This window comes from Vulpes lagopus, chromosome 10, assembly GCF_018345385.1.
Source record: "Vulpes lagopus strain Blue_001 chromosome 10, ASM1834538v1, whole genome shotgun sequence".
NCBI lineage: Eukaryota > Metazoa > Chordata > Mammalia > Carnivora > Canidae > Vulpes > Vulpes lagopus.
The window spans coordinates 48,948,925-49,093,103 of record NC_054833.1 but is presented as its reverse complement, the minus strand read 5'-3'; the positions used below and the strand labels follow the sequence as shown (position 1 = coordinate 49,093,103).

Sequence of the window (144,179 nt, the reverse complement as noted above, 5' to 3'; positions counted from 1 at the left end):
ATGAAAAGGGGTATTTCATCAGAATAAAGAAGTCAATTCCTCAAGAAGACACAACAATGTTAGACACATGTATACTTAATCAAATAAAACCCTGCAAGCTGACAGAGTGAGGATCAACAGAAGGTAAAGGAGCAGTAAATGATTCCGTCCTGTCTAAAGCTAAAATGACTCTCTAGATACAATGTTGGTGGGATCCCTGGGTGGCGCAGCGTTTTGGTGCCTGCCTTTGGCCCAGGGCGCGATCCTGGAGACCCGGGATCGAATCCCATGTTGGGCTCCCGGTGCATGGAGCCTGCTTCTCCCTCTGCCTGTGTCTCTGCCTCTCTCTATCTCTCTGTGACTATCATAAATAAAAGAAAATTAAAAAAAAAAAAAGATACAATGTTGGTGAGGATGTAAAGCAAGGGGAACCATCACACACCCTCCTGGGTGAGAACCTAAGAAGGTACAACTACTTTGAAAAGGTGGTGGTTTCTTAAGAATTTCTCTGGGTTCATGCTGCCTCGCTGGCCAAGCCTGTGCAGAAGCAGTCAGCCCCCCAGTTGGCACCTGGCAAGGACGCTGTCACCAAGGCACTGCTTGACTGCTCGACCTGGGAAAGTCTAGAGAAAACAAATCCAATATATAGAGCTCAGTGGTTGCTGGGGACTGGGGTGGGGAGAACTGGCAGGGAAGAAGCCAGAGGGAAGCTTTCAAGGCGGTGACTACACTGGTCTAAGTTCATCCTATTCTAAACTCAAAGTGAATGGATCACATTGTATGCAAAGTGTGCTTAATAAAATTTATTTTTAAAAAACACTTTGGCCTCATAATGCGTCTGGTATCTGTTGTGCATACAGGTCAAGGTCTCCTGATATTAGTTCGTTATCCTAAATAGATCAAACAACTTTTGTATGTCCCCAATTATTTAGAAAGGTGAAGTAAAAGCTGTATGCTTAAATTAAACTAAAAAGTAAAGATTTAACATACCTACGTTGCGCTCTTTGAAAAAGAGTTTCATTTAAAAATGTCTAGTTGTTGCATATAATTTTCAAACGTGACTTTGCTTTCAAATAAAGGTGTTTTTCTGCTGTAAGTTACTTGCAAATACTCCCTTGTGAAATCTTAAAGGAAAAACAGGGGGCACCTGAGTGGCTCAGTCAGTTAAGCATCTGCTTCCCACTCTGGTCATGATCCCAGAGTCCTGGGATCAAGTCCAGCCTTGGGCTTCTTGCTCAGTGGGGAGTCTGTTACACCCCTGCTTGTGTTCTGTCACTTGTTTTCTCTCTCAAATAAATAAATAAAATCTTTAAAAAGAAAAAGAAAATGAAACTTGGACGAACAACTCAAAATTTATGCAACGTTCTAATCTGAACAATAATTAAAAAACAACAATCCTAGTAGAAAATACCAGTACCATTAAAATGACATTTTATTCCTAACAAATAAAGAAATGCTATCATAAATATGGGAATCTTCCCCCAAACACTCAAGTTTTATGATGAAGGGGGGTGAAGAAGGACTGATTTTCCCCATTTACAGGGAGAAAGGGCAAATTCCCAAAGATCAAATGAAACACCCAGTGAGTACTTCTAACATAGAACATGTGTCCAGGCTACAGGGAATAATGGGTTGGATGGGCAACGTGCACACTACTGTATTCTCTCACACTTTGCTGTGCACAGCTCTGTGAGCAGGTTTTGCCTTCAACTGCATTACTTGGTTGCAGCTAAAATGCTGAGAAAAAATTAAATTTAATTTAATTTAAATTTAAATTTAATTTAATTTAATGCTGGGGAAAATCTTCATTATCAAAAAACATGACTTTCACTTTGTATGGGCACCATCCAATTTACCAATCCTGCATGAGCCAATCTGACTTACAGAAACATGTGTCAGAGTAGCAGAATATCATGTACTTTTTTGTTTAATCTTTGAATTCAAAAGTCCATTTCTTAGGAAAATGTTCCCTGCCCTCTTGCCTCAGGCCAGGGCAGACCCAGCCACGCTCACATTCCCAGAGCTCTCTGTGCTTCTCACTTATGTTTCTGTCCTTGTGAAATTACCTTCCCCATTGGATTATAAGGTGTATTTTTACTCACTACTGTATCCTCAGCACCTGCTGTAGTGCCTAGGCTCAAGAGCCAACCCAATATTGGTGAACTAAAAGCATGATTTAATTACTTAAATGTTAAGATGCCATTAAAGTAAAACCTTACTTGCTCTCAGCTATGGTGTTTATAAAATTAAATTTCACAGTATTATTATTTTACCTTATGCCCTTGTTTTCTTTGTGTTTAAAATAAGAGACAGAAATCCTGGATTATGGATCTACCGTGTTAGTGACAGTGACAAAAAAACAGTGGGAAGACATGAGAAGAAAGACAATGAGCTTGAAAGAGGAATAAAAAAATAATTGTCACTGTGGCTGCCAGATGTCTATTGTAAAAGATTGTCAAGTGAGCCTGCTTAGATCAATGTAAGCCCCACCTGACTTCACCTGTCAAAGCCATCTCTGGAGCTGAATTAAGAAAGTCATTAAAAATAATATTATCACAACAATTTGTTTCTACAAAATTCGCTTGGTGATTTACCATCTCCTTTATTTCTCATAGTAAATGACATAATGGGAATTTGTCTCACATGAGCTAGAGCTCATATCAGCTTCATAACGAGTGAAGAAAAGGAATCAATATAATAAATATTGCTTTATTTTTCCCTTTCATAATCCTATGCCATTGTCCTTTCCTCAAAATTCTACAGGGTATTGAGGTTCCTGGCTGACTCAGTTGGAAGAGCATGTGTGACTCTTGATCTCGGGGTTGTGAGTTCGAGCCCTATGTTGGGCGTGAAGGTTACTTAAAAAAAAAAAGATTGTTCCTAAATTCCACAGATTACTGAGGTTGAAATTAACGTAGAAGACACTGATGATCTAAGGCCCAGAGAAACTACATATGATCCTGTCCAAGGTCATCTAATGAATTTATGGAAGAGTTGGGGTAAGAATTCAGATGGTCTAACTCCCTGTTCAGTAGGACTGAGTATTAGTTGATTATCCTGAGTCTTCTCTTTTTGTAGGGGTTTCTGCATGTCTTCCTTCTTTCTCTTCTCTTTAGAATTGGGTTTTAATTTCTGAAAATCTGCCATGAATCATGACTGCCTGGTATGAAAATCTAATGCTTTTGTTAATGATTTTTAATTTAAATTCCATTAGCCAACATATAGTACATCCTTAATTTTAGATGTAGAGTTCAATAATTCATCAGTTGCGTGTAATACCCAGTGCTCATCACATCACATGCCCTCTTCAATGCCCATCACCCAATTATCCCATCCCCCCACCCACCTCTCTTCCAGCAACCCTCCATTTGTTTCCTAAAGAGTTTCTCATGGTTTTTCTCCCTCTCTGATGACTTCCTATTCAGTTTTCCCTCCCTTCCCCTATTATCCTATGCACTGTTTCTTATATTCCACATATGAGTGAAACCATATAATTGTCTTTCTCTAATTGACTTATTTCACTTCACTCAGCATAATACCCCCCAGTTCCAACCATGTCAATGTAAATGGTAAATATTCATCTTTTCTGATGGCTGAGTCATAATATTCCATTGTATATACATATACCACTTCTTCTTTATCCATTCATTTGTTAATGGATATCTCAGCTCCTTCCATAGTTTGGCTATTGTGGATGTTGCTGCTATACACATTGGGGTGCAGGTGCCCCTTTGATCACTACATTCGTATCTTTGGAGTAAATAACTACTAGTGCAATTGCTGGGCCATAGAATAGGTCTATTTTTAACTTCTTGAGAAAGCTCCATACTGTTTTTTTCAGAGTGGCTATACCACTTGTGTTCCCATCAACAGTGCAAGAGGGTTCCCCTTTCTCCACAACCTCACCAACATCTGTCATTTCCTGACTTGTTAATTTTAACTATTCCAACCCTGTAAGGTGGTATCTCACTGTGGTTTTGATTTGTATTTCCCTGATACCAAGTGATGTGGAGAATGTTTTGATGCATCCATTGGCCATTTGTTTGTCTTCTTTGGTGAAATGTCTGTTCATTTCTTCTGCCCATTTCTTGACTGTATTATTTGTTCTTTGGGTATTGAGTTTGAGAAGTTCTTTACAGATCTCGGATACTAGCCCTTTATCTGATATGCCATTTGTAAATATCCTCTCCCATTCTGTAGCTTGTCTTTTAGTCTTGTTGACTGTTTCCTTTGCTGTGCAGAAGCTTTTTACCTTGAAGTCCCAAGAGTTCATTTTTGCCCTTGTTTCCCTTGCTCTTGGAGACGTGTCTTGCAAGAAGTTGCTGTGGCTGAGGTCAAAGAGGTTGCTGCCTGTGTTGTCCTCTCGGATTTTGATGGATTCCTGTCTCACATTTAGGTCTTTCATCCATTTTGACTTTATCTCTGTATATGGTATAAGAAAGGTCCAGTTTCATTTTTCTACGTGTGGCTGTCCAATTTTCCCAACACCATCTGTTGAAGAGACTATCTTTTTCCATTGGATATTCTTTCCTGCTTTGTTTTTCTGCTATATTACAATTTGCCAGATTATTTCTTCCATGTATGGAAGGTGAGACACAGGAAGATCATACACAAAACGCACACACCAAAAAAATAAGGGTTATAGGTGGGGGAAAATAAGTTGTTTCGAACATATAATTTAAAGTAATAATTAACCTAAGGCAAAGTCATGTTCCTAAATGCCAAATTCCATCACTCTTAGAGAAATATCAACCTAGTCAACTAGGGGTCAATTTTATTGCCTTCAGATGTGGCTTAAGGCTAGAGAACTTGTCCTAACTGTTTTGCCAGATAATTGGCAAATTGGATCCAAGAAGGGCTACGGTGTCAGGTTCCAAATGAAAGGTCCTCAAGTAGCATAAACTCAGAGCCACACAATTTAAGGGCTCCTCTCAAAAGCAAGATAGATGAATCCTCCTCACTCCAGAATAAATTTGGACTTTCAGAGATTTATGCTCCAGAGTCTTCACAATTGGGCAATAGGAGAAAGAATTTTATTATTTTTTTTATTTGGAATTTTTTCATCTGTATTAAGTTTTTTATAGTTTTTTACATTTAAATTCAATTAATTAACATATAATGTATTATTGGTTTCAGAGGTAGAGGTCAGTGACTCACCAGTCTTACATAACACCCAGTGCTCATTACATCATGTGCCCCCCTTAATGTCCATCACCCAGTTACCCCATCCCCCCACTCCCTCCCCTCTAGCGACCCTCAGTTTGTTTCCTATGATTAAAAGTTCTTATGGTTTGTCTCCCTCCCTGATTTTATTTTTTCCTCTCATCCTCTATGATCTGTTTTCTTTCTTAAATTCCACATACGAGTGAGATCATATGATAATTGTCTTCCTCTGATTGACTTATTTTGCTTAGCATAATATCCTCTAGTTCCACCCATGTCGTTGCAAATGGCAAGATTTTTTTTTTTGATGGCTGAATAGTAGCCCATTGTATGTATAGACCACCTCTTCTTTATGCATCATTTTAAAGATGAGATCTTACTCAGAAGCAGGATGTCTGGTTGTTCTGAGCACGAGTTCTATACACACACATTCCACCTCTGTTCCAAGAACAACCCTGCTCCTCATTAGAGCCTCTGTCCTTGGGCAAGCCATTTAACCTCACTGTACCTCAGTTGCCATGGCTCTAAAATGAGGGTATTGACAGCACCAACATCATAGAGTAGTTTAAGGGTTAAGCGAATTGATATTTAATGCATTTAAAGTAATATTTGAGACCTCTAATTGTTGTATCAGTGTTTCTTGATAAATAAAATGATATCCCTGACAGCATTCAGGGAACTTCTTTTAAGGAAGTTCTTTCTCTATAGTTCATAAAAGTATAGCCTGTGGTCCTGTTTACTCACATGGGTGTGACAATTTGGAAAGAATGCTCCCTGTTCCACCTCAACATACAAATAAACGAAAGCCTGACATATAAAACCAAAAGCCTGCCTCACTTTAGTTAGCCACCAAAGCTAATTTTTCATGAAAAAATAAGGAAAAAATCTTCCAAATAAAACAAACTCGGAAGCAATGAAGTCTGCCCATCAGACATGAGCTAAGTCCTCGATCTCAGCATATCACTGATTAGTAATCAGGACCTACCCCTAGGACTCTCAGATGTACTTTCAATGGGATAGGCTCATAGCTGACATTCAGTGAATAAACACGTAATAGCAAATATATGTTACACTTATATCATTTACATACAACATATATTTGTCAAGTATTTTTCTAAATGCTTTACAATAATTCCATAAGGTTATTATTGATTTTATCTCCACTTTAAAGATGAGGAGTATGAGGCACAGAGAGGTTTAAAAATTTTTCTAAGATCACACATGAGCAAGGATTGTTGGAACTTACACTGACCCCACAGCCCGTGCATTGAGCAATTACGCTATGAATGGATTCAGGACACAATTAGGAGGGACAGTGTGACAGCCAAAGGAATACATTGCTCAGATCTCCATTCATTTGCAAGGAGTTCAATAACTGCAGGCTATAGTATTTCGGGGTCTGCAGATTGTGAACGGATGCCACTCTCTTCCTGGGCAGACCTCTACCAATGACCACAAGATGAGGATACTAGGGCCTGGCTGCTTCTCTCCAAAGCAGGATTCCTCTAATCGGCAAGCTTTACAGTTATAACAGGAGCTTCTCATTGGGTTGGCAGAAACTGTCAGATCTGTGCGGTGGCCTGAGGCTGTCCCTGCTCAATCCTGCTTCCCTTTCCTTCCCGCTCCGACAGATGGTAGCCCCCAAGAAACTTCTTGCATTTCTAACTGCCTCAACGTGCACTTCTCAGAGGAAGTAGCTGGTATTCCCAGGCTAGCATCTGACTGTGATCTCACCAGTAAGGAAAGACTATGAAACTATAGTAACAAAACCCTGAACTTGACGGAGATGAGTGCAGACCAAATGCATACTAGATGGGGGTCAAGTACGAGCGGGACGTAGGATGGCCACGCTATCTCACTCTAACACCACAGCACTGGTTTCCCAGTACTGCGATGACAATGCATTCACTCTCCCTCAAGAACTGATTTCAACCTTATGCTTGGATACCTGCTTTCCTTTTGTCATTTCCACACCAGCAAAAGAATAAAATCTGACTTAATTGCAGAATATTGACATTTTGGCAGATGCAAATGTGCCTTACTCCCCCGGTTTTACTTGGAAGGGAACACAACTTCTTGCACCCCACGCAATTCCACAACTGAGCTGACTTTTTCCCATTTCAAAGGCAGACATTTTGCCTTTTTAAAAGGCCACTAATCTTTTATGTTCAGTCAAAATTAGACACTTTATTAATTGACTTCTTGGTAAAAATCACAGAATCACATCGTAGGAAGGAGGGGAAGATGGGAACACATTCGGATTTCTCTACCATGGGTTCAGCCTCCTGGAAATATAGATAGCAAATCACAATAAAACTAAAAGGCAGAAGGTAACATAACTTTTTAAAATTGTATGAATAAGTAGTAAAGAAACTTTTAGGGAGAGATTACAGAGTATTCATACAGTAGATAGGAATACCACCATGGACAATGGTGAGGCTTCTTTGATAGCAAGTGATAGATAGCATCTGTAGCTAACATAAGCCAGAGAGATATACTGGAAGGATGTGAGGTTCAGAGAAAGAATGGAAGGCTAAAAAGAGGAGCCACAACAATAGAACTATATACCAAGAACAGTATGATCAAGGAGCCTCACTGGGGGGGGGTGGAAGTCCAACTACCTTCGGCATTACTGTCCTATTCAAGATTCAAATTCCAGGCAGAGAACAGCAGATTGGCTCGGCTTGCATCATTACCCTGTTCTTGGGGAGGAATAAACAGAACTCCTGATTACAATCCCAACAGATAGTATCTACAGGGGAAGTGAAAATTCCTAAAAAGGAAACTAGGTTGTGAATGAAAGAAAGAAAGAAAGAAAGAAAGAAAGAAAGAAAGAAAGAAAGAAAGAAAGAAAGAAGAAAGAAGAAGAAAGAAAAGAAAAGAAAGAAAAAGAAAGGAAGAAAAAGAAAGGAAGGAAGGAAGGAAGGAAGGAAGGAAAGAAAGAAGGAAGAAAATGAATGCCAAACAGTCAAAAAACTTTAACAATTTAATAGGTTATATCATTTCCCACTAGTTCTATCTAGTATTAGTGAACAAGTTCGGTGAGATGGCCCCTGCAGAGGCCAGTTGGCCTTCAGCTGAAGGCATACAATGCGAATCAGGAGAAGCATCTTAGTGCTATTGGATCAGTTTTCTGAGAAAGGTGTAGATACATTAGAGTATCTTTTGGGGGGCAGGGGGGTACTATGATGGTGAGAGAACCATCCCGATAAAACCATATGATAAAAGTCATATCCTACAAAGAAGAGTTGAAGGAATAGGAATATTTTGTCAGGAGAAAAAAGGTTTCAGGAGAGAGAGGGTAGCTGCCATCACATGATGGTCACGTGTCTGGTGGCTTTAGAATCACTATCTTCCCGAGGAGTAGATATGAAACCAATGATGTTTAGTACCAAGGGATAGATTCAGAATCAATGAGAGGAGGTTGGGTCTGCCTTCACTGGGAGCCAGATGCTGAAAGAATTCCTATCGTAAAAAAATTAATTAATTAATAAAAATTAAAAAAATAAAAATAAAACCCAAAAAATTAGAGCTGAGGTTGGAAAATTATAGAAGCAGATGAGAGAGAGAGAGAGAAAGAGAGAGAGAGAGCGCGCGCGCTGTTTCCCCAGAGTTTGGGTTTCTATATTTTATCTGCAGTTGTTAAATAGGGGCAGGATATTCATCACTGTGGGTGGGGGCAGGATTTTTGCTTTTTCCTCCTAATTTGATCAGGGGGTTCCTATCGTGGCCTCCACCATCTTGTGCCTGTGTGGTTGGAAGTGGCTGCTTGTGGAATGCTGCCAGGAGAGGCCTCTGACCTTCCTTGTAGCTGACCATGAGTTCTTTGTTGCTGTCATTCAGATATCCTATTAGAAGCCAACTAACTGTCTCCTCTAGCATAGTCTCCCTCATTTTATAGTCAAGGAAACTCAATTCCTATCAAATGAAATGCCTTGACCAAGATCACACAGCCTTAGGGACAGAGTTGGGCCTTTTTATTCCCAATCATGTACTGTTATTGCAATGACAAGGTGTGCAATCATGGAAAGAGAGAAGCTTTAAAATGGCACATTCAGGCATAGCCCATGTCCTGGCCCTGTGACCTTGGGCAAGTTGCTTATCCTTTCTGATCGTCAATTTCTTCATCTGCAAGTGGGAATAATACCCACTTCAAAAAAAAAAAAAATACCCACTTCAGTGGATTCCTCTAAGAACTTGAAGAGGGAATATTCACAAAGTAGTTACCTGAGTGCCCAGCAAACAGAGGTTGCCTACAAAAAATACTTGTGTTCTCCAATTTCCAGCCCTTCTTGCTTGGTCGCTTCCCAAGCCTTCCTGCTGATACCACCTCAATGATTTTAAGAAGAATCCTGGACTTTCCTCTCTTCTTTCCAAATCACACTATTGAGAGACAGACCTGTGGAGAGAAGAAAGAGAAATGGAGCCAATGCAGTGAAATATTAGCAGTTAGGGAATCTGGGTAAGGGAAACTCACACTTGTTTGTGGTTGACTTCCAAGTGTTCTTTTAAAAAAAAAAAAACTTATTTATTTATTTGAGAGAGAGAGAGAGTACAAGCAGAGGAGGAGCAGAGAGAGAGAGAATCTCAAGCAGATACCATGCTAAGCGCTGACCACGACGCAGGGCTCAATCTCACAACCCCAAGACCTGAGCTGAGACCGGGAGTTGGGTGCTTAACTGACCAAGCTACCCAGGTGCCCCCCATCCCAAGTGTTCTTTTTAAGTTGGAAATCTTTTCAAAATAAATTATTTTTTAATGGAAAGTTAAACCACTTGCTACCACATGTTGTTTTTCTTCCATTCCAAATCCCGGTTGCACAGCAACTGGACTAAGGTTTTTTTAACCACACATGCATCTGACACTATGTAGTAAGTGCCCCCTTCCAATCCCCCTGCTCTAGAGGAAGTTAGGTCTGTGATTCCTCTTTCAGTTGTCCAACACATGAAACAAAGGGGAACGGTACCAGGCCTAGGGCACAGGCTGGAGCTCAAAAGTGCCTCGGTTTGAATGATAAATATGTGGTTACCCTATGTTACCCACCGATTCAGAAGAGGTCACATGCTAAATTGGAAAAGTCCCGGTGTCGGGGAAAGTAATTGAGAGCTTTTGTGTCCAAAATAGCCTAGATTCCCACTGAGAAGAAACCCAAATCGGTTTTCCTTTTGCAGTGATTTAACATGGCCCTTTAAAAAATGTTTTGGAAGACGTGTCCACCAGCTGCTAGATCAGATACACGTTTTTTTTCATCAGCTGAAGCACCAACATCCTGGTCAAGCATGGATCAGGTAAGCAGAAATGGTCCCTACATGCATTATTTTTAAGCTTATGAAGACCCTCCATGTTTTGACAAATAATCTGCAGACAATTTCTACAAGGGAAAAGGAGAACAATATTGATAGTATCCTAATAAGCAATATTTTCAGAGCAACTAAATGATCTTGTTGTACCTTGACACATAAGGTAGGTTCAGAGAACCCCAACTTCTAGGGAATCCCCTAGATGAGGCCTCTGCTCTCACTAAATTTCAACCTAGTGGGGAAGATAAGCAATCATGATGAATCTGGTACAGTCTTGGCAGGGCTGTGGGGAAGCACACAAGAGGGGCACTCCACCCAGCCTCGTTGGGGCTTCCCAGGGAAAGTTAAATCTAAGCTGAGACCTGAAGGCCACATAGAAAGAAATCAGGCCAGTTGAGCCAAATGTTTTCCAGACAGAAGAAACAACATGTATAATTACCTAGAGGTTAGAAATTCCAAGGAAGGTTGGGATGAGGAGGAAAAATGAGACTAGGAGGCAGGTTGAAAAGCCGGATGCCATGCACATGTGAACACACACTTGTCATCCTCCCAGAGCTTGCCTGGAGGAGAGGACACCTCTGCAATGTGGCCATATGGCTGTGTCCCTTGGCTTTGATCTGATACACAATCTTTCCTGTAGAGATAAGATTGCCTGGATAAAGTTGACTTTGAGAAGACCTATTTCATGGGTATAACTTTTCTTTGGTGCCTCTCCCCCACCCTCTTCAATTCTATGTCTTTGAAGCTGATATTACAGCAGAAATAATTACCATTCATGAAATACTTCATATGTGCCTCGCACTGTCTCAAGTGCCCAACAGGGATTATTTAACCAATTCTCAAAACTAACCCTAACTAACCCTAAGAAGTATAATTGTTATCCCTATTTTACAAATAAGGAGATTTGTGATTCCATACAGTAGCTGGCTAACTTTCCCAAGGTCGTAGCACTAAGTGGCAGAGTTGATAGTAGGACCCAGTTATATCTAAATCCAATGTTCACCTTCCTAACCATCCTGGTACCCAACCCCAAGGTTCTTAGTTTGTATGCCATTCCCTACAGAGCCTTGTTCTCAAGTATCTAACAACTAATAAATTAAGAGGTTAAGAGAGAGAGAAAAAGATCATTATTGGCCTAGCACCTAGGAGATATTCAACGTGCTAGTGACAAACTAATGTATTAACTGATAGAATTAGATACATTAACTATTCTTTTTAAACAGAGAATTCTAAAGGCTGCAAATGATTTCAAGGCCCAAAGCAATGAGACTATTCTTATAGAAAGATGATTGGCACTGGTGTATGGAATGGTAACCATGGTACCCCCTTAAATCACACCATGGAAACATCTCACTACCTTCCTGCTTGTTGCTATGCTACTTCCTCCTGGATGATGCTTCTGAGGTCTTAGCAGGAACCCACGCCACCACCACCACTTTCTTCCCGTGTCTCATGAATCAGGGTGTTATATAGGGGGGGAAAAATTAGGCCCTCTCCCAAACCATAATTATAATAGAGGATGGAGAAGTAGGAATTTCCAACCCCAGTCAGAAGAAAAATTTAGAACACCTTTTGCCTAAATGTTTTGCCTATTCTGTAACCATAGAGCAGGTCTATTTTGTTTTGTTTTGTTTTTAATAAACAACACAACTAGCTGTATCTAGAAGAAAATACTTCACCTTTTGGAAATTAATTTTTTTTTCTATTAATAAACTCAACAAAAATGATCCCTAAAGATCCTTCCAGGTCAAAAACTCTAAGAAACCAGCTGTGTCTAAGATATGTCTGAAAGATCTGAGTATTTGCTTGTAGATACAGTCTAAGGTTGAAAGGAACCTGAGGAATCCTTGACTCTAGAGGATCCTGCTAGACTGCCTTACTATATTACTCTTACTCTTTCTATATTCCTAGCCTAAAAAATACTCAAATGTTTGACTCTCTTGAGACACCCCTAATCTGATCCATGAATCCTTTCTAATGTTGTCTCTGATATGTGGTCATTGGCCGATGCACAGATGATATACCGCAGAGGCCAAGAAGCTCCCCACTACTGGAGACAACCCACTTCTTCCTCAGGCACTTGTAGTTGCTATTGGCTTGTCTTCATACTGAGCCCAAATCCACCCCCTGTAATTGTACTTCCCAGAAGAAAAACACTTTCAGGCACATGAAAACTGGGCTGACAAGACAGGGCTACACAGGACTTCACAAGCTACAGAGCGACAAGGGCTCCTACTCGTCTTCTTTGACTTTCTTTTTCATCAGATATGTAAAAACAATCTATGTAAGGAGCAAAGACAAAAATACTGACCTTAGGAACACAAAGGAATGGGGTGAAACTAAACCAGGCCTCCCTATGAACAGGGAGAGTGTTCATGCTTTTTTATGAATAAAGGAAGAGAGGGGCCAAGGTCCGAACTATAAATGACCCAGGGCTTCTTCCAGTATTGAAAGAGAGAGTGTGAAAAACCCAAATGAATCACTGTCCCAATTCAGGCTACAAGGCGGGCATGGCAGTGAAAAATGTGTCCCAGGAGGAAAGGTCGTGCCTATTAAGACAAGTGTGGAGTCGTTTCAAACACAGCTTCCCTGTGCTCTGATGAAAAGCCTCACTGGTCATTCTTTATGTGGAGCGTCCCATTCACTGCCAACTGCCCTGGGAGAAGGAGCAGAGGCCGCATCTGAAAAGGATAACTTGTAAGGAAAGTGCAATATAGAGTGGCCACCTGCCAAAGGGTCAAGGGGTGGCTTTAGGGGCATTATCTTATTGGTCCTGTTTTGTCCTGGGAAGGTATGAAATATTTCTGGTTGTGCATCAGGAATGCAGTTCTTTGGATGGAAGGGAGGGCTGCTTCCACTATGACTGGCTGCAAACTTGAGAAAATCTCTTCCTTCTGTGTGGTTTTAGTGGGTTTATTGCTGACCAGAAGGTGGGAGAATGAAACACCAGCCTTCTGTTGGGAACTTGCATTTACTCTACTCGAATTACTTTGGACACTCTGGTCCCAAAACACTGAGAAGGCAATATATAACATTTCCTCCCCAAATAGTTTCTGCCTATCAAAGGGCCATGGGAATGGACAATGCTGTTGACAGACACCTGGGAACCCCCATCTGCTATAATCCTAAGGCTCTTTCACTGTTCAGAGCCATAACTGGTCCCAAGCTACTGAGTGGGCAGGCTTGTTCCAGCAAGACCTATTCTTATCTCCCTCCCCAGGGAGTTTGGGAGCTTCCTGAACAAGTCCAAAGCCATGGTCAATTTTCTCCATATTTTAGGGTAACCTTACCCATAGTCTAAACTGGACCTGACATGACCACCTACAAAGAGTTCCCAAGGGCCTTGAAACTAGAGATTAGATTAGTGTACCAAGGAATCTAGAAGTGACCACAGAACAAATCATTTAGCTCATTGGTGTCAGATGATGGGTGGATACTTCGTAGCTAACCATGCTCAATCTCCAGTGTAATTTTTTTTTTGCACTCCTTAAATAAATGTTTCTTTATTTCTGAAATATATTTGGACCTCTTGATTTTTTTAAAGTACTATCAATTTAAAAGTTTGTAGTTATATATTGATCCTTGTCTTTTGTTGTTTTGTTCTGTTTTGTTTGACTTTATTGTAGTAAGAAAACATGAGATCTACATTTTTAACAAAATTTTAAGTGTATAGTAAAGTATTGTTGACTATAGGCACAATGTTGTATGTCAGATCCTAGGACTTAGTCATCCTGCAGAACTTTATGCCCACTTCCCTCTCCCCTCTGCCTCTGCCAACCACCATTTTACTTTCTGATTCTAATCATTTACTGTTTTAAGTACCTCACTTAAGTGGAATCGTGCAGTACTTGTCTTTCGGTGACCGGCTTATTTCACTTAGCATAATGTTCTCAAGGTTTCTCCATTTTGCTACATATTGCAGAATTTTCTCCTTCTTTACAGCTAAATAGTATTCCACTGCATCTATATACCACGTTTTCTTTATTCCTTCCTCTGCCAATGAGCATTGAGACTGCATCTGCATTGCATCTTGGAGATTGTAAACAGTGCTACAATGAACAAAAAAGTGCCAATATCTCTTCTAGATCCTAATTTCAATTCTTTTGGATAAATATCCAAAAGTGGGATTGCTGGAATATATAGTAGTTCTATTTCTCTTATTTTGGGGGGAATTTATATACTGTTTCCTATAGCGTCTGCACCATTTTGTATTCCTAACAATAGTGTGCAGTTCTAATTTCTCCACACCTTCACCAACATTTGCTGACTTTTGTGTTTTGTTTCGTTTTGTTTTTGATCATCACCATCTGGACAGATGTGAGGTCATATCTCACAGTGATTTTGATTTGTTTCCCCAGTGATATGTGACCTTGAGTACTTTTTCAGATACCTGTTGAACATATACCATACATCTTCTTTGGAGAAACCTCTATTCAAGTCCTTAAAAATGGGCCATTTTTTAATTGAGTTTTTTCAGATCTCATATTTTTTGTGGTATCTTTCTTAATATCACTTGTGCCAGTGAGAACCAAAAGTAATACTTGAATGAAACAAAAGAACGAATTGACTTGTGGGCAATAATCCCATCATCTCCCTAACTCTATTTCATGTCAATCATCCAGAAAACATCAAATGGACTCTCTATTTCTACCAGCCCAGGTGGGCCATGGGTGGACCATGGGTCGATGGCCCATTGGACCCTGTTGCCTTCTGGATTGCTGACTTTAAGCAAAATGGATACATGGGTATTCATTCATCTATCTCTAAAAATGGACTGAGCTCTTAGTAATAGTCGTTAAGCATTTTAGCTTTTTTTTAAGATTTTTTACTTATTTATTCATGAGAGACACAGAGACATAGGCAGAGGAAGAAATAGGCTCCCCAGGTGGGGAGCCTAATGCGGGACTTGATCCTGTGACCTCGGATCATACCCTGAGCTGAAGGCAGACGTTCAACTGCTGAGCCACCCAGGCATCCCGCATTTTAGCTTTTATAAATCCATTTTGACCATTGTCAGACCTTCCCAATTATTTTAGGTCTTAGAATTTGCACTTAGAGCCAGAGGGCAGTGCAGAAAGCCTCAGAGAGAAGCCACCCCTTTCCTTTCTGCATTTTGTTTCCTTTCTGCGCCCATAACTGGTTATCATTATCAACAGAAATATCAGCGAAAACTCACTGATTGACCTAAGCACACACATGATAGAAAGTCTGGGTTAATTACAGTAAGTGAAAACAGCTCCTTCTCTCGTGACTTTCATGAATTATACAAATTACATATTACCTAATTTTTCTGGATTTCCAAAAAAACCCAAACACGTGCCATACCACGAAAGTTCATTGATAATGTATTACATCTAATTCCATTAAAGGCCTCTGCGCTCATCCTGGTTGGCCAAGTAATCCAAAGGCCCCAAAGTATTTCCCAGCGTGTCCTAAAAAGAGTTGATGCCATTTTCCAAGTCAGCCTATCGTTTGCCGGGAACCCGCGCTTCACCTGTTCCTCCTGACTGTGTCCGCGTTCCTCTGCTTCTCTGATCCCTGTTCCACATTGTGCTTTTCTGTCCTTTTCCCGCTCTTTCCATCTCTGGGCTGCTGGTGGTTGCGGCTGCTCTGCGTTCAGCAGCGGCCTTGTGTTCTTCCTCCCCGACACCTGCCACCACAGGCTCCCCTTTGTGTCTCGGGCCCGCGCACAGCTTCCCTTCCGTCGCCCTCCTCCCTGGCTGTCCTCCCTCCTGCCAGCTTCTTTGTCTTCTGTGCGGCCACCAGACCCAGCTTGGGCCTTGAGAAGCCAGCTTTCTGGCCGCAGCCCGCGACAGCCCCGTGAGCCTCCAGAGTCAAGCAAGACAGAGGAGCCCAGAGGTGACACCCTGCCACCACCTCCCGAGCTGTGTCGGTGCTCCAGCCACGGGACAGTGACCGTTCGGAGTTCAAACTGGCTTGTCTTCTTCACCAAACAGATCTCATGGTCCAGCTCCCGGAGTGGGCGCTGAAGGCTTCTCCCCTTTCTCCCTGTTGCGTTGTGTGTGTGCGTCTGTGTGTGTTTACAAAAAAAGTAATTTCACCTCTTTGTACTTTATTCTGAGCACCTGCCAGGTGGGGAAATTTCTGGGGCTCACCGCAGCCCTGATGGTGGAGGCGACAGGCCCGGCTCACCTCCCCGCCTGGTGGCAGCGCCCGGAGGCAGTGAGCCAGGAGTGTGGGGGTCACCCACACTCTGAGGCATTTCCCAAGCGGCCTTAGCCCCTCAATCAACATGGACTTGGGAGCACTGAATGGTTTTCTGCCAGATTTTAAGGACGATGCAGGGATTTATGAGACCTATTTGCTGCTTTCCAGGGGGCTGCAATTTAGGGGAAGCAACAGGACTCATGCAAACCAAAAAGATAAAAGTATGCAAGCGAGGCCGCATGCAAGGAAGTGAAGAAGACAGTTTGTAGGAGCAGCTGGGATTGAGATAAAGGCAAAATCAGGCTTGACAGGGATGAGAGAGGGGAGCCCTTTGCTTTGAATGGGACCAGGAAGGGGGTAGCTCTAGGTGAGGAGCCCAGTGGGTCAGGAGGCTGTGAGGCTGTGGTGGGAATGCTTAGCACCTCATATGTTGGGTGCCCTGGGGATCTGTCCTTGGACCTTTTTACCTCACCATCTGGACTCTTCCCCACAGCTTTAATACTTCCCAATCTAAGGGGTTAATGATTCTCCAGATCTACTCTCCCCAAAAGTCTTATCCATGGAATTAAATGGCACCACCAGTCACCAGCTTCTTAGGCTGAGAATCTGAAGTCATTCTTTTTTCTTTTAGTTCCAGTATAGTTAACATACAGTGTTCTACTAATTTCAGGTGTACAGTACAGTGATTGAACACTTCTATACGTGACTCAGTGCTCATCCTGATAGGTGTGCTCTCAATCCCCTTCACCTGCTTCACCCATCCGCCACACCTCCTCCCTGGTAACCACCAAACTATCCTCTCTAGTTAAGAGTTTGTTTCTTGGTTGTCTCTTTTTTTCCCTTGTTCATCTGTTTTGTTTCTTATATTTCACATAGGAGTGAAATCATATGGTGTTTGTCTTTCTCTGACTGTGGAGTCCTTCTGATTCTCCTCCTTCCCTTACCCTCATAGGGAGTTAAAGTGTCCTGACGGTCCACTCTGAAGCAGATCACACATCCTCCCAGTCCCCACCATGTCTGTTGCTGTCACCCTCATCTGAGCTGCCATCATCTCTCCGGGATGATGTGATAACCCCTCCCTCGTCAGCCCAGCTCCACCTTCCTCCTTCTCTCCTCCTTACCCACACAGCAGTCATAGGGATCTTCCAAAGGTGAAAATCAGAGCATCCATTGCCTGGCTGAAAGTCCCCCTGTGGCTTTCCATTCCAATGTAATAAAATCCTGCTCCTTACCCTGGCCTGGAATGATCTGACTCCAGCCTCTCTTTTTGACTTTCTCTCTCACCACTCAGCTCCATTCACACTGGCCTCCTTTCAGGCCTTCAGATCTCCCAGCGGACCGTAGCTTCGGCCCTTGTGTCAGCTACCGCCTCCCTCTGGAAAGCTCTTTCCTGTGATCTTCTTCGGACTCTGTTCTCATTCAGTCTTTTCAGTTGAAATCTCTCTCCTAGATCAAAAAAAAAAAAAAAAAATTCTGCGATCACTCTAGCTGAAGAAAATCCTTCCTGCCCTCCTTCACTCTCTATCCAATGGCTTCATTTAATTTTTTTCACAGGACTCATCTGGAATCATACTATATATCTATTTGCGTTTGAGTTTACTATGTGTCATCTCCTCTGGGTCTACCTACTCACTTCCTCAAGTAGTTAAAATGACGCCCAGAAGTCCCCGATAGATGACTGTCCATGAAAGAAGTGGATGTGGAATGAGGCCCTTTCTGTGTGCAGGAGAAATTCCATTTGAAGCTTGGTGTGGGGGCAGAGCTCGGCGGTGAGGATGCCTCCAGCACATAGACACTGATAGGTACCTTCTCATCCAAGCAGTTGGAGATTTAGACTTTGGGGAAAGCCCCATGGAGAAGTAATCAAATAAAACTATGTAGCAGCAGCATTTATGTATATTCTGAGGGCACAAGGCAGACTACCACACTGGTGGCTCATTCTTCCCACCTGTTTGAGGGGAAAATGGTTAGAGTTTAAAGCAGAAGGAGACCATTCATCCACTACCTAACTATGCATCACATCTTTCCCTAGGTGCTCCCTACTCATTATCTTATTTTGTTCTCACAATTACACTGTGAAGTAGGTATCAATGGTCCCATTTTGCAGATGAGAAACATCGAGGCTCAGAGAGCTTATATAGGCTTCAGGTCAAATTGCTGGTAAGTGGCAGAAAAAGAATTCAGACACAAGACTGCTTGATGCTAACGCCAGTGCCTCTCTCTCTGGCACACTTCCACAGGAAGACACAGTGATGAATCAAGAGCTGGTGTTCAGGGCCAGTGTCAGTGGATGACATGCTGGTCACAGTGCCCTTGGCAAGGGCAAGTGGGTACGTTGGCAGGAGCAGGGGGGTCTCCTTTAGGGCTCTGTCACCGTGATGGGAGGCAGCAAGGGAGGAGGCTATGAGACACTTGCCCGAAGCCTGTGATACAGGCTTCCCACTCTCCCGTGAACCCACCTCGACCTGGCCAGGGGATATGGCAGGAGTGAAATTGGAGAGGTCCAGCTGGCAGGAGTGACTTGATGAGGTGTACGGATTTCACGATTGCCTGTGCAGCCCAGACCCTGTGGTCCTGACTTCGCATGTGAGATCTGGCTCTGTTAGACACTCTCCTGACATCACGGGTCTTTCCTTGGTAGCATGTAGCACAGATACAAATTTTAATTTGACGTGGAATTTCACATAGTTAAGGACATTATTTTATACCCATCACAGTATGATCGTGTATTGCATCACATCAAAAGGTGCGTAATGTCTGGTAGTTCTAAGTACACTAGTGCTAAATTTGAACTCTGGGTTCAGGTACTGGCAGCCAGATCTTTCCATTGTAAGGTACATTTCTCCTTGTGCCATTAGCCTGAGTGAATCAATCAATCAGTCAAATTTGTGGCCTGATATTTTGACAACAGTGGTTTGTAATCTGGGCTGTTCATTAGAAATCACCTCGGAACTTCTATTTTGAGGCCCAGAACCCATTCTAGGCCAATGTTATCAGAACCGCTGGTGGTTGGATACAGGTGTCAGAGTTCTCAAAGCCCCTCAGTGATTGCACAGAGCAGCTGACTTTGAGAATGGCTAATCTAATGGTTTTAGTAACTACCGATGACCTATACTTGATCTTTGCCTTAATCTTTTTTTTATTAGGGATCAAAAATTGGTGATTTCCTAATTCTGTAATTCCCTCTCCCTGTTTTTTTTTTAAGCCTTTCCTAATCAATTGCTGTACTAAAATACAACTGTACTGAAAAGGCAAGATAAACACTTAAATCTTTCCTCATATACCTTGTTACTTTGGGAAACTCACATGGCGACGTTACTCAGATGCCAAAGAAGATAACATGGGGGCTGTCAGAATTCTGTGACTCTCAAACCCTCATTCGAGGAGCCATCTCATTTGTAATGTTTGCTGTCCCTGCCGTGTGACTGATTTCCATCTTGGTGTCTGCGGTAGGTCCCTGTGGCCACTGTGACAAATTAACACCAACTGGGTGGCTTACAAAATCTGAAATTTATTTTCACACAGTTCTGGAGGCCAGAAGTCCAAAATCAGCTTCCAGCTTGGGTGGAAATCAAGGTATCAGTGGGGACATGCTTCCTCTAGGCTCTAGGGGAGAATCCAGTCCTGGCCTCTTCCAGCTTCTGGTGGCTGCTGGCATCTGTGGCTCATGGCCACATCATTGCAATCTCTGCTTCCGTGTGTGCATCAAATCTCCCTCTGCCTCCCTCTTATACAGATACACTTGTTTTCATTTAGGGTGAATCCAGGATAATCTCTCTCTCTCTCTCTCTCTCTCTCTCTCTCTCTCTGTCTTTGTCTCTGTCTCTGTCTCTCTCTCTCTCTCTCTCTCTTCCTCCTGCTCTTACTCTCTCACTCTTGCTCTCTCTCTGTATGTATGTGAAGTACACATGTGGAGTCAGCAACTAGGTGCTCTTACCAGGCTGTTCTGAGCCACTGATGAATACTTATTGGGGAAGTGGAAGAGAATGCAGCCATTCTGTGCTACTGAAAATCTCTATTTGATTTCCGATGCTGTTTTTCCAAAGTAGCCTCAGATGTGGCCACAGTTTTCAGGAGAAAATAGGCCATATGGGCAGTCAGTCAAGATGTGGTTATTCTATTCTTCTTGCTTTCTCTCTCTCCTTCTAAATCTTCTTAGTACTCTCTCTTCTCTTTTATCCCACCAGAGATTGATCTTTCTCTCACCCCTTTGATAGATGATAGATAGATAGATAGATAGATAGATAGATAGAGATGTATATGGACTCAAAGATATGTGCTGGTCCTCTGTTCTGTTCTGTCCACCTAGCCAGCACCTATCAGAATAATGTACAGAATGTCTGTCTCCTTACATGGATTAGCAATTCAGCTTCTCTCCTTCTGTTTCTCTGCTGCTTTACTTCTCCAAAAATGACCTGACTTTCTATTGAATCTTATGTCCACAGACTTCTTTCCCTGTCTTCTATTTCTCATCTTTACCATAGCTAACTAAGCCTTTTTCTTTTCCTTTCTGCCTGGGAAATATTTGCTCCAAAGTTAATCTCAGAATGCATCTTCTTCACAGCTCCCAGCACTCCTTGATGAAGATAGGCAATGCCAGGTTTAACAGAAACAAGAATGTGATTCCCAGATAATACCTTCCCCTTCAATTCTACACCTGCGTTATCCTCTGCAGGACAGGTTAACCTTGCCTTTGTGGAAGTTGGCTGGGCTCATCAGCTCTCACAGGTTCCACCCTTTTTCTCCCTACTTGAGTTCTCAAATAGCTCTATTTAACATCAATATTTCTTTCTGTGTTCGTGGCAGGTGGTAATTCATCTGTAAATGTTCATTTGGCCTTGAATGTCTTTCACAGTATTGGGCTGCTATCAGAGAAAAGCAAAGTGCAGCACAGAGGCACCTGCCAGCATGCCAAAAAATAATTATATCCTTATGCTAGGCATCTTTTCCAAGAAACTTCATACCGGGTTTTTGAAAAAAATCTCCGGCTTTCCAGTTTCCCAGGGAGGTGGATGAGTGTCCTCGCATTTTATAGGGGAAAAAGATAAGACTTGATATTTAACTGTAGCAATCAGAGTACTGAATTACAGGAACTTTATTTTTTTGTTGTTGTTCTATTCATTTGTAATAGTTCAAACTCTTCCTGTCGGGTCAAATGAAGCCTATTTTTTATTAACTCCTTTGTATCAAGCCAATGTCACTCCCATGTGATTCCCTGCTACTGGACTTCGATTATTTAGAAAACTTGAAAAAATGGAATATAGAGATAATTTAATTTTCTGGTGACTCAAAAGAAAACTATTTTTATTTCTAATGTTTATTATTATATATCTCTCCAAAATATAAGTCCACATTCCAGTCTCAGTAAGCAGGAATCATGATTTATTCCATATCTACATGATTATGGACTTATACAATATTATGGGATGAATATTCTGAAGAGTAAAATACAACTAGAGCAAAAGTTGGGGCTTTCTAATTGAGCTGCACAATTTATGAACTGTCTTAAATTATATACAACATGTTGCACATTTTTCTGTAGGGTAGTTGGCTAAAACTTTCATCAAATTTTCAGAGGTGGCTGTAATGAAAATAGACTACATATCTAGAATATGCAATGTATGTAGAGCATGATGCTCTTTATATAAAGTTTTTAAAGCTGCAAAAAAAAAACCTACTACATAATTCTTGTTCATGGATCCATATAAATCTAATAAAAGTATAAATCCTGCTTGGTTGGGGTTGATAAATACCAAATTCAGAATGGTAGTTACTTCTATGTCTTACTCTGCTTAGGCTGCTACAACAAAATACCATAACGGGGTGGATTGAACAACAGATTTTTTATCATGGTTCTGGAAGGTGGGAAGTCCAAAATTAAGGTTCTAGATGCTGAGGACGTCCTTCCTGGCTTACAGATGGCCACCTCCTCACTGTCCTCAGATGGCAAAGGGAGAGCTCTGGTATCTTTTCCTCTTCCATTATGACACCAGCCCCGTTGGATTAGGGCTCCACTCTAATGACCCCATTTGACCTTAGTATCTCTTTCTAGGCCCTATCTCCAAATGCAATTGCATTGGGAGGTAAGGCTTCAACATTGGACTTTTGATAGGACACAATTCTGTCCATTGCACTCTGGGAAAGGGGGATGACAAGGAAATGAGCTGGAGGCTACATAGAGGGTTTTGACTCGATATGCAATGTTTTTTCTTTAAGAAAACAAAACTGAAACAACTGTGACAAAGTGTTGAGATCTGACTCATAGGTAGGGGATATGTGAGTCTCTGTGCTGAAAATTAAAAATAAAAAAGAGAGAAAGAAAAAGAAACAAGCAAACAAAAACTTACTTAGATTTCTCCAGAATGTTAGCTCCATATCAGCAGGGATTTTGTTTTATCCCCTGCTATATATATCATCATTATTAGAACAGTATCCAGTCCAGAATTGGTATTCAATAAATATCTGAATATCTTGAATTGAGTGAAAAGAATTGAATAGAAAATTAACTTGTATCTTTACTCAGCCTAAAAAACTTTTATGTTGTGTTCACTTTCTAGAAGTTCTTTACATAAGTGAATATTATAAATTACATTAACATACTGGAAATAAAGTCCTAAGTGTGAAAATGATAATAATAATGAACCTGGGTATGAGACACACTGTCTTACCTATTACAGAACTGGTAAGTGTTAAAAGAGGTGTTAGTTAAATCTTTTTTTTTTTTTTTATTGGTGATTCTTGCCAATTGCATTACTTCTAAGGACTTCCCTACAGCCCTGCAAGGAATAGCAGCCATGTTTTCTAACATAGAACCTTGTGGCTCACTGACTATGACTTGTTGTATCAGGATCGGTAGCTAATCTTAGGGTACCTCTCCTATTGACTGGCCAACAGTCAATGGGTGAAAACTGTTCCAAAAAGATGAACTGTGCCAGTCAGGTTCTTTTCAGGTATAAGAAATTAAATGGAAATGGACATACTGAGCAATTGATAGCAGAGATAGAAACTAAATATTAAGAACTGTCAGAACATAGAGATAGCGCAATCAGAGTCCACCAGGTAAAGATCAACGTTCTAAAACAATAGAAACTCAGAGGATGAAGAACAAGGCAAATGGTAGAGAAGAGAGAATAGAACATGCCTCCAGAAAAAAAAAAAAAATGTTAAGAGGAGGGAAGGACAGACAAAGTCTGAGGGCATTTCTAAATGCCAAAAGCAGCCCAACTAAAAATCATCTAGTCAACCTCCTTACTTTATAAGTGAGAAAACTGATGAGTTTGGTAATGTGCCCAAGGCCAACAGTGACAGGCAAGGGACCCTTCAGTGTTCTTACCTTTCTCCAGTGCTTTTCTAACTCTTAAACCATGGTAACCCATGCTTTTAAGTGGCAGAGGGGAATAAACTCCCAGAGTACAAAGGCACAATGTGAAGCAGGTTACCTTAAGTGCAAAATTCAAGCTTTTTAAAAAATGAGAACCAGTGTTGCAGTCTATTCCATGGTGTCTCTGTTTTAACATGCACTGATGTTTAAGTGCATGATACATGAGAGTGTGTCATATTTGATCCCATGGTTTTGTGCTCTGCCCAGCCCACTGTCTCTCCTCCCAATTTGAGGAGATTTCTCCATTTCATTCCAGACTCTCTGCATTCCCAGAGCACATCTGGCAGTTTCAGATGAAATTCTTTGGGTGGCAAACTCTGTCTGAGAATGTAATAGATATTCCTCTGGATCGGATCAAAGTGATGGACTTTGGGAGGACTCTTGCATCCTTGTGTATCACCTGCAGTTAGGAGTCACAAAAGCCCCCCAGACTTTGTAGATCATCCTGCCCTTTAAAGGCTTGTTTCAGCATCTTAGTCTATTATTCCATATGCTGTGAGAAGGTCAATGTCTTCTCCAAGGTTTCCCAGAGGTGTGTATGTTCTCACTGACACCTTTCATCTCAGTGGGATATTCCTGCTGAATTCTCAGTCTTCCTGGGTCAAACACAAAGTGCACCCCAACAACATAGCCACATTGCTGCAATGTCCAAGGAACAGCTTCTGCCCGAGTGTGAGATGCCCATTCTTCAGTGTTCCTGAATCATCTCTGGGTCTAGTTTGTACCATCTCCGGGATGTTCTCACTTTCCCCCACAGTCCCTGCCCCTTTTCTGGGAGCTGCCTGTGCAAATTTTAATTTCCTCTCACCGTCTCTGACAGGAGCCACTCAGATCCCTTGGCTTTGTGCTTCTTTTCAGCCCATATCCTGTGGCATTTGCTTCCAAACATCAACTGAAGCACAGGGAAATTTGCAGTGTTTTCAACAGGTGAGTCAGGGTAGGTCTCGTTGAAACTGTGAGATTTCAGCAAAGACTTGAAGAAAGTGGGGCAGCTGGCCACAGGTTTTCTGGAGGAAGAAGCTTTCCAGAAGGAAGAATAAAAGTGTTCCACAGGAGAGGACCTGGTATGTACATGAAGGGGGAAAAAGTAGTGGAGACGATGGGCATGGAAACAGAGGATGGATCAGCATCGCGCTGAAGCTTGTACCATATGCTGTGGACTCTGGCTTTTACTCTGAGTGAAATGGAGCTCTTTGGGGGTTTTGAGCCAGAAAAGTGATACGATCTGATTTTGGTTTTCAAAATCCTCTGCCTGAACCAGCTAGGAGGGTGTCTGGAGTGGGGGGCAGCTGGTACAGGATGTCAGAGACCAAACAGAGGAAGCAGGGTATCCCAGGCAAGAAGCCTGGCTAGAGGACTCAGAGTCAGGAGCATGAGAGAAGGGTGTCTGGGGGAAAGGAGATTATCTACAGCAAAGAAGCAGAATTTTTTTGGAAAAAATACCTGAATCCGAAGTCCAGACAGGGAAAGTATAAGGTGAGCCTGAAGCACCTTGTACCAAAAAACAAGAAAATCTTTTTTTAAAAATGATGGTCACATGGCAAAAGGATATAGAAGCCAACTGGAAACAGTACCCACCAACCAAATTAGGGACAATTTGAGCATTAAAATAACTGGTGATGGCAATATGTAAAATAGGGATAAAATGATAAAATAAAAAACTGTGAAATTTTTTAAAGTTAAAAATTAAATATACTTGGAAACTGTGAATCCATACTGATACAAAAAAAAATAGACAAATTTTAAGTGTAATGAGGAATGGACTATTTACATAGTTTCCAAGTACCTGCATGCAAAATTCTCATTAATTATAAAAGACACATAGTAACTTTATAGTGGAAAAGTCTGGCAGGTGCTAAGTGATTAAACTGAACTTCATCAGTAATAAAACAAATTTGAAGAAGTTATGCACCACCCAGCAGGGTGCAGTGAGAAAAACACAGCTCACTTATGTAATATGCCTGCAAAGCTGCATAATTTGAATTTATTTATGAGGAAACATGAAACAGACCGATATTGGGAAACAACTTACAATATAGCTGGTCTGTGATCTTCAAAAATATCAACGTCTTGAAAGTCAAGGAAATACTGGGGAAATGTTCCAAACTAATGCTTTCTAAAGAGACATGACAACTAAGTGCAACTCAGGGCATAAAGCTGGGTCCTTTTGCTATAAAAGATAGTTTTGGGGACCAACAGGGTCCCAAAACTTAAACATGGTCTGCAGATTAAGTAATAGAGACATATCATTGTTAATTTCCTGATTTTCGTGGTTGCATTGTTGTTATTTAGGAGAATATCCTTGGTGGTAGGAAATATACAAGGTATTGGGGGCAGGGAGGTAGTGAGGCATCAGGTCAGTAATTTATGCTCAAATGGTTCAGGAAAAATAAGTTCTTTGTACAGAACTTGCATCTTTTCTGTAACTTTGTGATCATTTCAAACTAAAATAATAATAATAAAAGTGAAAGAAGACTCAGTGCTGAGACCAGTAGTCTAGGTGAGACATGGTGGTAGTTTACAGCAGATGATAGCTCTGGTGGAGTGAGTAGGGACAGATGGTAGAGCTGCATATAGAGGTATACAACATTGAATATTCTGCATGATTTCTAGATGGGTTAAATAAGGATGTGAGTGAAAGACAAGTATTCAAGAATTCAAGTGTTTGGGGTCTGAGCAACTGGAAAGATAGAGTTAACATCAGCTGGACAGAGACAGACAAGGCTATCAGTAGAGCATATTTGAGGCTAGGGGAGGAAGAAAAGATCAGGAATTCAGTTTTGAACATGTTGACTTGATATGACTACTGGACATCCAAGTGTGATAGCAAGTAAGCCTTTGAAAAGCTGAGTCTGGAACCCAGGAGAGAGAGAGGGTTGGGATGAGGTTAAAAATTTGCGAACAGTCAACTTGCAAGTGGTATTTAAGCTGGGAAACTAGAGGAGGTCATCAAAGATATGGTTATGACTAAGGAGAGAAAAGAACCATATCCAGAGGTTTATACACATAATCCACACTTATTACTTTACAAAGAGAATATAGCAGCTTTATTCATAATTGCCAAGATTTGAAGGCAACCAAGATGTTTTTAAGTCTGTGAATGGATAAACAAAATGTAGTACATGCAGACCAAAAAATATTATTCAGAGCTAAAAGGAAATGAGCTACGAATTCATGAAAAGACATGATGGAATCGTAAATGCATATTATTAAGTGAAAGAAGCTAATCTGAAAAGGCAACCTAATGTATAATTCCAACTATATGACATTCTCCCAAACACAAAACTGTTGGAACAGTAAAAAGATCAGTGCTTGACAGGAGTTGGGAGGAGAGAGGAAAGGGATGAGACAACAGAGAACAGAGGATTTACGGGCCAGTGAAAAGACTTTGTATGATACTGTAAGAGTGGATAATATGTCACATATTTGTCCAAACTCATAGAATGCTCAACCCCAAGAGTGAGTCCTAATATAAACTATGGACTTTGGGTGATAATGAGGTGTCAATATAGGTTCATCAATTATAACAAATGTACCATTCTGGTGGGGGATATTGATAATGTGTGGGTTCAGAGGGTTTATGGGAAATTTCTGTACTCTCCACTCAATTTTTCTATGTACCCAAAACTGCTCTTTTTAAAAAGTCAGAAAAGACAGTGAATATTATAATGACATAAATATCCCTCTCTTTTATTTGCCACATCAAAAATTTAGTTCTGATAAACCAAACAATATGCTACAAAGAATACTTGTCTCCTAAAGATATCCAGAAGAAAAAGAGGGGGAGACCAGTAATGCTTGAATATCATTCTTGCTTTGAAATTAAATTCTCCATCTTTTTAAAATGTCACTTGTTTATAAGATAGCTAGTGTCTCCTATTGGCCTGAACTGTCCTGGATTTTACATCCTTGTCCCAGGTGGCTCTTTGTCTTGGATTCTAACCCAGATCATGTCTTATGAGCCCTGCCAAAAGCTACCTAATTCTAGGACACAAATGTCAATCTCATCTTATAATTGGAAATCTAGAATCAGAAATAGAGAAAAAGGAAGAGCATATTTTTACAGAGTTTCATATAGTAGACAACAGTAGACATGTAGTCAACATTTGTTAAGAGAACATAGACATATAATTGATATTAATTCAATGATTCAATGAATGTGTTTATTAATTTGTAAAGTGAGTGAACTGCCCAGCTTATACTCAGTGTTTGTTTTCTTACTAAATTTGGCCTTGGAGTTTGTACCTCTCTAGGCTGATTTAATTTCCTGCCAAAGAGACATGTTGTCATGAGTATTTATCCAACAATGAAATATTTTAAATATCCTTAAACCTAGTCCTCCTTGTTTCCCATTATTGTCAATTATGTCATCATTCTGTTCTTATGTAATAGTATGTGCAAAGCTCCAGGTGCCCTGACAGTGTGGCAAAGAACTTAACTCAAGAAACTGTTGAGGAATAAAAAGCAAAGTTGTGGCCTTGGCCAACAGAACACTTGCTCTCAAACTATGGCCTAATTCACCAAGAAGTCTCAAGCCAAAGTCAAAATGCAGAATTTCAGAATCTTTGAGGAAGGGAGTAGGTGTTTGCTTTCAAAAAAAAAAAAACTTAATTCAAAAAAGTAATTTGAAATGAATCACATACATACCTATAAAGGCCAAACTATAAAACTTCTTTTAAAAAACATAGGTAAATATTTTTGTGACCTTAGAAGTAAGCTAATATTTTTAAAGGGCCAAAAAATGCATAAACGAAATATTAGTAAATTGGATTTCATCAAAACTTAAAATTTCTACTCCCTAAAAGGTATCATTAAAAAATAAATAGGTAAATCACAGATGAGGAAAAAAATATATTCATGGTATCAGTATAACAGAGTATATTTGTATCCAAAATTTAAAAATATCCCTTAAAAATCAACAATAAAAAGATAACCAATGAAAAAATGGGCAGAAGATTTAAATAGTCACTTAAAGAAAGAAGATACATGAATGGCCAATAAGCCCATGAAAAAGTAATCAATGTCATCAAGGAAACTCTAATTCAAACCACAATGAGACAACATTTCATCTACACTAGAATGGCTTAATCAAAGACTGGCTACACCAAACACTGGTGAGGATGAAAAACAACCAGAACACTCATATGTTGCTGGTAGGTATGCAAAATGGTCTAACTATTTGAAGAACTCTTGAGCAGTTTCTTATAAAGGTAAATACATATTTACTTATGAACCAGTAATTTCACTCCTAGGTGTTTTCCAAAGAGAAGCAAAATGTATGTTTACACACACACACACACACACACACACACGCATACACATGTGTGTGCTTTATAAGAATGTTTATGGAAACCTTATTTGTAGCAGCCAGGTACTGGAAACAATCCCAAATATCCATCAACAGAAAATTAGAAAAACAAATTGTGATGTATTTATACAATGGAATATTACTCAGATATAAAAAGGAGCAGCTACCTACACAAGCAACAATGTGCAAGAATCTCACAGACATGATATTGAGTGAAAGAAACCAGACACAACAGAATACAGTGTGTTTCCATTTAAATGATATCTTAGGCAGGTAAAATTGATTGATTGGGATCAAAGTCAGAAAGCAGATCTTTCTGGGAAAGAGTGGAATTAACTAGAAAGGGTGATGAGGGAATCTTCTGAGGTCATGGCAACATTCTGTATCTTATTTGGGTGGTGGTTAAATAGGTCCATGAAATTGTCAAAACTCAATGAACTAAACTCTTAATATTTGTGCATATTTGGGTGTGTACATGATATAGCAATTTTTAAAATGTGACTTTTAAAAAAACTAGAAAGCTACAAGAAACTGGAAGAAAACTTCCTTTATTTGATAGAGTATGTTTCTCCAATACCTAGCAAACATCATACTTAACTGAGAAACATTAGAAGCATTCCCATTAAATTTAGACATAAAATAAGCATTTTTAATACTACTTCTACTCAACATTATCCTGGAAATGCTTGTCAAATAATATTACAAAAAAAGGGGCACCTGAGCGGCTCAGTCAATTAAACATCTGGCTTCAACTCAGGTCATGACCCCAGGGTCCTGGGATCGAGTCCCAAAAGGGGACTCACGCTTAATAGGGAGAGTCTGCTTCTCCCTTTCCCTCTGCAGCTCTCCTTGCTCAAGTGCTCTCTCTCAAATAAATAAATAAAAACCTTATAATAATAATGATAACAGTAACAATATTCAAAAAAAGAAATAAGTATAAATACTGAAAAATAAAAGACAAATTTCCCATTTGCCAATGATTATCTAACTAAAAAATTAAAGAGAGTCAGCTGAAATCCTATTAGAACTAACAAATTTGGAATCCCTGGGTGGCGCAGTGGTTTGGCGCTTGCCTTTGGCCCAGGGCGCGATCCTGGAGACTCGGGATTGAATCCCACATCAGGCTCCCGGTGCACGGAGCCTGCTTCTCCCTCTGCCTATGTCTCTGCCTCTCTCTCTCTCTCTCTCTCTCTCTGTTACTATCATAAATAAATAAAAAAAAAAATTAAAAAAAAATAAAAAAAAAATAATAAAAAAAAAAGAACTAACAAATTTTAGCAGGAAGGTCAGAAATAAGATCGATATACAAAAAAAAAAATTCATCTCTAATTCCTTAATAATTTCAAAGCATAATGCAAAACCATCCCATTCACAGTAGAATCAAAACTACAAAATAGCTATGAGAAAACTTGTCAAGAAAAGAAAACAAAATGAAGAATTAATAAGAAAGAAGGATTTTTTTTAAAAAAGACCAAACTAAATATAAACACTAAGTTTCTAGTTGGAAAAACTCAAAAATTGAAAAAATATCCATTTTCCCAATGAATCCGTCAATTCAGGATAAAGAATTTTATCCTTATTCTTCACCAAGAATTTTGTGACTCTTAAGCTTAATGCTAAATTTCATGTGATAAAGAAAATACACAATGGCCAAGATTAAAAGAAAATTGTGGATAGGCCTCGCCCAGATAGTCTCTGAAATACTTTGAAGCTATAGTAAGTAATTACATTAATGTGATATGGATATAGAAATATAGAGATAAATAAAACAGAATAAAAAATCCAGAAACAGACTCACATATAAATAGAACTTCAGTATATTCCATAAACGTGGCATCAGAATCAGAAGATATGCTCATTGGACAAAGGACATTAGAATAAATATCTATATTTGGAAAAAATAAAATCAAACTAAACCCTTATTTCAAATTATACACTAAAAATCACAGCAAATGTAGTAGAGAGCTAAAGGCGAAAAACACATTTAAAAATTAGAATAAAGGCAAAAAAAATCAGATTTGTAATCTTAAAATTGAAAAGGCCTTCTTAGGTTATAAAATACCAGAATTCAAAATGGGAAAGAATGATTAATTAAATAAATAAAGCTTAAATTTTTCTTAATGATGAAAATGACCATAAATAAAGTAAAAAGACAATAGTGGTAGAAAATAATAGATTTAATACGCAATCTATATATAGATCAAAGATTGTGAAAAGGTAATTGGTAGAAAAACTATAAATGGCCAATCAAAACCCATCAAAAGGGGATCCCTGGGTGGCTCAGCGGTTTAGCGCCTGCCTTTGGCCCAGGGTGTGATCCTGGAGACCCGGAATTGAGTCCCGCGTCGGGCTCCTGGCATGGAGCCTGCTTCTCCCCCTGCCTGTGTCTCTGCCTCTCTCTCTCTTTCTATGTCTATCATGAATAAATAAATAAAAATCTTTTTTTAAAAAATCAAAAGTTGGGCAGCCGTAGTGGCCTAGTGGTTTAGCGCCGCCTTCCGCCCAGGGCGTGATTCTGGAGACCCGGAATCAAGTCTCACATCGGGCTCCCTGCGTGGAGCCTGGTTCTCCTTCTACCTGTGTCTCTGCCTCTCTCTCTCTCTGTATTTCTCATGAATAAATAAATAAAATATTTAAAAAATCAAAAGTTGTCTAACCTCACTAGTAATCAAGGAAATACATATTAATGTAATGTTATATTTCTTCTATCAGATTAATAAGAAATTTAAAAGATTTATAATACCTACTACAAGCAAGGATTCAGGAAAATAAGCACTGTTAGTAGATAAATTGGTAAATTCTTTAGAAGGGAACTGGGCAGTTCTTAATGAAATTTTAAATGCATGTACCTCTGGTTCAGCTATTATATTTCTAGGAATTTATTTTACAGAAATTTTATCTGTGTACAGATAAATATGTATTAGAATCTTAATTCAGGACTATCCAAAACATTTTAAAATAGAAATACATATTAATAAGAGAATGGTTAAATCAACCATGTAACAATCATATGGAATACCCATGCAACTATTACCAGAATGAGGCAGATCAAATCTTCTGACATGCAAAAGTCTCACATGCAAAGTACAATTTGTAAAGCAATGCATATAGAATGAGCAATGCATATAGAATGCCATTTACGCATTTTATTTATTTATTTATTTATTTATTTATTTATTTATCATGTAAATGTTTAGAAGAAGACTGGAGGATATGCTTCAAAATCTTATTTATTTTTTTAAGTGAAAGCAGATTATTGAAGATATATATAGGGAGAAAGATATGGACAGAACGTCTGAGAGACTCAGAAAGGAAAAGAACACAAGTCTTGTCTTTGGTTTTTATTAGTGATTACGGTCTAGTGCACGTGTCCTCTTAGGCATCCAGAAACTGGTCAGAACAAGGACAGAGCCCAGGTGTCCTACATAAATCATGCATTCCCTGAAGTCAGGGGTCTCGGTGTCAAGGTGTTTGCCGTCAGTGGTCTTGGAGAATGTTTATGATTACCTCACTCCTTGGATGTTATCTATTGTGCTGGAAGGCTCCACAGATATCACTATCTCTTTGTCCCTTACAAGGAGGACATATGCTATTTGCATGACAAGGCAGGTGCAGAGTGACATAGGAGTGCAGGCCCTAGCAAGAATAGAAGTCAGAGCAAAGGGGGGAAATGCTTTTTTTTAAGGGATCCCTACAGTTTTCCTGTCTCGTTCCTTCCATGGGAATCTCCCCACTCCTTTTTATTCTTTTTTTTTTTTTTTAAGATTTTATTTATTTATACATGAAAGACACAGAGAGGCAGAGACATAGGCAGAGGGAGAAGCAGACTCCCTATGGGGAGCCCAAAGCGGGACTCAATTTCAGGACCCCCAGGATCACGCCTGAGCCAAAGGCAGATGCTCAACTGCTGAGCCACCCAGCCTTCCCTATTGTCTTTATTCTTAAAGAATGTTTAGAAATTACTTCTGGGAAGGGTAATGGGAGCAAGTAAGGATGGAGAGCTTTTAACATTTTGTTCTGTATATTTTCTACTGCTTGAATCTTTAATTAGGTTACACCTCTTTTATTAGGTTGGACTATTTGAAATGGTTGCTGTTCTACCATTTTGACCTACAAAAGCAAATGCTTCCTAAGATTCAGTGTAATAGAATTGTTTGCATGTTGCCTCTGTCATTTAAAGAAGGGGATAAGAAAAGAAGTAAAAACCAGAGTATGTATAGACTTCCTCGGGACTGAGTTAGGTGAGCAGCATTAGGCAGAACTCTCTAAGGATTTGGGAGAAACTGTCCAAGAAGAGGGCAGTGCAGTCATGGTTCGTTTAAAATGACTGCTCAGTCTCCCTGCTGTCCTTTCTGCTGTCTGTCCAGCAGTTTTTGTTTTATAACCTCAGCATTGGAGAGACAGGCTCTGTTGCCTTCTCCTCTGGCACTGTAATCCTGCCTACTGAATGGGACGGTGGTCTCAGCAATGTATTCCTATGTGGACACATCTTGACATTTTTGCACACTATAAATAAAAATTCCACATCTTACAAGAAGTTCTGAGAAATGTGATAGTCATTATTTCTACACCTCCATTAGTAATTTTCTAAAATCATCCTGAGTTCTGTGGCAAATTACTGTAAAAACAATGACCTAGGCATCTTTTTTTTTTTTTTGCCATTACCGAAAACCCCATTAGCAATCTTATTTGAATAGACCGAACCTTTTCCTGTAACCATTGCAAGCAATTTTAAATCAATCTACTTTTCCCTTAATAGAATATATACTTGTCAAAAGCTTCATTTATTTTTCTTTAAAAAAAAAACATGCTTTTTTATGATCCTTGCACTGATTCCTCAGAATATATAATCTTAGTTAAAAAAAAAAGATTCTCTGCTAGTCTATTCAAAGATGACAGGTATAATAATTTACTTTTTAAAATTGTACCAAGGTAAATTTGAATAAGGTCTATAGGTTAGATAATAGTATTAGATTGGGGTTGATTTCCCTAATTTTGATAATTGTCCTGTGGTTATATAGCAGCAATGTTCTTGTTTTTAGGAAATACACAGCAAAGTGTGTAGAGATAAAGGATCATTATATCTTCAACTTACTCTAAAACATGTCAGGAAAAAAATTATACAGATGTACACAGAGAACTATGAAATAAATAGTAAAGCCAGGCAGTACCATGTCAACATAAAATTATATCAGAATGATTTTTTTAAAATTTTTATTTATTTATGATAGTCACACAGAGAGAGAGAGAGAGAGAGAGAGAGAGAGAGAGAGAGAGGCAGAGACACAGGCAGAGGGAGAAGCGGACTCCATGCACCGGGAGCCCGACGTGGGATTCAATCCCGGGTCTCCAGGATCGCGCCCTGGGCCAAAGGCAGGCGCCAAACCGCAGCGCCACCCAGGGATCCCCAGAATGATTTTTTTTTTAAATCTATAGTTTCTCCCAGAGTGATTTATGGATTTAGTGATAACAATTACTATCCCAAGCTCCATATGCCTGGTGCCGGTTTAGGCCTTTGCAAGGACTGTTTCTACTTTCAGAAACAGTGAGGAGATCCATATCCCCGTGTGCCAGAGCCTGAGGGGGCTTCCACCAGCCGCTCAGTGATGTTCTCCTCTGCCTGTGCTCAGCCCCTGGTCCATGGCTTTAAGGGCTGTTCTCATCCTTCACCACTATCTTCAAGCCCCTTAACACCCTCCACCCACCATATTAATTCATTCCTTTGTTCAACATGTAATTGTTTCCCTCTCTTCTATATATTTGGAATCGTTTCCTCTTGTTTAGGAAAAAAAAGAAAAGAACAGCCATTGAAAAAAAAAAAAAAACAAACAAACAGCCAACTGCATGTTCTAGATGGCATCACTTAGAGGCCCTAAGTCAGGACACCAAGACTTAATAGCTGACCTCACTGCATTTGCAACACCACCAATTCCCTCCCACCCCTAATATAACTTCTAACCAGTCAGCATAGAATTTCCTGGTCAGTACTAGGAAATTTACTGATAGACCTTTCCATTCCCCTTAGGAGGGCGACCTTGCCTAAACAATGCATTCCTTGCTAATAAATTTTTCTTCTTTTTTTAATACCTTCCTCTGCCTTAAAAAAAAACTGTTCTCTTGTGTAGTTCAGCGGACCTCCCATCTACTTGCAAGATTCAGGAATCATTTAACAAAGCCAATTAGATCTTCAGATTTACTCGACTGAGTTTTATTTGGAGACACTCTCTACTGACTCCCCTCAGGCCACATGCACCGGTGAGGTTACTGTGTCCTATTTTAGAAGTCCACCCTTAACTCAATGTCCTTCTCTGGCTTTCGCCTCAATCTCTGGCTTCCTTTCACACTCAGACTTTGGAAAAGAATAACCTGTGTCTCCTCATCTCACTTCCATTCACACCAGGAAGGAGAGAATCTGCATCCTATCATGTGATTGATGTTTGCCAATCTTTTCAGATAGGTCTCTAGTAAACAAAGGAAAGCTGAATTTAGAAAAAGATAAGGATGGTGCCTGCAGGAAGGAAAAGACAGACTCCCTCCCTGGTCTGCAAAAACACACACTGAGTAAAATAAATGGCCACTGGACATCTAGTACGAAGCCCTCTTGTTAGGTGTGAGCTACTGGATGTTTAAGATTCTTGTTTATAATCTACTTCTGGCTGGAAATATAAATCTCACTACCAGAAAAAAAATGCTAAAGACAAAGATTCTTAAAGTAGCAGAACAATATCAATCTTCTAGTTTTTTAGGTCGGATAGGATCCTGGCAATAAGGATGAGAAACTGCAACCAGGTGAATTCGAGCTCTCATTCCCTTCTCATCAAAGGAGAGTCAGGTGACATCCTCACTTAAAGAAGTCTTAAGAGCCAGGACAGTTTGGGGCTTTGCTTGTTCCTTTGGGTTCACGCAGGGCTGCCGGTGGACCCCAGTCTTGAGCTGTATGAGCCCCTCCAGTTGTCTTTTCCTTTCAAGAGGGGGTTGTAAGTAGTCTCATCACCATTCCCTAAGGCCATGTCTCCATTTCCTGATTCTGGATCCTGATCACTGAGCAGAAATAACTCGTAGCTGCAAGAACAGGGGCAACATTCAGCATTGTTGAATGAAAGGATGAATGAATGAATTGTATCTGTAATGGCCCTTACATAGATGAAATTTTATGAATATTTCTTGGATGAATTAATAAACTTAATCCAACAAATAAAAAGCCAGGACAAAATTGCTGGCCTTTCGATGATAATCCCAACTTTTCCCCACTGCCCTCCCCAACCTACAACCCGTTACACCTCATCATTTGGAAGTATTTGAGGGATCAGCTGAGGCTGAAGACTATAATTAATCATGTTTTCATCTAGAATCGCTTCTAAGCCAAATGCAGGTAAAAGCAGAGAATATGCACAGCCACCACCGAGGTGCTGTGGCATGGCTGAGTGGCCCTAGGCTGCGAGGTGGTACTGTGCAGTTCTTATTGTTTGGTTTCCAACTCAATTCATTTGCCCATTCATCCAGCAAATAATTATTGAAAATATTCAAAAAATAATTATTGAAAAGCTCTTGTGCTAGTCACTGGAGGCAGAGCAATGGTTTGCTCTTGTTGCAAGCCAACAAGGTCCCTGCTCCTATGGATTTATTTCTTCATTCATTCAAATGACAAATAGTCAGAAGCCACTAGGTGCCAGGCTTTTTACTGAACAGTGGATATACATACATTCCTGCCTCCATGAAACACATACTGGGGGAAGAAAACCAGACTATAGCAAAGTAAATAGCCTACACAGTATATTAGAAGGTGATAAACCCTGAGTGGGGGGATAGGGTGTATGGATAAGGCACGCAATTTTAGATAAGGCAGTCAAGGTAGATTTCATTAAGAAAGTGATACTGGTGGGGACACCTGGGTGGCTCAGTGGTTGAGCATCTGCCTTTGGCTCAGATTGTGATCCCGGGGTCCCGGGATTGAGTCCCACATAGGGCTCCCTGCATGGAGCCTGCTTCTCTCTCTGCCTGTTTCTCTGCCTCTCTCTGTGTGTCTCTCATGAATAAATAAATAAAATATTTAAAAAAGAAAAAGAAAGTGATATTGGAGCAAAGTCCTGCAGAAAAGGAGGGAGCAGTATGTCTGGGGAAGAACATTTCAGGCCAAAGGAAACAAATGTAAAAACCCAGAGCTGGGAACACTCTTGGCATGTTCAAGGAATAGCAAAGAGCTCAAAACAACTGAAGCAGAGCAGATAAACAGAAAAGGGCTGAGGTGTGTTGAGAGAAAAAAAACTGTGTTGGGCCTTGGTCATTTTATAAGTTTTGCCCTTTCCTCTGACCAAGATAGAAATCTGTCAGGTGATTTCTCACAAAGGTGACTGGAGTTTTAACAGGATCCCTGTAGCTCCTGAGCCTAAGAACAGGCTATGGGACAGCAGGGAAAAGACACTGGAGCTGCGGGCTTGCCTGGTAGATGGGAACGTTCTAGCGAGAAGACAACAAGGAATGCTCCAAGGAAGATAGGGCTCACTTCTAGGAAAGGTCCTTGAGTGGGCAAGAGAGGCATGGCTCTGGTGCCTAAGTGAAGGGGCTGAGAGAACCTTGGGGTCACTGGGGGTCATGCAGGAAGGCTGAGCTTATGGGCACAGCCCAACCCAATGGAGTCAACACGGTGGCAGGAGCTTGTGTTCTCTTCCATTTGCTTCAGTTTTCCAATGAGATCAGAAGCAAGACCACCAACCTAGAGTGAAAGTGAAGCAGAAGGAATTGGAAATTTGGGGAAAAAAAAGGATCATCCTGACACAAATGCATCTTTAAATAATCCCTTGAAAAACTCACACAACAATACACATAATACTAAAATTTTGGCTATAGATGTGGTTCCAGAAAAAAAAAAAAGAAAGAAAAAGACCAGAAAATATTTTTACACATACAGCATATGTAAAGCCATCTGAGTACAACAACATGTACAGACGAAGTGACATGATTTGGCACATTTCCATGAAGCAATGAAAACTGTAAGTCAATTCTCTAAATTCTATCGAGATTTGAATCAGGCAAGCATCTCTTTATTACTGGAAGTCATTTAAATTTAGGTCACTGCATTAGGAGTTAAATGCTGTTGGGTAAAACACGTGCCCAGAGTTCAGCAAGTGAGAAACACCGGCCAAGAAGCATAATTGTAGGCTCTGTTTCCCGCCCCGCACTGAATTCCAACTGCCTTTCTCACCGAGATCTGTGTTACACCTCCCCCAGAGATTGGGAACCTGGAATTCCCAGGATTTTTTCAACACTGTCTTCTCTGGTAATAGCTCAGCCCACAGTTCCACTACGGAAGAACACGCTTAGAATACATTCAGTGCCACTACTAGATTTCAGCAAGCGAGTAAGACAACTTCAGAGTGCAACACACAAACAGTTAAGGCGAATTAAAAACCCAAACACAACTGTCTATTGGATCTTTCATTTTATTTTTTTAAGATTATTTATTTATTTATTCATGAGAGAGACAGAGGCAGAGACAAGCAGGCTCCATGCAGGGAGCCCGATGTGGGACTCGATCCCAGGACCCCAGGATCATGCCCTGGGCCGAAGGCAGGCACTAAACCGCTAAACCATCCCCTGGATCTTTCATTTAAAAAAAAAATGGTTTATTTAAATTTCAGGATGGGTTGGCATTGGTCAAACAAGAGTAAGTTGATTTTCTGATGACGACAGGGAGCCACAGTGATGCTTCTTGGAAATAATCCGGAAGCCATTTTTGCCATCAGCTCTTTCAAATTCAGTCTCTTACCCATTTCCCAGGTCAACCAGTATAGTCCAAGATATCTCTGGATCTGCTTCTGGCAGATCCAGGCAAGCTCTAGCTACATCCCAAGATGTTTGCTGGCCACTTAAACATACCTCATACATGACAACTCTGAGAGGGGTAGCTCTTACCATCTGGGACTCTTTTTCATTTTGTAAGGGAAGCAAAGGATGTTGCCAAATATTGCTAATTAACTATTTTGAATCTTCTCTTTTTTTTCCTTTTTTTTTTGTATATTTTTTTACTGGATTTTGATTTGCCAACATATAGCATAACACCCAGTGCTCATCCCAACAAGTGCCCCCCTCAGTGCCCGTCACGCAGTCACCCCAAGCTCCTGCCCACCTCCCTTTCCACTACCCCTTGTTCATTTCCCAGAGTTAGGTGTCTTTCATGTTTTGTCACTCTCACTGATATTTTCACTCATTTTCTCTCCTTTCCCCTTTAATCCCTTTCACTATTTTTTATATTCCCCAAATGGATGAGACCATATCATGTTTGTCCTTCTCCGATTGACTTACTTCACTCAGCATAAAACCCTCCAGTTCCATCCACATCGAAGCAAATGGTGGGTATTTGTTGTTTCTAATGGCTGAGGAATATTCCATTGCATACATAGACCACAGCTTCTTTATCCATTCATCTTTCCATGGACACCAAGACTCCTTCCTTAATTTGGCTATTGTGGACATTGCTGCTATAAACATTGGGGTGCAGGTGTCCTGCCATTTCACTGCATCTGTATCTTTGGGGTAGATCCCCAGTAGTGCAATTGTTGGGTCTGGATCTTTCATTTTAAAGCATGATGCACTCTCTTGGTATCTCGGGAGCCTGTCTCCCAGCTCAAACGTTGACAACATTGCTCAGCACCCCAGGCTAGTAGTTGGTGCCCCAGGCTGGGCTGCATGTGGCTGCTAGCTGGGGCCGGTGACCACAGGTGTCCCACAGTGCAGAGAGCATCTAACCAGGGGGACACGTGCATGTGGGAGGATCAGCAGGGCTGGGGGCAGGCGGGAGGCTCCATGTCCTTGTGTTTGGCCTTCAGCAGCCTGGGACTTACCTGCAAAGTAAATGGTCTTACCCTGGAAACTCTGGAGGTGTGGGGGTGTGGAGATGTAAGCCCCGGCCTTGATATTTCTTGTCCATTTTTACTTTCATTTTTAAATCCATGGATTTTAACTTTTTAAATTTTTATAATCTCTTGGCTTAACTGCATCCTTCTAACATGTTATTATTTTTATCTTTTAAATATCTTCTTGCCTATCATGGCTTTCTTTTACCTTAATCAAACTTAGTCTATTTTGTCTTCCTTACTATTTAATTTTTACATTTGGATATTTTGAACAGTATTCAAAGGCCTATGTTTTATCTAGTTTTCTAGTCACTTTCAATTTTCTTACCACTTTTTATGATAGCTATATTTATTTATTCTGTCTCTCTTCTTTTTTCTTTAATTGCAGCATTGCTTCTAATTTCTCAACATTGCCCAGCTGCTCCCCTATTTCTTCCAGTTTTAACAGCCACTCTCCATCTCCCCCCACAAACTCCCAGCTAACGCCTTTAACCCAGACATCAGGAGATTCGACAGCCACACTTCCTTCCCTGGACCACAAATTTCCTATTCTAGCTGCACCTACTTGCACACTTGGAATGGGATATGTTTCTCACACCATGCTGTCATGTCCATCTGTGATGTCCTTCTAGAATCTGTGCTCTCTAACTGTACAGATCAATGGATGAGAGCAGGACCTGTAGAGAATCCATACATAGTAGAAGAGGAAGGGAGGCACTAGCTTTCTTCCAGAAAGGAACCAGGACCTGCTGTCCCAGTGCTTATTTTAACAAGAGAGTCTCAAACCTTGTGATAGCTGTCCTAAGAAGGAACCACATAAAGACCAACAAAATCCTCAAGCTAAAAAAAAAAAACCCTGAACTTTCTGTAACTAATATAATTAATGTTTTCAAATTCCGATGTAAAAAAATTCTACTCATGAGTAGATCTCCCACCTCCCATATTTAGGCTTCTAGAAGTAATGAGCTCTAGCAGGAATTATCCCAAACAGGGTTTGGATTTTGTTTCTGGTTTGGCATATAAATCTTTGTGTGTATGTATATATATTAGACTCAGCTGCTCTTTTGTTTTGAATCTGAATTACTCAGAGTCCATAATCTTAGTAAGGAGCCTGGAGTTGCCGTAAACCCTAGGGCCCCATAAGAATGTATGATCTGCTTCTTTCCTTGACTAAAAATGAATCATTGTTCGACAAAGCAGGGACTAAGGCAAGATGCTTGCACGCCTGCGCTCAGTTCCCTCAAAGAAAGCAGGATGCCATGTTGATTAGACTCAACTTTCTAAAAACAAACTGATTAATTATCAGGGCCTAGATCATGTCCATGATTCCCCTAAACTTGTTCTCCTGCCAGGATGCACATTGATTGCTCAGGTGCCTGGCCTCTAACAGACGTGATAATTATCTCTGAAGGCTGTAATGTCAAAATTGGCTCCGGAAGATGGCTTGGACCAAAAGAATTATTTCCATGTGACATGGGCTGCTTCTCTACAGTCATTTTAACCTCAATAAAAAAAAATCTGCTGCCAAGTGTATATATTTCACCAAATATGCAGAAGGATATTCTCTGATAATGAGTTTAGTATAAATTTCATGCATTTCTCAGTTCTCTTGCATTTGGGGAGGTAGGAGGGAAAAGTACCAAAATATATGGCAGGTGAAATCTGAAGTATTATAGTCTTTTTTGGAAAGCAATCTGGTGATATCTTTAAAAATTAAAATTCTGGATACTCTTCAACTCATCAATTCCATTCCTAGGAATCTACCCTTTGGAAATAAAAGTACCAATATAAAAGGATGCCAAGAACTGTAAATGAAGTGGAAGTCCACCAGTGAGGGTGGAGTGCTGAGTTGTGGCAGGCTCAGGCAATACCACACAGCCCTTGAAAAGCATGGAGTAGAGCAACACAAGATGATCTGGAAGGAGCCCATAAACAACCTTTGAAGAAGAAAAGCCAGAAAGACAAAAAAATCTAAAAACAGGAAAAAATGTGTAGAATATAATTTGTTCCCATTTTTTAATTTTTTTAAAGATTTTATTTATTTATTCATGAGAGACACAGAGAGAGGCAGAGACACAGGCAGAGAGAGAAGCAGGCTCCCTGCAGGGAACCCAATGTGGGACCTGATCTTGGGTCTCCAGGATCACGCCCTGAACCAAAGGCAGACACTCAACCACTGAGCCACCCAGGTGTCCCTTGTTCCCATTTTTTTAAAAAAATTGTCCAAAAAGTCTGCATGTTACAGATACATAGGTAGATATAATACACTGTATAGAATTACATGAATACTGATAAATATATAAGCAGACATTCGCTAAGGATTAACAGGGTCCACTTAGAATGGTCAGTGATCAGAAATGGGATACTGAAATCTAGACAGAGTGGTATGATAAGTGTCCATGATAAAAGCAATATGAAATATGATATTGTTCATGTAAAATCATACATATATTTTTAATTTTTATCTTATTAGATAAAATAAATCCTAAAATAAAACATAAAAGCAGTGATCACCAAAGTTTAATAATGGTTATCGCAGAGTATAGAATTTTAGGTGAACTTGACTTCCTTTTTTTAGATTGATTTATTTGAGAATGTGTGTGTGTGTGTGTGTGTGTGCATGTGTGTCCGTGCAAATGCACACAAGCAGAAGGGAAAGGTAGAGGGAAAAGGAAAGAAGCAGACTCTTCACTGGTAGTGGAGCCAGGCAGCCTCAATCCCACACCCCTCTTTTTTTTAAAAGACTGTATCTGTAAGTAATCTCTACACTCAACGTGGGGCTCGAGCTTACAACCCTGAGATCAAGTGTTGCATGGTCCACCAACTGAGCCAGCGAGATGCACTCCTCTGTTTGTTTGTATATGTTGCTTGAATTTTTTAGGGAGAGCATGTGCTAGCTACTTATATTCTATACAAATTTATTTATATATCTGTGGAATTAAAGATCAACCAAAATAGAAAAGAAAAGCTTGCTTATTCCTAGCTTGCTACAGAAAGGATGACAGCCCCCATCACGAGCATTTTGGCAGTGTCAATGGCAGGCAGCGGGGTGGGAAAGCCTTATAGCGGAGAAAAGGGAAGGCTCCAGGTATGATCCTGATCGGAGGCTGTTGGTGGGGGGGAAACAGTAGGCAGGCTAAACAGGGGGGTGTCCTATGGTCAGGACGTGTTCAGAAGAGTGAACATTTAGCTTTCTCTGGTTGGTCCTAAGTTGGAAGTGGGGACAAAAACCAGGAAAGCTGTTAGTTATTAATCAGTTTTGCCCATTTTGGAGTGATTGTTACAGAAGTTATTGTTTAGCTTCCTGGATCATTTCTAGAGATAGCAATCTGGCCTTCTGAGAATCTGACCTACACCAGGCTGGCTTCCTGGGCTGATTTTGTAGATAAGTGGGTTGTTTCTCTGGGCAGGTTGCTGCAGGTTATGGGTCAGAGTTCTATTTTTATAGATTGTCTGGCCATTGTCTGTTCATATATTGAGTCTGTCATATTTTTTTTAATTAATTTTTATTGGTGTTCAATTTACCAACATACAGAAAAACACCCAGTGCTCATCCCGTCAAGTGTCCACCTCAGTGCCCGTCACCCATTCCCCTCCAACACCTGCCCTCCTCCCCTTCCACCACCCCTAGTTCGTTTCCCCGAGTTAGGAGTCTTTATGTTCTGTCTCCCTTCCTGATATTTCCCAACATTTCTTTTCCCTTCCTTTATATTCCCTTTCACTATGAGTCTGTCATATTTTATTTGTAACTTAATATATTTTTACATATTGACAAATATGTTTTATATTACATGATTTGTATTTTCTATAAAATGGCCAATTTACATTTTATATAAAAATAAAGTTACTTAACAGTGAAAAACAGAACAAAGAAAAAAATTCTAATTAAGTTGGTTAATGGATTGTATAAAAGAAAACAAGTCCTGTCTTCTTAGCCCTTGCCATAATTTGGACTTGTTCCCAAACCTGTTTGTGCACATTATTACACCATTTAAAAATGGAAATTTAGGGGTGCCTGAGTGGCTCAGTCGGTTAAGCATCTGGCTCTTAATTGTGGCTCAGGTCATGATCTTAGATTGTGAGGTTGAACCCTGCATCGGGCTCCATGCTGAGCATGGAGCCTGCTTGAAATCCTCAAATAATAATAATAATAATTATTATTATTATTATTTTAAAATAGGAGTTTAGGGATGCCTGGGTGGCTCAGGCACTTAAGCGTCTGCCTTTGGCTCAGGTCATGATCCTGAGGTCCTGGGATAGAGCCCCATATCAGGCTCCTTACTCAGTGGGAAGCCTGCCTCTCCCACCCCCCTTGCTCATGCTCTCTCTCACTATCACTCTCTTTCTCTCTCTCAAATAAGTAAATAAAAATCTTTAAGAAAATAGGAACTTATTAAATTGAAATGGAAGAATGTTCCTACTTTTATAGGAATCTTCTTTTTTTTTTTTAATAAACCTTCTAAAACCCTGTTCCATTTGCTCTGTTTACCTCTTATTGCTGGATTGTTAACTGCATCACCTTCTCTATGGGATTTAGGAGGACTGTTACATAGCAAGAACCAGCCTGGCTTAGTTAGCAAGGTAAAAGTGAACATGGCATGATGTGCTGAGCTGGCCTGGAAGCACCATGATCAACCCCCAGTCCCTTGTTCCAAGTCCTCTCACGATGGGGGAGGCTAGGGCCAGGGAGTTGGACAAGTGAGCCAAGTGCTACTGCAGAGCTGCCACTGGGTCCTCAGATAAACTTAGGGCCCCCTGGAATGTATCTTTTCTTTGCAACCTGAAAGAGTCAAACTATCACAAGTGGGCACTAAGGAATATATTTAATTAAAAATATACATATTTCATAAAACAGATGTAATAAATCAACATAGGAGACTCTATGTTTGGTTTGTATAACTAATTATAATGGCGTATTTATGGACTGTCTTCCGCTGTACAGCTTTCAACAAAAGGAATTAGAAGCACAAAATTAAAGTCTGGAAGACCTATTTCTTCCAGCCTTATAAATCTGATGTGACTTTGCATGTTTCAAGTTCCTAAGGTTTCATGTACCCTAAGCTCCTCTTGTACCGAAACTGGTCTTAAAATTCATCTGAACACACCTCCTACATTGACGTTTAGGGTGACTGCTCCTTGTCTCAGACCCATTTCATTCCTATTGCACCACTGAGGATGTTCCACTCTCCTCTCATTTAAAAAAAAAATCAGAAAAGAAAAATTTAAGCTTGTGGACTGATTGCCCACTTGAGAATATGTTTGTATTGCTTCCTTCCTGATTCTCCCCAAAGACTCCTATAAGAAGGAGGAGGATAGAGATTTAGTGCAGCCACCCTCGGACCGGGGCAGGGCTACAGGGCTTGGGCTAGGCCACCTTGCAAGGAAGATGCAAGGATTTAGGGTAACTGTACTTCCAGGGGGGGACATGGGTGGTTAGGGTGGCCACCTTTAGAAGGGAGGATAGAACACTGTTACCTGAAAAAGAAGGTGAGAGGAGGCAGATGAGCTGACTGGAACTAGGAGAAGGTGAGGAGGAAACAGTTGTGTCTGGGGATCGGATGCCTGGACCTCATTCCCAAGGAGATCCTAATTCAATCTGAGCCCTAAAGAACTACTGTGTGGGGCACCATGCATGAGCTCTAAGGCTGTGGCAGACTGTTCCCTGCAAAAAGGGAACATTAGACCTCCCCCTGCCATCGCCAGGACATGGCAGGAGAGGGTCCCCCACTTGTGCTTGGAGTCCACGCACACCAAGACATTGGTCACATTGAGGCAACCCCCCACCTCACTCCAGGACACATAGAAACCACTGGGTACCTGGTGAAGGAAAGGAGAGGTTGTCACAACTGCATTTTGGATCCCAAAAATGGTTCACTAGAACAATTCTATCCAACAGGGAGTACTACCGTTTACAACATTTAATGCCTTGTCACTGCCCTTCTCTTGAGTCAGGAAGTGGCTCTGGGCTGCACTGCAGGAACTCCGGTTACGTATGTTCACATAAAATGAGGGAAGGCTCCAGGGGTCTCCTGACAAGTCAGATGATATTTTCTAGCAGTCTGCATTCTGGCCCTACATTCATAATTTGAAAATACTTTAGATGATCAAGAGGGTGTCCTCTCTCATATGTAACAAGAAGACAAGTATCTTCCTTTGTGTAATTGATAATGTTTTATTATGAACCAGGGGATGGATTCACAAACAACTGGTCCTTGAGTCTATTGTTAGAAAGAGAGGTTCAGTATTAATTATGCAAAAGCTAAAAATACTGTCTTTGATAGTCTCCAAAATTAAATTCCAAAGTTTAACATAAAATAATGACTTACCATAAACTAATGTGATTTGTGATCTAGAGATACATTTTGCTGTTAATTTATCCTAGAAAATACCCCAGGAAAACAACTTAAAAGCTCTACAATCCATCTTCCTCTTCATCAACGTGCCACTCTCTTGTTCTAAAATGTTTCTTGACTGGACAACTATAACTGAGTTCCACCGAGTCTCCATGCTTCTGGTGTGTCTCATCCTGGCTACTTTCAACGAACCCATTCTGCCCACAGAAATGTGTGAAAATATGTAGCTGTGCTACAGAAATGTGTGAAAATATAAAAGTCCCACCACATAACAGTCCCACTGCAGTACTGGCTTCCATTCTTGGAATTATGCAGGCTACCTCCTGTTCCGTGTATTCTAATCTGGTACTCCTTACTCTTGTCTCTTCTGGGCCCCTGGCTGCAGCCTGGATGGCTCCCATTGGACATTCCACTCCAGCTCAACCCCAGCATCTCTTCCAGACATGATCCTGGTATTTGTCCTCCAGCATTTGCTACCTAGCACTTGGGTAAGAGATGCTTCTAACCACCACCCCCACCACCACCACCACACACACACATACACCAGTCTTTCAGCATCTATGCCAAGGGAAACTGGAAAGTTTCCAGTCTTATCTCCTTCTGATCTATCCTCACTGAAGCCAGATTCATCTCTCTAAAATGAAATTTTTATAGTGTTTCTCCCCTGCTTAAAATTCTTCAATGGTTCGCCTGTGGCCTTCAAGATGAAGTTCAAACTCCTCATGGGAAACATGGCAAACAAAAATCCTTTTTGACTTTGCTCCAACCACCATTTCTAGCCTCTTACTCTCACCTCCTCTATACTCACTTTTCATCTTAACCATCATAATACACTTGCATTTTCCCCAATGTACTATGATTTCCTGACTCTATATCCCACCTTTCTAGAATGTTCTTTCCAGCACTCTTTACCAAGTGACCTCTAATTCAGTCTTCACATATAAAGACTTCCTTTTCCAGAAAGCTTTTTTAAACTTTTTTTATAAATTTATTTTTTATTGGTGTTCAATTTGCCAACATACAGAATAACACCCAGTGCTCATCCCGTCAAGTGCCCACCTCAGTGCCCGTTAGCCAGTCACCCCCACCCCCCGCCCAGCTTTTTTTAACTTATTGCAGCAGAGCTTACCATGTCATTCTTGGAGGTCCTACAGTGCTTTTAACTTACCTCATTATGTATTACTGTAATCATTTGCTTTTAATGTTTGTCTTCCCACTAAGCAGTCTTTGAAGCCCTAGTTCCTTGCATAATATCTGACCTATATTAATTGTTGAGTGAAGGAACAAACAAACAAATGAATTAAGGAATGTTAGAATGCATCCAAAGCACATTCCTGGGAAAATTTTAACATTGCTTTTGGATGTCAAACTCTCCCAGAGTTGTGCAATATCACTGATTTTTTTATTATTATTTTTTTTAATGGTGGAATAAAAGAAGGACAAGCCTGTATTCTATAGTTTGAGCCAAGTGTTGTGAGAGTGTTTCTCCATGATGCTAGTGGTTCCTGACCCTTCTCTAGGAATTCTGAAAGGGAAGAGGTTACAAAGAGAAAAGAAGGAAGGAGAAGAAAGAAATTTAAAAACATAGCAGCTGATGGTTTTGGCAGGTTAAAGAAAGGAGGAAGGCACTTTCACTTTGATGACATTTTCAAATATATAAGCTACCAGGTAAGAAGCCATAACCAACCAATTTTGTACATGTAGGGGGAAAAGGAAAATTTGCATCCAGTGATTCATGAGTCTCTAAGTGATACGATGAAGAAATGTACTGGTGGGCAGGCAGGGCATCAGCTAGGAAAGACTAATGCCATAGGACAGTTACTAGTGGTTTAAAGTTGTGTTAGCTTTTTTTCTATCTTCATGAGTGGAAAACATGGTTTTGAGATTAGAGAATTAATAAAATAATTAGAGAATAAATAGAACCCCGAGATCTGTCTTACAACTGACATAGCTGATTAAATATGCTTCTGATGGTTCTATTAAATTTTTAATTTTTTTAAAAAAAATTCTGAACAGCTGGGTGAGAAGGAAGAACAAATTCTCCCCTATCCCATGTCTCATAGCTGCTATACTCATGAGTCTCTGATTCATTTCCATGTAGAGGTAGAAATGATCATCCAAGAGTGTACTGAACAAGCTTATATATTAATAATAGGATGACAATCTGGACTCTGCTGTTTTTACTTTTAAAGCATTTATCCATCTCAGCCAGCCGCAGAGACCACTGATGAATCAAGTGCTGAACGGAGAAGGCAACCTCAGCTTTGTCTACCTCCTATCCAGCTCCTGTCAAGAACCTCTGGGAAAGTGGAATTATTTAGAAATTATCTCTTATGTTACACAGTCCCCCTGCTCTTCAAGTTCTGTGTTCAATTGTTGAATCAAATCAAACTATCAAATGAGATGTTTATCAAGAAAGCGTGCAAGAAGCAGTCATATTAAAATCCCTATTTGATTTCCTATTTAAAAAAAAATCACCGGGATGATTAATTACCATTCTTAACATAAAGTTTCATGTATGATATTTCTTCAAAATAAAGGGAAAAGAGGGGAACCTGGTTGGCTCAGTCAATAGAGCATGTGACTCTTGATCTCAGAGTAGTGAATTCAAGCCCCATGTTTGCTGAGAGATTACTTAGAAAAAATTAAACCTTTCGGTGTATCTGGATGGCTCAGTCAGTTACATGTCCAACTCTTTCAGCTCAGATCATGATCACAGGGTTGTGAGATCGAGCCCCACATTGGATTCCACACTCGCCATGGAGCCTGTTTAAAACTCTCTCTCTCCCTTCCCTTCCCCACCCACCCCTCTAAAAAAAAGTTTAGAAAAATTAAATCCTTAAAAATAAATAAAATAAAGGGAAAAGAAACAAAACAGAACTCAGGCAGTTTTAGCTACTCTGAGAAAAGTTGTGCAGACTTCCTCCTTAAAATCAAAATTGCAGCCAGAGGCTGACTTCTTTGGGTCCTCTGAGCCCAGTTCATGGCAAAAGCTCTACTGAGCCATTCCCAAGCAATATGGTCATTCTAGTCCTTACCTGCTGTCCCTTGAGCTTGCAAGCCACCTTCTCCATCTCTTCTGCTTTTCTTCTATTTTCTTTAAACGTAAGCCTCCTCCAGTGTTAAATTCTCAGTCCTATTCTTTTATTTGTTCATTCAACAATATGTATTGAGATGTATTGATAGCCCATTTATGTGCCAGAGATCATGTATGTATTGGAGATTGTGAGTGAGACAGAGCCAGTCATGGAGCTTACAAGCCAAGCTAGGAATCAACTCAGGTTAAGGTATCTTGAGCTCTTTGACAGCTCCACGATTTCTCTGGCAAAAATCGCAAGCTCTTTGCAACAATCTCGGCTCCTAGAGGTGGTCTCTCTGGGCTCGAGGACTCTGCAGACATTATCAGACACATGCACATCAAGAAGCAGCAGGTGATGAAACGTTCCATTTGCAACCCCGGGGCCCCAAGTTCATAAGGGCCTTTGAGGGAAATGCTGTTTAACAAAAGTGTGGACTCTGACAGAGGCTACAGACTTTGAGAATATTCTAATTCCTGTGACATGATCCCAGTCTACCTCTTCCGTGCCCTCCATTTCTTGCACACTGTGCTTAATTGATAGTAAACTACTCCAGTTCCCTGAACACACTATGTCTTAGAATTTTCTGCACTCTACAAATGCTTCCACTTACCCATCCTTTGCCAACATGTTCATGTATCATATTCCTATCTGTCATTCAAATCATCCCTTAAGGAACACCACCTCCCTGAATACCTGCTGGCTTCGCTCCTTCTTCCCCTTCCTCTCCTTTCCCCAAACAATCCCTCCCTCTTCTGTGCTGGAGAGGTATAATGCAATGGTTTCTAGCTGAGTCTCTGAATTCTAATTATTCTGAGTTCAGTTCCTGGCCCAACCACTTAGCAACTATGATCTTGGACTGTTTATTTAACCCTTCTGGGTCTCCGTTTCCTGATCTGCAAAAAGTGGCAATAATAGTGTCTACCTCATAGGGTTGTTAAGCAACACAAAGAAATATGAGAACTTGGAACAGGTTCTGATGCATAGTTATCACGTCTACTATTGATCAGATCACATTGGGGTGCAGTTCTGTATTTCAGTTTCACTTTACCCCATTCAACTGGCAGCTTCTTAAGAGCAGGAATCATGTCTAACTCATCACTAGGTCCAGCATACAATAAGTGCACAACAAGGAGGTTTTAGCTGAACCTAATAGTGGTATTAGGTATGAATGTCATCCTTCCTTACAGTTCAATGCAATTCGAATGCAAGGGATTTTGAATGACTCATACTGTACTAACTGCAATTAGTGATCCTCTTCCTCCCATGCCCTTTTTAAAATTGCCTTTCCCTTTGTGGCTTAACTTCAATCATTCAACAATTGTCTATCAGATGCCTATTCTGTGCCAAGCACTGTGCTGGGCAGTGGAGATTTCTCAGTGAACATGAGGCAGTCCCAAGCCTCTAGAAGAGACAGACAAGTGAACGATCTTATGCACCAGAGTCCTGTGAGAATCCCAATGAGGTAGTGCACAAATGTCAAGCGACAACCTAAGGAAATGCAACTGTCTAATTTTTGAAGTCAGAGAAGTGAAATCTGGCTGAAGTGAGGAGAGCAGAGTCTTTGGGAAGTGTAACTCTGTACCCACTAAGTTAATAAGACCAACCAGCTGCCCTTAGTTTTAATGACAGACTCTAGGGAACTCTGGGGAGCAGTACCTTGGGGTCTTGAGCACCCCTGCTTTCTTGCAGCATTATTACTTCCTAGAGAAGATTCTGCCCTTAGAAGTGGCTATGGCAGAATGCAAATATGTCTGGCAAGCATGAGATGCCTGAGGCCATATTATCTGGAGCCTCCGAGGCCTCCTAGAATTCACTGCAGTAAATCTTCATGCTTTGTTCAACCACGTCCCTTCTTGAAAGGATCCAGGCTTTTTTCAAAACACCTGTTAGAATTATATCGCATAAATTTTTTGTATTATGGTCAGAAAGGCCCTAATTCTCTTTGCGTGTAACTTGTGTTCTACATCTAAAACATTCCGAGTCAGTCTCTGAGTTCTTTCATTAGTAAAACATTTATTGGACATCTACTGGGGCACCATGATTATTATAATTACCCCCAGGGGCTGGCATACCTTGACTTTGTAAATTCTTCATTTCCTTTCTTGATTATCTCACACTCCGTTTTCCCACACCTGTGGGTTTATTTATGTAGTGAAGTAATTTGGGAGAAGTGTAAATACACTGAAAAATATGAAAGTCAACAGAATCCCACATCAGAGTTTGAAGTGTCTTCTGGCCTCAGCTTGTAGCTATAGGGGCTCCATTCTGGAACTTCCAGTCTGGTGAGCATGGTTGCCTTTCCCTCCCTGAGTGGCACAGTAGGGCAGCTCTCCTTCATTCACACTTTTCTTCCTCATGTGAAGTCCAGCCCTCTCCTCCTCCTATTAACAACAGAATGCAATTCTAGATGTCGAATTTGAATTCATCATTGAAGGTTAAAAATTTCAGATGTCAGGCAGAACAGGGTTTGAATTCTAACTCCAAACCATTGAAGTAGCTGTGTGACTTTGGGGAAGTGGCTTAACTCCTCTGGACCCAGTTGTCTCATCTGAATAGTATTGTTGTAAAGATGCAATGAGGTAACATACACAAATAGCTTAACTAAGTAAGGGTTGTTCTAGGTGCTTTATATGTATCCACTCTTTTGCCTCTTACAAGGGGCCCATCCCATAGGGAACTTTGGGGTAAATTTCATGTCACCATTTTCTAGCAAGGTCTACCAGCCCACACCTTCCTTACATGCCACATTCTGTACTTGCCAGGCACAAAATAAAGGCAGCTTTCTTGCTGTGGCTGGCCTTGAGGTGCTACCAGCCTGGGGCATCCAGCCCTCCAGCCCTCCTGAAGGGCGCCTCCGACAGGCTCGAGTGACAGGCTCAGCACGGCTGCTTGGCTCAGATAGGCAGCCTGCAGCACTTTGCACTAGCTGCAAATACATCTTGCATTTTAATCCAACAGAGCTAGCTTTGCTGACATTAAGGACGTGGTACAAAGCACAGCTCTTTAGTTTCCAAATGAATGAAAATGACACATTGAAAACGAGGCTGGCCACAGCATCGAGCTGGAAAACAATAATGACTCACAGGAAACACAGGGACTGAGTAAGCACCAACGAAAGGCCACTCAGCCCTTCGTTAACATCACTCGGGAAAACGTGGTCTCACTGTGGAACAACCAAAAACATATGGACAAAATCTCCCAGCTTTTGAGGACAGTCTAATTCCCATCTGGCTTATAAACTGCCTACCTTCCAAATTAGGTACACTAGGAGTTGACAGAGGATGTGCAGGGGCCATCGGTATAGAAATGTTAACATGTGGCATGCATCTGCGTCAGGACTGGCATTGCTAATCAATTGTGAAATGACTATGAGATAGCTTTAATAAGCAAGCTTATTATTTACAGTCTAGATGTGAGACCACAAAAAAAATACTCTACTGGTGACAGAGATTGAAGCTTCCTTCTGCATGTATGTACCATCAGAGGTCTGAGCACAGATTTTTAAAAATCTAATCATAAATCAAATATTTTATGTGCTGCTCTCGTTTATTATCTTTATCATCACTAGGTAATGCATTATCTTACGTACAAAAAATCTTATAATGCATAAGCTTTTCCTTCAACCTATTCATTATTTTTATGGGTGATCATTTATTCAACATATTAACGATTATCTTTGTGCAACAAAAAAAATATTGATTTGTAATGCTAGTAGATGTTCACAATTTTGAACTAAAAAAAAGACTATATGATATCCCACAAGGAAAAAAATTACATAGGTAAAAGGAATGAATCCGTCTTGCTTTCACTTTTGGGGGGGGGTTTCTCAGGAGTTGCCAACAAGAACTGGGAACTTAAAGGAGATGTCGAGGAGATTGGGAGTTGTATGCTAAAATATTTTGTATTAACTCAATCATGGGTTTGGTTACCAAAATCAAGCATTCTTAGAAGACACACCTCATATACATTTTTAATGTTTGTGGCTCCCCAGCATCTAAAGCTCTTTGCTATGCTTGAGAAACCTTAAGAGGCAGAGCCCATCTCTCACTGCAGAAAGTGAACATTCCTGGCACTAGCTTGCCCATCCTCCTTTGCAGCTGGAGCTCCAGCACAGGGTCTAAACTCTGATTGGATGCACTCAAGTCAGATTTCGAACAAGGAACTAGTGACCAAAGAAAGAGAACCCTCATAGAGTTCATTCTGCCAAGAGTAATAGTAGAACCAGAGCTACATTCCGTTTTCCAGAAGTACAGCCATTTCAGTGGCCACTTCTAGAGCCAGCCTTGGGGTGGTGATAGGACAAGCTGTGGTGTTGATACCTTCCTAGAATACTTCTGTGGTGTGATGCTGGACACAGTGCCTGGCTCTGTAGCCTCCAAGCTTGGCTTTCAAGCCTAACTAGAAATTATATCAGATCCTAAATATTCTTTTTTTTTTTCAGATCCTAAATATTCTTTCATAAATTCTATCGTATAAGACCAAAACCCTGGCTGTTTCACTATACTTACTTTTTAAAATATTGAACACATTACTCCAGCTATATATTATAGTTTGAGGAGAAGAAGAAATATTCTTCTAGATTAAGAGAGAAGAAAACAAACATAAGCACCACAAAGCAGCTGGAAGCCTTGTGAACACATTTGCTGTCAGTTTCGGACATTCTCACTTTGAATTCCAGAATGTACCTTTCAGGTGACAATGACTATGTATTGTCATGTGATGTGAAGCACGTAATTGTTCCCTCTTACCCATCCTAGAGTCCTCACACATATGATGGATTCCAGCCTGTTCTTCCTCCACCATCTGTGGTCCACTCAGAGTGCTTAACTGGGATTAATTCTCACCCACTGAGAAGAGCTTCAAAATCTTAGATCAACTTTCTAGTTCCATTGGACTTGCCTTCATTTTACTCATTCTTTTTCTACTTTATTCTCAGAGTTTGTTAGTCTGTTTCTTTGAAGAGCTTTGACTAGCTCTTCTACCCCATTTCATCCTACCTCTGAGGAGATAAATGGCAATAAACTGTACATGTGTAGACTGTCCTTTCTGGAGTTAGCCACACCATCTCTTTTTCTCTTTCTCTCTCTCTCTCTCAATAGATATAAATATACATATATAAATACATATATCATTTAATATATATTAAAGGAATTTATATATTATATATAAAGAAATTCCTTTATATATATAATAAAAATATAAAATATATTTTTATTATATATTATATATTTATAATATATAAAATATAAATATATAAATAGTTATATATTAATAATATATTATTATATAATATAGTATATATAAATGAATTATATAATATAATATAATATATAATAATATATAATATATAAAATAAATATTTATAATATACATAAATAAATATATATATAAAGGAATTTCTTTATATATAAAGGAATTTCTTCTTCCTGTACTTTGGAAAGAAGAGAAATTCTTCTGTGGGAATTATATCTTTGTCCTACCCCCCAGAGCATAGTGCCACTTTAAGTAGTATCTTAACAAAGTTTTCAGCAATTAACTTAACAATTCAATTAAAACAACATCTCCTACAGGGGCACCTGGATGGCTCAGTGGGTTAAATATCTGATCTCAGCTCAGGTCATGATCTGGGGTCCTGGGATCTAGCCCCCAGTTGGGCTCCATGCTCAGCAAAGAGTCTGCTGCCCCTTCCCCTCCTCCTGCATTCTGTCTCTCTGTCTCTCAAATAAATAAAATCTTTAAAAATAAACAAATAAACCTATGTCTTCTACTAAGCAACAAGGTTACTTGAGACCTGGGTGATTCAAGACGGTTACAGTTCACACAGAGCTTTCCAAAGCAAACATCTATGAGATTATAAGCATATCCACTTAATGAAAGAGAAAGTTAGTGTTAAAAAAATTTACTTCCCTGATGGCAAGTGATGTGGAGCATTTTCTCATGTGTTTGTTGGCCGTATCTATGTCCTCCTCTGTGAAATTTCTTTTCATGTCTTTTGCCCATTTCATGATTGGATTGTTTGTTTCTTTGCTGTCGAGTTTAATAAGTTCTTTATAGATCTTGGATACTAGCCCTTTATCTGATACGTCATTTGCAAATATCTTCTCCCATTCTGTAGGTTCTTTTAGTTTTGTTGACTGTTTCTTTTGCTGTGCAGAAGCTTTGTATCTTGATTAAGTCCCAATAATTCATTTTTGCTTTTGTATCCCTTGCCTTCATAGATGTATCTTGCAAAAAGTTGCTGTGGCCAAGTGAGAATGGTGAAAATTAAGAAGACAGGAAACCACAAATGTTGGAGAGGATGTGGAGAAAGGGGAAACCCTCTTGCACTGTTGGTGGAAGTGTGAGCTGGTGCAGCCACTCTGGAAAACTGTGTAGAAGTTCCTCAAAGGGTTAAAAATATATCTGCCCTATGACCCAGCAATTGCACTGCTGGGGATGTACCCCAAAGATACAGATGCAGTGAAACTCCGGGACACCTGCACCCCAGTGTTTATAGCAGCAATGTCCACAATAGCCAAACTGTAGAAGGAGCTTCGGTGTCCATCGAAAGACAAATGGATAAACAAGATGTGGTCTATGTATACAATGGAATATTATTCAGCCATTAGAAATGACAAATACCCACCATTTGTTTCAATGTGGATGGAACTGGAGGGTATTATGCTGAGTGCAGTAAGTCAATCGGAGAAGGACAAACATGATATGGTCTCATTCATTTGGGGAATATAAAAAATAGTGAAAGAGAATAAAGGGGAAAGGAGAAAAAAATGAGTGGGAAATATCAGTGAGGGAGACAGAACATGAGACACTCCTAACTCTGGGAAACAAACAAGGGGTGGTGGAAAGGGAGGTGGACAGGGGTTGGGGTGACTGGGTGACAGGCACTGAGGGGGGTACTTGTCGGGATGAGCACTAGGTTATATGCTATATGTTGGCAAATTGAACTCCAATAAAAAAAAAATTAAAAAAAAAAAGAAATTTACTAACCTGCCCAAAGCACAGAACTGGTTTAAAGTAGGACTGAATTTCTGAGACTCAAAACCCAGGTTTCAAACCTTGTACTATTCCTTGATGTAAATGTATCTCTCCACTTAAAAAAAAAAAAATTATTTATTTATTTATTTATTTGACACAGAGAAAGAGAGATGGAGCATGAGCAGGGGGAGGGGCAGAAGGAGAGGGAGAAGTAGGCTCCCTGCTGATCAGGGAGCCTGACGTGGGACTCAATCCCAGGGCCCTGAGATCATGACCTGAGCCGTAGGCTGATGCTTAAGCAACTGAGCCACCCCTCCCCCGTACCCCTCTCCACTGTTTAAGTGTCATTTGTGGTGCCCACCATATGCAGAGCCTAGAGCCACTTCCAAGGGAAATTGTTCCCTCTTGAACCCCTGCTGACAGGGCAACCCTTGGCCAGCCATGAGTGGCTGTTCCCACCCCTCTCTGGCTTCTACTGATTGAACAGAGTGGGCAGCTGAACTTGAAGGAAGCCAATCCACAGATTAGTCAGCAGCTCATTGAGGTGGCCTGACACAAGAAGTTTTGACTCAACAGAGATGACCTCTGTCAACCAGATTCTGGCTGATTCTTATTCCTTCTAACCAAGGGACCCTAATTGACTTAACCTTTCTGTAGATGGTTGTAAATGCTATTCTGATGAACAGATTGTGTGAAACAAACTTGTTCAACTTTCTATTTTACCACTTTTACGTAAACATATACTAATAGAACAGGATATCACATGTTTGGAAGTTCCCAGTCTTCTTAATCTCTGATAACTACTTTTCTTTTAGAAATTTTCTTCTATGGAGTGCTTGGTCCCATACAATCTTGGTCCTCTCTCTCCTTTTTCGTCTCTCCTGCCTCTACAGGAAGAGGCTATGCAGCATTTTGAGTGCTTTACATACATTATCCTATTTAAGGCTCACAGCAACCCTATAAGGTAAACATTCATATCTCTATTTTACAGATAAAGAGCAAAAAGCACAGAGTGATGGTGGTGGTTTGGATTAAGGTAATATATTTTCAAAGTAAAACCAACAAGACGTGGCTGCTGAATTAGATGTGGAAGTGAGGGAGGTGATGCTTAAGTAACAGACTGAATTATGCAGCCATTTGCCCAGCCTATTGGTCATCTCTAATTAGATGTTCCAGAAGCCCTTCTAGAAATTCAGCTTAAAACTGAATTTTATCATTTTTTTCCCCAAGACCTACTCCTCCTTTCAATATTTTCTTTTTCAAAGAGCATCACCATCACAATGATTAAGTGGCAGGTACTTTATAAAAAGGAATGTAAATGAGAGAAGCAGTTAAAACTATGGTAATATCGTACTCCAATAAAAAAATATGTACAAAAATAAATAATAAATAAATAAATAAAATGGAAAAAAACCACAAAATTGAGATGGGCTGTATGTATAAACTCATATACCAATATTTAGAAAACTTTAGCCCCAAAAAGGAATGAAAATTCTCTCAATCAACTTTTTATATTGATTATGAGGTGAAATCATACTATTTTGGATATATTAGGTTAAGTAAAATATATTTTTAAATTTAAAAAAAACACTATGGTCAAGATCCTTCTAGGTATTCAAAGTGTTTTCTCCGATTTATTCATATATTTACTGACTTAGCTCCATCATTTGACCATAAGTCTCTCTGGGGCAGAGATTATGTCTATAATTAGAGCTAATATTTACTGAGTCTTTGCCAAAGGTCAGGGCTTATGTGACACACTTTGAATGCATCATCCCATGTAGTTCTCCCAACAGCCTTATGAGGCAGTCCACCATGGGCAAGAGCTTCGGTTCAAATCCTGGCTCTGGCACATGATTTGGGGGAAATTACTCAACTTTTCTGTATCTTGGTTATCTCACAGGACTCTGGGAGGATAGAGAAGAGACATCTAACCCAGAAAGACAAGATCAAAGGAGGCTTTCTAGAATGGAATGAATCGCTGTGCTAAATCTTTGTTCACAAGGTATTAGGGGAAGGGCGTCACCAGCAGAGAGAGCACTCTACATGGGGGCCTGGGAATAAACCATGGCACGAAACCTTCTGATGATTGCCAATGCAGTTTATGAAGAGCAAGGAAGGGTGACAAGCTCAAGAAACTACAAGAGCCAGGCAGGTAAGTGTTGTAAGAAAGGCTGGCCAGGGATGCCATAATGGGAAGGCATGTGGTCTGTGGCAAACTGGACAGCAAGGGGCTAGCTGCTGGGGCCAGTCTCTACTCCCACTACAGGCTCTTCAGTCTCTTCCTTGACCCGTATAGCTGACACTGCCTTGGGGCTCCTGCACTTGCAATGGCCTCTACCTGGAATGTGGTTCGCATGGGCTAGCTCTTTTGCATCATTTCAGCTAAAATTCGATTGAAAAAAAGGCTTCCCTGATCACTGCCTGCAGCCCCTGCAGACCTGCTAGTGCTCTACTCTGACTTCTTCAGAGCACTGACTAGTAAGTGAAATTATTTTGTCCATTTGTGGCTTCCATCTGTTTGTGTAATGGTATATTTATAATATAAGCTCTGTTGGAGCAGGAAACTTTTCCAGCACCTACAATGACTGACATAGTAGGAGCCCTCCAAAAGGCCATTTATTCATTTTGAATAAACAAAGGTGCTTTGTTGTGCATCTCCTCAATGCCATGTACTATGCACTACAGAGATGGATTTGACAATCATCAGAATATAGGTACTACTGAATGCCGCAGAAATGGATGAGAAAACCCAGGACATGTGTATGGAGCCAAAATATAATGAATCAGAGAAGAATTCTTCATAGGAATAGAGAGAGGAAGTAAGAGGGAAGCAGGAGAGAAGTGGTATCACAGAAACCAAGGGAAAACGGAGCCCATGATATAAATTACAGCTTGATTAGATAATCTGCTTCTGGCTGATTATGACATGCGGTAGATACTTGGGGTAGCTAACCTTTCTTTCATTACTTTGTTTCCTTCCTGAGCCCATTTGGGGACTTCTGAAGAAAATCTCACCTACATACCTACTTTCTTTCTGGGTTTCCTATGATATATCTCAATAATGATGTCATGTCTGTTTTCCTTTTACCTTATTCAAGTCAACTTGCCAGAATTCTCATCTTCAGATAAACAGATTTCCATTTATGTATGTGTGCATCCTATCTGGAAATAGTATCTATATATCCAGATATCTGTAGTGTCTATCTATCTATGTCTATATCTGCATCTAGATCTATCGCAGGTGATTATAAGTGCTAAAAAAAAAAAAAAAGGCAGGGCTAGGGGATGGATGGATGGATGGATGCATAGAGACCAGAATGTATATGAAGGGAGGTTTTATGTGGATGTTCCAGATAGAGCATTGAGAGATGGCTTCTCTATTGAGGTGACATTTGAGCAGAAGTTCAAAGGACTCTAAGAAGCAAGCCTTGTGGATGTTTATGGAAGAGTGTTCCAGAGAAAGGGAATGGCCAGAATGGCAAGATGGCTGGTGTGGCAGGTAGAGGATGAGCAGGGGAGAGTGGGAGGAGACAAGGGGTTGGCAGGTGCAGGAGGGGCTGAAGGAAGCAGCAGCAACTCATGGGAGGACCTCCCAACCATGCCCAGAACATAGCAGGTGTCCAACAAGCACTTGTTAAATGAATGAATCCCTAAAGTGGACAAGAATTCTTTTGATATCTGCATCCTAGGGATCACAGCTGACAGAAGGAGTCCCTAACTCGGGGAAGTTTAGTACTTTTGTTTTTTTAAGATTTTATTTATTCATGAGAGAGAGAGAGAGAGAGAGAGAGAGAGAGAGAGAGGCAGAGACACAAGGCAGTGGGAGAAGCAGGCTCCATGCAGGGAGCCTGATGTGTGCCTCGATCCCGGGGTCTCCAGGATCACACCCTGGGCTGAAGGCAGCGCTAAACCGCTGAGCCACTTGGGCTGCATGGAAGTTTAGTACTTGATTATAGTTAATTCAGTGTTTTCTCTGGATTTTTTTCAAATATGTCTTATCTTTAATGTATGTATTCCTTTAAAATTTTGATTTATTTAGGATATAGGCCACTTCTTTTATTTTATGATTCAAAGTCCAGTGCTAGAACCCAACAAACACTTGTTTAATTAAATCAAGAAAGATAGTGGAATATATATAGAATTAAAAAAAATTTAATTGCAAGGGTTATCTCTGGGTGATAGGATAAGAGACAATTTGTAGTTTTGAAATCTTATATTTTCATGTGTCTTAAAAACCTTCTACCAGGAACATGTGTTCCTGTGATAGTTTTTTTTTTTTTCCTGTGATAGTTTAAAATAATACTCTAGGGGCACCTGGGTGGCTCATTCAGTTAAGTGTCTGCCTTCTACTTGGGTCATGATCTCCGGGTCATGTGGGGAGTCTGCCTCTCCCTCTGCCCCTCCCCAGCACTCATGCTCGCTTGCTCTCTCTCAAATAAATAAAATCTTTAAAAAATAATAATAATAATACATCAGACTACTACAAGTTACTAGGTATTAAACCCAGTGAAAACCACTTCCATTAACCGTTGTTCCAGATCCATGAAGCCAAAGGACTTGACCCTCAATTTCACCTTCGGCCAGCTACCTACGTAAAAGATCCTTGGAAAATACCAGCTCTTGTTTTTGTGCATAAAGAAATGGAAATTGTGCAAGACAATACAAGTTATTGTATAGAACCAGTCCTACCAAACTCGAACATTTCTTACAAACACATATTTTAGCAAAGTAAACACAGAAAGTGGTGACAATGTATTTCATCAGGACAGGGTCTTCTGGTAAACAAGTTGTCCTTGCCAAAGCTTACTGAGCATTTAACTGCCTCTTGTCGCTATCCAAAATAAAATAGGTTCCTGAATTTCTCTAGCAGGGTCTCCATTAAAAAGCAGGGACTGCCAAAGATAGGTAATGCTCACTTTTTAAAACAGGTGCTTGTAAAGAGACCTAGCCCTTTTTAGTAAACCAGGATTCTGTGTATAAGACTCAAAAACTGGAGGGGATCACACAGTAACTAAAGAGCTAGAGAAACATTTCAGCGGAATACTGACATCATTGGCTCAGATAAGATAAATGTTTTGACCAAAACGAGGGGCCATGAGACATGGGAGTCCATGCATGGCTGACCTCTGTCCAAGCTCTATCCTGCCTCCACCTCTGCCTATGAAGGTTACACCTGCATGCTCTGGATTGACCACAGGATGGATAAAACAGAAGACAAATACTTTCTTGACAATCTGAGCTCACCTCCACCAAAGTCCTCATTGTGATCTAGGACCTACCCAAATCATTCAAAGCCACCAGATAGTTGCATTATATTTCTCTCTTTAGCCTCAGTCCTAGGCACTGACTGGGGGGACCCGTGGAGATGTGCTTTATGTTTTCCGCCTGGCTGGACACTTCATTTCTGACTCCTGGATACTCTGACTAAAGATCCCCTGGAATGTCTACGTGCAGACGAAAACAGCTGGCAGTGGAAATTTCCCTTCGACTTCCACTCAAGATTAGAAGTGAATACCTGGAGCCAGGTAGGTGGGCTGTTTTCCCTGTATCTCTCTGATGTCAGCCACCGGCTCCATTACCTGTCCCCTAGCCGAGACTCTGAAACCAGCCTAGACCCTAAATCAAGGTGACTTTCCCTATCCAATCGCCCAACTCCAGCGGTACAGTGACTCAGCAGCAAATCTGCTCTGCTCATAATCCTGCCCTTCCTGGAAACTGCAGCCCTGATTTGGGGGCTGTGTCTTCTACTTTATTGTCGTGTTTTATTAGTTGTTTGGGGAAACTGTCTTGTTTTAATTTGTTTGTAATTGGTTGTTTTTCTTTTTCTTTCTTTTCTTTCCTTTTTTTCTTCTTATTTTTAAAACCAAGCCCTTGCCTTTTTCTGCTATTCAGTAGTTGGCTCCTTGCTTTGTTCCTCTTAAGTACTCTTCTAACTCCCCAGCTCTTCTGAGATTTGAATTCTGCTTTGTCCATGCTTTCAGAGACTGGAGGCCTGAATCCTGGTTCCCCTGGCCATGTCAGTACTGCCTGTTAGCAGGTAGATGCCTAAACAGGCAGCCACAGGCTGGAGAGGCATGGGGTGCTCTAGTCCCTGGGACGGAGCCAACCTGAGTGCTTTCTACACACTAGGCACAGAACTGGGGACACTGCAGGAACACGACAGAGCTCTTGCCTTCGTAGGGTTTACATTCTGATGTGGGGAGACACAATAACACAAATAAGCAAATATAATTGTAGGTGATGAGTATGGTGGAGAAAAAAATGAAACCTATTCATCAGTCCACTCCAGGGGCTCACACTAGCTTCTGTATCTCCTCACGAGAACTTCAAGAACTTCGCTGAGTGCTCCCTTTAGTTAAAGCAGTCCCATCAAAAATCCTCATAAAATCTGAGTTGGGAGCTTTTAGCAATTAGTAAGAACACTGACAAATCCCATTAACTCTGGCTGGGAATCCTTTAGTGTTACAGGACCTCCCTTTCCACATGACCATAGGTATCTTTCCCTTGCCTGGGAACCCCCGGAACTCATGCATGCAACTCACAGGACTCCCTCAACTTCCTCATCCTTGTGGCTGGAGTACTATTTCCAAAAATAGGATCTGCTTATTTATAAAATAAAAGTAGAAAGGGGTGTTAAGGGCAGCCTAGGTGGCTCAGCGGTTTAGCGCCGCCTTCAGCCCAGGGCCTGATCCTGGAGACCCGGTATCGAGTCCCATGTCGGGCTCCCTGCGTGGAGCCTGCTTCTCCCTCTGCCTGTGTCTCTGCCTCTCTTTTGCTCTATGTCTCTCATGAATAAATAAATAAAATCTTTAAAAAAAGGGGGGATGGACAGGAGCACACATCACTGATAAATGTAGACTTAAAAAAACACTTTTTTTGAAAGCTAATTCAAGCACCCAATTTAAAACTCAAAATCTGGGGTGCCTGGTTGGCTCAGTCAGAGCATACAACTCTTGATCTTGGGGTTGTGGCTTTGAGCCCTATGTCTGGTGTAGAGATTACTTAAAAATAAAATCTAATAAATAAATACGTAAAATTCAAAAGTTATAAATGGTTATTGAATAAAAAGTGGATCTCTTTTACATTCTTCCTTCCTGATAATCATCCAGTCCACCGGGCTAGGATAATCACCATTACCATTTTCTTGTGTGTCCTTCCAGAGGTCTTCTTCGTTTTTTACACAAATGGTAGCACACTAGATACACAGGTATTTACCTGATTTTTTCAAAACCAGTTGCATACATAAAGCCGTTTCTCTCTTTAATAGATGAATGACATTCTGAAGATAGCATAATTTGTGTAAATAGTTTCCTATTAATAAATAGATTTATTCCTTTTTTTTTTGCCTTTGCAAATAATGCTGCAATTAATATTCTCCTGATGGAGTCTGTTCACATAGGATGCATTCTAAACTGAAAATTCCATAATTCTGTCTCTAGCTAGCTCACTTGTGTACATTTGTAATTCTGTATACCAATTTCCTTGGAAAACAACAGATGCTTGCAAAGGTGATGAGGATGTTTTTGGGTGCACTTGACATTCCACGTTAAAACAAAAAAATTTTAAGCTTCTGAGCAAGGTGAGCTGCAATGATACATGTGGCCCTTGTCAAAACGGCCAAGTGCCACCTTAGGAGCATTTGTAAATTCAACATTAAGTGTTTATTGCTCTCAAAATTCCATGTTGACCAAATGTAGTAAATTAGGGCAGCCACACTGTCTGGTTCAGGTAGAAAACCAAGCCCATGACTGTATGACACAGCATATTGAAAACCTTGCTGTTCTGCTCTCTGGTGGCCTCCCACAAATGCTGGGGGAAAAAAAAAGAGAGAGAGAAAGAGTCATGCTGCTAATGTGGAATCTTGTGGTAACTCATCAAAAGAAAGAAGTCCTGGGATTGGTCAATAGCACATATCTCGTGTCCTCCGGTTTCCTTTCCCTAAGAACTCAGCATTAAAAAGCAAGTCTAAGCAGTCACTGAAGGACATGGGCAGGACTGTGTTTTATCCCTCTGTGTCTGTCCTACACAGATCATGTGCTTTGAAAATGGCTGTTTAGGGTAATGATATTAAGAAAACTCGACATTTCATAGGTGGTTGGAATGAACCAGGACTTCTCTGGAAGATATAAAAGAAACTGAAAAATCATAGTAGTCATCTGGCTACAGGTGCGAAGCTCTTCAACTGAAGGAAATCAAGTTTTGGCCAAAGCCTGGAGATGAAGCACATGGAAGGGACTCTTGACTTCATCTCAACTCAGGTAAGTGTTTTGGTAGAAATGGTAGAGGCAGGATAAATCGTCTTGCATCCTCAAGTGTATCCACTGGATACACACAATTTCAATGAGGAAACATCTAAGGACACCATTAGGAGAGCTCTGGATGGACCAGAAGCAGTTGCCAGGGGGTTGTGCCATTTTGAATCTGAGAGTAACTATGGGTTATCACATTTGAAGTCTCTGGAGGTCTTAGAGAAGGTGGCTGGACATCGGAAGCTCCAGACTGAGGCAGTCAGGTGGGATGTGATGGCTGTCTGAAACTCTTGTCTTTTGAGGTTCAAATGTGAATATAGGTGTGTAGCAGTCTACCTGGGAGCTATGTATCAGAAAGAAGTATGCTCTTGCAACCATTCTCTCTCTCTCTTTCTCTCTCTCTACACACACACACACACACACACACACACACACCTCCCACGCCTAATCTGTTCTTTCCAGAGCATTTGCTTTTAACTAGTGAGGCTGTCCCAAGGCTTCGCCTACTATGGAGCTACAACCACTCAAATTCTTTAATTGTGCGCAATTCAGAGTCACAATTTGAGGTCCAGCCTTGATTTTGTAACTAAAATACAGATTGGTTGTCTATCCAGAATTGGTAATGGCAAACGTGCCATATTTTGCCCAATGCTTATTTTGGAGTTTTATTGTCAAGACATTCAAAATTTGATGCTCAGTTTCACCATCTGTAAAATGAAAAGTGGGCTCACATGAAATGATCTCTAAGTTTTCTCTCATCCCTTTTACATTCTTTGAACTTCTTGGAATTACTTTCCTACTTTTCCTTTTAAGTCAATATAACTTAGAGTCAAGAAAAGAGGATTTCCCTAATGCACGTTTGTCTCAGAGCCATAGGAGCATTTTATTTTTGTCAGAGATTTTCTTCCAATTCCAGTTTACTTCAGATGAACAACTGTGCTTGGTTATTATCATAACAATGAGCATTTAATTTTTCATACCCTCTCAATAACATAAAAGTCTCATTTACCCAACTATTTGTCTTCTCTAGACAATATGATAAAATATTTCCACAGGCATATCCCACCGTAACCACAAATACATGCTTAAAATCAAACTATTCTAAGCATTTGTTAAAAAAAAAAAAATAGTTCCTCTACCCCTGAACTTCCTCTTTTTTTCCAGTCAGCATTACTATAGGTTTCATATCCACACTCGAGAGGTTATTTTGGACTTCTCCCCTTTCTTAAGTCCATCTTCGTCAAGGGTGTGCAGTCACTCTGTGGGACTTTTCAGGTCCCAGTGTCTCACTAGATTGTCCCCTCCTCTCCTTCCCCGCTATTTACTTCAATACTTCATGTCTGTTCTGCCATATTGGCCACCAGCCACATCTCCCTGCTCCAGTCCTTCCCCTTGCAAACCATCCAGTAATAAGCACTGTATTTATTTTCCTAAAATAGGATGTCCTCCATGTCATCCTGTGTCCAAACCCCTTCACAATTCCCCACTGTGTACAGGTTCTGTTGAGCTCAATCCCTCTCTGTCTCTGTCTCTGTCTCTCCCCATTTGCAGTATCTGTGTAATTTGGTTCCAAATATCCACTACAGCTTTTTTTCAATCCCTATTTTCCACATTCCCTGGCACTCCATCTTTATTTATGCTGCTCCACTCATGACCTGCCCCATCCTCTTGGTTTATCAAAATACTATTCCTCATCATTATCCAGCTTCTTCTTCTTTTTTTTTTTTTTTTTTTTTTGTCTTTTGGAAGCCCAGGATCATCTTCTGTGTGAGTCTTCCCAACCACGTCAACATAAGGCAGTTCTTCTGTCCTCAGAAACTTCGTTGCATTTATTACCCCTGACACATATTTAGCACTTCTAAATTCTCTTGTCCTCTTAGTTTTCTTTGAACTTTTGTATGTTTTTTATCTCCTCAACTACATAGTAAGAGAACGAAGGGCAGTTAGAGTATCATATTCACATCATGGGTCCAGATTCCAGAACGAGACTGCCGATGTTCTCGTCCCTGCATGCTGACTGACTGACTGTAATCTTGGTCTGAATTTTCTCATCTGTGAAATGGAAATAGTGACAGTTATTCTCTCACAGGGGTTTCGTGGGTATTATATGAGCAAACACATGGAAAGTGTTTAGAATGGTAAGCATTCACAAAATGCTGGCAATTGCGATAATTATTCATGCCTCTTAGCTCCAAAGCACCTGATAGAGTGCCTTGGTCTATAACAACACATAGTCAATGCTGAATGGAATTCAGTTGAGTCAATGAGGGAGCTAAGATAGACTGTGAGGATGATATATCGTGGAGTAGGGGAACTCCTAGCATCATCAAAACCATGTCACAGATGCCGTCACTTATAGTCAGCCAGCCAGCCTCATTTTAGGTCCCTGCCACTCCCTAACACTGCTAGAGGGACTTCTGAGGGTTTGGCTGGGTGAACAGGGGATGATTTCTCAGAGCATCCCTCCCTTCCTGCCAGGCGAAACTGACCTGGCTGCAGATAACAGGTTGCCAGACATCCTACGGGTCTTAAAGGTGATATCAGAAATGTAGACCAGAGAGCGCTCATGGCCCCAGAGAAGCCTACCAGTTTGCTCTATCACTTAGCGGCCCTCAAGACTGGCCTGCCCAAGCGGAAAGCAGGCTCAGCAAGATGCACCCCTTTCATCTTGCAGCATGATGATGCCCGTGGGCTCTAGCCAGCAGGATGCTCTCGGCTGGGACCCCATCATCAATTGTTAATGGGCTACAAATATGGGCCAAAGAAATGGGGACATCCGTGCTGCTCAACTGAGCCATAAAGTCAGATTTTTAAAAATTTGTTAAAGAGAACTAGAAATTGTAAAGTTTTAGCCCCAGTTATAGATATCTCTCTCTATATAACATTATAGATATCACTACCATTAAGTAGCCCAAGCAAATTCAACAGATCCAGGCCTAAACCGTATATGCTCTATTGAAAACAATTCAGAGTGCCAAGAAGTCATTTTATTAAAGGTGAAAAGTGTCATCAAAGGCATGAACTCCGGTCCAGTGAAACACGTATGTGCTTTGGATGCAGACAGACCCGTGTCCTTCATGTCCAAACCGTGAAATTTCAGCAAATTTTTCTAACCTCGATTTGCTGAGGGATCAAGGGGATTGATTATAACACCGAGCTCACATGGCTGTGGTGACACATGAATGAGATAACGCATTTAAAGCAGTCCACCTAGCCTGTGGCCCAGGCTGGGGACACAAGCCACATACATTCCCTTCCCTTTCACTCCAAGACCAGATGCATCCCGTCCAAGGCCAGGAGTGAGGCACCTGGTGATAACTCCACAGGCAGGCGAATAGATTATTTGAATATCATTGAAATGTTGACCTAAATTGTGCCGGGCGTTGGACAACCGACACAGAGGAAAGGCTCTCCGCTCCGGTGCCTTCCCCACTCGCAGCTCAGTGCGGAGGGCTGTCTCCTCCCAAGCTCGAGAAAAGAGATCTGGGTTCATCCTGGGCTTAACCTCGATTTTGACATATTGCAATTTCCAATAAGGCCAGTTTCCTGGCCCAAAGAAGCCCTTCCCCTGGGTGAAATCCAAACAGCCTCATTTGTGTAAGTTCCCTTATTGGTCTTGCTAATGCGGGTGTGGTTTTTCCTCATTACAGAATATCGATAACAGGCGGGCAGCCGCGGGAAAGCCGCCGGGGCTGGGCGGCCTCTCGGCTCCCCCGGCCGCCCGGGAGCGGCAGCGGCGGCGGCGGCGGCGGCGGCGGCGGCGGGGGGCCCAGGCGTGGCCGAGCGCAGCAGGGGCGCCCTCCCGGCCGGCGCTGGGGGTGGGGCGCCGGGGCCGCCGGGGCCGCCGGGACCCCCGGGCCGGGCCGGGCCGGGAGGGGCAGGGGCGCGCGGAGGAGGCGCGGGAGCCGGGCGGCGGGGCCCGGCAGGTCCCGGCGGCTCCCCTCACCCGTCTCCACGCCTCCCGGGTTTTCCCCTTGGCTCGGGGTTTCCTGTTTCAGTTCTCGGTGATCTCCAGCAGCAGGTGCTGGTTTGCCAGCCTCCGCTCCGGCGGAGAAGGAAAGAGGGAAAGGGAGGAGGAAGCGGCGCGGCGGCTGCGGCTGCGGCTGCGGGCGGGCGGGCGGGCGGGCGGCCGAGGAGCGCGGCGGCGGCGGCGGCGGCGGCGGCGGCGGGCGAGCCGGGGGCGCTGTCTCCGCGGGCGGCGGGCGGCGGCGGCGGGCGAGCCGAGGCCGGTGCGGCCGGGCGGGCGGGCGGGCGGCATGGGGGAGCCTCCCGCTCGCCCCGCGCCCTAGCGGCGGCCGCGGCGGCCCAGGGCGGAGGCGAGAGGAGAGGCGGCCGCCCGCCGCAGGGCCGCGGGGGCCGCCGGCTTCCCGGGCCAGGGGTGATGGCCGCCCCCAGGAGACCGCAAGTAGGTTGAGCCGCAACCCCGCGTGCGCGCGCGGCCGGGGCGCGACTGGCGCCGCCGGGGGAGGGGGAGGGGGAGGGGCGGGGGGTGGCGGGGCGCGGGGGGGGCGGGGGGGGGCGCGGGCGCGGCTCCGCGCGGGGAGGGCCGGGCTGGCCGCTGCCGCTGCGGGCCCCGCCGCCGGCTCGCCGCCTGCTCGCGGGGTCGGCCATGCCGGGGAGCGGCCCCCAGGTTTGTGCCGCGGGCGGCGGGGGAGGGGGCGCTGAGGGAGCCGCGCGGGGGCCGGGGGCCGGGGGCCGGGGGGCCGCGCCCGAGCGCGGGAGCGGAGAGGCCGGGGCGGGAGCGGCGGCGCCGGGCGAGCTCCAGGCCCGGCCCGGGCGGGGCGGGGGGCGGGGGTCTCCGGGCCCGGGTGGGGCCGCGCGGGGAGCCCGGCTGCCGTGCCCGCGGGCAGAGCCGCCCTCCCCGGGCTCCCGGGCTCCCGGGCCGGGTGAGGCCAGCGACCCGGGCCCCGCGGCCTAGGGCAGCGGTCCGCTCGCGCCCGCCCCGGGGGCACGGCCGCGGAAGATGGAGGCGAGCCCGGGCGCCCGCACGGAAACGGACCCCCCGGCGCTGCCCCTGCGGCTCCGGCCCCGGGCTCGGCCCCCGGCCCCGCGCTCGGCCGCCCGGCCCCCGGGCTCACTCCCGCGTCCGCCCCGCGCCCCGCGCCCCGCGCATGGGCCGCTGCTGCCGGGTTTCGCACCCCGAACCGGGTCCCCGCTTCAGCCCCTGGAACCCCGCAGAAGCAGCCCCAGCGTCCCCGTCCTGGGTGCTCCGGCCGGGAGGCTGGCCGCGGGGGTAACCGTTGACAACCCTGGTCTGTGCTCTGTGTTTGGTGATAGAGAGATGAAATGCGAATCCAGATTTAGGGAAAGTTTTCCCATTGGTTGCGAGACTGTGTTGGAGTATCCTCAGGCCGGTGAGGCGCTTATCGATTCAGATTTCTCTCTCTCTCTTTTTAAACCATCTTAGAATAGTTACAGAGACACTTAGGGCTAGTATATTTAGAAACTTGGTAAAGTTCATCAATTCTTTACTCATTTCCTCGCTCAGTGTTCCTAGTGCGGATAGGAAAGCGGTGGATAGGTCTCAAACGCTCCTTGGGCTTTCCGGGAGAACCACAAGAAGTCAGCAATACGGAGGACTGTATATTTTTTTTTTAAGTCTTAATATATTTAGGTTGTAGTAGGTATGACTTCCGTTTATTGAATCACTCACATGTATATTAATTTTAATGGCACTTTAAAAAATTTTGGTGTCATCCACTGTTGTAGACATTTGGCTCCACCAAGTATTTGTAAGATGATCTGACAGCTTACCTCTCTGTTCACCTGTTTGCTTTTTCCCAATTTGGCATTCTTTAAGTTACCTAAACCTGTCTATTTGAAGGTACCCTTAGATACCAGAATGATCTAGGAACTGTGTATCTATAATTCAAAACGTTTGAATATTTTTACTTCAAGAACGGGTTCTACTTTCAAAGGACTTTTAAATTCTACCTCAAGCATCCTTCCGGTCCTCTGTCGGTCATCAGGAAGGTACTCAAACATTACAAACAAAGTAAAATGAACTCTTTAACAAAACAACAAGAAGGCCAGTATTCTTTAAAGTGCATTTGATAACCAACGCCTAATGAGACTAGTTTATTATAATGGAAAATGTTGAAGAAGAGGAAACAGAAACTTGGAATGTTTGTATGCTGATGGGAGTTTTTATTAGTCACTTCCTTTTACTACATATTTGTTTTAATTACAAGACTAATAAAAATATCCCATTTTATATTACTGGCTTCTCTGGAGCTGTGTTTTTCATGGATTACATTTGCCAAATTGTACCCCAGGTGCTTTATGGAAAATCTATTTTTAAAAATATTTTCCTCATTCTACAGCTGGGTTACCTTGTCCTCATTCTAGCAGACCACAATGATATTTTACATTAATTTTAATTACCGTAACAGATGTAAAAGTGTTGCTATCATTTTATAGCTTTTAATAACCTTTTCTATGCCCTTTTATACCTTTTTATGCTCTTTCTTTGCTTTATCATAATTTTTGTAGATAAATTTGGAAGAATTCTCCCATTCTCATTTGGTAGCAGTTTTAAAGAAATGAATAGAAGATATTAAGTAGGAGACTTTTAAAAATCCTTTTCGTGTTAGAATGTAGGATTGTAAACTAATCTGCAGTTGTTGCTCACTTGACACTGGTAAACTTTTATTCCCTCAGCAGATAATTAATTTAGTATCGATCTGGGTGCTGCAGTAGGCCCCTGACCTCTAAAAGAAGAGAGATGATGAACAGATAGAAGATAATGCTAGATAAAATGTACTAAGTGGGACAAGCAGAAAATAAGAAATGCAGGTACTGTAGTAGGGAAGGCTGCATGCCAGCTCTTACAGCTAAGATTCAGGCTGGTACAGCTGGATAGGAGTCATTTCCAAGTGAATAATGCTGTGAGTCAAGGAAAGCAGGGAGTGGGCGGGCCAGTGTGTCTGGAACATTAAGTAGGTGATAGGAGTAGTGAGTGATTAAAGTGGCACACATGGTTTCAGGGTATAGTTTTTATTGGAAAGAGAAATACTAAGTAAGAAGGTCAGGGAATGACAAAAATGTATTAAATCAGGTTTCCAAATTTAAACGAAAGTACAACCAAATTAAAAATACCAAAATTCTAGAGATAGATATCAAATCTACCAAATGTAAAAAAATCTTGTGTTTTAAGTGCTGACATTCCTCATGGGCCTACAACATACAAAATCTTGTGACTTTATAAAGACTTGACTTTTAAGAGTCACTAAAAAACAATTATTGCTGCTGTTTCACTGTTCAAAGTTCAGAGAAATGATGGACGATTGAGAATATGGTTTTTGTAATCTGTTTCATCCCAGAATATATCTCCAATTTCTTGGGGAAAAAAACTTTATAGGATTATTGAGCTATTTAAATGAGATAGTATGTGATAAGTATACCCTGTCTGGCACGTAGTAATTTTGGTATTTGATGGCATAAAGATAACTTTCAGATCTGTAATGTGGAGGTTATCACTTCCCTATCTTTGCTACAGTTTTTATAGCTGACATAATGCTAGCTGTTACCTACTGTGCACTGAGATGCCAGATGCCATGCGTATGCACTGCTCTTATTCTCATTCTGTGGATGAGGAAACCCAGACATAAGAGTTTAAATAACTTTAAGTCACACATCTAGAAAGTTACAGAAGGGAGTTTGAACCTATGTCCTTAATTAACCATTGGGCAGTTCTGCCTCTCTGATTCTGTTTTTACTTTTTTTTCTCTAAAAATCGTGTCATTGTGTATACGTATGTTGACACACGTTGTTTGAAAATTAAGAGATGCATGATAATTAGCATTATAGGTCTGGGAGATAAGAGAGGTATATTAACCTTTACAAAGTCCTGCAGTGATGGAACAACATGAAATCCTGTCTGGCCAAATAGTTGGAAGGCAAGGTTGTGTAGATCCTTAAGAAGATAAGCCCAAAGACCATTTTAGTTTGGCCTGGCATATGTTTAAGCAGCAATGTAGTACCACCAAAGGGAGCATTTTTTGTTTTTTGTTTTTGTCAGAAACCTCAAAGGTTTTTTTATGAGTAGGGGTTTTTATTGATTTTCCCGAACCTTATCTCTGTAGTAATATAATGTACTTAATTGTGAAGAACTTAGGAAATGTAGGAAAATGTAGACAATTTTTAAAACCCCTGTAACCCAGAGACAACTAACAATATTATGATGGATTTGTCTCTGATTTTTCTATACGTCAGCAAAGGATTGTCTTCCTTAAAATGAAAATAGAAAATAATGCCCCATAAAGCATAATGTACGTGGTTTTACATCATAACACTGACAGTAATTCTTGTGCTCAGTGAATTAGCCCACAAGCAGATGTCTGAAAATTCAACATGTTCTGCCTTTAAGATAATTATCAAATCCCTAAGGAGGGATCGGGAATACATAGAAAATCCCAAGGTTGTCTTATTTGCCTGGAATGTTTTCCCTTATGCTCCCTTACCTTTTGTCTGGCTCACATCCCATTGTTGAGGCCTCAGCTTTGACCTCACTGGTTTACTCTTAAACTTTTAAGATTGATAACAGTAGGTAACTCTTAATTGTGCCAATCATTGTTCTAGGTGCCATAAATGTATTAATGCATGTGATATTCACCGCCTCCTCCTTCATGAGAATTTGTTTGCAAAAAGATAGGTCTTGTATAATTAGGATGTGATAATAGAGCTTTGTATCCTACCTTTCCATCCCCAATTAGCATACACTAAGGATTTTCTCATGACATTAAAAATATTTCAGGACGCTTGGTGGCTTAGTCAGTTGGGTGTCCCACTCTTAATTTCAGTTCAGATCATAATCTCGGGATCCTGGGATCAAGCCCTGGGTTCTGTGCTCAGCGGGGAGTCTGCTTGAAGATTCCCTCCCTCTGCTCTCTCTCCCTGCTTATAGACACTCCCTCTCCCTGTAAAATAATAAAATTATTATTATTCTCTCTGTAAAATAAATCTTTGAAAATTTTTTTCTTTATTTTTATTAAAACCATTTCTTCCTAAGAACATGTCATTTTATTTATTATTCTATTTCAGTTAGACATCCGGTTCTTTTCCCCAGTATTTTAATATCATAATGCATTAGTTGAATGTCCTAGTAAAAAAACAAAAAATGTTTTCTGCATCTGTGTTCTTAGGATTCATAGAAGTAATGATCAAGGAGAATAAGCTTTCCAGGAAAGTTATATAGCTCTTGCTATACACCTATTAGCAAAGAGCGAGAGAGCTGATTTCATCCCAAACATGAATGCACTGTTGAGTTTTTAAATTTTTGACAGTTACATGAGCATTAATATCTAATTTTAATGCTGACTTTTTTTTTTTTTTTTTTACTTTAAATTGTTAAAGTGGTACGAGTTAATTAAGAAAAAGCAAAGAGAAAATGAAAGCCACCTGGAATCTCCTTACCCAGAAATAACTAATGTAAATATTTGGATAAATACTCTCCTTTTTTTTTTTATTCCCATAGGTATACCTTACAGAATTTTTACTTGGGTTTTTAAATAACACAAGCATTTCATAGTCTCCCAGTTTCAGGCAAAATTATTTGCTTAATCCCCTGTGTTTTCAAAATACAATGTATTTCCTCACAGAGCCTTGAATATTTGGTGGTGGTTCACTGTTTTCTTCCTTATTTTCTGCTTTCTGTATCTCTGCTCTCCATCTGTAAAACAGAAGATACTGCCTAGAGCATAGATTCGTCATAACGATTTACTGGTAATACAAAATGCTGATAACTACCTTTACTATGCCTAGGATTTTATTTTATTTTTATCTTGTTTTAGGCTCCCTGAGGGCAAGGACTTGGTGGTCCACATTGTTGAATTCCAAATCTTGTATATCACTTGGCACATAGTAGACGCTTTATGAGTGTGTGTTTATTGATAAAGGCCACATAGTACTTAAAATGAATCTGTTCATATGGGTAGAATGAACAAAAGCCTATAGATGATTAAGAGATGGTTTCAATAATTAATTCAGAGCAAATAACACAATTGGTACCCAAAGTTTTAAAAGGTCGCTTAGAATGAATAATGTGATTTCTTGAGGGGCCATACACATTTACCTCCTAAGAATATAATTAACCTTATCTACCCCACTTAGCAGGGGAAGGATATTACAGAAGTCAATTTTTTTTTAAAGATTTTATTTATTTATGAGAGACACAGAGAGAGAGAGAGAGAGACAGAGGCAGAGACATAGGCAGAGGGAGAAGCAGGCTCCATGCAGGGAGCCTGATGTGGGACTCATCCTGGGTCTCCAGGATCACACCCTGGGCCGAAGGCAGGCGCTAAACTGCTGAGCCACTCAGGGATCCCCAGAAGTGAATTTTCTAGAACATTCTTAAAGTCTTACAAGAGCAAAACATTTCAAAACTATTTTATTTACTTTGATTTTTTTGTTCTTGTTGTTTTAAGTAGGCTCCATGCCCAACATAAGGCTTGAACTCATGACTCTGATATTAAGAGTCCCACGCTCTACCTGCTGAGCCAGTCAGGTGCCCCATTTTAACTATTTTAAATGGAAATTTTGTATGGGAATTTTTATATTTTTCTATCTTCAAATAATATGCAGCTTATAATTTCATTGGTTGTGAAATATAATAATAGTTCACATTTATTGGGTACTAATTCTATGCCAGGCAAAGTATTAAGCACTTTACTTATATTATCTGATTTAGTTGTGCAACAACTCTAGAAGATTTATACTATTGTTTTGCCTGTCTTCCAGGTGATGGAACTGATACCTAGAGATGTTAATTAACTTGGCCAAGGTTATCAAGATTTCTGATTTATTTTAAACTAAATAGCAATACTTGTTATGCTTTTTTTTTTTCTCCAGTAACATGGAAGGGGCAGAGGGACCTAATGATTTATATTGATTTATATTTTTATTGGGTCTTTTCTCCTTGATGTTAGCTACTCCTTGCTGACATTGTCACTCCCTCTCTCTAAGCTGCTGTGCGTTGTGAAACTGAAGGACAACAGCTAATATTAGGTCTAAAATAAAAGTGTCCAGGCAGTGATTAAGGCCTGATGCTCAGATAGTCTAGGTTGGAGAACTGAAAAGATGATGCTGCACAGAGATGGCAGGTGAGGACTCTGAAAGCAGTTAGATGTGGATTTGCATTTCCTGGCTGTGACCTTAGGGAAGCCTTGATTTCTCTTTGACTTCTCATCCATCAAACACTGTGTACTTTTGCAGAGTTGTTTTTACCAAGTCAAGATAATGAGTGTAGAAGTGCCTGGCACATGGAAGCACTCGATGTTATTATAGAATGATTTGATTGGACAGAGATTTTGTTTTGTTTTGTTTTGTTTTCTAGTCTACTTATTCAAAGGCTCGAAATTGTCTCCTGAGTAATTGGGATTACCGCATATAAAAATTCTGTAAGATCAGGTTTGCTGTTACTGCTTTTAATATGTCCATTTATATTTTAGATTTTTCCAAAGGGCTTTCAAATCTATTACTTCATGTTTTTTAGGGTGAAGCTAAAATTAGTTTTTGTTCTTTGTTCTTAGTCATCTGTACTCATTTACTATTCAAAATTATGTGGGCTTATTTTTATCCTTATTCTGTGACTTAGTCTGTTTCAGATCTTGCCTTTTACTTTATAGCTCATTTTTATTATGTGCTTACAGGGAGTGGGTTTCCCATATAGTTGAGGCTTTCTCCTTGTTGTCAACGTAGACATTTTTTGTTTTACCCTTGAGTTTTCATTTTCATTAATGATCTCACTGGGATGGTGATCTTAAGTATTCGATACTTTCTGAAATTTTGCTATAATTTTAAATGATTAGTACAGATTTAAAAGGCTTTAAAATGTGCAGTAAATTATCTATTTTGATAAAGTAGGTATTCTGCTGTTGCTAAGATAGTGTAAAGCAACATAAAAGTCATGGACATAAATATATGTTAAAATTGGCAATATCATGCATAGGAAAAAACAGTTTTAAATAGGAGAAATGTTTTCTAAACTGCATTTCTATTATTTTGACTACTTCATTTTATCTTTTAAAATTAAATTTTGAGTTTACTTAACACATTCACTTTATCACATTTTTAGAATCCAGAAAAAATCTAAAATGATACTGAAAATCATCTATAATTCTCACCTAGAGATACTTTTGGTATCACTATCTTCATTTTAAAAATCTTTTAGTCAATATAAACACATCCTTTAAAAAACGTGTATTCATATGTAGTTTTGTATTCATATGCTCTTCATTTAATATGTTTTCCTGTGTTATTAAATATCCTTTTAAATGCTTATTTTTATTGATTGAATGGCATTCATCATACTCAACTACTGAAATTAGTCAAGTTCATATTGTTGAATATTTGGTATGACCAGTCTTTTTTATTGTTATACACAACAGTGTGATAAGTGTCCATGTATATTGATCATTGTACACATCGATTCTATTTTTAACAAATTCCTAGATATGATTATGAAAATTGCTTCCTAGAAAAGTAGAAAATTTATATTCTACTGACATGGCATGAGAGTGTCCATTCTTTGCACCTGTCACCATTTCCCCACACAGCCTATCTTTGTTATTTGATAGACAAGAATGGGCATAATAGTGCTAAGAAGTGCATTCCTTAAGAATGCATTTGAGTTCCATTTCTGACACTTACTGGCTCTGTAATCTTGAACAGTTTTCTTATAATTCCCCTAAGCCTTAGATTCTATGTAGAATTGTGATAGCAGTACTTATAATCATGATATTATCATCTAATATTATGGTGTGGAGATTAATAGTTGATGTGTATTGAAGCATAAGTCCTTGAGAGATTCTAGCTACCATTATTTGTTATGAGTGAGATTTCTCCTCGTTATATTTTGTAATTTGGTTACCTATGTTATACCAGCTATGACTGGTATAAAGGAAAGTTACTCGTTTTTTAAGTAATCATCTAGCTACCTTACTGAACTTTTTTAATGTACTTTAAATTGTAGGACTTAGTTCTAACATGTTTTCAGTTGAGTCTGTTGATTTTCAGGATATGTAATGGTAATGTAATAATTCAGTTTTTTCAGTATTTCAGTTCTTTTTTTTATTATCTTATTGCATTGGTTGAAATTAGAAAACAGTGTTGATTAATAGGCATTTAGGCTTACTTCCGATTTTATTATTTTATTTTTAAAAATATTTTATGTATTTATTCATGACAGAGAGAGAGAGAGAGAGAGAGAGAGAGAGAGAGGCAGAGACACAGAGGGAGAACAGGCTCCTTGCAGGGAGCCTGACGTGGGACTCGATCCCAGGTCTCCAGGATCACACCCCAGGCTGAAGGCAGCGCTAAACCGCTGGGCCACTGGGGCTGCCCTTATTTCCGATTTTAATGGGACTTTCTCTCATATCACTTTTTGAATGTCAGGGCTATTGTTTTCTTACATAGGTGTCTCCTACACACACGCACACACACACAAACACATATTCCTGCAAATAACTACAAAAGTTAAATGTGAGAAACTTGAAAATAGACTTCTATGTCATGGAGGAGTCCTTTAAATTATTAAATCCTTAAGTATCTTTTAGGTACATCTTCAAAAATATTTTTTCAGTATTTGATTCATATTCTCTTCCTTTTTAATTAAATGTGCAATCAGTTTAAATAAATCTTAAATTTCAGCAAGGCTGAAATAATACTGCTTTAGTGTTTTGCCCCTGGAATAGAACCTTTTATTCAAATGAAGTCTTAGGATCAGGGTTCCAGTGTCCTCCTTATTCAGCCTCTTAGGCATTTTGTAGAACACTGTGAAAACTACTTCCCCTCCAAAAAGATTCAAATAATCTGTCCCCAAAATGACAGTGCTACTAAGCCTGAAGTTTTCAGAGGTTAGGAAATACACCTTGTGATGTCATGAGGTTTTTATTAAATAGATTTTGTACTGTAGTTCTAATTTAGCATGTTTAAAAAGATGACTAAGTATGGCGGTATGTGCTACATGAAAATATATTCACAAATCTAGGTAGTATCTATCATTAGGTTACTGAAATTTTGGTCCTGGAGTCTTCTTTTTTCTACAGCATTCCATCTATCATTATATCTTAAAATACCATCAACTTGCCAATGACTACCAATGTTATATTTCTCTTTTATGCACCTGTCTTGGGACAACTCCATTTGTATAGCTGTTACAATATGAAATGAAAATTATCTAAAGCAGTTTTTTATACTCCCAAATCTGTTTCTTTCTAAGCCTTCCCTACTTCAGTTAAGTGTTACTACCATCTTCTCAGCTGGTCAAACCAAAAATCTAGAACTTTTTTTTTTTTTTTTTAAATTTTATTTATTTACTCATGAGAGACAGAGAAAGAGGCACAGGCAGAGGGAGAAACAGGCTCTCTGTAGGGAGCCTGATACGAGACTTGATCCCAGGATCCTGGGGTCATGACCTAAGTCAAAGGCAGATGCTCAACCACTGAGCACCCAGTGCCCCAAATATCTAGAACTTCTTGATTGCTCAGATCCCCTTTTCCTCTTCCACAGCCATCTCAATGGATGAGCCTTTAATCAATTCATGTAATGAATTGAATTAACAAGATTGTAATATCTTATCAGAAATATCTATTATCATAGAATAAATCCATCCGGTTAGTATGTATTACTACAATTTGAATAAGCTACATAATTTACCTTTCATATTTATAGAGCTCTTGTGGATAATATAAGTAAGATTAGGCATATATTTGGTTAGTTTTTGTGCCGTGTTTGTTAGGTTTTGTCAACAGAATTATGCTCACTTCTTAAACCAGTGACATGCTTTCCATGGTCTTCAGTGCCCTAAAATTATATAAATGAAGCTGGGTACTTAGAGGTTTTGCTAGAACACATCCATAGAACCTATAGGTGTAACATCCTTTTTCAGGAATGGAATTGTGAGCATAAATCTTTCATAGACTTTCATTTCTTCCATGATATTGACATTTATAACCTTTTCTTAAGTTGGCTTAATTATGGTTTCTTAATTTATTGGCATGAAGATTTATGGGAAGAATCCTTCCATTTCATTGAACATTACATTTGTCTTGTTAGGTATTTGCAGAACTCCCTACTCTTGCTCACAGTTTTAGGATGTTTGTCATTCATTTGTACATGTCGAACCAGCTCTCCATTTCATTAACCAGTTCTACTTTCTCTTTTTTGGTTCCTAGTTTATTTCTGCTTTAAATTTTATTACTTTGTTCATTCACCTTTATTTTATTTGCTTGCTCATTTTAATCTTTCCAATTTAAATCTTTAATTCCTTGATTTCTTCTTTTCTATTAAATACCATTAATATTAAATACCATTAATTTTTCCTCAAGTATCATTTTGGCCACATCCCCAGGTTATATTTTTATTTTTCTTTAAACAGTTACTTGGAAGAGAGTTTTAATTGATAGATAATTTGGTTTTGGCTATCTGTTGGTAACGCCTATCTGTGTATCATGGCCAGAGTATATTTCCGTTCTCTCTAGGTTTGGAAAAAGGTGGCCTAATGCAAATGTCTGCCTGTATCTCAACTTTTGAAGTCAGGTAGCCTGTGGTGAATTACTCTGTGAGTACTGGGGATAAGGGTCTTTTTTATTATCCTTGTTGCTTAAATACGTATAAACTCCGGGTTTAATGCCATCATCATTTAAGGCCTGTGGATGAGAGAAGTAAATCCAATGCTTTGGACATCAGGGCTTTCTGTCATCTTTGTGTAAGGATAGGATGGTGTTAACTTTCAAAATAAGCTCATTTCCCAGTTTGTTTTAAAAGTATTTGAGTTCCTTGCATGGAGCTTCTCTGCTCCTCTACACACCTCTTGGTCCTCGTGTGTCGTCCCCACCCCACTCCCCCCGCTCCCCGTGTGTTTGCTAGGATGTCCTGGGGCTAGGAGTTGAGCCAGTGGCTATGGCTTCTTCGTCGTCCTCCCTCTGCTCTTCACCAAGTTAATAGTGTGACAGGGAGCGTCTTCTGAATCCTCCCCATTGTCTTCCTCAAGATTGTAAAGCTTCCGAAGTAAAAATTAACTGTTCTTTCCTGACCTGTTGTTTATGGATTGGATGAATAAACTGGCCAAGAGGAAGAGCAGAATCATAGAAATCACTCTCCATTCTTGAATGTGGGCAGTAGTGGCAATTCTAGTGATTCCCATGAGAAAATTAACAAATTACTCTTTTTCTGAAAGAACAAAATGCTTCAAATCACTGCCTTTTTATTTCCCTGGTAAGCTAGCTCCCTACTGTTGGGTGCTCTCTAAGGTCTTCTGATTGCATTGAAGAGAGAGCTGCTGATTGGTCCCAACGCCATACTCCCTCCCCTTTGGAGAAAGGACGTCAGCAGGGAACAAGAGACAGCTAATGTCTGAAGTCAGACCCTGCCCGCAGATCACAGAGATTTTCTGTACCGAGACTAGATTCAGAGTGCAGGAAGCATGTTTAAAGTATGATTTTGAAGAAGCACTAGGAATCAGCTTAGAAGAAAAAAATTTCACAAAATTGATGTTCTGACTTTGGTGGAGGTAGGAAGTTTTAGTGCTGGCCTGGGTGGCTAGGAAGCAGGTGCCAGGTTGGCAGCTGCCGCTTAGCCTCGAGACCACCCCGAGCTGCGAGAGCACCTGAGTGAAGCTGTGGCAGGTGGAGAAAGCACTTTGGAGCTCCTGAGTGACAGCCAGAAGCCAGAATGCCAGTTTGGCAAGTGTGTTGCTGGGTGCTGAGTCTTGGGCCTGAGCATTCCTCAGAATAACAGGGAGATCATAAGTGTTTATTTCCTATCTTGGTAGCAAACGAGTGCTTAAGCTTTATGTGCACTTCCATAGATGGAGTACTTAGTCATTGATCAGCACCTTATATTGGCAGGACAGACCCACAGAGATTTACATTTCACCAAAATCCTGGACTAGTTTTCTTCTCACTGTGTGATAGCCTCTTATTCAACTTTTTGTACCATCTCTTAAAAAATAATCAGTCCTGGAAATAACATAAAAAGATTAGTTATTTATCTTAGAACAGCTGGTTCCAAAGACTGATTCATGTGGTTGCCAAATCTTTGCTTTCCAGTGAAGTAGTTTTTTGTTTACCAAACCACATGGGTTAGGAATCTCCTAAGAGTGAGAAAGGGGGTAAGCTGGCTCTTTCCTCCTGCACCCCCTTTACTCCAGGCACGTGGGGGGTGGTGGCACACACACACACACACACACACACACACACACATACACACATACACAGCAGCAACATGAAGGAAGAAGGATGCAGGGACGAGGAAGGAGACCCAGGGTCTGGCTAAATAACACTCATTAAAAAAAAAAAAAAAAGATTTTATATATTCATGAGAGAGACGCAGAGACACAGGCAGAGGGAGAAGCAGGCTCCATGCAGGGAGCCCAACGTGGGACTCGATTCCGGGTCTCCAGAATCAGGCTCCGGGCTGAAGGCATTGCTAAACTGCTGAGCCACCCAGGCTGCCCCCTAAATAGCACTCTTATATTTAATAGTCTTTCATTAGTTTCTTTAAGTCATTTGGTTGAACAAGCTATTCTTATAATATTCAATGAACTTTTACCCCTTCTTCAAGAATACTTCACACTTAGATGTTTAATCATTATGTTTAATAATTATTTTAATCATATAAGCATCCCAATACCCTCACTGATCTTACTTTGGGAGTTTTGATTTTGGGGAGAGGGCATCTGGAAGGAGCAATGAGGGGAATCTTTAGAGTGAATTCATTGCCAAATGTCCGCATTAAGCCTATAGGTGTCTCCAGGGCTGGGACAGAAGATTGACGATGTATCAGAAGAGGAGGGGGGAGAGCAAGGGGAAAAAAATGAACACACCCCCCCCTCCCCCGTCTCCAGAGTTTCCAGTGGGAGATGCATTTCTTGCCTTCTGTTCTGAACTCCTGGCAGTCCTGGCCCCCTGGGTCTGTGGGGGCAGGGAAGACCTGTAGAGTTGGGGTGGTGTTAACAGACTTAGTTCACTCATATGCAGACGTGCACACCTTTTTTCTCCCTGGCCTCACTGAATCCATTCTCCCGGCTTACATTTCTTAAAAAACAAAACAACAACAAAAAAAAACCCTTCTCCTTCCCGAACACCCCTCCTCTCAAATATCTTTGTCTTACGCCTTTCCTGCCTAACATTACAAGAATGTGTGTGCCATCCTTTCCTCTTCCCCAAATGCCTGCCCCTGGGCTGGTAGTTTTCCCCTGTGGTCTGTGCTTCCTTGGAGCACTCCTGGGTAGAACTGGGGCCTTTTGTGATGTTGGGCGGGAAGAAATTTACATCTTTATATTCCTGTCCTCTCATTGAAATTTAGCATTTCCCTCAATTATGAATGTAAGTAATAAATCCAGTACTAATAACAGCATACATGACTTTATCACCCGCAGAAAGCATAAATGTTTCCCTATCGTGTCACAGTCCAAGTAAATACTCCAAAATACTGTTTTCACTTTTGCTACTTGAAAATCACGATAGTTATTAGAGTGCCTGCTTCATCTTGTTCTTTTCATGTGTTTGTAAAAAATATGTAGGTCACTAAATTCACAATTTTTACATATTAACTATATTTTACTATACCTGGCTTCTTTGTAATGCTGTCTGGGTTTTTACATATTTAACAGCATTGGAAAGAGGTCTGTAGACTTCAGTTGCCTGAAAAGGGGGTATAAGGCACAGAAATGGGGCTGAGAACATCTGTCCATCCCTCTCTTCATCTCACTGAAATAAGTCCTTCCATGGCCACTAAACGCCTTTACCCAGTGTCGTCTTGGTCATTTTGTAGTGTATTTGTGTCATTTGATGCCACCATTTTTTTTAATACTTTTTAAAAAATATTTTACTTCTTCCTCTTTTGCCTGGATCCATGGGCTCTATCTTAGATAATATATCCTATTTGGTTTTTTTTTCTGCATAACTTTAGATACTAGTCACCTTTTGTTTGGACTATTATAATACCTTCCTAATGCATCATCTTTTAGTTTCTTGCCCCCACCCCCCAAAACTAATGCAGCTGGAGTTATCATCCTAAAATGTAGCTAGAAAACATATCATTCACATTGCCAGGAACCTTCAGGGTTCCCCATTACCTTTCTAAAATGTGGGTAGAAATATAACCTTCTCCTTTTAAAAATTTTAATTCCAGGGGATCCCTGGGTGGCTCAGCAGTTTGGCGCCTGCCTTTGGCCCAGGGCGTGATCCTGGGAGTTCCGGGATCGAGTCCTGCATCGGGCTCCCGGCATGGAGCCTGCTTCTCCCTCTGCCTGTGTCTCTGCCTCTCTCTCTCTGAGTGTGTGTCTGTCATAAATAAATAAATGAATCTTTAAAAAATTTTTTAATTCCAGTGTAATTAACATACAGTGTAATATTAGTTTCAGGTGCATAATTTAGTGAATCAGCACTTCTATACATCACCCCAGTGCTCATCATGACACGTGCCCTCCTGCATCCCCATCACCTGTTTCCCCCCACACACACAAACCCACCTCCCCTCTGGTGACCAGCAATGTGTTCTGTAGGGTTAAGAGTCTAGTCTGTTTCTTGGTTTGCCTCTCTCTTTTCCCTTTGTTTTGTTTCTTAGATTCCGCATAAGAGTGAAATCATACAGTACTTGTCTTTCTCTGACTTAGCATTATGCTCTCTAGCTCCATGTTGTTGTAATGACAAGAGTTCACTCTTTTTTGCGGCTCATATTCCATTATACACACACACACACACACACACACACACACCATCCTCTTTATCCATTCATCTATGGATGGATGGACACTTGGGCTGGTGTCATGATTTGGCTGTTGTAAGTAATGCTGCAATACACACTAGGGTACATGTATCCCCTTGAGTTAGTGTTTTTGTATTCTTTGGGGTAAATATCTAGTAGTGCAATTGCTAGATCTTAGGGTAGCTCTATTTTTAACTTCTCGAGGAGCTTCCACACTGTTTTCCACAGTGGCTGCACAGTTTGCATTCCCCCCAACAGTGCGAGACAGTTTCCTTTTCTCTGTATCCTCAGCAACACTTGTCCGTTTCCTCTTCATCCTCAGCAATGCTCATTCCTTGTGGTTTTCATTTTAGCCATTCTGACAGGTGTGAGGTGATATTGTGGTTTTCATTTTCATTTCCCTGATGATGAGTGATGTTGAGCATCTCTTCATGTCTGTTGGCCATCTGGATGTCTTTGGAGAAATGTTTATGTCTTCTGCCCATTTTTAATTGGATTATTTGGTTTTTGGGTGTTGTGTAAGTTCTTTATATATTTTGGATACTAGCTCTTTATCAGATATATCATTTGCAAGTATCTTCTCTTGTTCAATAAGTTGTCTGTTAATTATGTTGATTGTTTCCTTTGCTGTGTAGAAGTTTTTTATTTTGATGTAGTCCCAATAGTTTATTTTTGCTTTTGCTTCCTTTGCCTCAGGAGACATTATCTAGAAAAATATTCCTATGGCCAATGTCAGAGACATTACTACCTTTGCTCTCTCCCATTCCCTTTTTTAAAAAACCTTCAGTAGTTTCCCAGTACCAGAGTTGAAACTTTGGCATGGCTTTCAGAACTTCCGATGAACTCAATACATCGTGACTTTCTAGCCTCTTCTATAGCACTATTACTTACACAGTGTTATGCATATTTTATTATCTCTCACATCTCTGGGCCTTTGCTCCTGTTGTTCTCTGGGCAAAAATCCTTCTTTCCATACCTTACCTTGCTCCCCATCTTCCCCCAAGCACAGATGCATGTACCATAGTCTGTATGGGACTGTGTTGCCACCATCCATCTCCACAGCTTAATATGTCACCTCTCCAGACCTTCTCCAACCATAGCCAATGTCCTTGTCTCTGGTACTGACTGATGTCTCTGTTAGAAGCATTAGTTTTAATATACCCTAGGCTTTCTAGATATTCATTTACCTGGTTTCCTTAGTACAGTTTATACTCCTTAGAATAGCACCTGGATACATGTTGATGCAGTCTCTCATCCTCATTCAGCATTATTCCTCTGATGTAGGAGCCTTTCAAATACATATTTCTTTAGTGAGCGCATGAATTCACAGCTTATTGGCTTACCCTCTCATCCAGTTTGGTTGGGTAATCATGGAACATGCTGCTCTTTTCTTGCCCAACACCACTGTATTATTTCTTAAATGTATACAGTTTTAGAATGAAATGGGATCAACTAGCTAACATTTAACATCTTAAATGCCCTAAGAACTGATGTACTCCATAAGTAATGATACTACTCTCAATAAAAATCCCTCTGTCATAAGAATCTCTTTTTTTCATAGAAGATTTTGTTAAATAGCAGTTATTTAAGGGGAAAAAATCATCATGGCTTTAATTTCTCAGTAGTTAATAACTTCTAGATCTTAGGAGAAAGCTAACTCCAAGAAAGTGTAGCAATTTATTACCTGGGGAGAGTTCTGTGGCAAGAAATTAAAATGTTAATGAAATTATGTTAAGAGAGAAGTGGGAGGGGATCGCTGCTCCTTGTCTATAGCTACTTATTTTAAAATAATTTTTCAAAGGCTACCATCTAAATTGTTAAACTGAAAGAAATGTCTCATTTTCAACAAGAAATCCTTGCTTCCTTTCAGGTGTCTTACTGGTTTTGTTTCGGGTTTTTTTTTTTTTTCCTAATTATATTTCCATTTTCTCCCTCCTCCCTTTACTCCTGCCCACCGTCAGACCACTGTGTTTCTTCTGGATCACTGGCTCCTTCTGGATCACTTTCATGCTCATGTGCCTTCTCGGCTTTCCATCAGCATCCCCTGATTATCTTCACTGGCCGAGGTATTTGTGACCCTTACATCTTCAGTAGCTTTTCTTACAAAAAAACATGGGTATGTTTGGCCTTTCAAAACTAAATGTTACCCCCCCCTTCCCTCTGAGAAACATTGCTCTAAATTATTAATTTAACAAGACTCATATGGTAAGATCATGAACAAAGGCATAGCATGGGGCATTTGAACTCCCAAGTGGCTTGAGTTTTTGGTTGTGTAAACATGTGGTAAGAAGAGCTAGTGGGACACCATCATAATCTTTGTCTCCATAGTCTGTCTTGTCATTAGTAAAGAGAGAACTTTTAGAAAGTGAGAACATAAAATAATAAGAATCAAGTTTTCTGGGGTTTTTTGTTGTACAATTTCACTTTTCCCATAAACTTTAAGATAATACTTAGCATTTACTATGTGCCAAACACTGTTCTAAGTTACCTTGTGTACTAAACCATTTAATCTTCATAACAACCCTATGCTGTTGGTGGTGTATTACTCCCATTTTCTAGTGGATAAAACTGAGACACAGAGCAGTTAAATAACTTGTCCAAGTTGTTGGAAGCAGTTAAATAACTTGTCCAAGTTGTTGGAAGTAGTTAAATAACTTGTCCAAGTTGTTGGAAGATGGTATGGTATGATGTTGGTTTTTATATTCACAAATTATAATCTCTTCCTCTTGCCCATCCTCTATTCTTTGGACCCCATGCTGGAGTAAACTCTTACCTGGAATTTATAATAGAGATTCAGAGACATGTTTCAGAATAGCACTAAATCAGATCTTTAGAAATAGTGGTACCTCCATAGGAAAGCATGGCCCAATCTAGTCCAGTTCTATTTGGTACACTGAGCAATTGGTTTGTCATTGAGACAGAGTTTGAGTGGGATACCATATCCTTTTTCTAACCTCAAAATAGGGGTGCCCAAATATGGCAAAGCAGATAAATTAAGGAAAGTGATAAGCTAGTCTTAAAATTATTGATATAAAAATTCTTGGAAATATCAGCATATATAATTCTCTCAAAATGTAATTGTGTTTCTATATTAGACACTATTAATATAAGTCACAATGTTAGTCAAAAAAGTGTGATCACCTTAAAATCTGAATGCTGCCCACATTCCTGATTTTTTTTCCTAAATTTTTCATGTAGGAGGAAAACATATTTCTATAAATGACTTTTCAAAGGCTCTATATAGTGTGGTGTGTATGTGTATAGATGTAGATAAGCAAGTAGTTACATATAGCTAACACTTCCTGAATGCTTACTACGTGCCTGACTTCACTCTCAGGTTCTTATATTTATTAGCTCATTCAGTTTCAAAACAACCATATTCTATTTTTTTTTTTTACAATTGAGAAAAATGAGGTACAGGGAGGTAAATTTGCCCAAGGTGATATATATGTATGTTGTATATATATACAACACACACGTAGATATACAACATACATATATACCAATAATAAAACTCTAGAGGTATTCCCGTCAATATTGGGGACAATGCAAAATAGCCAATTAATGCACTGTAATTAGACAAAAATATGGAAGAAGAGTTATAAAAATTGGTAAGGAAGAGGCCATCTGATGATTTTATGTCATATATACCTGGAAATCCCCAGAACCTCAGTGAAGCACTGATAAAGGCGCGAAGAGGTCACTGACATACCTAGTTTTCTATGAATAAAATAATTTTTTGGACACCAGTAGTAACTAATCAATAAATAAATGAGAGAAGGGGGGAGAAACCTTCATTCACAGCAATAAGACAAAAAATATTTTAAGATAAGCTTAATAAGAAATTTATGTCTCTCATGAGGAAACCTAGGGAACTGTATTGAAAGAAAAAATTTCAGTAAGTTCTTTTTTGTAATTTACAAACTATCCTGTGAATTTCAGGTGTACGTCATAGTGATACAATATGTTTATACATTACAAAATGATCCCCATGAAAAGTCTAGTTACCATCAGTCAGCCTACAAAGTTAGTACAATATTCTTGACTACATTCCTGTTCTGTACATTAGGTCTACGTGGCTTATTCATCATGTAGTTGGAAGTTTGTACCTCTTAATCCTCTTTATCTATTTTGCCCACCCCCAACCCTTCTGCACTGGGTAACCACTAGTTTGTATTCTGTTCCTGTGAATCCGTTTCTATTTGTTTTGTTTTTTTAGGTTCTGCCTGAGTGAAATCATATGTTATTTGTCTTTCTCTGACTTATTGCACTTAGCATAATGTCCTCCAGGTCCATCCATATTGTTGCAGATGGCAAGGTCTCACCCCTTTGTATGGTGAGTAATATTTGTGTATGTACCATATTATTCTTGATTCAACAGTTGAACAAATCAGGGTGCTATTACCATAGCACGGTCTCCACCAAACTCCCAACAGCTTTTTGGTTAAAATCTGACAAAATAATTGTAAAGTATCTGGAAGCATGTACATGTAAAAATAGCCAGGATAAAAATATGAAAACAAGGAGAACTTGCACGTGCAGGGTTCCCAATATATTATAAGTCTCCATCCCTGATACATGGTACAGGCACAGAACTAGGAGATCAATGGGACACAAATGGAACTGTGGAAATAAGCCCAGGTTTATAAGACATTAGTATAAAATAGGGTCCTATTACTCCCTTTGCTCAAACTCTCTGAAAGTTTTTCATCTGAGAATATGAGCCAAGGCCTTAGTGGGATCTATGATCTTGCTTCTCAAGATAGCATCCATGGGCCAAGGGCAGTGGCGTCCGCTGTGAGCTTGTTAGGAGGCAGAGTCTCTGGCCCCACCCCTGACTTCCCAAACCAGAACCTTGAATATCTTCACAGAGCAGATGCTATATAAAGTCTGAGAAGTGTTGCCCTTCAGAGCTCCATGTGACCTGGCTTCTCCTGAGGGTCCCTTCTGCCCTCCACCTTCTGACTCCCCTCCCTGCTCACTTATCGCCAGTATGACTGGCCAGGTTGCTACTACACACACACACACACACACACATTGAGGGCTTCATTGAGGTGTCTGCACGAATCTCACCTTATCAGAGAGGCCTTCCCTGACTCAGAGTTTCCTTCTAGCCTTTACCATCATCAACTGGTATGTATGTACTGTTCATGTTCCATTGCTCCCCTGTGAGCTTGGTGACAGAGAGGGGCTTGCTTCATGCTCACTGTATCCCCAGCACCTGGCACCAAGGAGGTGCCCAATTGCTGAGTGAAGCTGGTATTAAAAACTGCAGTTGAGATCTTGAAGAGTCCTGTAGAGGGAGAAATTCATGCAACTCTTGTTGTTTATTGTAGTTACAATCTGTGAAGTTGCTGAAATGAACCATCAGTCCTCAAGGAAATACAAGACTACGTTCCTGTGAGCCTCTGGTCAGAACATTCTCATGGGCCCATCAGCACATAGCTTGTTGTATGCATGTTGCTGCTGTTTAAAGACACGTTATTTAAGATCTGTTGACTCGTGAATGCTTGAACTTGCAGCCAGCAGCGCGGTAACTCCTGCCCGCCCAAAGCTCACCTGCCTCACATCCCTTCTCCGTCAGGCACCTGCCAGCCCTCCCGCACTTAAGAGCACTGGCCAGCATTCGGGGGCTAGGCTTGGAGGCAGTTTACATGGCAAAATCTCCAACAAACACCCCCGAATGCAAAAAGACCTAACACCAAGTGGTACTTTTTGGGACATGTGACTACAGTATGAGAGCTTAGGGAGGCAAAGCCTCACTTGGTTCAGCCTCAGCTGGAATGTGTCCTCAGGCAACTCAGATTTTTTGCCTCTCTGCACACTCGCATGTCCACGGAATGACTCTGAAGCACCAAGAGTATTAATTTGGAGATTACAAATACATTTTTACGAGTAGGCGAATCTGCAAATGCAGAATCTGCAAATAATGAGGACCAACCACACATCCTTCTTTCAATAAATATTTATTGAGTTTCTCTCTGCTCTGCTCCCAGAATTATCCACCACTCAGACATTTATTGAGTCCTGGCCTTATGCCAAGCCCTGTGCGCCACTCAAATAATCCAAAGATAAATTTAACCATGTTCCAGGGAAGGTTTCCTGGCAGAGTTGGGTCTTAGCGGAGTCTTCAGTAGTAATGGGTAAGATTTTAATATGTGAAGCTGTGGAGAAAGGTATTTTAGAAGAAAGAAGCTTTAAGTCACTGGGCTTCTTAAACTTGGGTGCCCATTAGACTCATCTGGCCTATGGCCAGTCCAGAAAATAAACATATGTAGGTGTGAGACTCTGGCAGCAGTCTATTTAAAAACTTCCCAGATGATTCTAGTGTGCAACCAAACTGAGAGAAGTGTTGCTATAAATACTCGTGTTTGGGTAGAATATAGGTTATGTGAAGGGAAGGACAAATAAATCTGGAAAAGGGATTTTGACCCAGATATTGAAATGCCATCATTTATTTAGCAAACATTTATTAAGTGCCCGCTGTGTGTCAGGCACTTTGCAGGGTCCTGGAGACACATCAGAAAACAAGACAGGAATCCCTGCCTTGTTAGAGTTTACGGTCAAATGGTGTTGGCAGCTGTTTAGGATGATTCATGTTCTAAATTTAACTTATTATAGTATACGATGATTTGCATTTAGAAGGAATCTTGTCCTAAATGCTCAGAAATCTAAATTATTACATCGCCCTCTGATATGAATAGAACTCCGTAAAGAGAAACTCTGTTATAAACTTCTGTGCTGATTTCACTCAGCATTGTCTAACACAACCATTTATTTTGTCAGCCTCTCAATGTTTTTTCAATTGCTTGCACGCCAGGACAGTTGTCTAAAACCAGTAGTGTGCAGTAATTTAGAATCACTGGTATGAGGGCCATTGGAAGTACTGACTCAGGCATTTCATTCTACCATCTAAGAAGAATTGGTATGTAAGGCATTATTTCTGTCTTGATTATCAATAGGAATTTAGCTGGAACTCATAATAAGAAGAACTTCTATTGGGTCATAGCTGGTTTGTAGTTGCTTTCATATTGTTTACTGCATACCATGCTTTTTTTTTCCCCTGAGTTCCTTTACACAGTACACTCTTAACACACTCTTCCAGACCATTTGTAAGAACAGACGGACCTCATGATAGAGCTTTCATTTAATCTTCATAGCCTGACTCTGCCAATCTCTCTTTTCCCAGTGCTCCTGACCAAGCAATGTTTGAATTAGTTTGCTAAGTAAAATAATTTAATGCCTAAAGAACAAGCCCTGTGCCCATCCTCAGCTGGGATGGATAGCCCGGAGATAGAATGATGTACACAAATGAGCATATACTGGATAGAAAATGGCATAGACCATGGGATTGGTAAAGGTCCATAGCATCAGGAGAGAAGAGTTGAGTTCTGATCAGGCTTGGATGATGGTGTTGCGAATATTATCATTACTCTACCAGGCAAAGTGTCATTAAGTTGTTAGAATTCAGAGAACATCTTGTGTATATTTTATATAAAATCACACTTTTGGTCAGCTTTTCCTCAGAGTTTCAGTATACTTAATATAACTGTATTTTATTAATATGGATGATAGCATGTGCTTTCTACACCTCTTTTAAAATAACTTATGGCTTTTTTCCATCATGAATTTTCTCTCCCTTACTCCCTTATTCATGAGCTGTGTTAATAACCTGTTCCATCGGCGTTTAGGATATCATTGATATTCCCTGAGCTTTTCTAAAATTCCTTGATTATTTACGAGTTTGATGAGAGTTGAAGATCATCTTTTTAAAGTCTTATTTGTTTAATGAATTTTTTAAACTACTGCATGGGAAGTTAATACTGGGAAATAAATGAAGTCTTATACTGTGGGTTATGTTGTCACTTCAAAGGACTGCGAAAAAGTGTTTCTTTTTAGACCACAAGGAAGAGATAACTATTTGGGGGGATTTGTTTAGTATTTGTCTCTGAAGCGTAAAGAGAATTAAGGTTTGTTCACTCTGAGTGATATGGCACTGAAAGATTGTCAGACCTGTAGAATTTTTATTTTGAGAAACATTATCTTCCCTCTTTGTTACAGAATTTTTTCTTTATTTTTTAAAACCTTTCCCTTAATGTGTGTTTTGAAGTAGTCTGATCAGTTAATTTATATCAGTCTTTTTATCATTTTTTTTTCTGTAATAGTTCTTTATAGCAAAGCTTTTGTTGACAGTTGTTTGAAGGGGATGTTTTTCCTGCCTTAGTCCTGAACCAATTGAGAAATAGACAAAGAGGCCAGGCAGATGGACATCAATATAGCCCCCACCCCTTTTTTTAATAGAATGATTGCAGGACATGGCTTAAGAGCTCAGCTTGAAGGGCTTAATGACATTGAACCCTCCAAATTAGAAAGCTTTAACCACCTAGTCTCAGGCAGTGCTGGGGAGCAAGGCAGTCATGGACTCTCTGCCCCTGGGGAGATCCCAAAGAGACAAGTTCAGAGGAAGGGACCAGGCTTTTCTCACAGAATTACTCTTCCCAGACTCACCCACCAGATGAGTCATCCTCCAGTGAGGAGGCTGAAGCCAGAGCAGGAGACCACAGTAAGAGGCCTGCTCTCTCAGTCCGCAGCTGCCCTGAGCATTGACAGTAGCCTCAGTGGGAGAACCAGGGCTACAGGGACATTGCAGAGAGCTGAGGGCTCTTGGGAAGGTCATCCTGACATTAAAGAGAAAACCTGCCCGGGAGCACTTCTGTTCACATGTTAGTACCTGATTGATTTTGCTCCATTCTCTTACACTGTGTGTGTGTAAGTTAGGTTTTTTTTGTTGGCTCTTTTTATTTTTTTTAATTCTCAAAAATAATACAAGTTTTTGCTGAAATTTTAACATTTCCACCTTTAGAGGACAATTGGGAAAATCTGATAGGACAGCTTTGTTTCCATGGGGTTATTGTGAGGATCAAAAGAGATTGTATATTCATTGGGGAACAAATCTATATTAAAAGAAAGGTACCAGGAAGTGGGCTCGCTACACCAGTGATCAAGATGATTGATTCCAAAGATGAGCAGCAAGGCCCACGTGTTCACCTTCAAACTTCAGCCAATGGGCCAAGGTCCTCTCCACATAGTTGAAGCTCCTAACGTTGGACACACCACTGGTCCTGACAGATGCTCGTGTGCTCCCAGAACCACGTGCTGCCTCCCGTTCTGGCTGTACACCCCAGGTACTGGGGCACCCCACGCAGAGCCCAGGGTAGTTGTTTGTATTTGCTTTGCGGTGGCAAGTGGACCAGGGCCTGTGACTGAGAAAGCCAGACGGGGCTTTTCACCTACAGATGTTTTAATGTGCTTAACGTTATCCAATACTAGCAACCAAGATAGTCTAAATACCACAGCAGGATCTGATTAGCTTTTTCAGATCACTGCCTTTATTTGCTGTTTGCAAAAAAGCTTAATCCAGTGCTAGAGATCAGGCTCCCTGTTGAGCCCTTGGGTAGTTTTCTTTCCTTTGTGTTCATGGTGGCAGGAATTAGTGAGAAGATTCCTCTTCCTCCTCCTCCTATTCTCCTCCCCCCCCCGCCACCCCTGAATTAAAGCTAGAAAGTAGTAACTATAGTAGCAAGGGATAAAGAGAAGAAAGCAATCCCAGGGCAAAAGAGAAGACTTTGTATTCATACTAAATAGTTTACTTTTTATACACAAAAAAGTTTTAATATGAATTCATAAACACTGACCTCACTGACTCGTCAGTGCATAGCTTAAGTTTCATTAGGTTTTAGTTGTAATCACTTTGCATTAATGTCTAGTTTTAGTTTTTATCTTACTAAATCAAACTCGGTTTTACCAAAAGAAGTACATTTACCAATCGTCCGACTGACCTTGATTTATATTTCTCACTCCTTTTACTCATGAAATTTCAAAAAAGAAATACTACACCACTTACAAAAAAATTTAAAAAGATACATTTTAACTCTCTTCATTTCTGTGTTCAAATGTTTACCCAAGACGTAAAATTTGAATTCTGGGTAATTCACCTTATAATTTGCAATAAACTGTAATATTAAAGCATTAATATTATCTTTAACAGGCTTCTATGAGACCATAGGCTTAACCATGCAGAAACATTTCTGCAACCCTTGGCAAAAGAATAGTTTTCTTTAGAAATTAGTTTGGCATGCAGACATAATAATAATAATAATATTAATAATAACGACATTTAGGTTAAAATATCTTTACAGATTTTGAAATTTCTAACATTTTGGGAATGATATGCTTTCATAAAATATTAAGCTCTTTTGAGGAAAACTGCAAGTGGTGATGTAAAGCATACGTTGTATTTTTTATTTCTGGTAACAGTAATTTCTTTAGGCTTTTAGTATGCATAATGTTCAATGTTTTCTTCAGTGAGATAACTGAAAAATTTTAACTATGTAGAGTAGACCTTCTCTCTCTTAGGGTTGTAAACAGAGAAAATCTTCTTTACACTTGAGTGGGCACAGTAAGTCCCAACAGATACTACTTTTCCCCCAAATATTCCCAGGTGACCCTAATTGTGAGCATCCTTGGTATTTGTATATGTGTAAAGAGAGACTGATTTAGGTGGTTTGGGGTGCTTTACCCAAATCTTATATCTTGGAAAAGTCTAGGCTCTGTGTAATTCAGCCTATATCAGAAAGTTGTGGAAGCAGCTCTTGGCTTCGCTCTTGTCATCTGTGCTGGAATGAAAAGTGGATGTGTGCGTGTGTGGGCGGATGGGGGGGCACTATTCACAGAAGTAGGTAGTAGGACAGCTGTACGAGTCTTTTTCCTTTTCCTTTAGCGGAGAGCTAGTTTCACAACACCTAATGTTGTTTACATTTTGATTGAACTTTTGTAATAACCAGAGACCACTCAAAATGTACATTATGCAGCTCTCAAAAGCAAGTAGCCCTGGCATTATAAATACTGCAGTCTGGAACTGTGGAAATAAATCTGGGGTAATAAGGTTCCTCCCGGAGAGGCCGACTTGTATATTCTTCAAAAATACTACATTATTTCTTCTTCATAAAGTTAACTAGCTCCTGAGCTGACATTTGAGTATTACATCTGAAGAAATTTTATGAAAAATCAAATGCTTTTAACAGGTATAATATGTTGTGTATTAACATAAGGAAAGCTTTTAAGGACCTGAGTAACTGGAACCCATAATAAAAGAATCTTACATTGCAGTTGGACATGCATATATGGTGGGCTATGCTGGTGATTTAGGTTGAAGTTAAATAGTTTTGTCTAAAAGTACAGTTTGGATGACACATTTGGCACACAGTTGAATCACACTTGTTTTATCTTCCTACACTGTGCTTTTAGTGAACTTTCTAAAATTCTGTTTGTAAGCCCTTAAGCCTTCGTCTTTTGCAATCTTACTTTCATTATCTCTCTCCTTTTTTTTCATTTTATTGCTTTGCAGCAAATTAATATCTAAAAATGTTTCAAAAAAAATAAAAAATAAAAATGTTTCAGATATCCTAGTGTTTGCAGGGAAATAGTTTTACTAGAGCCTTCTGTCCCACTTCACTACCAACTCATTAAAGAGAAGGGATTAATGCAGTAGGAATTGCTACTTTGACACACCTCCTGTTCCTTATTTCTCAGAACCCAAAAACTAATAGACTGGAGTAAGCCTCAACTTTTTGGAAACCTGCAACTTTTACTACTTAAAAATATAATTGGTTTCTTTGTTTCGTGCATGAAAAACAAGGAGGAAAAGCTGAAGGCTGCCCAAGCCAGGTGTTTCTTGTTGGCAGCCTGCTGCCTAATGACTGGGCTCCCAAAGAGCAGCTGCCTACGAGTCGGCTTTGTCTGGCCTATTGTTGGAGCACACCCCTCGTTAATACACATGCTGCCCCGGGCAGACCCTGAGAATGACATCAACTTGCTTATCTTAGAGACCTGCGAACCTGACCCCGGGTGCTGAGGTTGGCTTGCATCTGCCCGGCCAACTAATTGTGAGCTCTCTGGCCTGTGATTGGCTGTTACTCTACTCGGTAATAGGTTAAGCAAAGACATTGCCATTCCATCTGTTCAACCATTCATTGTTCTTCTTGCCTGCCTGCAAGTCTGCAGCTAAAACTGTGTTAAGGAGCTACTGCTGAAGCTGCTGCAGAAACCAATGTCTTTGTATTTTCCTGCTAACGTGAGTATCTGGGCTGCTTAATGCCTCACCAGGTAAACTTTGCTAAATATTGAGAGTATTAATTTGAACTCTGTAAAGGCCAGAAAACCCCTCAAATGAAAAGCTACAAATTTTTCCATAGTGCCAAAATACAACAAAATTCTCTTATGTAGATTATGTCTAGAGTCACATAAATAATGACAGCTTCACAAATGTTTGCAAGGCATTAGGCATGGCATGTGATCATTTGGTGCTTAAAGATAAGTTATAATAGGTTCTAATGTTTTGATAAACAATGAATTTGGGTTTTATATTGTCACATTCTTATGTTTCTTCAAGTGTCACAATCGGACTTAAGCGATGTAAGCTGGTAGTAAGATTTGATTTTTTTTTTTTCCATTGTCTTAAAAATCTAGCTGGGAGAGATGGGTTGACATACAGGTAGATGTTTCAGACAGCTTGTTGTAAATATGATGACGAAGCAGCCACCTGCTTTGTCAGCAGTTTCAGTAGTCACCTGTAGTTTCTAATTTCTCCCACCTTTCCCCGTCCCCCCCCCCCCCCGCCCTGCATTAGTTTGAAATATTAAATTGAAGGTGTCATTGAAGGGACGACTGCTTGCAGGAGTTCTGTAATGGGGAAAGGAGGAGGAGACAAAGACGTTCATCTATCAGTTGGGAGGGAAAGAGTGAGCATAAAGGGTTAAAAAGAGGTTTTCATTTCTACCACATGCCCTATTGTGTGAACATATGCATGAGTCTATTGAAAGTTTTCAGAAGATGGGCAGGCCACCAGTTGCTGGTCTCCTGCAGTTCCAGTAGACATCTGTTGCCCCAGAGCATTAACCAATCTGTTCAAAGGGACATCCTTCCTTTGTTAGCCAGAGGGATGCAGACAACAGCACTCACTGAAATACAATGGTAATTAAATACACAGAGACTACAGCAGTAGGTATTTATTACATATTCATTATTTTATTTTCATTGTTCTCATAGTATTACCATTTGGATAACAACCAGAACCCACTTTATGGCATTGTAACTTTTATGTTACAAACAAGCAAATTGATTTAACAACTTTGTGGTCTAATATTCCTAATTAATGTGAGGCTTTTTATAATTTTTTTTTTTTTTGCCACTGGATTTGAGGTGAAGGATTATCCAAGTCATCTAATGAGAACTTTCAAAGATCTCACCAAATGGGGGAATTGGTGTGTATACAACAAATTTCTAGTAAATAACCGTATCATAAAGCTGTTTTCAGTTAGTACAAAGTTTTTTTGACAATTAAAATAATTAGTTCAACTTCATCATCTACGAAAGTAGCATGAAAATTTGGAGCTTTTTCAACAACTAATATGTGATTTTTTAACTTAGTAGGCCTTTAACAAGAAAAATTATTTTAGTTTCTAGTAGAGTATCTGGAGGGAGTCGTCGTCTTTATAAGTGTAGAAATCTGTGTTCAGACCATTATATTTGTGCTTTTGTGCTAATGAATACAGTGTATAAGGGCCAATTACAGTGTCTTCCTCATATAAAGCTTAAAGGTTAAGCCATATTTTTTGTAGTTTTGTAGGTTTTTTTTATGACTATGGGAGTACAAACACTGACCTGTTTTGTGTGTGAAATTTTCTCTATGCTGCTGCTTCATGAAATGAGGAAACTTATCCTTATTAGTTAAGAGTTGATTAATTTAAAAATGAGTACATCTAAGTAAATGCAAAATTTAAAAGTCTAACAAATGATTTAGTAATTAAGGAGAAAAATATTTTCTACCTTACCTGTAATAATAAATTTTGTGAAGTTATTGGAGTCTTTGCTATCTTTTTTCAACATTATATTGATCATTTTTATGTCATTGAACAAAAGTGAAGATCCTCTACTGTTCTTTGTCCTAAGCTTTCTTATAATAATTCCTTGTAAGTTTTACATGTGACATTACTTGAACAAGTACTATAGCCTATGAAAATATTTTTTTCAGCTTTTAGATCTTAAGACTGGCATTTAATTTTTTATTAATGATTTCTAGATACTGTGAAAAGAAATTTAAGTGTCATGTTAAGTCATGGCATCTTTTACTCATTTCAAGTGGGCAAGGAAGCATTTCAGATTACAGTTTTAAAAACCAAGTGTTTCCCATTTGGTCACTACAAGTAAAGTTATTTCAGATTTAAATTATGTAACAGAGAAGATCTAGGCCCGGCAACTGAACTCCTTTGCCCATATTTGTACTATTTCATATTTCGTCTACTGATTGACAGGAACTAAAAATAATTATTTAATTGTTTAGGACAAAATAACATTGGGTAACTTTCTCTGAACTGTCCAGTGAAGTATGAAAAAAGAAGAGAAGCCTGTCAGTATAGGGAGAAAGTTCAACCAGAATATTTTAAAAGAAAAAATATTTTGACTAACAAAATTAGATGTTAATTTGTTTTAAAAGTAGGGTAGATCAGTGTTAAAAATCATGTTAGCCCAATTATTGTAAACTTTTTACTTTCATAGTATCTATAAATTTCAGAAATTATTACAAGTTAAAGGTATGTGGAACTCACCACATACATTTGTATATACAAATGAGTTTTCTCTCGTTTAATATTATAAAAAGCAAATTGTTGATAACATCATTTTCCCCCTATTTTATCATTATAGCCATATAATAAAATTATATAGTAGAGTGAGTTTACATAGGATCGTGAATACTTTTTTTAAATATTAGACTGAAGTGTTACAGAAAGACTTAGATACTTGTGTAGGGTGAATAATTTTTAGTTTAAAAACTTGTAGTATTTGGTTTTGTTGCTTTGAAAAATGTGAAAATTAAGAATATTTTCACTTATTCTCTAAACATAACATTTCACTTCCATGTTCCCCGGTTCCATGTTTTTCATAAAGTATTCATCTTGTTTGAACCAGTCCAAAAGGAAAACACTTCAGCTCAATATTAAAATAATATTTCCTAGTTCAAGTCAGGGATTTGGTCAGTGAGTCATTATCTTGAAGAATTATCTCACAACAGCACTTATGCAAAACCCAAACTTTTCAGGGGAGATCAGAACGGTTGCCCATTAAATACACTTCCTGCAGTCAGAGCAGATTGTGGGCTTTCCCGAACAATGATGTCGGAGCTTCCAGATCGGTTTGGCAGCTGCATTGTTCTCAGAGGGTAAACCAGACGCACTTAAGTCCCAGTCTCTTTTATAGGCTTTTGTTCATACCAAATTATTCTTTCACTGTGCTAGCATTCATGATGGCATGTTAAAAGAGTGCAGCTTAGCAACCAGCTTCTGGTTGCCAGGCAGCCCAGCTTCCAATAGGTTTTCCTTGTTCGGGATACTTTTGCTGGGAGCTCTGTGAAGGCCACAGTGCAGATTTTTCTTTTAACTGTATCCCTTCATTAGGATTCTGTTGTGATTTGTTACTTGCATTATGGTGTCAGTATATTACAGTAGTTAATAAATCACTGAGTGTAAAGATTTGCTTTCAAAATCCCTTCCTTTAATTCTAAATAATTGGGCTCATGCATATCCATATTAATAGAAAAAATTGAAATGGATACAGCTCTATAACGGAGCAGATGTATATAGAGCTCTCCTAAGGAGTATTTCTTTTTATCAGTTGTGCAGGCCGGAGCCAGGAGAGCCTGAAGTTTCTTTAAAACTAATAAATGCTATATTAATTAGAACAATGTTATCTGTCTTCTCAAGGAATAAAACCTGAAGAAACTCTTGTACAAGTGTGTGGGAGTTCTACACTGAAGAAATTTTAAGTGTATTGTTATCAAGCTAAAGATTCCATATTCTAGTCTCTAGGATTTACCATATGTAATATAATTTGTTTCATTATGTAGAAATACTTCACTCTCTAATAAGTTCACCAAGTATGCATTCAAATGTGTGACTTCTTAGAAAAACACTTAGCGTTTTCTTAACATTTATATAATAGCTCCTTTCTAGTGTAAATAAGATGTTTTTACATCTTTAGATGCTTTAGAATAAAATGTTTTTACAATTTGCTTTTTTAGATTATTTAAATAGGTGTTTTATGACAGTCTCAAATTCAGCTACCACTCACTGCCTGGTTAACATTCTCCCTGGATAGAACACTGGAGTTGCCTTCATAAGTAAACTACTGATATCAATATAGTCCTTATACTGATGCACAAGAGCAGATAATTTTCTTTTGCTAACCTGTTCCTGGTTGAGAAATAACAATGATTCCCAAAAGACATTAAGGAAAATTAGCAAACCAGCAAAAGTGTTTTAAACAGTAAAAGCATTCCTGAGGGGACAAGGGTGGAGTAGGAGAAAAGATGACTTTTTAACCAAATGCAGATAATGGATAACTAATTATCTGATATAATACAGAAATATTTTCTTATGTTAAATGCAGTAAATTAAGATGACACTTATTCAGTGTACTTTATTTGCTGCTAATTTTGTGTGAACTTTTCATTTCTCTGCTTTCTATAAATGTGCATAGAAGAGCTTTTCCCCCCCCTGGAATGAAATAGATGGTAGTGTCCCTGACACTTAGTAAGGAAGGGTAGCATAGCATTAAAATTTGTATTCTGTTACTATGCTCTGTATCCACAAAATAAAGATTGTTAGAGCAAAACTGTTCATCTTCTAAATGGAGTGTAATTCACTTTGTATTTAGTTCTTTGCTGGCTGTTGTAGAATTGTGCTCTTTTAGCAACTCCACCTAAATTATATTTGGAATGTCTTTAGGTTGTTGTTAAGCTTGATCCAAATTAATGTCAATTTTTCAATTATAGTAAGTTAATGTTTTCCTTTCTTTCCATATGGCTTCCCCTTCAAAATAATCTTTACAAATGTTTATGAATTCTTTTAGAGCAAATGTATGTAACCTATCACGGTATACCTAGAACATGCTTTTTGGTAATATTCTAGGTGTCACTCTGGAAACAGCCTTTCTGACAGTAGAAAGATCTCTTTCATGAAAGGCTAAGAAGCAGCATGTTAGAGTGAGAAAAGCATGGATTTGGGAGTCACGTAAAACTGAATAAAAAAAAAAAAATCCAGTTCCACTAGTTATTTTCTTTGTTGCCTTAGCGGGATTGCTTGGCATTCTGCTTCCTAACTCCTTCATCTGAGAAATAGGGCCAGATACTATCTGGGGCAAAAGTGTTATGAGGGATGAAAAGATGTAGAGAAACCGCAAAGTGGGTATTCAGTAGTTTGACGATGCTCTTGTCAACTTCTGTATTGGCATAGGAATGAAACAGTAAAGAGACAAAATTCTAAATATTTTACATTTTTTTCTCTAGGAATACGGGGTGCTTTGCATTCAGGAATATAGAAAAAATAGCAAAGTGGAGTCAAGTACACATAACAGCTTCATGGGCTTGAAGGATCCTCTGGGGCATGACCTAGGCCACCTTTATGTGGAGAGCACTGACCCACATTTAAGTACATCTGTACCTTGGTCAATGGTAGAGAAGCCAACAATGGATAAAGTCAATTCCGGGAAGGAAGAAAAAGAGGTGTCTGAAGAGAATACGAGCTCTGGCGACTCTGAAGAAAGCACACATTCTGACAATGAGTCCGAACAATTGAGAAGCGTTTCAGTAGAGCCATGCTTATTAACCAAGACTCACAGACAACTGTGTAGGTCTCCCTGCTTAGAGCCTCACATACTCAAACGCGGTGACATTTTGCAAGACTTTAAACCTGAGGAGTCCCAGACTACATCCAAGGAAGTGAAGAAACCCCCTGATGTGGTGCGAGAATACCAAACAAAACTGGAGTTTGCACTGAAGCTAGGCTATTCTGAGGAACAGGTTCAGCTTGTGCTAAATAAACTCGGTACCGATGCTTTAATCAACGACATTCTGGGAGAACTCGTCAAGCTTGGAAATAAAAGCGAGACTGAACAAACAGTGAGTACGATTACCAGCGTGACACGGGACACATCCTCCCTGGAGTCTCAGCGCTCCGACTCTCCAATGCAAGAGATTGTAGCGGACGATGGGGAGAATCTCAGACCAGTAGTTATTGATGGCAGCAACGTGGCAATGAGGTGAGTGGGGAGGTCTTCACTCATTCTTACCAGACCATCTTGAGGAGGGTATTTCTAATTTCGTGATCGTTGCTCTTCTACAAGTCGATAAGGTCGAGATTATTCTGCATCCCAACCTTGGCTTATGTATTTCTAATTAGGTCTCTTTTAGTTTTCTATCAGTCTCCTTCTGGGGGGAAGGGGGTGGTCAGCCATCCTCCCCCCATTTGTCTTTAAATAGAGACCCTCTTTCCCCAGATCAGTCTCTTTTTTTCCTCATCTGGCTAAATTATTGTGGCATAAAAATTAGCACATATTCCTAGTTGAGTGTTAGCCACTGGTTTTAAATGAAGTACTTGAGTATGATGATATTCACCAATTTTGGAATCTAGTCAGATAAATAGTGCATTTCTGTGTGAAGTCAAATAACCATAGGGAAAAAAATGCCAGTTCTTTCAGAAAATTATTTTTATTGATTTGGAAACAAATCAGAGTTACAGTTTCAAATTTCTTTTGTTTCACTTAAGAAATGTAAATTCAAAAATAATTCCTTAGGAACTGAGGATTAAAAAAACAAGAGCAAAACTTCTAATGAAATTCTTTTACAAACTTTGATAACTTGAAATTTTAAGTGCATCTAAATTCAGTTAGTATAAAGTTAATTATCCTCAGTGTTCAGAACACTGGTGGGGGTATAAAGATATGTAAAGTCATCAGTTCTTTTGGAGAACTTGAATTTCATATATTGTTTCTTAAAAAGTGATCCAAGGATACCTACCACAGGTGTCATCTAGGAAAACATCTAGAGCAATGCTGTTCAATAGAAATATAATATAGGCACAGGTATCATTTTAAATTTTCTGGTACCTACATTAGAAAGTTAAAGAGGTAAAATAATATGGATGACATATTTTATTTAGGCTATTACATAGCCAAAATGTAATTTCAACATATAATCGATAACAAGATATTTTGCACTATTGTTTTGATATTGAGCCTTAACATTGGATATCTTACACTTACAGCACATCTCAATTCAGATGAACCATACTTCCAGTGCTCAATAGCCACCTGTAGATAGGGCCACCATACTAGACAGTGTAGTTCTAGAGACCCGCCAACTCCACACACAGACTTACCAAGTCCAGGTCAAGGGGTAGCTCATGCATCTCCTTTTGTAACAAGTACCCCAGCTAGTAAGAATGTGTATTGAAATTTGAGAACCATTGGTTTTTAGTAGGTGAAAGTAAGGACTTGTACACAGGTTATGAGAAGGACCAACTTCTGATCCTCAAAATAACCTTTTCAGGTGGAAGCTATATTATCTTTCTTTTCATTTAGAAGCAAATGAGACTTACAGGGTAGTAATTGCTTACCCAAAGTAAAGCATAATTTAAACCCAAATATGAAAAAAAAAACCAAATATGTTTGACTTCAGAGTCTATACACTATTTATCGGATAATGAGAGATAAGAACAAGTTGAAAACGTTCAAGCCAGACCTTAAAAGGTCTTGGGTGACAAGCTAGAGAGTTTAAACTTGCCCTAATCTGAAGGTAATGGAAGATTTTTGTGGAGAAGAATGTAAGAGTAGAGTTGTGCCATCTACTGATAATCTGGCAGTGATGCTTAGAGTTGATCATAGGAGGCCAGAGATCAATTTGGTTGCACACAACCCTTTCTGATGGAGTAAAGAGGGCCTTGAGTGTCACAGAGGTATGAAGTGTATGTATGGCCTTGAGAAGTCTTTCAGTAAAATAACCTGTTATTTAATCTTTCCCGAGCTTCACCATGGAATGATTTCTTTTTTCCTTGTAATCCAGAACTAGTGAATAATGACCTCAGCAGAGTGATAACTTGAAAGGCCAAAACATCATGAAACCTCCAAGAGAGAGAGTAATAAGGGGAAGTAGTAGGATCTGGAGAAACACCTGTGACTGTAGCCAATGATCAGAATCACCAGGGGGAGTCTTAAAACATATACCTTCCAGATCTCTACTCTTGGATAATGTGAACCAATGGGACTATGATAGAGCCCAAATAATAATGTATTTCTTAAGTGCCAAGGTACTTCTGATGCATAGTCAGTGTCAGAAATCATTCAGCTTGAAATGTGGATATTTACAGGTCAGGAGATAAAAGAGAGTGATGGTTCAGGGAAATAGTGGTGTGAAAAACATGAGTGTAAAAAGAAAGTACGGTGCTAGGAAAACTAAGGACCTACAAATGCCATCAAACTGGAAGAAATGCGGCTTTAAGGAGACAATACCTTGTGGGTAGTACTGAAAAAAGATCAGAGGATGTGACAGTTGGGAAGTCACTGTCTTCAGGAATGCCACGTGGCATTAAAGATAGAAACCCAATTACTGGGATGTCAGGAAGTGAAGGAATAGGGGAGCCTGGCTGGCTCAGTCTGAGGAGTGTGTGACTCTTGATCTCAGGCTTGTGTGTTCAAGCCACACACTGGACATAGAGACTACTGAAAAGTCTTTTAAAAAAGAAAGAAAGAAATAGAGCCAGACCGGTATTCTAGAAAGTTGACGGAGGAAGGGAAGAAGGAGGACGAAGTGTTGGGGGAGAATTTTGTTTAGTTCTGGGTTTAAGAATGAGGCTGTCTAAGCAGAGGGGACAGGGGAGGAGTCTCCTCAGGAGAGGCAGACAGGAACGACAGGACAGTTTAACCTTTGCAGCAGAGTTCTCGAGGGGGGAGCAAGAAAGGCACAGGTGGAATATTTGGCGTTGGAGGTAAACGCACTTTCAGATAGGAACGAACAGACCTCTGATGGGAAAGAGCAGGAGACTTCTAAAACTCGGAGCCCACAGAAATGAGTTGCTGAGATGGATGTCATCGAGCTAAATGATGTCACAGTAGGATCAGCCTCACATCAACGCCTACGGCTAACACCTAGTTCCCAGTGGAAATGAAAGGTCCTTGGATAATTGAAACTTGACGTCAGACTCTAAACTTTCCTTATGGCACATGGTGAAAATCATCCACAGGAGAACCGTGATACTAAAATAGATGGCATAATTAAGGCATTTGAACAGTCTATTCTTATGTAATTATGAAAACAAACTTCTACCCCCACACTCTCTTGGCGCCGCCCCACTTCCCTTGCTGCGAAGTTGGGACAGCTTGACGCCCGTTCTTCTCTCCATCATATATTTTAATCTGACACTTAAACTGAAGTGCTCCAGGCATTTCAGGACAGAACAAGTTGACAGGAAATTTTTATTATAGCAGCATTATACTATCAGTCACAATAAAATGTTGTATCACGTCCATAACTTTGAAAGTGCCAGAACTCATGAAAATTCATAGTAAACTTTTATATGCTGCCATTTATAAGATCTACATAAAGTAAAAAAAAAAAAGTCATTTAAAAATACATATCTACTGCAGATTCTAAATCTTAATTTAACAAAAAATGCAGACAGATTTCACCCATTTCATGTCTCATAAAACATGCTTTTACTCTTGAAATTAATTTCCCACTCGTGCTAAGGTAGGCAAACCTGTTGTATAATAAATTTGTACACATAATATTAAAATAGTAAGTAAATATGGGGGCCAGTTAAAAATAGAGTACTATTTTGTTTTCTTTCTCTCAGGCCGAAGCAGTCCATATATAAGATGAATATATTTTAGTTTCATTTAAAATGCCAGCCATAGAACTGATAGAAGATGATTTAGATAGAACTTAAGGAAGGCAAGGGTATTTTTATTAAAATTACCAAAGTATACTTAAAAAATTAGTTCTCTGTGTACCACCTTGCGATTCTAAATAAGTTGTTAAAACTTTGCAGCTGTACTTTTCAGAATTATAAAAAGGAGAATTCCTATCTTACAGGATTACTATTAGAATTAAAGGTAATTAATAGCAAGTGCCTGGCATGTCATAGGGTCTCAGGAAATTACAGCGATTGCATTAGAGCTAGATTTATATTTCAATCCAGAAAATATTAACTAATGAATACTTTGAATACTTTGTTACTCTAGGGTTTTTTTCTTCCAGTATTTAATAAGCATAGCAATTTAGCAGCCCCATTTTATTTATATGATTTATAGGAATATTTCAATTCTTGCCTCAAGTTTATATCATCTGTGGTTTTCAGTGATGGTTTCTACAGTTTCTTAAAGGAGACTTGGGCTCTTAGATCCTGGTGCCTTCAAAATCTCACAAGGCCAAGCCACATAAGTGAGATGGCACCTAAGGTCCCAGGACTGCAGGGACCTTCCAGTGGTGGCTTGGAGGGAGCATGCTACTGCTTCCCGTGGATTCATATGGTTTTTAAAATGTGCCACATTAAAAAAAAAAAAAAAGAATGCTGCATTGATAGAAGTTCTGGGTAAGTTTGTTGAATAAGCAAGTCATCAATAATTGACAATTACCCAGAACTTAGTTTAGCGTAAATTGTGATACCTGTTTCACTGCTAAGTATGGAGGGCATAAGCATATTAAAACAGAAAGGTGAAGTGTAGGGAAAACCCTAAACTTTTACATATAAAATAGTAAGTATTCAAAATGTGCTTGGCTTTGGAAATATGAATATGAAACAATGAAATTTATATTTAGTGGAGCTTGATAACAAATCCTGATAAAAGGTGCAGTTGATTTTAATTCCTTTAAAAAAAAAAAAAAGAAAAACCTGCAAACTGGTCATTGGGCAAATAGGCCTCTTTCTTTAAAGGGACAGATACTTGATAATGTAGATACACAATGAGGTGTGTGCCCCCGATAGAGACACAGAAATAAAGCATGAGTAATATTTATCATATTTCTGAAATGAAATTCTTAGGCTATTGTGATTTTTTTTAAAATTTCCTCCAAGTAGCTTTATAATGCTTCGAACTCTGTAATTCCATTAAACTTAAAGTAGTTCAGTAGTATGGTTCATCTCTGTCCAGAGGTATCCAGTAGTTAAAATTCAAACTTTCCCTTAAATCCAGTGCTCTTCTAATTTGCATGTAAAGTTTCAGATGACTCGTCATGTCTTTAACAAAGTACAGTCCTGAGAGTCACTGGAGTGGGTGTATGATAAGATGACTTATGTGTCTGTGTGCTTTGATTACTGAGTCCTCGATGACTTTTTTTAATTGAAGTATTATTCACAGACAATGTTATACGAGTTTTATGTTTACAACATATTGATTTGACAGTTCTACACGTTATTTATTGTTCACCATGATAAATGTAATTACCATATGTTACTACAGTAATATTGACTGTATTCCCTAATGTTGTTATTTTTCATCTCCATGACTTACTGATTTATTTGTCTGGAAGTTTGTACTTCTGAAGCCCCCTTACCTATTTCACACACACACTTCCAACCAGCTACCCCAGTGGCAACCACCAGTTTGCTCACTGTATTTAAGTGTAGTTATCCTTTTGTTCTTTGTTCATTTGTTTTTTTTTTCTTAGATCCCACATATAAGGGAAGCTCTATAGGGTATTTGTCTTTCTCTGCCTAACTTATTTCATTTAGCCCAATATTCTCTAGGTCCATCTAAAGAATGAGATCTCATTCTTTTCTATGAGTAATATCCTTTGTGTGTGTGTGTGTGTGTGTGTGTGTGTGTGTGTGTGTGTGTGTGTATACTGTATCTTCTTTATCCATATAACTATAAATGAATACTGAGGCTGCTTCCATATCTTGGCTATTGTAAGTAATGCTGCAATAAACATAGGAGTGCAAATGTCTTTTTGAACTAGTGTTTTCCTTTTCTTTGAGTAAATACCCAAGAGTGTAATTACTTCATCTTGTAGTATTTCTATTTTTAACTTTCTCAGGAACCTCTACACTTTTCCATTGTGGCTGCACCAGTTTGCATCCCCACCAACAGTACACCAGAAAGGGTTCCCTTTTCCCAGTATCCTTGCCAGTTTGGTTTTTGGTATTGAGTTGTATGAATTCTTTACTTTGAATTATGTTTCTTTGAGTACTAACCACTTATCAGATAAATGATTTGTAAATATCTTCTCCCATTCAGTAGATTGCCTTTTCGTTTCGTTGGTTTCCTTTATGCAAAAACTTATTTTGGCGTACTCACAATTGCTTATTTTTGCTTTTGTTTCCCTTGCCGGACAAGACACATCTAGAAAAATGTTTCTACAGCTAATGTCAACAAAATTACTGTTATTGCCTTTGTTTTCTTCTAGTTGTATGGTTTGAGGTCTCACTTTAGGTCTTTAATCCATTTTGAGTTTATTTTTGTGTAAAAAAACATTTACTTTGGAAATATTTATTTAGAAATACTTATTTTGGTGTAAGAAAATGGTCCAGTTTCCTTCTTTGGCATGTTGCTGTCCAGTTTTCTCAGCACCATTTATTAAAGAGACTCTCTTCTCCCCACTGTATGTTATTCTCTCCTTTGTCATAGATTACCTGACCATATAGGTGTGGGTTTATTTCTGAGGTCTCTGTCCTATTCCATGGATCAAGGTGTCTGTTTATGTATCAGTGCCACACTGTTTTGACTCAGAGAGCTTTGCAGTATATCATGAAATCTGGTATTGTGATACCTCCAGCTGTGTTCTTCTTTCTCAAGATTGCTTTGGCTTCCTCAAATTCTTTTGTAGTTCTGTACAAATTTTAGTATTATTTTGTTCTGGTTCTGAGAAAAATGCTCTTGGTTTTTTATAGGGCTTGCTTTGAATATGTAGATTGCTTTGGGTAGTATAGACATTTTAGCAATATTATTCTAGTCTATGAACATGGCGTGTCTTTCCATTTGTGTCATCCTTAATTTTTTTTATGAGTGTCATCTAGTTTTATAAGGATACATCTTTCACCTCCTTGATTAAATTTTTCCTAGGTATTTTATTCTTTTTGGTGCAATTGTACATGGTATTGTTTTCTTAAATTCTCTTTCTGCCACTTCATTATTAGTATATAGAAATGTAACCTATTTCCATGTTTAATTTTTTATCCTGCAACTTTACTGAAATTTATCAGTTCTACTGGTTTTTGGTACAGTCTTTAGGATTTTCTCTGTACAGTATCATGTCATCTGCAAAAAATGATACTGTTACTTCTTCCTTACAGGTTTGAATGCCTTCTATTTCTTTTGCTTGTCTGATTGCTGTCCCTAGAACTTCTAGTACTATGTTAAATAAAAGTGGTGAGAGTAAATATCTGTATTTTTTTTTTGATATCTGTATTTTCTTCCTGATTTTGAAGGAAAAGCTTTCAGCTTTTCACCACTGAATATGATGTTACCTGTGGGTTTGTCATATGTAGCCTTAATTATGTTGAGGTATGTTTCCTCTATACCAACTTTGTTGAGAATTTTTAACATGAATGGATATTATATTTTGTCAAATGCTGTTCCAGCATTTATTGAGACTATCATGTGAGTTTTTTCTTCCTCTTGTTAATATGATATCTCACACTGATTAATTGCAAATATTGAACCATATTTACATCCCTGAAATAAATCCCACTTGATCATGATGAATGATTTTTTTGATGTATTTGTTAATTCAGTTTGCTTATGTTTTGTTGAGAATTTGTGCATCTATTTCACCAAAGATGTTGCCTATAGTTTTTCTTTTTTAAGATTTATTTGAGAGAGAGAGCAAGCATGAGCGGGGAAGGGAGAGAGAGAAGATCCTCAAGCAGACTCCCTGGTAAGCATGGATCCCAATGTGGGGCTTAATCCCAGGACCCTGAGATCATGACCTGAGCCAATACTAAGAATCAGCTGCTTAACCAGCTTTAGCCACCCAGGGACCTCAGGCCTATAGTTTTCTTATTTTGTAGCGTCTTTGCCTTTGGTATCACGGTAATGCTGACCTCATAGAACAAATTTGGATGTTTACCTTCCTCTTTTATTTTTTTGAATAGTTGAGAAGAATAAATATTGACTCTTTTTTAATATTCAGTAAAATTCACCTGTGAAACTATCTGGTCCTGGACTTTTCTTTGTTGGCAAAGTTTTGATTACTGATTCAATTTCATTAATAATAATCAGTCTGTTCAGTTTTCTGTTTCTTCCTGATTCAGTCTTGGAAGATTGTATGTTTCTAGGAATTTATACATTTCTTCTAGGTTGTCCAGTATGTTGGCATATAGTTTTAGTTTTTCATGATATTCTTCTATAATCCTTACTATTTCTGTGATGTTCATTGTTACTTCTCTTCATTTCTGATTTTATTTATTTGTGTCCTCTTTTTTTCTTGATCAGTGTACCTAAAGGTTTATCAGTTATGTTTGTCTTTTCACAGGACTGTCTCTTCACTGATTTTTTTTCCTATTGTTTTTTCATCTCTATTTCATTTATATCTGCTATAATCTTTATTCTTTATTTCCTTCTAGCTTTGGGTTTTCTTTGTTGTTTTTCTAGTTCCTTTAGGTGTAAAATTAGGTTGTTCATTTGAGATTTTTCTTTTTCGTGAAATAGGCCTGGGTCACTATAAACTTGCTTCTTACAATGGCTTTTTCTGTGTCCCAAGGATTTTGGGCCATTTGTTTTCATTTTCACTTGTCTCCATGTATTTTTTTTATTTCCTCTTTGGTATTTCAGTTGGCCCCATTCATTGTTAAGTAGCCTGTTTTTTTTTAGTCTCTGTGCATTCATGTTCTTCCCAGATTCTTTTCTTGTAACTGATTTCTAGTTTTATATAGTTGCAGTCAGAAAAAGATGCTTGATATGATTTCAGTCTTCTTAAATTTATTGAGACTTGTCTTGTGGCCTGTCATGCAATGTCTTCTGGAGAGTGTTCCATGCACTTTAAAAATCGTGTATTTTGCTCTTTTTGGAGGAAATCTGTATCTTTTAGGTATCTTTTAGGTCTATCTGGTCTAATGTGTCATTCAAAGCCATTCTTTCCTTGTTGATTTTCTGCCTAGGCGATCTATCTACTGATGAAAGTGGAGTGGTACAGTCTCCTCTTACTGTATTACTGTCATTTTCTCCCTTCATGTCCTCTCTTAAAATTTGCTTTATGTATTTAGGTCCTCCCATGTTAAAAACAGATATTTACAACTGTTATGTCCTCTTATGGATGATCTCATTATCATTTTGTAGTGCCCTTTGTCTCTTGCTACAGTCTTTGTTTTAAAGTCTTATTTTGTGTGATACAAGTATTGCTACCCCTACTTTGTTTTCATTTCCATTTGCATGGTATATGTTTTTCTTTCTTTCTTTTTTTTTTTTTTTGTTTAAAATTTTTATTTATTTATTCATGAGAGACACAGAGAGAGAGGCAGAGACATAGGCAGAGGGAGAAGCAGGCTCCATGCAGGAAGCCCGATGTGGGACTTGATCCCGGGACCCGGGGACCACACCCTGAGCCAAAGCAGATGTTCAACCACTGAGCCACCCAGGCATCCTAGTGTATGTTTTTTAACTCTTCCCTTTAAGTCTATGTGTATCTTTAGGTGAGTCTCTTACAGACAGTGTAGAGGTTGGTCTTTTTTTTATCATTCACTTACCCTGTGTCTTTTAATTGGAACATTTTTAGTCTATATTTAAATTATTGACAGGTGTGTACTTATTGCCATTTTCCTCATTGTTTTCTGGTTGTTTTTTTAGTTCTCCTCTGTTCTTTTCTTCTTTTGACCTCTTTGTTGTGGTTTGGTAACTTTCTTTAGTGCTATGCTTGGATTTCTTTCTCTATTTTTTGTTATCTATTAAAGGTTTTTGATTTGTGGTTATCATTGGGTTGATCTGTAACATCTTATGTGTATTAACAGACTGTATTAGGTTGATGGTTGCTTAAGTTTGAACATATTCTAAAAGCACTAAATGTTTATCCTCCCCACCATGTTTTATATAGAGATGTTGTATTTTATATCTTTTTTTTTTTGGACCCCTTCACTAATTTTTGTAGATATAATTGATTTTACTACTTTTTTGTTCAGATTTCCATACTGGCTTCATAAGTGATTAATCTACTACCTGTACTATATATTTGCTTTTACCTGTGAAGTTGTTGCCTTCCATAATTTTCTTCTAGTTGTGGTCTTTGCACCTGAAGGACTCCCTCTAATGATTCTTGTGAGACTGGTTTAGTGGTGAGGAACTTTAATTTTTGTTTATCTGGGAAACTCTTCTTCTATCCTGAATGATAATCTTGCTGGGTAGAGTATTCTTGGTTATAGAGGTTTTTGCTTCCTCTCAGCACTTTGGATATATCCTGCCACTCCTGCAAAGTTTTATCCAAAACTTTATCTTGCCTGCAGAATTTCTGGCAAAAAAATCAGCTGATAGCCTTATGGGATGCCCCTTGTATGTAACTGTTCTCTTTTTACTTGCTGCTTTTTAAATTTGTTCTTTATCACCACTTCCTGCCATTTTAATTGTTACGTGTCTTTGTATGGACCAATGTGGGTTCATCTTGTTGGGGTCTCTCTGTGCTTCCTGGACCTGGGCATCTGTTTTCTTCCTCAGATTAGGGAGGCTTTCAGCTATTTTCTTCTAATAAGTTTTCTGTCCCCTGCTCACTCTTTTGTCCTTCTCGGACTCTTGTAATGCAAATGTTATTACACTTGGTGATGTTGCTGAATTCCTTTAACCTACTCTCATTTTTCTATTATTTTTTTCTTTTTTCTCTTCAGCTTGGTTGCTTTCTATTACCTGATCTTTCAGATCACTGATCTGTTCTTCAGTGTCCTCTACTATGCTATTTATTCCTTCTAGTATATTTTTTATTTCCATTACTGACTTTTTCAGCTCTCACTAGCTCTTTTCTATATTTTCTACCTCTATTTTTATAAATCCTGAGATCATCTACTCTTTTCTCAAGTTAGTATCTGTTAGAATCATTACTTTGAATTCTGTATTAGGCATATTGCTTATCTCCATTTCACTTAGCTCTTTTACTGTGATTTTGTCTTGTTCTTTCATTTAAGACATATTCCTCTGTCTCCTCATTTTGTCTAACTCTGCATTTGTTTTCGTGTGTTAGGTAGGTAAGCTGTGTCTTCTGGTCCTATAGCAGTCTTGTGTAGAAGAGGTCCTGTGCACAGTGCCCTATGTTCCTGTATGGGCTGCATGTTCCCTGCTGTTGTGGCTAATCTGTGATTGTTTTCAGCCCAGCAAGCTGCAGTGACCCACTTTGCCTGCTATGTGCATGCTGGGCAGGGTTTGTACCCCATACTGTTGAGAGGCCAGAGGCCACTGCCATGGTTGGTTTATGGGCAGGCCAGGAGTCAGCCCAGGTGTCTGCAGTTAGCTTCTCTGCCACAGCTGCAGGCCAAACTACAGGCCTTGCTGCCTGTGTGACAGAGAGGCTCTTGTCAGTAGGTGGGGCCAGCAGTCAGCCTATGTGCATGCCACTGGCCACTCGGTCACATCTGTAGGTGCACCCAAGGGCAGGGTTAAGTGGTTGGGCTGCTGGAACTGTGGGCATGCTGGTGTGTGAGGATGTCTCTCCATCCCCAAGCAGGAGTCACTTTGCATTGGTGCTGATCCTTCTGGGGTTGCCTGCTGGATGTGGTGGGGCAAGAGCTACTTTGGAGGTAGGCCTACCAAAGTGGGTGGTTTGATGGGGCAGGCCCACAGGGGAGTGCCGGGGCACGACTGTGGTACCAGGAAGACAGATGGAGAGTTGACAGCACCGACTACTGCAGGCATCTGGCTATCTGGGCTGAGGAGGGTCAGGATGAGAAATGGCACCCACCAGCACTTTTGTTCTTGGAGAAATCTCTTGCAATTCTCTGCCCTCCCATCACACATTCTAAGATCAGCCAGTAAACTTCTTACATGTGTATCCCAGGCACTTTCCACACTGCTGTTACTAGGCTGTGTCTCAGTGGAGTTACTTACTACTCTGGCTCTTTAAGGGCAGGGATTCAGTTTCCCATTGCCCTCTGGCTCTCCTGATTTTTTTGGTTCCCTGGGCTCAGTCCTGATGATTTTTCAAGCTTCTGAAGTTAAGCCCCACTGGTTTCCAAAGCCAGATGTTATGTGGGCTCATCTTCCTAGTGCAGGTTCCTGGAACCATGGGCACCTGGCATGGGGTCTGATCCTCTTGCTTCTCCCTGCTTGTGATTTCCCTCCTCTTCATGATTATTCCCACCAGAGATCTGGTTCCCAACCAGGGCTCCACCCCTCTTTCCTCTGCAATAAAGCTCCCTTCCTCTGATGAACTACAGAAGGTCTGTTCTGTTAGTCTTCAGGTCATTTTCAGAATTTGTTATATGGATGTGTCTGTTACTGTGTCCATGGGTCATGTTGAGCTCAGGATCCTCCTCTTCTGCCATCTTCCCGATGCTAGTACTTGACTTCTTCAGTATGCTTCCATGACCTGGTTATTCAAACTAACTATCTCTGTATTTTGCTTTAGCTTCTACCCATTATATGAGTAATAAACAAGAAAAAACCCAGAGCCTCATCACTCCCCCTATATGATAATGTACCATAGGTTCTCCTATTGAATAGAATGAAAACTAGGCACGCCACTCTTCTCTTTCTGATATGAACAAATCATTGAAACTCCTCCTCACTCCTTCCCCCAATCATGGCAAGTCCTCTGTCTTGGTCAGGGAACCAAGGTATCTGGATTTAGATCAAATCTCCTGACCAGTAGGTGGGTTTTATTGATGCACGTTTGTGCAGAGTATTAGGAAAAGTATTTTCTTTGCTAATAATCTCACGTGGACCACTTTTGGCCAGTAGGATCCACGCTTGTATTGCCTCTCTGATAATGATAAGGAGCCACCAAAAGAATTTAAGCAAGGGAAGAGTGGCTTATCAAATTGACCTTTAAAAAAAATTCACTGTGGGGCACCTGGATGGCTCAGTCAGTTAAGTGTCTGCCTTTGGCTCAGGTCATGGCCTTGGGGCCCTGGGGTCCAGCCTCAGGCACCCTGCTCAGTGGGGAGTCCGCTTCTCCCTCTGCCCCTTCCTCTACTTCCCCTGCTCGTGCTCTCTCTCTCTCTCTTTCTGTCAAATAAAATCTTTTTAAAAATTCACTGTGTAGAGAAATTTAGAGACGGATTTTAGCACTAAGATTGTAGACAAGGGAAACCTACTTACATTTGAAAATATATGCAAAGGTTGGGCAGCCCGGGTGGCTCAGCGGTTTAGTGCCGCCTTCAGCCCAGGGTGTGATCCTGGGGACCCGGGATCAAGTCCCACATCAGGCTCCCTGCTTCTCCCTCTGCCTGTGTCTCTGCCTCTCTCTGTCTCTGTGTCTCTCATGAATAAATAAAATCTTTAAAAAAGAAAAGAAAATATATGCAAAGGTTAAACTGCAGGCAACTGAAAAAAAAAAAAGATAAACTAAGAATATCCATTGCTTTTGTATACCAATCAGAGAGCAGGGAATGAAGAACTTAACTATTTCTACCTCCACCCCCAAAAGGGCTTGTGATAGAAACCAGCTGGTGTTAGAACAAATCTCAGTGTTAACAGGGATGTAGACAGCACTCTAGGTGAATCCCTGAACGTTTGAGCAGAAATCAGGTATAGATATTAGAGTATGAGCAGAGAAAATGTGTAAATTGTGATAACTTTCTTTATATCAATGTTAGTGGGGTAAACCCATATATTTATAAAATCAAGCAGAGTCTAGTAATCTATATAAATAATAAATATAAATCTATAATCTTCAGATTTCTTAAAAGCTCAAAGGCTTTCATGTATCTAATCTGGTTTGTGATGCTTTGTGAACTCATTTCAATGTAAATTTGAATATTGAAGGTCATCTTACCCAGGCTTTAAAACTTGCCTTCAGTTATTTGTTGGGTTTGCTGTCCTATTGCCTATTTACTATTTAAGTACAGCCCCAATAAAATCCTCCTGGACACCTAGTCCAAGCATTTGCTTTGCACCATGAGAGAGAGTTCATTCAAATTTGGTTTGGTTCGCAACAAAAAGTAATCAAAATTCTGTGCAGTAGACCTGTGTGGTCCAATGTGGTGACTATTAGCCACCAGTGGCTTTGAGCTCTTGTAATATATCTGGTCTGAATTGAGTTATCCTGTAAACATAAAATACATATCACATTTTGAGAAAGTATGAGTATGAGTTAAATGAAATATTACTAACTTAATTTCAACTGCTTTTTCTTTTTCTTTCTTTTTTTTTTCTTTTTGCTCTTAAAAATGCACTATACTAGATCACTTAAAATTATATATGTGGTTCACATTATAATGCTTGTTATGCCCCAGCTTAATTGGGGCTTACCATTAATTAAAGGACAACTTAATTTTCCCCTAGGTGAGTATCCTAGGTATTACTTACATGTTATTTGGTGGTGTTCCATTTCTCTTACTGTTATAAAGAAAATCCTTAGAGACTGCAAAAAGAATCAGGACTAATTTTTTTTCTGTTTTTAATTATATCAGTATGGAGTATGACAAAGACAAATATTAGTAATATTCCATTGCTTCTCTTTATAATCCTAAATTCACAATTCTGGTGGTTATCAATTATGAATTTTAATAGGCCAGTGGTCCGTAAACTTTGCTGTTATCTCAAATATGTTTATACCGAAACCTAGGAATCAGCAACATTAGTAATCCAGTTACATATGAATGAAGTTAATTACAGATCCCCTAAGTAATGTTACCAATTATAAGAAATGGGAAATGTTACCTATTTATAAGAAATAGAACAGAGTGAGCAGGGTCTATGTTTTCTACTTTTGCTGAAATTGAAGACATTTTTATACCTACTTAACAGATATGTTCTCTTCAACATCTTTAGATTAAATGACCCAGTTGGATCAAGATTAGCTTAGGTGTGCTTCCTGTTACTAATTTTGGCTTCAAATTATGAACCTTATAAGGTCAACACAGTCTTTCTCCTTTCTTCCTTATGTTTTTCCATTCTCAAAACTCTCTTGACCACACTGTTGTAATATCCATAACCACATGGAAGGTGATAGTAAGCTATTTTGCATTTCATATATTTAATTGTAATTTTGGTGTTGAATATTTTCATTATTGTAAATCAGTGATTTTTCAGACTTTTTTTTTAAGCCGTATAATCCTGCAAATCTTGTTGGAAGCACATTTTTAAAACAGACAAAATCAGAATTCTGTTTGAATTGAGTGATACAGGTAGGCTTTGTTTCCACTTAAAAATGCCCTTCCCTGGTGCCTAAAAGTGTCTCTGAGCCACCATGTGGAAGTTTTGAACACAACTTGGTGAACACTGATTAAATAATGACCAACAAAGGGAGCATGGTTTTAGTTTCTGGTGGTACATTCAGTATTTAGCATCCTAACAACTAGGTTTAGCTTCAAAGTGATCTTGGTATATTGGAAAAAAAGAGCAGAGATCATAAATCTGAGCAGCTGTAAGAGTGACAGAATAGAAATCAATCGTACGAGCCTTCAGTGCAAAAGAAAATTTTGAATTCCCATGAGGCAGCACATAAAATTGTACATTCTCTCATACAATATAAAATTTAGACTACAATGATAGAGAAAGTAAAATTTTCTCTTATGTCTGTATTCAGGATTATATCCAGCTGCACTCCTTTTTCCCTGTTTAAGAAACATAGGATAGATGTGAGAATTTCTTTTAAACAATCATAAAACATTGAAAAATGTATTAGTGAAGAAGGTCTTAAAGCCATTTTTTTAAAGAGTTTTTTAAAATTATAATATCTTTATATGGCCAACCTGGTTTACATATGGTCAGGCCTAAAAATTGAGGGGAAAAAAATCAAGTAATCAAATTTTTGAAGAGCAACTGGGTATATTAATAATTTAGTGTTCAATATTTTTAGCAGTGTTACTATGTTACAATTACTCTGTGATTGATATCCAGTGCACCCTGACTTCCTGTAATGTCACAGAGCTAAATCTAAACTTGAAGGACTTGGTACAAAAGATTCAAATATGGTTTTCTAGTTTAAAGGGACACCTTTGGCTCCTAAATTTTTCATTGTAGCCACTTGGCTGACACCCCTGCTAACTTGTGTAAGTTTTACCCATAGCTTGATATTGTAATGGCCCATTAAAGCCACTGAAGTCTTATAATCATACTTGGACCTTCTGGTGGAGAACAGAGCATACTTATAGGTAAAGTTTTTGACTTAAATAAAAAATGATATATATAAGTTTATTTTAAAAAAATTCTTTTTTCAGTCCTCTGATTACCTTGACTACTTCTTGATTTCTTTGGAAAACCAAAAGAGTATAGTGAACTCCAGACATCAAATACATTGTTCTCAAAATCACACTTTACTATCCATGGTGAGTTTTAAAGCCAATAAAGATTTATTTTATTGGTTTCATTTTCAATCTGAAGCAAGTTTTTTCCATCTTCCACAAATTAGGACTACAGGGACATGAGAGAGTAAAGGCTCTAATATTGTTACAGCCCTCTATGTGTGCCGGGCACCCTGCTGGGCGCCTTATGGATGCTACCTTGATCAGATGCTACCTTGATCATCACTCAGCCTGCAGGGTTGGTGGATTGATCTCCATGTCAAACATGAGAAAATTGAGGTTCAGAGCAAGTAACTCACCATGGTCATGCAGAAAAATGGTAAAGAAAATACATAAACTCCTATCTAATTCCAAAGATAATGTCATTTTTCACCAGATTGGACTCCTCACTAGGAGCCATTCCTATTTACTAGTCCTAGTCTTATAACTACTGTCATAACTATTGTAATAATTAGCTGTGCTGATGTATTACCAGCATGACATTCTAGGTATTATTTTTATAATTAGATTTTAGATCATTTATGGAAAGATTGTTTTAAGAATAGCTTTCCTTGGATTGTGTAAGTAATATACTTGCTACATAAATGTCAAAACAAAAAATGTCATTAGTGATTTCCAAGTTGTTTATTTTTTTAAAGTTCACCATTTTATTTATTTATTTATTTATTTATTTATCGAAGTATAGTTGGCATATACTGTTTTAGTTTCGGATGTACAACATAATAATTCAACAATTATATACATTACAGTGACCATCTGTCACCAAAGTTATTAAAATATTATCAATGATATTCCCTAAGGTGTGCTTTTTATCCCTGTGCCCTATTTATGTAATAACTGGATGTCTGTACCTCTCCATCTCCTTCACCTATTTCACCTATTCTCCTCTATCCCTCCCCTCTGGCAACCACCAATTTGAGCTTTGTATTTATGAGTCTGATGATTATCCTTTGTATGTTTGTTTTGGTACTTAGGTTTCTTTTTTAGATTCTTTACATGAATGAAATCATGTGGTATTTGTCTTTCTCTAACTTATTTCACTTACTGTAATACCTTCTAGGTCCAGCCATGTTTTCATGAATAGCAAGATTTTATACTTTTCAAGACTAATCTCTACACCACATCTTTTTTATCCATTCTTCTATGGGTGGATATTTAGGTTGCTTCCCTATTGTAAATAATGTTGCAATAAACCTAGGGGTGCATATATCTTTTCAAATTAGTATTTTATTTTCCTTTGAGTAAATACCCAGAAGTAGAGTACTGGACTATATAGTATTTCTATTAAGTTTTTGTGAAGAACATCTATACTGTTTTCCATAGTGGCTGAATCAGCTTATAATCCTACCAACAGTGCTCGAGGGTTCTCTCTTCTCTACTTCCTCACTAACATTTATTATTTCTTGCATTTTTGATACTAACCATTCTGACTGACTTGAAGTGACACCTGATTGTGGTTTTGATTTGCATTTCCCTGATGATTAGTGATGTTAAGCATCTTTTCATGTATCTCTTGGCCATCCAGGTCTTATCTGTTTGGATCCTCTGCCAATTTTTAATTGGATTTTTTGTGGGGTTGTTTTTGAATTGTTTTTGTTATGTGAGTTCTTTATATATTTTGGATAGCAAATCTTTATTAGATATATTCTTTTGCAAATATCTTCTCCCATTAGGTAAGTTGCCTTTTTATTTTGTTCATAGTTTTCTTTACTGTGCAAAAGCTTTTTAATTTGATGTATTCCTTATTTATTTTGGTTTTGTTTGCCTTGCCTTGGAGACAGATCCAGAAAAATATGCTAAGATTGATGTCCAGGAGATCACTGCCTGAATTTTCTTCTAGTGATTTTATGATTTCAGGACTTACATTTAGGTCTTTAAATCCATTTTGAGTTTACTTTTATAAAGTTTACTTACTTTTGTCCAGGAGATCACTGCCTGAATTTTCTTCTAGTGGTTTTATGATTTCAGGACTTACATTTAGGTCTTTAAATCCATTTTGAGTTTACTTTTATGTACTTTTATGAGGAAAGTGGTCCAGTTTCCTCAACACCATTTATTGAAGAGACTGGCTTTTCTTCATTGTATATTCTTGCCTCCTTCATCATGGATTAATTGACCATGGAAATGTGGATTTGTCTCTGGGCTCTCAACTTCATTCCATTGGTCTCTGTGTCTGTTTTTGTGGCAGTACCATACTGTTTTGATTACTACAGTTTTGTGGTATATCTTGAAATCTGGCATTGGGACACCTGCAGCTTTGTAGTTCTTTCTCAATATTGCTTTGGTTATTCGGTGTCATTTGTAGTTCATACAAATTTTAGAATTATTTGCTCTGTAAAAAATACTATTGGTATTTTGATGGGGATTGCATTGAATCTGAAGATTGCTTTGGTTAGTATGGACATTGTAGCAATATTTACTCAATTCCTTTATCAATATCTTACAGTTTTCAGAACAGGTCTTTTACCTCTTTCACTAAATTTCTTCCAAGGTATTTTATTCTTTTTGATGCAGTTGTAAATGGGATTTTTTTCTTAATTTCTCTTTCTGCTAGTTCATTGATACACAGAAATGCAGCAGAATTTTATTCCCCGTCTTTATTCCATTTCTTCAATTTTTTTACATACCTGTGTTCAAAAAAGATCCTTGATTTCAATCTTAAACTTGTTTTGTGGTCTATGTGTAATCTATCCTGGAGAATGTTCCATGTGCACTTAAAAAGAATGTGTATTCTGTTCTTTTTGGAGGCAATGTATCTGTTAGGCCTACTTGGCCTAAGTGTTATTCAAAGCCACTCAGTTTGATTTTCTGTTTAGGTTGTCTATTCATTGATGTAAGTGAGGTATTAAATTCCCCTACTATCATATTACTGTCAATTTGGCTTTATGTTTGTTAATATTTGTTTTATGTTTGTTAATACTTGTTTTATGTATTTAGGTGCTCCTATGTTAGGAACATAGATATTTACAGTTGTTATGTCCTCTTGTTGAATTGATTTATCATCATGTAACATCATCTATCTCTTTGTTTTAAAGTCTATCTTGAGGGATGCCTGGGTCACTCAACCATAAAGCGTCTGCTTTTGGCTTAGGTCGTGATCCTGGAGTCCTGGGATTGAGTGCCACATCAGGCCCCCTGCATGGAGCCTGTTTCTCCCTCTGCCTATGTCTCTGCCTCTCTCTCTCTCTCTCTCTCTCTCTCTCTGTCTCTCATAAATAAATAAAATCTTTTTTTAAAAAAGTCTATCTTGATATAAATATTGCTATCCCAATTTTTTTTCACTTCCATTTTCACAGTATAGGTTTTTCTATCCCATCATTTTGAGTCTGTGTCTTTAGGTCTGAAGTGAGTCGTTTGTACAATCACAGAGAGCAGCCTTACTTTTTATCATTCAGTGGCTATATGTCGTTTGATTGGAGTATTTACTCCATTTATATTTAAAGCAATTATTGATAGGTATGTACTTATTGCCATCTTGGTCACTGTTTTCTGGTTGTTTTTATAATACTTCTTTATTGCTTTCTTGCTCTTTCCTTGTGGTTTATGACTTTCTTTATTGTTGTTTGGCTTTCTCTTTTTGTGTGTTTTTATTATAGGTTTTTGGTTTGTGATTATCAGGACATCCTAAGTATCTAGCAGTCTATCTGAAGTTGATGGTCACATTCTAAAAGATAACATTTTTACTCCCCCTCCATGTTTTGTTTATTATATTTTACATTTTTGAGCTCCTCATCTAATCTTTGTAGATACAATTTTACTACTTTTGTCTTTTAACCTTTGTACTAGCTTTATAAGTGACTGATCTGGTACCATAATGTTTGCTTTAGCAGTGAAATTTTTTCTTAAGGGCCTTTTCATTTAAGAAAATCCATTTAATATGTCCTGTAAGACTAATTCAGTGGTGATTAACTCCTCTAACTTTTGTTCTTATGCAAAACTTTTCCCTTCAATTCTGAATGATCATCTTTCCAGCTAGAGCGTCCTTGGCATTAGGTTGTTCCCCTTTCAACATTTTGCATATATCCTGCCACTCTCTTCTGGCCTGCAAAGTTTCTCCTGAAAAATCAACTGATAGCCGTCTGGGGTTTCCCTTGAATCTAACGGTTTTCTCTTGTTGCTTTGAATATGCTTTTTAATTTTTGCCATTTTAACTAGTATGTTGGTGTGGACTCCCTTGGGTTCATTTTGTTGAGACCTCTCTTTGCTTCCTAGATGTCTGTTTCCTTTCCCAGGTAGGGATGTTTTCAGCTATTACTTGTAAATTTTCTACTCCTTTCTCATCTTCTGGGGACCTTATAATGCAAACATTAGTACACTTGATGTCCCAGAGATCCCTTAACCTATCCTGTTTTGTTTTGTTTTCTTTTGCTCTTCAGCTTGGGTGCTTTTCATTACCTGTCTCCAGCTCACTGATCTGTTCTTTTGCATCTTCACATCTGTTGTTGGTTCTTTCTACTGTGTTTTTCATTCAGTCATTGTATTCTTCAGCTTTGACTGGTTCTTTTTTATATTTTCTCTTCGTTGAAGTTCTCATTTAGTTCAGGTACTCTAGAGACTCTCTCACCCAGTGAATATCTTTATGATTATTACTTTGAACTCTGTATTTGGTAGATTGGTTATCTCCATTTTGTTTAGCTCCATATCTGGGGTTTTGTCTTTCTCTATCTCCTCATTTTGCCTGCCTGTGTTTGTTACTGCATCTTAGGTCAGCTACATCTCCTGGTCTTGCAAGTAGTAGCCTCATGTACAAGATGTTTTGTGGTGCCCAGTAGCACAGTGGCTGTGCACAACTCCTCTGGGTGCTCTGTTGGGCAGAACAGGCCCACAGCCCAGAAGACCACCTGTGCCACTGCTATGGTACATGATTGGCAGAACTTACCTCTGACTGAGCGGTCTGGCTACTGCCAGTGTAGGTATACTGGTTGGTGGAACTAACTGCCCCATCCTCAGGGAAAAAGTTACTCTGGAGGGGGTGCCAGTCCTGACCAGGGCTATCTGCCAGGTGGGGTGCATCATCAGGGGAGTGTCTGGGCAAGACAGGTAGTGCTAGCAAGGTAGGTGGAGTGTCCGAATTGGTTCCAACAAACACTGAGCCAGCTAGAATGAAGGAGGGCAAGAGGAAAGGTGCCCAGCAGCACATTCAGATCCCTGCCCTTTCTACATATGTCCAAAATTAGTAAATCTTCACATTTACTCCAGTTACTTTTCAAACTGCTGCTTCTCTTCTGGGTCTTGGGCTAAGAGTTAGTGTTCTGACTTTTTAAGAGAGGAGACAGGATTCACTACAGCTCTCCCAGACCTTATGGGAGCCTGATTTAGTGCAGGGTCCCAGGGCCGGGGATGCCCTCCCTGGTCCCTTCCCTTCTCAGGCAAAAACTCTGCACCTGTGACATCCCTCCCCCATGTGGGTTGCTGCCACAGCAGGGTACCTCTCCTCCTCCTCCTACTACTCTTCTCCACTTGGTGATTTGCTCCGCTAGTCTCAAAGTAAGCCGCTTTACTTGCAGTGATTGCCTCAGGGTCCCCTGAGAGGAGGTGCGCTCAGGATCCTTCTACCGCACCATCTTCCTCCCTCTACCTCCAAAGTTCTTTATAACCATAGTAGGTACTATGTTAATTCAAAGCAGATACTCAAACCAACCATGTTTTCCCTTTTTCTCAGTGCCATCAACACAACTGAAAAGCAGTCCTTATAATAGATCCCTTGTTCCATTTTTAGATTTCTCCAAGTTTTCAGTTAGCCCTCATGCTGGCCACTCAGTGACAAGTCATAACTTTAAAGTAACCCTTCCCATCCTTGGTTAACCCAGTTAATGATCCGTGCATATGTAACTTAAAGTATTATACAGGAAATTCTCTTTCCTAGATATGGCTGATGGAGTGCTTGGCCCATTGTCCCTCTTCTAGATCCAGTTTTGAAGCAAACTACATTAAAATATGTAGTTCCTTGAATTTTTCTCTGTATTACAAAATATGCCTTTATAACCCATTAACCATCATAGGTGACTCATCTAATGACACGTAAATAAGCAAGTATATTGCAGTTCTCCACTGGGAAGTATATATTGTTAAGCATTGTTAAGTATATATTGTTATAGCAAATCATGTTATTTGGAGTGCTAATGGAATTGTCCTGTTGAAGACAAAAATGTAGACTTGTATGTACTTTAAAAATTTGTTACAGAAGTATATATGAGTACATTAAAGTTCTGTCAGATATGGAGACAGTGAATTTACAGAATGGTAAATTGGGATAGTGAAAGTCTTATCAAGAATATGTTTGTCAAGATAATCTGTATTTATTTTAGCTCACTTAGTTTCCAGTGTCTAGTTCACAAGGTGTCGCTCCTGTGTGTGAGTTTGAGTCCCTCCATAGACATATCAGGGCTTCAGTTACCCCAGCCAAACTGAGTAGCCCTTTCTGTGGCTTGGTCTGAATTAATTTCATCTCACTGTCTGGTACACACTGTACAATGAATTACAGAATCTGTTGGGGAAGTTGTGATGACTAAATATCATCTGCAGCTAGTTTCCCTTGTGGTTTATTAGTTGCCACTGATGTTATAGAGTCTCTCTTCTTCAAACTTTGGCCCATAGCCCAGCAGCTCCCTAGCACATATTTACTAATTCAGATGCCCTGTCTCCCAGACACTTCAGAAATACTCTACCTAGAGTCCAAAATATGGTATCCCTTAGTTTAACACATAGCATTGGAAGATGAGAAGTCACCTTAGATCTGCTCAGGGACCTCACAGGGTGAAAAAAATAGGTGGAAGGTTGTGTCTGGCCCTGGGTGAAACAAGAAAATACAGTAGAAATACCAGAATATTGTTGCTCCAGGATCCATAAGAAAGGACAGAAAATGATTACAGTAGGAGGAAAAAGACCCATTTATAAGGTTTGGTAACACCACAGTCTTGAGTTTCTTATTGCCTTCACCTTTCCCCATCTTTTCCGAAAATATTTGGAAAGCATCTTTCCCAAAGTCAGTCCCCGAGGAACTGTGTATGCTTACCACCCAGGTACCCTCTTACTTGTGTTTGAATCCCATAACAAGGCTACAAAATACAAAACAGTGAGGGGCTTCAGGGTCTCCTCTGCTCTGCTCCCTGAAACCATGCTCTTGGGTTTAGAACGTGCTTCATGAATCACTGATGAAAATGCACAGGGACCTCATCCAGCAGCAACCCTGCAGCTTCTCCCAGGTCCCCTTGTGCAGAAAGATTTCAGAGACTGCCACTAGCAGTGCCTCACAGGGCATCTGAGGTGTGAGGAGCAGCTGCCCTGTCAGAGATGCCTGAAGCCCTGGCACTCAGCTGTAAGGGGCTCATCCTTCACCTGGATAACTTCTAAAAGGCAGATCCGAGTCTCTGCTGCCCCAAAGGGATCAGGCTGATTTTCCTCACACGAAGATGAAACGTTGGCTTGTCTGGTTCTCTTACTGCTTAGTAGGCTGACTCCTTTTGTTTCCCCTTTCTTCTAAGTTATCAGGGTAACCACTGGCCAACAGATGCTTTCATTCTAGGACAGTCTCTTACCCCAATTCTCAAGATTCCTTGTTCTTTCCTCTTCATCATGTCTGCTTACCTAGCTATGTTTTGCATGTTGAATGTAGGGGATCTTGGAGGTAGAACTCACATCAGAACATTCAGGCAAGGCTGGCAAGTCTCCCTCTTCCAAAGGGAAGTTATTCTCATACCCTAAAGCCATTTGCAAATATCCATCCAAAAAGTCATCCTCTCTCTCTCTCTTCTCAGTCCCAGGCAAAGAAGATGAAGGGGAGTAGGGGGAGAAGAAGCAACAGCGAGAAGGCTTGAACAGCAGGAGAAAGGAGCCTAGAGTTTCTTAATTCATTCTTTGCGGCTGTCCCAGTTCATTCTTTTATTTACTTCCTGATATTCAGAGATACCAGTAATCCTTTTATTTTAAGTAGGGTTTTTCTAAAAATCCCTATAAATATACCAATCTGCCTACTTCAAATGAGCCTTTCTCTGGCCATTTCAAAGCAGGATTTTTATAAGCATGCTTATTCCAAACATGACAGAGTAAAATAAGCCTTTTAAGAAAAGTACCTGCTGGTAGGCTTCCTGTGTTCTTCTACCATTAACGCCAATGGTGAATCACATGCAAAGTCAGAGCCTGTGTTATACATTTTGCTCAACAGTAAAGAGCAGAATTTGCAGTGAGAGTTTGGGACTTCCCCTGGGAACCCAGTCTCACTAAGCCAGAAGGACACATTTCATAAAACATTCAGGGTCTCTTACCCAATCAAAGGTGGCCACAGATCTTCCAACAAAGTCAGCATCAGAAGGACTCACTTGAGGTATACCATCTTTATTGCCAAATAGTTGAAATAAAAAAGAAATCAAGACCCAGAGGCACATGCCAATTCATAAATATAGAATTAGCTATTTTTACTACTGAGAAAATACATGCAGGCATAGCCCATAAGTGACTACAGAACTATAATGAATTTTCTTCTCTATTTATATGGAATTAAAACTTCAGTTCTTAAACATCATCCTACTTATTTTAATACTCAACAGATAGTTCATTTGCACAGGTAGCTACATTGTGCTTGCTCTGACGTCCTGTTTTTATAATTTTTTTTTTAAGGTTTTATTTATTTATTCATGAGAGAAGCAGAGAGAGAGAGGCAGAGACACAGGCAGAGGGAGAAGCAGGCTCCATGCAGAAGCCTGACATGGGACTTGATCCCGGGACTCCAGGATCACACCCTGGGCTGAAGGCAGGCGCTAAACCACTGAGCCACCCAGGGATCCCCTGTTCTTATAATTCTTTATCAGGACCTCCTTTGTATTGTATCCAGCACAACAGGAGGCTGCACATTTTTCAATGTGCTTCAGTACGGTTAGACTAAGTGCAGTCTCCTAAAGCCTTCCTAGGCTGTGGAAGTTCCGTCTGCAGTTTGGAAGCACCTGTCATTTATCTGCATGGGCTTTTAATGATTCTGGGCCTTGGTAGCTGGGAGGTACTTCCAAGACAACAGCAACCATTCCAGGGATTCCATGATTAGCATTCATTTCTTTGGTCTGATCAGTAGAAGATTGGCTGGGAAAGTTTCAGAGACTCAGAGACCCACTCTACACAGACACACTTGCCTGCCTCTCCCTGCCCCCCACATGAGCTCCAAGTCTAGGTCAAGCATGAGAGCCAATTGCTAATTGCATAAACTTGATTTCACATTAGTGTGGGGTGTTACTATACCTGGATATGGAATTACTATGTTTTAGAGAAAGCACGCCTTCAACTTTATAAAGTACTGCCAAATTGTTCTCCTGAATAGTTATACCAATTTACACTCCCACCTGTAATGTATGAGTTCCTACTTTCACACATCCTTGGCAACATCTGGTGTTTGCAGACTTTATTTTTTCCAATCTGATGGGTGTGAAGTGGTGTCTCATTTTTGGCTTTAATTTGCATGTCTTCACTATTGAGCATCTTTTCATATGTTCGTTGGTCATTTGGGTTTCCTTTTCACTGTTCATATCTTTTGCCTGAAAAAAATGGGTACCCTTCTCAGTGTGTAGGAATACTTTATATACTCTGAGTACTAGCCTTTTCTTTGGTTCTATATGTTTCAAATACCTTGTCCCAGTCTGTGGCATTTTTGTTCATTCTTTTCCATGCAGAAGCTTTATTACTAAAATCTATCAGCCTTTTCCTTGATAGCACATGATTGTGTGTCTTCTTTAAGAACTGTTTCCCCATCAGGGCGCCTCAGTTACTTAAGCTTCTGACTCTTGGTTTTGGCTCAGGTCAAAATCTCAGGGTCATGAGATCGAGTCCCATGCCGGGCTCTGTGCTCAGCAGGGAGTCTGCTTAAGATCTCTTCCTCTCCCTCTGCCCTCCCCCGAATTCACACATATGCATGAGCTCGCTCACTCTCTCTCAAATAAATCTTTTTTAAAAAAGTATTTCCCCATCCTAATGTGAATGTGTCCTATAATTTCTTTTAAAAGTTTTACAGTATTTTTCATATTTAAATCTTTGACCTATAATTTACTTTTGTGTGTGTTAGGAGATAAAAATACAACATTTATATATGTTTTCCATATAAATAACCAGTTGCCCTAGGATTGTGTCAAATGGTCCATCTTCATTAATTTCTAATGTCATTTATACACATGTATTACTTTCAGCTCACTCTTCTGTTATATATTTCATTTTTTAATCTTTGCCTATACCAATATAACCTTGAGTGGATTTCTGCAGTTGTATACTATGTATTGACAGCTACCAGGAAAGTTCCTCCTCTTCTGTTCAGTATTGTTTAACCATTCTTGGTCTTTTGTTTTCCCACAGTAATATTAGGATGAGCCTCTCAGTTTCTCTACAAATCCCTTTGAGGGCTTTTATTGGAATTGGGGTGGACTTACAGATTAATGTGAGAAGTGCTATTTTAATAGTCTCACCATCCATGAAAATGTCTTCACTTTTGCCCTTCAGTACAGGCTTTCCATTTTGGTTTGTTCCGTAAAGCTCTTGTCTGTCTTTTCCTCTTAGGTTTTAGTTTTTGTTACTTTCAAAAATGGGAATTTTCAAGATTTATTTATTTATTTATTTATTTTTTTTAAACACATTTTCTTTTTATTCTTTTTTAATTTTTATTTATTTATGATAGTCACACAGAGAGAGAGAGAGAGAGAGAGGCAGAGACACAGGCAGAGGGAGAAGCAGGCTCCATGCACCAGGAGCCCAACGTGGGATTCGATCCCGGGTCTCCAGGATCGTGCCCTGGGCCAAAGGCAGGTGCTAAACCGCTGCGCCACCCAGAGATCCCTGATTTATTTATTTTAGAGAGAGAAAGAGTGAGCAATGGCGGGAGGGGCAAAAGGAAAGAGAGAATCCTGAAGCAGCCTCCTTCCTGCGCGCAGAGCCCAACACGGGGCTCGGTCCCAGGACCCTGAGATCATGACCTGAGCTGAAATCAAGAATCAGCTGCTTAACCGACTGAACCACGCAGGTGCCCCCTACAAATGGGATTTTTTAATTAAAAATTTAAATTGGCTTGCAAGTGTAGAGCAATACAAATTTTTGACCTAGAGCCTTGTATCTTCAATGTAATAACAAATTGTCCAAGAATGTTGTCTCTATTCTAGTTTCCGGTTGTCTGTGGAAATTCGTTCCATGGCCCAGTATATAACCAGTTTCGTAAATCTTCCACATATTTTTGAAGTGATTTTCTCATTTTGTGTAGAGCTTTGAATGTGCCCATTAGATCAAGCGTGTAATTGATTGTTCCAGCTGTCTATATTCTTACTATAGGTTTTCTACTTCATCTTTCAATTAAAATTTTCCCTCTACTAATTCAGTCATCTTTTGCATTACTCATTTGGAGACTAAGTTCACAATTATTATAGCATCCTTGTGAATTTTCTCTTTATTATTACTTGATAGCTTTTTTTGTCCTTTTAATGTTTTTACATTAAAATACGTATTAATAGAGCTTTCCAAGTTTTCTTTAGCTACAAATGATAGAAGACTTGACTACTGTTTCTCAAATTGGGGGAGGTATTTTTCTCAAATAACAAGGTCAGAGAGAGATGTGGGTCCCTCTGTTCAGAAAGTCAGGCTCTTTGTATGTCCCTGTGTATCATTCACAGTATGGCGCCTTTCATCCTCTTTCTGGCTTTCTCCGTATGAGGATGTTGGATGGCAGTGCGGGCGGGGGAGTGGATGGGGGGTGGGCGGTGTTGTGGGACCAGCAGAGGGCAACCTTTACTGTCAGTGTCCCTGTGGAATAATACCTGTTTTAGCATCTAGAGAATCTTTGTCCCACGATGGTAAACTGTTGTTGTCACACGTTTTGTGAACATTCTTTCACTTAGAATCTTCTATTTCTGCAGTCAAATGTGACCATTTCCGTTCCCAAGTGAAGTCACCAGGAAGAAAGTGCTTATGCAGTCCTTTCCTTAGAGCCAGAAGCAGTTAAATGCTCAAGGCTCAGGAAACCAAATCTCATCATCGACTAACAAGGTACACTTGGATTTCAAAGCATTAGTACAAAATAATATGGTCAGGTTTTAGTGAATGTTTGTATTTAGGAATAATATATTCTCTCAAGAGGTGATACCATTCTTTCCTATAGTTTTTCAGAAGACTGATTTCAGCATTTTCTATGAAACTCAGCATCACTGTGTGTCATTCGTTGGGGTGTTGGCAGGGCCATCGGGTAGCTCGTCTTACCTAGAAACTAGGATCCCAAACTTCCCTTTCCCTTTGCCCTTCCTCTGAAACTTCCACTGCATCTGAGTGCACCTGTCACGTTGCCCCGGACCATTCTATGAAACATGAACAGTCCATGGGGTTTGCATTTATAGGCTTCCGGACCTATAAAAGAAGTTGGTCTATTTCTATTTTTTCCTTAAAATGATTATTTAGATGGTTCTAGGAGTCTAGTAGAATATATCAATACACTTAATATTTGATTTGCGCTAAAAATTAACAGAGCTTTTACTTACCGTATTTCATTCAGCCTCCTTAGCACCAAGAAGTAAAGAATATCTGTCTCCACTATGGAGCTCTCAAGCTGCAAAGAACACAAAAACAAAAACAATTGTTACATTCAAAGTAGGAGAAGGTTTCTTTTTAAAAACATTAGAACCAGTGTTATTTTTGAATTATTGGTTAAAGGGCATGGGCAGAGTCTGGTGCTAGATAAATATGTATTGAGTGACTACACTTTTATCTGGGCATTTTCTTGTAGGTACTAAGACTGCTTAATCCACTTGTTGAATGCCCTCTTAATCATTAATCTTTGTCCAACACAGTATTAAACAGAAACTAGGTGTCTTTTCATTGAAGGACAGGGGAAGCACTGTGAACATGATTTTCTGTTTATAGACTTTTTTTCTATGTGTAACTTCTTCTCACATTTGACTGACGTTCTTGCGGTGGTGGAGACCCCCTTTTTCCCTCATCCTGATTAAAAAGAGCTTGTATCTTTCAGACTAGTTAACCTTTACAACTTGACATTTAAAAAATCATTTTTCTTTATTCTCCCCACAATAATTATCCCAATTTTCATAGTTCTCCTCGCAGATTTTCAACTTTTCAGGTTATCTCCATGTTCCTCTGAGATGTACAACTCCCTCTGAAACTTGAGATCCATTACTATTGTAATTATGTGATCACTTCTGATGACAAATTTGAATTAAGTCGAATTGAGATTTTGTTGTGTTTTTAACATGTTCTAAAATCATCTTTCAGCCATGGAAACAAAGAAGTGTTTTCCTGCCGGGGAATAAAATTGGCAGTGGATTGGTTTTTGGAAAGAGGCCACAAAGATGTTACAGTTTTTGTTCCTGCCTGGAGAAAAGAGCAGTCCCGACCCGATGCTCTCATCACAGGTAAGCTCCGTGAGCTGTTCGTTCGTAGCTTCCATGCTCACCTGGGCAGGTTATCTAGCACCATCAGATGTTGCTGACAAAGATGTCCATCTGTTTCTGTTACTCAGTCTGTGTGACTGCCACTTTCTCTTGGGTGAGACCTCAGCGCTGTCAGTGAGTTTACATACTCCCAGATTATGTTAAGGAAACCGTAATCCTTCCTCCATAAACCAACTGTTTGGGGTCTTTTTTTTTTTTTAACTTGGAAGCTTTTTACTTCAAATTTTGTAAAATTTTTGACTTTGAGACATGGTAAGAGTCAGGGTACCTAGATTAAAATTCTGGCTTTGCCACTTACTGGCCGTTGGACTTGCTCAGGGCACATATGATGACTAGGGGAAAGATAAATTGAAAAAGAAAAAGCATTTAAAGCTGTAAATATAGGAAAGCTTGAGCAGGAAAGGAACATGAGCCCCGGAAGAAGGGGAAATGGCCATGGGCGGGGCGGGGGCGGGGGAGGTGACTGCGTTTAATTTTTAAAATACCAGCATGCCAGGTGTCTGGAATGCTTCAGACTGCATGGACTCTGTAAAATGCGTACAGCTCCACTTGACACTTGAACAACACAAGTTTGAACTGCCTGGGTCCACTTAGAAGTGGACTTTTTTACAATATAGTACTGCAAATGTAATTTCTTTTAGGATTTTCTTCATAACATTTTCTTCTCTCTGGCTGGCTTTAAGAATACAGTATACACTACCCATAATGGAGAAGACATGTGTTGATGGTCACACAGTGGGCTTCCCCCCAGTAGTCAAGAGTGAGGGGTCAGCACCCTCATCCCTGCTCAGAGGTCCATAGGTGTTACCCCCAGCCCCCACCCCAGGGAAAAATTCTAGATAAAACCTGGTAAATTGAATGAATAGTCTGTTATTTTTCCACTGTACTGAAAAAGATACTTGACAAATATTTTCCGGCTCTTACGTAGAGATTTAGACTAGTGCTTTTTCCAGCAAGTTAATGCCTATTTTACAAGCGCTAAACTCTGTATCAGGTGCTGCGCAAGGAATGAGAGATTCAGTTCAGCTTACTAGCCATATCTGTTTAAGTTAGGATTATTTATCCTAATTGGTGTCCTTTTTAACCTCACTAGGTATTATAGAAAAAGCAAATTAAGCAAGATGATGTTGACCATTAGGCCACCACACATATTTCTCTAATCACTTCATTGCATAGCATGTATGAGGAAACACTCAGACAAATAAAGTAGCATGGCTTATTCATGAACAGTGAATAAACTGGAAGACCTCCGAATACTCATCTTTAAGTATTCCATGTACTCATTCTACAGACACTTACTGAGTATCTCCTGCTGTGCTTCCTGGGCTGAGTGCTAATGGAAATAAAGAGCAACATTTTGAGGGCAGGGACCATGTCTCATTTATCAGGGCAACATACAAAAATAATTATAATATGGCAAAGCCTGTAGTTGAGACTGAGCTTTTGAGTTTATTGGTTTTCTGTGATTAAGAGGTCAGTAATTTTATCTATTAAAATCCATCTCAACAGTGCTGAGAGTTTGCTTGGCTCCATGCTAAGTGCTTGTACATGTGGGCAACTCACTTCTAGCCACCTGACTGCCTTGAGGCTCAATAAAATATGGCTGTTTTATATAGAAGATGCCAGAACCTGAGATTTACCTGTGATTTGCTGCTTCTAACACATTTCTTCCACTTCTACTCTGCTGCTGCTCTAAACCAATGTTCTGGTCTTAACGAAATTGTGTCAGGAACATCATGAAATCTATGTGGCAGTTAGAGCCCGCCGACCCCTAATCCTTCACATGTTCCCTCCCCAGTACTCTGCTCATACTTCTGTTGTGGCGATCACAACCCTTGCTTACCTGATTTGCAGATTTCCTTTGTGAGGAGAGGTCATTCTTAATCTCAGTGGCCGTGGATGCTTGACATACCACAGCACAGGCAGGCCATATCTGGTCACCAGAGAGATTTTTTTTAAAGCTTAGCAATTCCAGTTCAACATGGAAAAGTAGCCTTTTTAAATTTTAATTATGGCATCATGACTCCGGGCCAGAATGTACAACGGTAGGAAGATAGGAGGTGGAAGAGGCACAGCAGGAAGAAGGGATGATGAGAGATTTTTTACCATTCATGAAAATATGAACTCCAGCACCTTTTTTTTTTATAAAGCCCACTAAACAAGTCAAGAGTTACCAAGTGCTGTAAGAATATGCCAACAGAAGCTAAAAGAGCATTCCTGTGCCTACCTTTATTCTGTCTGTGGCAGCTTTCCCCTCTAATCATTTCTCACCTTTTTTTTTCTTGCAGTCCAGCCTGTGAGGATGCTTGCATTTGTGCCACACGTTTCACGGCCAAGGACACAAAACACACACTGATCACATCTGTAACAATAGTTCTGACTTCCCTGCCTCCTCTGTGAACCTTCCACATCATAAGACTCTTCCCCTTGCTACCTCAACTACTTCTGGTGCTCCTCAGACTCTCCCCCATCACATCCACTAGGCAAAAAACAGAACTACAAAATAAACGGGGTTGGCAGGGAGGACACACCTGAGCCCAGCACCACTGCTCTGTCCAAATGGTGGTGCGCTGGGCATATGGCTGTGTGTGTGCCGTCCTACAGGGCTTCAGCTCTCCAGCAAAACCTTACGTAATGAAAAACATAACTGAGCAAATTGCGTTTTATTCTGTTAAAGTTTTAAATCAGCTTTTAATTACTTTGGGGGCTGTTTATATAGGCTTTATTATTGCAATCCTCAAGGAAAAATACTGGGAATTAAAAATGTGTTCTATCTACAAACTGTAAATCATAATACCTAATTAAATGGTTGCATAAATCCAGTTCCTATTATAAAAGCTCACGTTGTATGAAAGTTACTTTGTGTATCCTATATGTACTTACTCCTGAAATTCTACCCCGATCATCCTTGCAGATCAAGAAATTCTGCGTAAATTAGAGAAGGAGAAAATCCTAGTGTTCACGCCATCCCGACGAGTGCAGGGGAGGCGAGTGGTGTGCTACGACGACAGGTTCATCGTGAAGCTGGCTTTTGAGTCGGATGGGATCATTGTGTCCAATGACAACTACAGGGATCTGGCCAATGAGAAACCAGAGTGGAAGAAGTTCATAGATGAGCGACTGCTAATGTACTCATTTGTCAATGACAAGTAAGTGAAACCATGTACTTACCAGTGATACTGCTTCCCTGCCAACGTGGCCATCCCTGGCAGCTGCCACAGGAGCCCTGTCTCCACCTGCCACTGACCAGACCTAAGACACATTTCTTCCCACAACGATATCCCCTCTGATCCTCAGTGGAAGTCAGGAAAAGCGTGGAGCGATGCCTCAGGAAGCCACATGTGAGTGCCAGGCCCCTGCAGCGGAAGGCAGTAACAGGGCAAGTCTGTCAGAACAGACAGGGACATTCCCCATCTTCACAGGACACAGATTTGAACCTGTTGACCCTCAAAACATGGCCTTTCAAAATCTACTTAGAGCCTTGATCACTTAAGTATATATTTTAAATACAGGATTTTTTTAATGTTATACCAATGGTAAGACTCTGGTCATGACGAAATTGATAAATGGACGGATAACGATAAAAAGCAGGTCTCCTGAGAAATAAATAAAGCCCACAGGTAGGTGGAAAAGTTCACCTGTTGACAAAAATGCAAACTAAATGTACAGAGAACATATTTTTTCACCCATTTAATTCACAAAAATAGTTTTGCCTGTGCTCTGTTCTGTTAAAGATGTAGTTTAACACATCTTTGTGAAATAGTTTGGCTTGGGTTAGCAGAAGCCTTGGAAATATGTAGACCCTCTCAGGCCCATCTCCTTTCTTGGAATATATATCCTGAGGAAAAAAGACCAGATATGTTCATTTCCGTAATACTTATCATTGCAAGAATTCAGAGGCAGCTAAAGGTACCATAGAGAAACCAGTTAAGCCGCTCTGCATCTAGTGGAATATTCATCAGCTCTTCAGCATTATGAATACGAAAGCTATTGAGGAACATGGAAATTTATTTGTTAAAAAGACAAAGCACAGGGATCCCTGGGTGGCGCAGCGGTTTGGCGCCTGCCTTTGGCCCAGGGCGCGATCCTGGAGACCCGGGATCGAATCCCACGTCGGGCTCCCGGTGCATGGAGCCTGCTTCTCCCTCTGCCTGTGTCTCTGCCTCTCTCTATCTCTCTGTGACTATCATAAATAAATAAAAATTAAAAAAAAAAAAAAAAAAGACAAAGCACAAAATTATATCTGTGTTTGTAAAATGCTTATGCATACAGAAATGACTAAAATGCAACACATACACGAAATAATTGTAGTTAAGATTATAGGATTGAGTGCCTCTTGTTTTTAATGTTGCCGCATTGTTCTGATATTAAACAGCATATTTGCTAAGTGTTCTTAGCCACCTGACACTCCCTTAGGGGTTCATACAACATCGTTCACATTTCCTGGGTAACTGCATGGCCCGTTTCAAGTTCCAACAGTGACATAACAAGTAGTAGAGCTCTTCAGTTGTAACTTCTGTTATGCTACATGCCATGAATTCCTGTGTTCATGAGATTTTTTCCATCTCTCTGCTGAGGAGCAAAGAGAATGGGGCTGTGGGGTTCGACTTAGAATCTCAACTGTGCCCTGCGAACTTAGATCAAAGTCACTTAATTAGGAAAGCGTATTAATCTACAAAAACTAATACTTCAAAGGGCCACTGTCAGGAAGAAAGGAGAGAGGCTACGCAGGGCCTCAGCCCGGAACGAGATGTGGCTGGTGTCCACATTCCTGTCACTGCTCCTCACTCACCCTTACTGCTGGACGTGGTCGAGGCTCACCAAACCCTCTTAACACAGAATCGTGTGGTTTTCTGAGGTTCTTACAAAATCCCAAGACTGACAGGAAGAAAGAATTAATGAGAACATACAAGGCTCAAAACTTACTTGAGTTAAAACCAGTACAGGTTCGGCTTGACACAGTTTACTTGTGTCCGTTAAGAAAATTCTGTGTACTGTTATTTTTTACCCCATAAACGCTGAACCAGAATATTTGTTAAAAAATTAGAGTGAATCAAGTTCTGCCTTCTGTCTTCAGAATTAAATTATCAAGCTCCTACTTAGATATATTTTGTATTATATCCATGACAGGTTCATGCCCCCTGACGACCCTCTCGGCAGACATGGCCCAAGCCTGGATAATTTTCTGAGGAAGAAACCTATTGTTCCTGAACACAAAAAGCAGCCTTGTCCATACGGTAACTTTCCTTATAAGTATTTAATATTTGCCTTTAGAACACAGTACGTTGTTAAACTTTTGTTGATAAAAATAAACATTTTAAATTTTGGATGGCATAGTATATGGTTCTTTTGATTGTAATGAGATTTAAGAAAACAACCATGGGCAGGGTGGGGTGGCGGGGGTGGGGGTGAGGGGGGAGGTGAATTATTTTTACCTAATCGTGTTTGATGCAAATGCACTTCCCAGAGTTAAAATGTGGTTAGCTCCAAAAACTGAACTAATTCTTTGTGAAGTTAGTTGTCAAGCAGGTAAAAACACCTGGAGTCCTTCCAACTAGAAACAAGTCAGGTTGGCATGAGTTTACTGCATTCCAACAGCTCGTTTTGCTCTTTAGGACAGAATGTCCTACCTGGTTATGAAGCCATGCGGGAAGAGCATGGCAGGAAGGAGTTGAGGACATGGGGTGCCCACCCAGACCTCAGGAGGGGACTCGATCACTCGGCCTATGTGTTCGCTGCTCCCAGGAGCCCGGCAGTGGGGCGGCTGAGAGGGGCTAGTCTCCAGAGCAAGGGTCGTACCCCTGCCTCTGCCCTGGCCTCGCCCACAGGTTGAAATAGTCATGCCAACCCAAGCTGCCGGGGTCTGGTAGTGTGCTCCTTTGCCTAACTGATCTCCCTCTCCGTAGGAAAGAAGTGTACGTACGGACACAAGTGCAAATACTACCATCCCGAGAGGGGCAGCCAGCCGCAGAGGTCGGTGGCCGACGAGCTTCGGGCCATGTCTCGAAACACAGTGGCCAAGACCTCCAACGAAGGTGGGCTGGTCAAAAGCAACAGCGTTCCCTGCAGCACGAAAGCGGACAGCACTTCAGATGTCAAGCGGGGTGCTCCCAAGAGGCAGTCGGATCCAAGCATACGGACCCAAGTCTACCAGGACCTCGAAGAAAAGCTTCCCACCAAAAACAAACTGGAAACCAGGTCTGTCCCCTCGTTGGTGAGCATCCCGGCGACTTCCACTGCAAAACCCCAAAGCACTACATCTCTAAGCAACGGCCTTCCATCTGGAGTTCATTTCCCAGCTCAGGATCAAAGACCACAGGGACAGTACCCTCCAATGATGATGGCAACCAAAAATCACGGAACGCCAATGCCTTACGAACAGTACCCCAAATGCGACTCGCCCGTCGACATCGGGTATTACTCCATGTTGAACGCCTACTCGAATCTGAGCATCTCAGGCCCGCGCAGCCCCGAGAGGCGCTTCTCCCTGGACACGGACTACCGCGTCAGCTCCGTCGCCTCCGACTGCAGCAGCGAGGGCAGCATGAGCTGCGGGAGCAGCGACTCCTACGTGGGCTACAACGACCGCTCGTACGTGAGCTCGCCTGACCCACAGCTGGAAGAGAGCCTGAAGTGTCAGCACGTGCACCCGCACAGCCGCCTTAATTCCCAGCCCTTCCTGCAGAACTTCCACGACCCCCTAGCTAGAGTGCAAAGCTACAGTCACGAAGAACCAAAGTACCACCCCAAGCCGCCCCTCGCGCACCTGGCCGTGCACCTGCCGCACCCCGCGGCGGGCGCCCGCTCCAGCTGCCCCGGCGACTACCCGTCCCCGCCGGGCGCCGCGCACCCCAAGGCGCCGCGCCTCGGCCGCTCGCTGCTGGCCACCCGGCTGGACAGCGTGTCGGACTCGCGGCTGTACGACGGCTCCCCGTCCCGGCCCAGGAAGCCCTACTCGGGCCCCGACGGCCCGGGCGGCTGGGAGAGGCCGGCGTTCGCGCCCGAGGCGGCCTACGGCTACCGGCACACCTACTCGCTGCCGGACAGCTCCACGCAGCCGGGCTACGAGCCGTTCGCCTTCCAGAGCCTGCCCGAGCGCCCGGAGCCCGCGTGGCGCGGCCCGTACTGCGCGCCGCCGCCCGAGCCGCCCCGCTACCAGGACGACCGCGAGAAGGTCTACGTGAACCTGTGCAACATCTTCCCGGCCGACCTGGTGCGGACGGTCATGAAGAGGAACCCGCACGTGACGGACGCCCAGCAGCTGGCCGCCGCCATCCTCGTGGAGAAGTCCCAGCTGGGCTACTGACGGACGATGCATCTTCGTGGTGTGGAGTCGTTCTTTCGTTCAGCTCAAATGCTGAGGGAGGTTTGCTACAATAGCACATGTCATCTCCTTCGCGGCAAGGAGGTTAAATAGTATCCATTTATGTGAAATACTGTATCATGGAACCTGTACGTAGAGCCCCACAGCGTGGAAGTATCACGGGATTGCTTTACCTTCAAACTTTTTTTTAAACATTTCCTTTTTAAAAGCTCTCTCCTTGGCTGGAAATTTTTCCAGTTTGATTTATTAGATGTCTCTGTGATCTTTGATATTAATCTTTGGTGCATCAGGGGTTTATATGCAGCACTTTTTATCCTTGTTTCGTGTTTTATTACCTTGGTGTTTGTCTATCAATTGCGAGCAATTACAATACTTTCAGAATGTCGAACATTTGACTAGACCCTAGCCGACTATTTTTTCAAGCCAAGCTTAATTGGAATCTTTTACAGCTTTTTAAGTTATTTTTATTTGGGGAAAGTGGGCTTCTTTGTGCTATAATCATTATTTATAGAAACAAAGATATACTACAGCACTGACTTTATATTTTAAACAAAATGTAAGTTACCAGTTTATACGGAAATGGGTAACAGTCTATATTAGAATGATTTACAATATGGCACTTTTCATTGTTTTATTTTTGTTGGGATTTTTTTTTTCCTGTTAGGTAATGTAGTTAATTTAATATGGTTGATTTAAAGGAAAGCAGATGCAATCAATGGAAAAAATTGTTTCCATTTTTTTTTTCCTTAACGAATAAGGCAAAAGCCGTAACTGTTCCAGTTTAGAGCTTTGTTATCCAGCTATGATGTGCTTCTAGACGGTAGAAATGGAATTGAATTCCTAGATTCTCATTAACCTGTATTTTTAACGTGTTTGTCTTTTTTGTTTTGGGGCACAACAATACTGGATAAAAGAACCCTTTCACAGTCCTTGCCTGTTTTTAATGAATCTAATTATTCTCAATGCAACTTTTATATTTAATATACTCTTTAGCTTTCCTGCTATTTATCAAGGCTGGCCTGAGGTGGGTTTATGTGTTGAGGATATGCAAAAGTTATTGATACTGCACTATAGGAATGGTGGTGGAGGCGTTGTCAGTGGTAACTTAAAATGTTTGTAAGATACTGTATATTTTCCATTTTCCTGAAGGTAGTTTTTGAGGGGCCTGTTATATTATTAAGGCCAGATTCTTGCCACAAATAGTGTAGTTTTAGCTACAGACTAAAGTCTGTTCTAGTATTAGTAAGGGATATTTCTGGTTTCAAAGTCATGGGTTTTGCTAGATGCGAATTCATTTTTGTCCTCAGAAGACAGACCTTGCATTGAGTGGCAGACAGTCGTGTGTGCTTCACATGACCTTCACAGTTGCCTCCAGGCTTTGAATTTTCCTTCACGTGACAGACCATCCTGATCTGTCTCTGTCGTCTGCCTCGATGCCCTGGGTGTTCTGACCATTCTGACATGCTACAGTTTGAAGTAAAGCCCTGAAAAGCCAGAAAGTACCTTTTACTGTTGATACAAATTGTATCTTTTTAACTATAAGAACTATTTTGATTTGTAGATCTAGTGAAAACACAAATGTGTAACTATGATTAGACTTTTGGGCAACATTTTATCCCTTATTTAAATACAAAATTTTAAAGTAAAATTGAGGTCTAGGATAGGGTAGAAAAATAAAAGTAATGATTTAGGTAAATAAAATTGTCTGTCTTAGTTTTATAGAATATATTAAAATATATTAAATACATTTATTGGCATTTTCTTTCTCCTAAAACTTATCTAGTGAGAACTTAAAAATAAAGGTAAAATGCTGCCTGAAAATAATGTCCAAGCACCTTTGACTAGGATAACATTTTCACTACTTGTGTGACACTGTGTGTTGCATGAAGTAGGATTTGGGTATACAGTAAATGCTTCTAAAAGGCATTGTGCATATTGACATATCCAATAATCTGAACCGTGTTCAGCAAACTTAATTCAGGAAAGTGGTGTTCTACACAATTATTGCTGTTGTTTTTGAGGTGAGTGTGGCCCTTATCTGTACCCAGAAACAATACAGATGGTGACACAAACCATCCCGAGTGGTGTCCGGGTGTGACCCTACTCGCTTGTGAATCTGTTCTCCTTGATTTCGTCGGTCACTATCTGTAGAACAAGTTTAAGTGTAGAAGCTAAGTGAGTGCCAAAAAAAAAAGGGGGGGGGTTACAGATGTGGAGTACCTTTTATTTTAGTCATGTTTTAAGCCTTTTTTTTAAAGTATGAAATCCTTTTTAAATTGTAGATTTTGCTCGCATTTTCTTAATGTTAGCATTTTCACTATCTGAAGAGTCTGCCAAACATTACTAAACTTATTTAAATGAGATCTTCAGCGAAATGTATATCAGACTTTTAGTTTGATGTTCTAGTGTTTTTAGCAAACTTGTCTGTTATTGCTTCATGGATTTTAGACCATGGAACATAGTGTAGCTTGCCACTACCTGTCCTGAAGTGAATAGCTCTGAATTGCTCACACTGAAATCCTTCAGTATAATGAATTGTGAGTTAAGAAATAGCAGTTTTCTTATGTCAAGAGGACAGTTTGTCCCCCTCTCTTTTTTCTTTTTCTTTTTTTTTTTTTTTTTTTTTAAGCACCCATGTTGCTTTCAGAGCTTAAGAATGAGATATTTGGCAGGCTTTAGACACAGCAAATTCTTCATTCTCTAAAGCAATAAGTAAAAGGATCCACCGTTCAATTAAATCCATAGCTGATCCCAAACCTTCATTGTAGCCAAAACTTTCACCTTAATCCTGTCTTTTACCAGATTCACTCACAGATAACTGGAGAGGGAGGTGTTAGTAGAGAAACTGCCCAGAGTGGTCAACCAATAGGAGAGAAAAAACTCAGATTGGATTATTCTGCCCCTGAATAGTTGACAGTTGACTGTCCTTTCCCCAGCAGGGAGCCGGTGCACTGTCTCTGTGTCTTACTACAGAGGGAGTAGCAGCCAGCTGGCCAGATCCTGGCCCTCACGGTTCCCTCCCTGCACGTGACACGTACGTTTCCCATCTGTTGATATCTCTGTATCCTGATAGAGTTTGTCATTGACCTCAACATTTGAAAGAAATACACACCAGTATAAAATGTGTGATACTGGTAGAAACTTGAACTTTGTGCTTTTATGAAGTTTCCTTGATGAGAATATGTAATATAACTTAAAAAAAAACATTTTATATGTATATATACATACATGCCTACGTATTTGTCATGAAGTATTAAAAACAGGAGAGGGTGTTACGCTTTTGGTGGCTGACCTTCCCTTCATTGAACTATGTTTGAGTTGTGGATGACCAAGACTGGAGTCTGGATGACCAACGATAAGATTTTAGAACCACTTGAATGGAAAGCAACTCTTCGATGGTTTTATTCCTGGTATTTTTAAAGAGTTATTTTGATAATTTTAATAGAATGTGTCATTTTAAAACACACAAAAAAAAAGTAGTATTGATTATACAGATAATTATTTAACATGTCTTTTACGGATGTATCTATGTATATGGACAGTAATATATTTATAAACAAATATACTTTGATTATGTTGTAGCTATTAGTTTGTGATAGGTTAGCTATGGCTCTGGATACCTGTGTGTGTGTGTTTTGAAAACTCTTGAGCTGTCCCCCTTCCACCCCTCCCCCGATTTATGGGCACTGACCCAAAGGTATATTTGTTTTCATTCTCATTTTTGCCATCCGACTTACTTCCTCAAGATGAGCTTCCTAGGCATACACCCACAGATAAAACGAAGTGTAAAACCCACGAACTACACACGTGCATTAGCGTAAGAGAAAGCAGAGCTCGTAGAAGTAGAGAAGCATGCGATATTTCAGATTGGCCTGCGAGACTCCTAGGGCAGCGGCTGACAGACCTGTTCTGTGAAGCGTCAGGCGTAACCAGTCCGAATTTTGAGAAGCGTCTGGTCTCTGTCACCTGCTCACCTCTGCATGTAGCACCAGAGCAGCCGCAGACAAGAGGCTGAGTGAGCCATGTGCAAAGGCCTCTACTCACAGGAACAGGCAGCGGACCAGCGGGGCTGGTGGTTGGAGTCCTCGCAGCCCTGTCCCGGGGGGGGGGCGGGGGGGAACCCAGGATTATTAAGCCCTAAGCCCTGGTACGAACGTGTTCGTAGAAGAACTAAGAACTGTAGTTCAGTTGACATTCAAAGACCGTGTTATTATTTATTGACCGCCTTCAAAAGAGGTTTGCGAGACGGTCCTACTAAAGCATCCTCATTTACTTGTTTATTCTATCCTGTCCATTACTTACTAGAGAGATTTCTTAATGTTAAACCGCACACACGAAAAAAAGCATTCTGTCAACAGATGTTTTAATAAGTATTGAAATTTTTTCATGAACTTTGTATTTCTATTGATAAGATGGGAATACCGTACCTACATTTAGTTTTTTAAGGGCCTCATGGACCAAAAATTCTGTTGTATTTTGAAAATTAGCATGTAATTAGCCACAAAATATTTTAAAGACTGCATCTGTCAGTTACATCTTTCTGGTTTTTTGACTTAAAAAAAAAAAGACAGATGTGCCCTTCTTTAAAAATGGTTTTAAAGAAGATAAATATATTGTAATTTCACATATTATAGCTTTATTCTGTAAGAT

General features: G+C 40.0%; 1 protein-coding gene across 14 annotated transcripts; it reads left to right on the top strand.

Moving 5' to 3' along the window:
- The first annotated feature begins 68,646 nt into the window (after nucleotides 1-68,646).
- On the top strand, nucleotides 68,647-143,801 carry ZC3H12C (zinc finger CCCH-type containing 12C). 14 transcript variants are annotated; one of them, XM_041771097.1, is made up of 8 exons: nucleotides 68,647-68,833; nucleotides 86,484-86,588; nucleotides 88,798-88,858; nucleotides 101,924-102,675; nucleotides 132,027-132,166; nucleotides 135,120-135,354; nucleotides 137,336-137,442; nucleotides 138,112-143,801. In XM_041771097.1, exons 2-8 carry the CDS (start codon nucleotides 86,530-86,532, stop codon nucleotides 139,509-139,511), a joined length of 2,754 nt encoding a protein of 917 aa, XP_041627031.1. In that variant the 5' UTR covers nucleotides 68,647-68,833; nucleotides 86,484-86,529; the 3' UTR covers nucleotides 139,512-143,801. The 14 variants fall into 14 exon arrangements, with proteins under 14 accessions (XP_041627031.1, XP_041627038.1, XP_041627036.1 ...); XM_041771102.1 differs by lacking the exon at nucleotides 68,647-68,833 and adding an exon at nucleotides 69,155-69,217 and having other exon boundaries at nucleotides 88,742-88,858; XM_041771095.1 differs by lacking the exon at nucleotides 68,647-68,833 and adding an exon at nucleotides 69,342-69,442.
- The last annotated feature ends 378 nt before the right edge of the window (nucleotides 143,802-144,179 follow it).

Excerpts from the sequence above, each read along its gene's own strand:
- ZC3H12C (XM_041771097.1), top strand. The coding sequence starts at position 86,530 with ATGCTCATGTGCCTTCTCGGCTTTCCATCAGCATCCCCTGATTATCTT. Across the intron at positions 88,859-101,923 it reads AGGTCTCACCCCTTTGTATG|GAATACGGGGTGCTTTGCAT; the intron begins GTGAGTAATATT and ends TTTTTTCTCTAG. Across the intron at positions 132,167-135,119 it reads ACCCGATGCTCTCATCACAG|ATCAAGAAATTCTGCGTAAA; the intron begins GTAAGCTCCGTG and ends TCATCCTTGCAG.